Genomic DNA, 104,111 nt, shown 5'->3' with positions numbered 1-104,111 from the left:
GCTTTAGGCTATTTTAAACTAACACCCTTGACGCAGAAGGCGCAACCCCTAGCTATCACAGTGGCCCTGCAGCGTAGTGTAGTGTATCTTTTGTAAACAACTTTAGTCGACGCGATATTTTAGCCAAATCCCGACAAAATTAATCCTTTTAGTAGGTGTTAAAAACATCATATCTTTGTTCTTATTTAAGATAAATTGATAATATTTTTTGCATAAATAATTTAATTATGACCTCATTTATCGTTTTTTATAAAAAAAAATTAATATTTTATTTTTCTTAAGGGCAATTTAAGTCATTAAATATAAGGTATTTTTGAGCATTTCCTATAAGCCTAAAAATAGAGATATCGTTACACGCAGAAAAACGCGGCAAGAATATGCGCTTATTCGTGACTGTGCAAAATTTTATTACATTTGAACCGTGGGAAGTTCACCCCCTCTCACCCCGTTAATTTAGCCGCAATTTTAAGGTGATTTTTCGCGATTTGCGCTATTTCTCAGTGTAGTGTTATATAAACGGGAGATTATTATTGTATTCTTAACATTATATGTCGTACTATAATTGAATTTTTATTGAATGAAAGAATTGTTTATTAAAGCAAAGATTTTCTATAAAGGAGGATGTGCATAATTCCCATTTGGGCAGGGGGGGGAGGGCCGGGGGGGGGGGTTTACTCGAGAACCCTTAGAGCTAGAGGGAGCTAATTTTGGATTTAAGCTTCTATAGAGCCAAAGTTACTTTTAAAATTATCTTCAACCCCCCACCCCCCCCCAAAAAAAAAATTATTGCTGACCACCCACCCACCCCCAAACCCCTAATTTAGGGGGGGGGGGAGGTGGATTATATTATAGGGTGTTTCTCAGAAACGACTTGAGATAAATGGAGCAAACCTTAGGATAAAACTTTTGTAGGCCTATATTTGATTTTAGAATTATTGCTGACCACCCTCCCACCCCCAAACCCCTAATTTAGGGGGGGAGGGCAGGTGGATCATACTATTGTGTGTTTCTCAGAAACGACTTGAGATAAATGGAGAAAACCTTAGGATAAAACTTTTGTAGGCCTATATTTGATTTTAAAATTATCGTTCACCACCTACCCACCCCCAAACCCCTAATTTAGGGGGGGGGGTTGGATTATACTATAGGGTGCTCCTAAGAAATACTTGAGATAAATGAAGCAAAAAACCTTGGGATAACACTTTAGTAGTCCTATATTTGATTTTAGTACTATCGTTGACCAATGACCACTAAGAATAACTGAACTAAGTTACAATCACATATTTGGCGTTATCCTCTTAGAAATTTCTTTTTCAATTTTGTACCCCCCCCCGACTACCGACGAACAACTATTTTAGGTTAGGTTAGGTTTTAGGCTAGGGAGCCGAGCGCTGCGGCTAGGCAGGCAAGGGGGCCGAGTGCTGCGGCTAGGCAGGCAAGGGAGCCGAGCGCTGCGGCTAGGCAGGCTAGGGAGCCGAGCGCTGCGGCCAGAGTTCATAGTTGGCTGTCGGGGGGGGGGGGGGGGGGGGGTTGCTCAAATTTTCAATATTGAAAAAAAAAATTCTAAGAGGATAATACCACATATTTTATTTTGAGTCTTTCCTTCTAGGGGCTTGTGGAGCAAAAGTCCCCAACACTAAAAATAGGAGTTCTCAGCTTATTTTAGCTGGTGCCTTCGGCACCTCGGGGCTAAAAAAACAAGTTTTAATCTCAGAATTGTACATTCTATATCCGCGGAAAGCGTGTTATATTATGATGCGAGAAATAACTATTCTTTGATATCTTTAGTATAAGCTTAGAACTCCTATTTTTAGTTTTATGGGGTCTTTTTGTCCAAAAGGCCAATGATGAAGGAAAGTCCCAAAATAAAATGTGTAATGCTTACTTAGTTCAGTAATTTTGATAAAGTTTCTTTTAAAAAATCAGGTTGATATCTTGAAAAAGAAGCTGAGAACTCATATTTTTAGTGTTTTAAGGGGTCTTTTGCTCCACTAGCCCCTAGAAGGTAAGTGTCGAAATTCAATTTTCTAAGTTTTACCAATACATTCAGTAACATAAGAGACTTTACAAAAAGAATTAGGTTGATAACTAAAAAAACTAGCATACACGAACCACCCAAAATTTGGTAATGAATTTAATTTCCTTTAAGTGTACAAACTTCCCTTCCTTAGGGTCAGTCCATCCGTCCAGAATGGATAGCTTTTTTTTTGTTAATTTAGGCATGTTAGAATTGTCCTATCAATTTCAAACTTTGCATGGTGATGCCCTTAGTAGTGAGGTACAATTTAGAAAGCGTAGAAACTCTATAAGCATTACTGGTATGTCCGTACATCCATTTTGAACATGCTGATTTCTACATTTTACTAACAAATTTTTATGTGATATAATTCATCTGATTGACCTAATTTATGGTATACTGATTCCTAGGAAAACGCAAAGCAACTCTATAATCAAGTACTAAAAATGTAAGTATGTCCAAAAACATTATTCTGTATCAAGCAGTCTTTCAACAAATTTGCTTACAATTTTGATTATCCTCTTATACATTTATATTCTGATTGTTCAGTTCTGACACTATACACGGGTTAATGTCCATTTGTCCTACCATTTCTGTGCTTTGCTTTTATGAATGTTGTCATCCTTGTAGAATACAAATCTAAAATCAAGGAAAAATCCAGATTTTAAAATATTTGGGTTCTATCCCTAGTGTTTTTTTTTTTTAAACACAAAAGTTTGAATAGTATTAACCACCAACCCTTTCCCCTTCAGATTAAGGGGTTTTGAGGTTGGGTGGAGGGTCAATGATATTTCAAAAGCCACTTTAGGCCTACAAAAGTTTATTACTAAAGTTTGATCCATGTATCAGATGTGGTATATGAGTAGTACACACTAGTATAAAATAGTATTAGGCCTACTAATGTTAAATCCAAGGTTTGCTCCATGGTTCTCAAGTGGTTTCTAAGTTATACACACTAGTGTTAAACACCAGCCTCCCACCTTTTTCCTTTGCCATAAGAGGGTTTGGGGGTGAGTAGGGGGTGAGCAATATTTATTTAAGTATTAAACCAGCCTCACAGCTCCCCTCAGTTAAGTGGGATTGGGGGTGGGTAAGTAGTCAACAATAATTCTGAAAATAACTATAAGCCTACAAAAGTGTTATCCTAAGGTTTGCTCCATTTATCTCAAGTGGTTACTGAGAAACACCCTATAGTAAAATCCACCTGCCCACCCCCCTAAATTAGGGGTTTGGGGGTGGGTGGGTGGTCAGCGATAACTCTAAAATCAAATATAGGCCTACAAAAGTTTTATCCTAAGGTTTCCTCGATTTATCTCAAGTTGTTTCTAAGAAAAACCCCATAGTATGATCCACCCGCCTCCCCCTAAATTAGGGGTTTGGGGGTGGGTGGGTGGTCAACAAAAGTTCTAAAATCAAATATAGGCCTACAAAAGTTTTATCCTAAGGTTTGCTCCATTTATCTCAAGTTGTTTCTGAGAAACACCCAATAGTATGATCCACCCCCCCCCCCCCTTAATTAGGGGTTTCGGGGTGGGAGGGTGGTCAGCAATAATTCTAAAATCAAATATAGGCCTACAAAAGTTTTATCCTAAGGTTTTCTCCATTTATCTCAAGTCGTTTCTGAGAAACACCCAATAGTATGATCCACCCGCCCCTCCCCCCCTTAATTAGGGGTTTGGGGGTGGGTGGGTGGTCAGCAATAATTCTAAAATCAAATATAGGCCTACAAAAGTTTTATCCTAAGGTTTACTCCATTTATCTCAAGTCGTTTCTTAGAAACACCCTATAGTATAATCCCCCTGCCCCCTCCCCTAAATTAGGGGTTTGGGGGTGGATGGTCAATGATAATTCTAAAATTAAATATAGGCCTACAAAAGTGTTATCCCAAGGTTTGCTCCATTTATCTCAAGTCGTTTCTGAGAAACACCCTATAGTATAATATTTTGTAAAAGAATTTTTTCATTAAGTCAACAAAATTTTTTTTTTTTATACCTGTCCAGAGAGTCGATCTGGAAGCCTGCAGGATCTGAACCTGGAGGCCTATCCAAAAAATTCCAAAACTTGTAGATAATATATTATATAAAAAACTTTTATTATATTTAAAACTATCATCTAACTCAAAAGATAAAGCCGTTACACCATGTTTAAGCAAATGTGTCAGAACTTCTGTAATGTGATTTGAGTAAAAAAGTACGATTTTTAGTCAAAATTTGGCATATTTTGCTAAATTAACAGTAGAATTTATAAAATATAAATTATTTTTTTCAGACTTTCTAATTAAAATACATGTTATCCCGTTTCTAAAATGGTAGAAATTAAGTCATAACTCCTAAAAATAAAAAAGTTATGATGTTTTCAACTGATGAGGTCACGATTTTTAAGCAAAAGATACGCTAGGGCCACTGTGCTATATTCAAAGATTAAAGAATAATTGGCCTACTTAATCCATGAAAATAAAAAAAGTTTTGATATTACGAAAATAGCATAAAATAACGTCAAGAAATACTAAAATTCTATGATAAAAGAGTTTTTCATAAAGCCATTTATTTGTTTTGTTTAAAACCATAGAAAAACAATAATAAATAGTCACAAAAAGTACAAATTTCACTTTAAGATTTCTCCTTGTGATGATTGTCCTAAAAACACACACACACACATCTTGGATATGCCGCAATTGTTACTGCGCAAGCGCAAATTGTGACAGAGTGTACAACTTTTAATTTTTAAATTTTTTAATCCTTTTGTATTGACTATTTTTTGGTATGCATTCCATTTTTAACATAAGAATATATCATATTGTAATGATACTTAACATTTATTTGGTGATGTGTTCTCTAACATCAAAAATTGTACAAGAAAAAAATATTAAATAGATATATGGTAACCTCTGTTAACATGGCGAGCTAGGCTTATAGTAAACTAGCCACAGCCCTTCTCACATAAGGTTTCATAATATTTACAATAAATTATTTTCCAAGAAAACTTTTTAACAATTTAGAAAAATACGCAAATAATCGAAAAATATCGTTAAATACTTAATGTCTCAAAGTTTAAACAAATCTTTATTCACTTTTAACTTAACTACAATTGAATTTTATAAAATCAATATTAAAAAAATAATTATTTGTTTGATCAATATTATTATTGGATGTAGTTTATTATTGTATATATTTATCAAAGGATAATTTATATTTAGTAATTTAGAGGTAATATTGAGTAATTTTTACTACAAAACCTTCAAAAGCAAGTGTTTTCTATCAAAAATGTATATTATATGTTTTACAATATTGGTTTGGATTTGTATAGACTACAGTTAACTAAAGCGGTCAAATTACCACTTGTTTTATGTTTCAATGTTAAAAAGATTTTTATAAATCTTGTAATAAAATAAAATTTTGGATAGATGTTTGTTGAAATTTTACAGTTGCTCTTCCAAAGTATTATTTTTTTTAGGGGGGGGGGGATACTTTTAATCATCACATAATCAGTAGGTATAATCCCTGAAAAATTAAAAACACAACATATTCAGTTCTGCGGATAACTAACATTTACATTTTCACTTATGTATTATAGATTACCTTAAAATGTCTGAGGCAGACGAAGAAAATGAGACCATTGAGGGAGCCATGGCTGTCTACATGGCAATTGCAACACAGGTACAACCTGTACACTGAAGTGTCCGCTATCGGTATTGCCAGGGAGGGAGTGAACATTGGGCTATTTATTACACTAGTCCCTAAAGCTTATCAATAACGTTTCCTTATTTGTTGGCTTAACAACTTTTGGACTTTATTTGATTTCAATTGGTTTGTTTATTAAGTTGAGTTTTAAACCGTTTCAACCACTAATTGTCATCTACAGCAGGGGAAATTTTGTGTATCATCATTGGGGATAAACATTAATCTATCGGCTATTGTCTTATCGTTTTAGATCCCTGTGTTCTTGTATAAGTATAAGGTTTGAACCCGAGTCAAATATATATGTCATAGCACTTATGGATATAATTAGCATAGGGAGACATGGGCAAGCCTGGAGTGTACCTCACTAGGAGCTCTAAAATCATATTGTTAAATGTTTCCCTCAAGTGCCTAGTCTAGCCTAGAACCTTCTTCCAACTCCTAATTTAAAATGAATTTAAAATATACGGAGGGGGGGGGGGGGTCATTTAGTTTTCTTTTGTTTGTCTATTACTTTTGGCCAGGTTAGGTTAGGATGTATTCGATACTGGGTAACCCAGCAAGAAAGCTCCCGCAGGTGTTATTGCATAATGAATTAAAATTAATTAAAAGCTCCTTATTGTTTAGTTAATTTGCTTCGAATCTTATGTTATATGTTATTATTCAGGAAGAGCTTGCCTGTGTCATTAACTGGGATGTATCAAATTGGGAGCCCCTGAAATTTGTACCTGTCAAGCTACTCAAAGAAAACCTGGAGAAGTTGGGGGCACAATCAGACTTTCATCCTATTGCTGAGGTAGGTTGAAGAGTTGGGACCACATCCATACCTTTAACGTGTATTTATTATATAAACATATATATTTCAAGAAAAAGTTAAATAATGGTCGATCCATATGCCTTATTAGGGAAAGCGCACTATAACTTAACTCTTTTTCCCATTACATTTCAATGATATCTATTTAATGTAAATTTTCTTGTTGCTTTATAACTATTTGATGTTTTTTGTTATCTTGTTAATTATGTGCTACCTATGGCCAGTATTGTTCCATTTAAAAGCAAAGCTTTTCTATAATTAGGGTCGGTCCGTCCGTTCGTCTGGAACGGATAGCTTTTTTCGTTAATTTAGGCATGTTAGAATTGTTCTTTCGATTTCAAATTTTGCATGGTGATTCCTGTAGTAGTTAGGTACGATTTAGAAAGCATAGCAACTCTATAATAATTACTAGAATTTCCGTATGTACTTTTTTTAAAAATGTTGTTTTTAGCTTTTGTCACAAGAAATTTTTATGTCATATAATTATCTGATTGATCATATTTTTTGAATACTGATTACTAGGACAACAAAGTACAATTTTATAAGCGAAGCCTCTCTAGAATCAAATCATATAAATGTAAGTATGTCCTTAAACATTATCCTGTATTTGATCAGTTTTCCAACAACTTTATTTACAATTTTGTTTCGACTTTTAAACATTTATATTCCGATTATTCAGTTCTGACACTATACAAGTGTTAATGTACGTTATTCTTACCGTTTCAGAGCTTCGCTTTTAATAGAATAATGAATGAATTGTTGGTCATAATTCGCAAAATTAATTTCAAATCTTGGACCTTGATTCTATATACAACTTATATTGAATATATTATGTAAATACATTTCCAATCAATTTAATTTATGCAGATATGTTCAGCATTATTTAAACATCTTGGAATAGTCTTATCGATTTAAAACATTAATCAGTAATGAGAAAAATAGGAACGTGGGTGCACTTCTATGTTTACCAAGTCCAGTTATTTCAACTAGTGGAATAGTCCTATTGATTTGAAATTTGAAATATTATTTTTGTATAAATAACTGACAATTATATTTGATCTTTGCAACGGGATTTGATTGTACATCGTTTCATAAAGAGATAAAGAGACTAACTATTACACACGTCTCCAAAGTTTTACAATAACGTTTTCTTATTCGGTGGCGCAACAACATTGGAGACCTAAACTGAATTTTAATTGGTTGGTTTATTAAGTTGAGTGTTCAAACGTTTAAACACTAATTTTAATCTACAGAAGGGGTAATTTTGTGTGTCATCGGCCATTGTCTTATCCCTGTATATCCCTGTATATAGGTTTAATTAAGTTTAAAATAACAGTTAGTATGAACCTAAATTATAGTTTCTCTGGCACTGACAACAAATATGATTAATATCAAACTATGCATTATAACTAGTTTTCAGCAGGGATTTAAAGGGATAAGACGATGACCGATAAATTATTTTACATCCCAAATGATAATACACAAAATTACCCCTTTTTTAGATCGAAATTAGTGGTTGTAACGATTAAACACTCGACTTAATGAGCCAATTAATCAAAATTCACTCAAGTCCCCAAAGTTGCAATGGTAAGCTAACAAATAAGAAAAGGTTCATATAAAATTTTGGGGACTAGTGTAATAAACAGCTCATTGTCCCCTCTTTCTCTTCGTTTTCGGGGATGTGTATACCATTACAGGGCTTGCTTTTCATCCACAGAATTTTTTTTATACCAAAACTTACCAGGAATTGTTCAGATCATGCAAATTAAAACAAGGATGATAACATCCATAAGTAGCGTAGCATAAAAAAATGAATGGCCAAAAGGACAAAGTCTGTTATGGAGCAGATGCTCAGTTGTCTATAAAAAAAGGAAGGAGAGAGAATATTCAATAATCTAGAGAAAATCACGAAACCTTAATAATAAAAAATACTCATTCAATGTTTGTGAAGCCCGCCCGACAGACTGATGGACTAAGTAAACTGGTTACTGGATGCTTACTGGCTCAATGATTTTTTTAAAATCAGAGCCATCTATCTTAAATAGCATGCGAGAAACTTATATTTACCTTAGCGAACTGATGAACTTAGACACTTATATTTTAAATCCTTTATTCTTGACTTAATAATAAATATATGTACATACACAAGTTGATTAAATTTTGCTAATTTCTGTTACATATTTGATTTGTTTGTACACAGGAGAGAATAAAGCTAGGGATCTAAAGGGATAAGACAATGGCCGATAAATTGATGCACATCCCCAATGATGATACACAAATTACCCCTTCTGTTGTTAAAATTAATAGTTGAAACGTTTGAACACTCAACTTAATGAACTAACCAATCATAATTCACTAAGGTCCCTAAAGTCGTTAAGCCAATGAATAAGAAAACGTTATTATAAAACTTTGGGGACTAATTTAATAAACAACCCGTTGTTCCTTCTCTCTCTGGAATAAAGCACTTTTTAAACTATTGAAAAACATATGTATATCACGGACAAGTATGTCCAAAAAAAAGAAGAACAACTGGGATCTGAAGGGATAAGACAATGACCGATAAATTGATATGCACACATTTCCATTTATGATACAGAGAATTACACCTATTTGTAGATTACAGTTAGTGATTGAAACCTTTGGACAGTCAACTTAATGAACAAATTAATCAAAATTCAATAAAAAATCCCCAAAGTTGTTAAGCCAACGAATAAGAAAAAGAATTATAAGAATTATTAGGGAATAGAAAATAAACAGCCCAATGTCCCCACCCTCCCTAACAGAACAAGCACGAGCTAAATTATTATAAATTACAAAAGAACAGTAGGATTTTATACAGTGATAGACACTTATTATGGATGTACAAACGTACTGCAAACTACCAAAACCTATTATAAATGCCAATATCAGTTAATATACAAAAAACTTTTTTTTACAGTAAAGTCTTTATAAATTAAATATATATTTAAACTCTAAATATTTAGTATTGTGTCATTTACAGAAATTATTCTCTCCTCTTTGTTCCCATAAAGTTAACTTTTATGTTTGTCCAAATTTTAAAAATTTTCATTATTATAATAAAGTAACAGGATGTCTGTTTGTTTGTTTGTCTGTACCGAAGGATCTCGCTAACCGCTGAACCGATCCGGTTTTCCTTAACAGGGTAGCTTCTCATAGGTCCCGGGAAGGTTTATAACCATTGGGGAGGGTACCACCATCCTCCCAAGAGAAATCACAAAAATATCGAATTTATTTACGTAGAAAATTGAACGCAACATAGAAATGTTACGTATTATTTTTTTTTAAAAATGAAAGTGCCTTAAAGGCCTCTAGGGGCGTAGCCGCTAGTAATGTATATGTACATTGGTTTTATTTTGGTAATAATAAAAAAAGCTTGGATATAGAACTGATGTGATTTCTTAAAAAAAACTTTTGCCCCACTAAAATTTTAGTTTCCCCCACTGATTTTGGTGGGGCAAAAGTTTTTTAAGAATCCACTTCAGGTCACGGTATCGATTATCTTTAAAAAAAACTTTAAGTTAGGGTTGGGCCGGATACTTTTTTGGCCGGATACCGGATATTCGGCTGATATCTAATGCCGGATATCCTGCATTATAAATCAGTTGGGTATCCGGATAGTTTCAATATCCTGTATCCGGCCGGATATCCGGCCTAACCCTACTTTAAATGCCTATATATTATCTGGAATAGCCAAGACCCAATGATGCACAGGAAAAGCATTAAAAAATAAGTCTTTTTTGCGCATGTGAACTGTGATATAACTGCATTACTAAGTATTGACTATTTAACCCCTACTAAATAGGACTTCATAAAAAATCATGTTAAAACACACTTTATCAATTAACACGTCTAGCTGTAATTTGACTAACAGATTTGTAAATTGTGTAACCCGAATACAATCATTAGTTTTATGCTCAATTATACTAATCTTATCTAGAACTATAATATATTCAAGATAACTAATAGCAGGACACGTACTATTATGTGTGGATATTTTGATAAGGGGAAAATTGTCGTCAATTTAGCATGCTTACATGAAACTCATTTACTGTTCTTTTCGTTCATCAAGTAGGAAAAGTATGGATGGGGAAAAGGAGGTAAAAAGGGGGTAATCGTAATTTTTATCCCGCTACGTTTTTTACTTTATTAGAGAACATGGATAATGGATATCTGGTGTAAGATCCAAGTGTGTATATTTATTACTATAATATTTCAAGATAACTAATAGTAGTACATGTACTATTGTACTTGTAACACACACAGAGCATGTTCTATAAAGTTAATCTCCCTCAATCTGCCTTATTTATATAAACCATTCGGCCATAAAATCTAGAGGCTCGGCATTCAAATGGGTAAGAAAGGAGGCGGAAAAAAAGCCCAATACCATCTAAAAATTAGCCTAAATTCATCCTTCACGGGACCTACGTGAAGCTTGCCTATAAAGGAGAAATCAATCAGTATATTGAAATATTTAGCTTCAGACAAAAAAAAATTTCTACTTTACAATAAGACAAGCGCGCAGCTATATTCTCTGAAGAGTGAAGCACAATCGGTCCAGCGGTTACCGAGATCTTAAGCTTCAGATAAACAAATAATCATTTTCCGTTTTTATATTAGTGATGACACTTTCTGTATTCAGGTTATCCAGAAGCTGAGCGTAGTGGAAGTGTTGATGGTGTATGAAATTAATGAAGCTACGGGAACAAATTTTATCATCTGTACAACCCAGGTATCCGTATTTTATAAAAATGCTGTTTTTGAGATCTTGTGCTTCATTAGTGCTGATTAATAAAAAATTAACGGTGGAAACTTGTAACCAAAAGATGCATCTACATTTTATATTTACAGTAAAATCATCCTAAATGAATATTAAAGCTGCTATTCTGCAAATTTAGATTTGCCTATTTTTTTGGTTCGCAGTTTAATTCACTTTGTCTGTCCGCCAGTCAGTTAGTCTGTAACGCTATTGGGTAAATGTTATTTTCTTGGCTACTATTGAAGATAGACGGCTGAAATTTTTAGTGAAGATTCCTATGACATATGTACATTTTGTTTAAGCATTGTTTTATCCGTCTGTCTGTCGGTTATGGTTCAAAAGACATAAACCTTTATTTTAAAGGTTGCGTGATTTTCTTTGAGGTTTTGCATATTTCATCTTTCTTTTATTTAATATGACAGTTAAACATATAGCTCATGGTCCCTGTATTCTTTTACTTTAATCCGTATCCATTTCAGAAAGATAGTGGTAAACCATTCCAGGACAATGATAAAGCATCCCTGAAAAGAATAGTCCATTCAGACTTGTAACTTTCAACTATGACGATTAATATAAAATAAAATCTTAATAATATAATAAATGTTTGAAAATAGATATATAATCAAGCCAACTCTCTGGCCCAAGTGTTGGAGACTCTTTTCGTTCCAAATTACTCTCTGTTCTTTTGTAAGGACTTGATTGTGTATATCTGATGCTATTAGCTGATTTAAAGACCCAATTCAAAATCGGGACAGGATACCCGCTATGAGTATTTCTTTATGTTGTAGGACTCTGTAAGTGAATACCAACGAAGAGAGGAGACACGGGAATCAGGATTATTGGATCTGCAGACAACCTATGCATACCAACCACCCCAACCCAAAACATGGACGGTAAAATCTTTGACAAAATTTCATGATTTTAAAAGATTTAATTTTTTTAAAGCTCATAATGTACATTTTTCATGTATGTTAAAATATGAAAAATTTATTTTAGAATCTTGGCAGCGATCAAGAGATAGAAAATGATTGGGTACAAGATTCCAGACCCAGGTATACTGCAGTTTCTCCCAATATTAAAGCCACCAAATACAGAAGATTGATTTATGTACCTTACATATTATTAGAAATAATACTCATTTGTTGTTTAACAAATTTTTAACATAATTTTTTCAGACTTCAAAACCATATTCAATTTTAAACTTTGTATCTGTTCATGTTCGTTAGTCTGACCGTCTCAATAGTTTAGCTTAGCTTTCTTTCTCATGTTCTAACTTGAAAAGAGACCATTTTCTGTAAAATAAGTTAACTTGCTTAGCAAAAAGGGGTGAGGGAAAGATTAATTTGTAACACAATTTCAAGCCAATTGCAAATCTGATTTGCCACTCCACTCCACTCCTACTGGATAAACAAACTGATTAATAATGTCCATGTTTGCCACCTAAATTGACGTCAATTTTTCCCCTGTTATAATATCCAAATATATTTTATATCCATTATATTAAGGATTCACCTGACCATAAAGCTGGCTCCAAGAAAATCCTCCGGATATGATTTCAAAGACAGAAATTGTGATGATGTTAAAGATGGGTATGTCAGCTGTCTCGCTTTCCAGGTACCCAATAAAGCTACATACGGACAAAATAACATATTTAAAAACAAGTGGTGCCATCCTTAACCTCTAGGATCTTAGCTTCTGCTTATCTAAAATATACAATATTAAAAGATTTTGCGTCACTGCATTTTATACTCAATATTTAAACTTTTAAAGTCAAAATAGTTTTTGTTCTGAATAAAATATTCCCTCCCCTATCACGGAGGAACGAATTGATTAATATCTGATGACTATATAGCAAACCTAAATTGACGACAAAATTCCCCTGTCTCAATATCCACCTATTGTATATCCATTAGGATATATAAATTGGAAGGAATTTTATTTTTTTATGTTAGAGGGATATTTGAAATCTGCATCAAATTTTAAGGATTTTTTTTATAAAATTAGTTTTTTGTATAATTCTTTATCTAAAAGCGGAAATACAATTTAAGTTCATAAATTTTGACCAATAGGATAGGTGGATTGGAAACTATCAGAGCGCAGATAATTTTCAATCCACCAATCACAGATGTAAAAATTAATTAACTTAAATTGTATTTCCGCTTTTAGATAAAGAATTATACAAAAAAAACAAATTTTATAAAAAAAAACTCCTTAAAATTTGATGCAGATTTCAAATCTCCCTCTAACATTAAAATTCTTTCCAACTTATATATCCAAATATCCATTATTGTAGGACACAACCAAGTGGGGTGAGGTACGGTGTATGGACAGGGGGATGCAGGCAGTACCTGTCCTGCAAGAAAGTGGCACTCAAACTCATCTTACACATCCAAAAAATGTGTATATACAGTATGAATCAAGGTAATTTATCATCATAGATGTATAGAGTACCTTTACTGCAAGAATTAAATACATAGCAGTGTTTTAAGGAACATGAAATTGTTGATAAATTGATGGATTAAGATAAATAAAGTTACCCCTATAAGGAGATTATTATAATTGGTGGACAAGTTTGGACAATGATAGTATGTAACAACCAATCAAAATTTAATAAAAGTGAACTTCATTTGAAAGCCTACAAATAAGATAAAGTGTTTGTAAAACATTAAGTATCAGTATCATAATATGAGTTTTTTCCCCTTCTTCTTTACATTTATAAAGATTTAAGTATATATATAATATATTAGTCGCGTACCTCTTAAAATGTGCCATAAAAGCTGCACCATTAAAAAAGTCACAAAAACTATTTAAACAATTTTTTAGGGCATTTTCTGAGGATGAAATGAAGGAAACAATGGCATCTGAGGATTTCAAAGCTTTCCTGGAACAAGCAGAAAAACTTGTTAATGAAGCTCAAGAAGAGGTAAAAAAAGCCTAAATTAAAGTAACAGGATGTGTGTATATATGTCTGTCTGTGTGTAAGATCTCACTAAACGTTTAACCGAAATGATTCTCCTAAATGTTCTGGACTGGTTCTGGGGAGGGTAACCCCAAACTCCCAATAAAATCTCTCCTAGAAAAAAAGTTACATCTCAAAAAGTTTTTCTTTTCTTTTTAAAATAAGATTTAAAATTTGTAAAGTAGCCACCTACTCCTTTCCCATCTCACAAGTGCCTCTTAAGGCCTCTAGGAATGTAACCGGTAGTAAATATATTTACATATATGTAATAGTGAGAAATAGATATTTTATTACTTGGATATTACACCAGATTTTCATGTTCTTTAATAAAGTGATCCACCCAGCAGGCTAAAATAACGATTCATCCCCTTGACCCCATCCCCTTCAATTCTTCTGGATTAAAGAACTGACTAATTACTGACAAGGGAAATAGTAACCTAGATTTACGACTCCTTTTCTCCTGTCATAATATCCACGGATATTTTACATCCATTTAGGGAGATATTATGGGAAATATTCGAGAAGAAGTTGAGATGTTTTACATGCGAGACTATGTAGAGGAGAGAATAGAGGATAGATTAGTAGAACATCTATCACTTTCTGATCTTATATTCTCAAGAAATAAACGAGTTAAGGTAAATTTGATATTCTGTAAACATTTGACAATAGATATAATACACATGGATGAAACGTTTCCATATGTTTTGTCATTAACACAGTGCGTTCGAAGGTGCTTTGACTTTTGTGTCAGACCCTAAATTGGACATAGTGCATTTCATTACCCTAGGTTAGGTGACTTCATTTCACTTTTCAATAAAATCTAAAATGCAGCCGTTTTTGAGAAAATTATATTTGAAAATTTCAAGTTCAATTTTCATCCCATAGGAGTTACAACATAATCATGACAAGAAAAGCAAAGATTATTTATTTAAAATTTTTAACAAATTTGCTTTAATGAAGTCTTTCGTAAAACCCTTCTATATATGATTTATTTAAATTTCCGTGACCTTAGCAAAGCAACTGATAAAAATGGCCATGAATCAACTCACTTCAGGAGTGGTTTTATGAAGAACTTTATAAAAGCGAAGTTGTTAAAAATTTTAAATAAACAATCTTTACTTTTCTTGTCATGCTTATGCGGTAACTCATAGGGGTGAAAATTAAACTTGAAATTTTCAAATCTAATTTTCTCAAAAACGGCTGCATTTTAGATTTTATTGAAAAGTGAAATGAAGTTACCTAACCTAGGGCAAAAAAATGCACTATGTCCCAATTTAGGTTCTGACACAAAAGTCAAAGCATCGTCGAACGCACTGTGTTAATTCTACAGTTCAGTGATTGCTATACTTGCGCACCCTACAAATCCTGATATATACAATACTAGGTTTTTTGTCTGTAGCTTAAGATTTTGATAACTACTGAACCGATTGAATTCATCATTTTAGGGAACCTTTACATGGTTCATTGGATGGTATAAGGCTATTTTATTTTAAGATTCAAGTCTTAAGAAGGTTTAAGGCTATTTTAAAATTTTTTAATACAGATTACAGAGCCTCTAGGTACTTGAGGCTCAGCCTCTAGTAGGATAAAAAAAAAGAGGATAGTATAAAAGAACTAATAGTTAACTTACATTATTTCTGTAATTGTAAAAAAGTGTCACAATACCCTTGCTTAAATTATTAAATTTTTAGGCAGTTGAGTGGCATAGCAAATATTCTCACATTGTTGCCATGTCATGCATTGAAAATTTGAGGTAAGCGAATTCAAAATGATTTAGAATCAAAACAAGGATGACGGCATCCAAATGTACAAAAATTAATGGAAAAGAATAAGAAAAGGAGATTTAAAGAGTATATGTTTAAATATTAAAACCTAGCTCATGTATTTTTATAATTTATAATTTTTTTATATTTAGTACTATCGGCTTCGCCCCTAGCCTCTAGGGGCTTTGCCCTAAGAGGTTTGATCAAACCAATTTTTCGTATATTAGATTTAAAAGAAAAAGAAAAAAAAAGTTTGGTGAGGGAGAATTTTTTTTTTTTTGTGGGGGGGGGTGTAGTCGACCCCACTATTTTAATTTTAGTTTTAAAATAAAATTTTTTTTATTGGGGGGGGGGGTTTCAGAAAAGAAAATAGTTATAAACCTTCCCGGGACCTATGAGAAGCTACCCTGTAAAGGAGAACCCGATCGGTTCAGCGGTTAGCGAGATCCTTCGCTACAAACAGACAGACAAACAAACAGACAGACAGACATCGTTCTACTTTATATTAAAGATGAAGACTGACAGACTGACAATGGGATATTTAGTTTTGATATTATTATCCACAAAAATTGAGAAAATCGGACCAAAAACACCAAAACGTTACTTGTCCTTTCATCAAGAGATACAAAAATCCCTCACAAGGACGGAAAATTTAATTTTGATAACTATATCCAAAAAAAAAATTAAAATTAGGCCAATAACACCATTTTATAATGATTGTATAGACATATGCCCAGTTCACAAAAACTTTTAAAGGTCAACCGATTTTTTTTGTAGGTCAATCTAAACAAGTACAACCCTCAAATACCTTTATAAAATCGGTCAACCTAAGGCTTCTACAGGTCGACCTAAAATTTCCAGATGTCGACCTTTGTCTTTTGTGAACTGGGCTTTATATATTTTAGTTATGATGACTATATGGATTCTTTGACAAAAAGATTATTAGCTCCCAATTATGTGATGATCTGGAGTACTAAACACTTTATATATCCTCAGCTGTTATTGAGGTAATTATTTGTTTTGTAAATAAGATTGTTTTAATTAGGGTTGGGCCGGATACTTTATTGGTCGGATAACGGATATCCGGCTGATTTCTAATGCCGAATATCCGGTATCCGGCCAATTAATAAAAATAGCATAATATCCGGCAAATCACCGAAGATCTGGCTTTATAAATCATCTGGATATCCAGTATCCGGATAGTTTAAATATCCGGTATCCAGCCGGACATCTAAAATGGCCGGATATCCGGCCCAACCCTAGTTTTAATTGATTTAATTGTTTCCTTTATTTTTTTTATACATTTATAAACAAAAAGCTACTTCAATTAGGTAATATTTAAAAAAGATATAATTTAAAAACTTCATATTGCTCTAAAAAAATCTCAACCAGGTGTCCAGATGATGTAATGTTGATGCGCTGGCATCCCTCAGATCCGGCAACCCTGTTGGGTGGACTTGCCAATGGACAAATTGTCATATGGGACATTCAAGACTGGATAAAGGTTTCTTTTTTATGCTACGCCCCTAGAGGCCTCTAGGGAAACTTGAGGGAATGGTTGAATAGGGGAAGAAGACCCTTTACTTTTACTTTTAGTTTTGAAGAGGAAAAGAAATCTTTTTTGGAGGGAACAATTTTTTGTAGGGGCGATTTTTCCTGGGATGGGGGTGGTACCTTCCCCCCAAATAGTTATTAACCTTCCCAGGAAGCATGAGAAGCCTCGCTGTAAAGTACAATCATATCATTCTTAAGTACAGACGGACAAACACACACGCGGACACACAGTGATTCTTTTACTTTATTTTAAGGATTTTTGTGTATAAAACTAAATGAATAAATTGATACAAACTTCCTTAACAAATTTGCAAAATAAAATGTTGTAAATAATACTTTTTTAACAAAAAAATTATTGTTTAGAAATTATACATTGGAGACTGTACATGGGATGAGAAGAAGATGGAAGCAGGTATCAAGGACGTCTAAGCTTTTTGAGGGGGGGGGGGGTAAAAAGAGGGGTCGAAAGGTTTTAGAAAGTATATCTAATGTATTTTAATGTTTTTTTTTGTGCAATAATTGAGGTAAAATAAGTGGTTCTAAAATTTGAAGAGAGTAACAATTCTTTACACCTCCCCCTCTTGGAAGTCTGTGGCAGATGTTAATATTAAATGAATAATTAAATAATTCTAGATACTTCTTTTGTGCTTAATTTTAGTATTATTCTAAAAAATAATGTAGAAATAAAAAAAGAAATGAAATGAAATTAGTAGGTTGTAGCTGAAATATACTCTTTCTCACCTATCTTCTACGCAGGATAACCTATCAAAGTGATAGGCGTACCTAATTATTTTTGATTCTATTTACATTCAAAGTTTTAACTTAACAGAACAATTCATTTAAGGAGATGAGGGAGAAGAATGGAGTAGAGAGAATGGATTTATTCCAATCATTCACTGGAGTGCACAGACAGCTATAGGTAATTGCATTCATAAGATATGTAAAACTAGCGGCTTCCCCCCTAGCCTCTAGGGGCTTTGCCCCAAGAGGTGATCAAAAAAAATTAAGGCGAAATTCGTAAAAGGACCAAGAAAATCTTCGGCAAAAAAATAAAAAAAAAGACCAAGGAAATCTTCAACAACAAAAAAGGACCAAGGAAATCTTCAAAAAAAAGTTTCATTTTAAAAAAAATAGCCTAAAACCACCACAGGACCAGTAGGTATATTCCCTGATGAGTAGAATCCGATCGGTTCAGTGGTTACCGAGATCTCAAGCTTCAGACGGACGGACGGACAGCCGGACAGACATCATTCTACTTTGTATTATAGATAGATTAGGTGTCTGTCTGTTTGTCTATAGGTAATGCAATTATAAGGTATGTAAAATAGATTAGGTGTCTGTCTGTTTGTCTATAGGTAATGCAATTATAAGGTATGTAAAATAGATTAGATGTCTGTCTGTTTGTCTATAGGTAATGCAATTATAAGGTATGTAAAAAAGATTAGATGTCTGTCTGTTTATCTGTAACCTTCACCACAATGTAGAGTGTAGTAAGGCCCATAAGAGCATTAGGTAATAATTTTAATCAAACACTTCAACAGGGTATCATTGAGAGAATAAAAAAAATGTCTAAGAGAAGTTTAGAAGGTTCATTTACATTAAAACTGAAAAAGCCTTCCTTATCTGTTTTAAAAAACTACTAAAAGTACTGTTCACCAATACAATAGCTCCTCATTGAAAGTTCTTAAAATAGTATCATCCAATTAAGTTGAAAGTGTTGTTATATAAAATTGTTGTCAACACATGACGACTATATAATTCGCCAGGGAAGGAAGGGACAAAAGTTTTAAATAATGTTTTCTAATTCGTTGGGTTTTTTTTTGGTTGGATTATTATAATGATTGCCCAACCACTAATTATAATCTACAGAGGGGATAATTTTATATATCATTATTAATTGGGGATGTACATCACTTTATCGGCCAATGTCTTATCCCTTTTGATCCTGGCTTATTCACACAGTTCTAACTTTTAATCATATTCAAATTTAAAGCAAATTTTAGAATTGTCCACCTAAAGTTTAGAAGAAGTTTTTTTTCTTCATTACGCCGGTCATAAAAAAAACTGTAAACTTATTTCCTTGTATCATAATTTAAAAACTATTTTTTAAAAAGTAAAATTTACTTTGACCAAAATATACCTTTTTGTCGTATTATATAAAGTGGCAAGGTTTTTTTTGTTTTAAGCTTAAAATTTAGTTAGCTGTGAACTGAATTAGTACTCCTTCTTAGGAAAGCTTCATATAGGGCCAATGATGGTTTTTAGCTTATTTTATTCTTAGATTTAAGCTTTGGGGTGGTTTTGAGCTATTTTCATGCCTCCTGCTTTTATTACAAAGTCTTCTACTCTAAAAAAAATTGTATACCTTACTTTTTATCTTTTCAAAAAAGCATTGCTTCTATTGAGGTTTTTTTAAAAGTAGGGTTACCTTCTCTCTTGACATATGGAAGGAAACTGCTAAAATAATATAAATCTATGACACTGATAATTATCAGAGATGGAGGGGACATTGGGCTTTTTATTGCACTAGTCCCCAAAGTTTTATAATATCGTTTTCTTATTCATTGGCTTCATAACTTTAGGGACTTTTATTGAATTTTGATTGCTTGGTTCATCGAGTTAAGTGTTTAAACGTTTCAACCACTAATTGTAACCAAAGAAGAAGTAATTTTGTTTTTAACAATGGGATTGCACACCAGTTTTTCTTTCATTGTCTTATCCCCTGAGATCCCTGGGTAATTAAGAATTCAAAATCTTAACAAATCAACAGATGGCGACAAAACTAAGTTTATATTAAAATGCAGTATTTGAAAAAGATTAGTACGGCTAAAATCTTAAGATTCTACAATTTGATTCAATTTAAATATTGGGTTTTTTTTATAATAAAGGGTGTATGAGTAAATGGTCTTGTTTAACAATTCACTTTGTCTGTCCGTCTGTCAGTCCGTAACGCTATGAGGGAAATGTGATTTTATCAGCTGGTAATAAAGATAGACAGCTGAAAATTCTGGTGAAGAATCCTGTGATATTTGCGCATCTAATCTATACATCCGTCTGTATGTTAGTCATGCTTTTAAAGATATAACGTTATTTTTTGAATTTCTTGAAGCTTTCGTATATTCACTCTCTTTTTTCATTGTTATGAGAAGTGATCCCTTTTATTTGGCAAGGATAACAACCACATTGGTAAATTTACATACACGCACCAATTAAAGAATTTACTTTATATGTTTTTAAAAGCGAAGCTTTTCTATAATTAGGGTAGGTCCGTCCGTCCGAGATAGTTAGCTTTTATTCGTTAATTTAGGCATGTCAAAATTATCCTATTGATTTCAAACTTTGCATGGTGATTCCTGTAGTAGTTAGCTACGATTAAGAAAGCGTAGCAACTCTATAATCGTTACCAGAATGTCCGTACGTCCATTTTAAACATGTTGAATTTTTTTACTTTTTTAATAACAATTTTTTAAGTGATAAAAATATCCGATTGATTAGATTTTTTATTACTGATTCCTATTACGATAAGGTACAATATTATGAGCAAAGCATCTCTATAATCAAGTATTAAAAATGTAAGTATGTCCTTAAACAGAATTCTGTATTTATGAAGTTTTGCAACAAATTTACGTAAAATTTTGTCAAGCCTTATATTTTCATATTTTGTATATTCAGTTCTGACACTCAACAAAAGTTAATGTTCGTCTGTCATATCGTTTCAGAGCTTCGCTTTTATGGATGTTGTCATCCTTGTTTTAGAGTATGGACATGAGGAAGAAGTTATGGATATAAAATGGATTCCAAGGTTATTATTAAATATCTGTTTAAAAAATATTTTAAAACAATAATTAGAAAATAGAACATTTTACAAATAAAGCTATAAGTATAGATGTATAACCAGACAACTACCTGACTTAAGAGGTGGGTACCTTTTTCTTCTGCTAGCAAATTATTTTCTCGTATTCATCCGGTGGATAGGAACCGGTTCTCATCCATACGAAAAAACTATGTCTAGCATCGTATTATATCCAGCTTTCTATGAATATAAAAATGTACCTTCAGCACCTCGGGGCTAAAAAACTAGTTTTAATCTTATAATTGTACATTCTATATCCGCGGAAAGCCGTTTATAATACAATGCGAGAAATAACTATTCTGCTATTTTTTATTAATTTGTCTGTGTTAACATTTCTGACGTTATTGGCTGATATTTAAAGACCCTATTGTAAGTCGGAAAGGGGTCTCCACCCCATGAGAAGAGTTACATATAGCCCCTCTATTCTTTTATTATAATATTTTACTTCTAACCATTTTTTTAATGCTTGAAGCTTATATAAATCTGCCAATTTTGTAATCTATTTTTGTCCGCCGAGTCGGTATTATTATTGTTTGCTCAAAGTATTTATTGAATATTTTAACAACTTTAGTATGATGTGACTCGTATACATTTTATTTAGATAATTAGTGGACTTTTTGAAGAAAAAAAAACCATACAAAACAGATTAATTATTGCTGATATATTTGTTACAGACGGATTCATTTTCTATCATATTTTTTTATTTAGGACAATAAAATTTGACCAAGAAAGTTCTTTTCCAAAGGAGAATACAGGTAAACGGTTAAAAAATAGACCCGTATGGTGGTAAATTAATTTCCAGTATGACATAAAAACTAATTAATATATGATTTAATAGAATCGGTTCTCAGAAATCATGTACAGTTTCGTATTAAAATAAAAGTCATAAAATCTATACCAATTTTGCATTAAAATTTATATTTTTAATTTTAATATTCATAGAAAGATATCTTTAATACCATGTGATAAATAATCAATCTCATCCGTAAAATGTTAGTAAAGTTGCGAGAAAGATTTTGTTAAACGCTATTATAAAGTCAAAGGTACACTAAATTCATATTTTTAAAACAAAATATTTTACAAATATCCCTGAAAAAAAAGACTTTGAATACATATATAAACATATTAGTATCCAGGTTAGGTATTCTTATCATTTTGTATTACCATATTATTTCTTTTTTTTTTAGGAAATGTGCCTCAGCAATTTATGAGTTGTGGTAGGGAGAATTGTATTTACATCTGGCAAATTGATAAGGTAACTTAACACTTTTTAAAAGCGAAGCTTTTCTAAAGGGTGTGCAAAAAAATGCGGACTTTTTTAAAATTGAAATTGCGCGGCTTGTGTTAATAATAGAAAAATGTTATGCATATCGTTAGAACCGGTATGAACTCTATGAACTCTAGTTTTTGGAAATATAAGTAGAAGTTTTAATGCAATAGGGACATTTCACCACGTAGCTCCTAAACTATACGTAGCACAGGATCCGTTCTTATATTTCCAAAAACTAGAGTTCATACCGGTTCTAACGATTTGCATAACATATTTCTACTATTAACACAAGCCGCGCAATTTCAATTTTTAAAAAGTCCGCATTTTTTTTTGCACACCCTTTATATTAATTGTCTGTACATCCGTATGCAACAGTTAGCTCTTTACGTTAATTAGACATGATATAATATTCCTATCGATTTTATATTTCAACAATCAAGTTCTAACGATATTAGCATGTCCTTAAATAAAATCCTGTATTTACGCAATTTTGCACTAAGTTAAAACTTTTTTGTTTGCACTTTTAAATTAACGAGCGGCTACTCCCCTAGCCTCTAGGGGCGTTTTTCCCAACAGGTTCAAGGAAGACTTGGTGTGGTCTAGACTTGAACCTGACATCTCCCTGACAGGACGCCGACACGTTACTAATTATGCTATTAACTTGGGTACCCATTAAAACATAATTATTAAATAGGAAATAATAGAGGCAGCAGCTCAGAGTTCCCTACAAGCACCCAACGAGGATAAGAAAGAGGAGAAGAAACAAAAGGTAAACACAAGGAAAGAAGGGAGGGATGAGAAATTGGAATGTAATTTTTACATGTACCTAAACTTTCATAAAAACGTTCTCTAATTCCTTTTGGTTGAAAACTGTACATGCCCTTCATTGTAGTCCAAAAGATATATTCTTTAGAATGGATAATTTTGTTTATAATCAACAAGGATGTACTTCTACATATATTGCTGTGTATTATCCTATCCAGAGGTGTACAGCAGGGGGGTTGTAAACACCCCCCCCCCCCCCCCCCAGGTATCCACCCCCAAAAACTCCTCTTCACACCCCTTGACAAGGGTCTATATCCCCCTAATATAGCCAAAGGGAGTGATAAGGTAAAAAGGATCTTGGACAAAGTAGCTTCGGACAAAGTAGCTTCGGACAAAGTAGCTTCAGGACAAAGTAGCTTCAGGACAAAGTAGCTTCAGGACAAAGACAGACTTTGTAATTATATTGCGTGTTTAAAAAAATATAAAACTGACATCTATAGGGATAAGACAATGACCGATAAATTGATGTATCTACCCTTCTATAAATTACAATTAGTGGTTAAAAGTTTTTGACGCTCAACTTAATAAACCAACCAATCAAATTCAATGTAAGTTCCAAAAGTTGTTAATGTTAAGCAAACGAATAAAACCGTCATCATAAAACTTTGGGGACCAGAAGCCAACAGAAAATATAACGTTATTAGAAAACTATGGGGACTGGTATGATAAACAACCCAATGTCCCCTTCCTCCCCTGGAAAACACACAAACATAGAAAACACAAACAAAAGCTAGAACAGAAATATTCTGCAGTAAAATATTAACAAATTGAATTATAACCTTCTGCGCATCGAAACCAAACAAACAATTTTTTTATTCTCTCAGAAACTTCTCTACAAAATAATATATCTTGGAGCAAAGCTTCAGGATTTAAATCTATTCTTTAAATATGTCTGTCTGTCAGTTTTAATACAATTTCTATTTTTATATTTTCCTGTACGGTTCTAAATCCGATTCATGTCCGCTGGATTTAAACTAGTTCTTAGCAGTACTGAAAAAAATATGTGTTATAAAATATTGTAACGAAAAAAAGGCAAAATTATAGAATCACTTCATACTTTGTTGGCCTGGACCTTCGGTGTTTTGGGCCAACAAAACAGGAATTGAATATGAAAATTGTCACTTTTCTATCAATGGACAACCGTCTACAATACCCATCATCTAACATATTAACTTTACTCTGTTATAATATATTATTTCCCTGCAACCATATTGGACGTTATCATCCTTGTTATTTCATATTTTAGGAGCTTGAAATACCTTTAGTTGTAAAGCAAGTGACAGGAAGGTAAAATTAACATATTATTTCATTATACCATAAAAGATCAAATTCATATTGTTGTAAAAAGCACACCCTATAAGAAATTCTAAACCATCAAAAATGTAATAGTATAATTTGAAGTAGGTATATTGTTTTAAAAGGATGAAAGAAAATACCTTAATAATTTTCTTAACTTTGATGTTGTTTCTATTAAAAATTCAGTTTTGAAAAGTACACGCTCTTTAAAGTGCAAATTAAAAAAGGGATAAATATAAAAACTTTGGCCAAAGTATCTCGAATGACGTCATATTAGAATATTTCATTATTCTAACATGACGTCATTCGGACGTTTCGGCCAAAAGTTTTAAATTCGTCCCCTTTTTTTATAGGCACTATAAAATGCTTCAAATATAGCTTAGCAACTGTTGTCTCCTCTACTCTATAACTTAATTGAAAAGTAAATCATAATATTACAGGTATGTGCATCTGGAGGGAAAATGGAAGCCAATGTACAAGATGTCCTTTATTATACCAAGCTCTGAGGAAGAAATATTACACCCCATGTGTTTACAGGTAAATATAACTAACTAGTTGCTTCGCGCCTGTAAAGGGCAGTGTAGGCAGGAAGAAGATTTAGTACCATCTTATAAAGCTTCCCTGAAAAGTACAATAATTTGGACCAGCATTTTAAGAGATCTTTAGCTTTAGACAAAAAAGTTCCTACATAAAAATAATATGTTGTTTATTCATAAAATGACAATTATGATCTTCACCCCAACTGTATGAACGAACTGACCAAAATTATTATATTCTAAATCCATTTATCCATGAAGGCTTTTGAGGTACTGGACCGTGCAGATATGATAGAGGCGGTCAACCTCATGACTGGCAGTGTTGCATCCTCTAGAAGAAGTAGTGTCTCATCAAAGTAAGATTTTTAAAATTTCGTCATTTGCTAATAGAGAAATGTTTCTCAAACTAAGTGTATTTAGATTTATTTCATATCCTTTATTAAAAAACAAACAAATGGCAAACAGTTTTTACTTTTTTCAACAATACAAATATTTTTTTTTAATGCTTTCTCGTGATTTTTATGGCCCCATGAACTGCAATGCAATGGTCTCTAAATGTCTGTCTGTTTGTCAGTGTGTACATAACTGTTTTTGTAAGAACATTAGAATAGTTATTTCTCGTATTCATTCGAATCCGGTGGATAGGAACCGGTTCTCATCCATATGAAAAAACTATGTCTAGCATCGTTTTATATCCAGCTTTCTACAAATATAAAAATGTACAATCATAAGATTAAAACCAGTTTTTTAGCCCGTGCCATACGAGAAAAAAATTTCCAATCGTTCTATGTAATAATTGGATGCCTATCTGCCAAATTAGTAGGATGTATGTTAGTTAGTATATATGAAAATTTGAGCAATATATTTTCTCGTATTCATTCGAATCCGGTGGATAGGAACCGGTTCTCATCCATAAGAAATGTATTATTAGCATCGTATTATATCCAGCTTTCTACGAATATAAAAATATACAATCAAAAGATTAAAACCGCGGAAAGCCGTTTATAATACGATGCGAGAAATAACTATTATCGAATTTCCTTCTCTTTATTTTGTAATCTTCAGAAATATAACTAGAATTCAATGGTTTGTTTTTGTTTTACTTTGATGCTATTCTTGAATAATTATAATTTGTTTAATAATATCCAAATTATTTCATTTAGAGATGGTAGAGATTCAAAGGAAAATCTTATACTTTTAATTTAAAAAATAAATTTTTGCATTAATAATTATTGACCTCTTTCTAAATACACAAATTGTTTTGAATTGTTCATCATGGACGCACAGTGAGCCCAGGAATCCAACTTTGTGGAAAAAATTATTTATGCCCAAAATCGAACTTTAGAAAATCAATTATTTTAAAAGTCCATGTTAAAATTCATCATATTAGAGGAGGTTTGCCATTTTAAATAAATGAAAAATTTAAAAAATTTAAGTTTTTATGGCCTTCTGAAGTTGTTACCCTGGAATTCACGAAATTTAGATACAAAAATCTCCCAAAAAAAATATTTTTAAATTTTTTTTTGTTTTACTTGCCATTTAATCAAATATTAACTTAGGACGTAATGTAATACCATTTTAGAACCGTCATGCAATTATCTAACGCTGGATAACAAGAAACTAAATAGTTTTGTATAAAAAAACCTCTTGAATCCATATTAAAGAAAGTTGGTGAAAATGCAAAAAAAAGCACGTTGAATATTTTTTTAAGCTCTGATTCAAATACCTTGATCTTTTTAGCAACGAGGTAAAAATTTTTAGGATGAAGTTCTAGCATTAATTAGGCAATATATAAGAGGATCCCATTGGTCTTATAAACTTTCACTTAGTTGCTTAACCTCTATAGATATTTTTGTAAAGGTCGTTTTAAGCTATTTTTAGTGTATAATCCTTATATAATTTGTTGCCGGATTTCATTATAGAGAAAAATCCTTTTACAGGTTAAAAATCTGGCAAAATGCCTTTCCAAAAAATCATGGCATAAAATTTTCCCACCAGTGGTGGAAAAGTTAGAGCACCTCAAAATAAAATTTTACTATGCCCTTGTGTATTGGACCCTGAGGGCCTCCTGGAGGGGCTACCAGAAATCTAAAGGTATCTTTAGAACCACAATGGCCGGTTCTATCTGCAATCAGAAGAAATCAGAGATAATTGCCGGCCGCCTTCCGTCCTTTAATTGGCGGCAAAGTTAGCACACCAAAAAAATGACAATTTTTTGTCGTGTTTTTTGCACACAGGGCGGCGTGTGTTTGTGGCGCAGCCACGTGTATTACCACTTTTTTGTAGGTCATTCCAAGCCGGATTCGCGGGTGTGCGGCCGGAGGTGGTCTGACCGGCCGTTTGGCCGACAGCCGCAGTTAAAGGTCGCAAAAATTGTCAAAAATTGAAGTTTTTGAGGATTTTTGGCATGCCAGTGCGGCCAGACTGCTTGGCTGACAGGCCTAGGACACATGTCACCTGACACACTGGGCCATTGCCCATCTTTGCTATTTTGCACAATTTTTTTCCCATCACTTCCCTGGCCGTGATGTTCATTCAAAGTGGCCTGGGTCAAAATCGACCAAAAACCAATTTTTGGGGGTGATATTTTGACCCCCCAATCATCTAGAGAGGGAGGAAGGGGTAATCTTGTTAATTTTGTAAAAAATACTATAAAAACCTTTTAATTAAAAAAAAAATTGTTTGATTTGGTTGAAAAATAAGGAAGTTATTAATTTTTTCCACAAAATTGGATTCCTGGGCTCACTGTGGGACGACCAAGGAGTTAAGGGGTAAAGGCATGTATATTCCCCTTAAACGGCACCCCAAAATTGTGAGAATTTTTTATTTGGCCCCCTTCATAATAAAATTATCCACTTTGAGGGGTAGATTTATTTGCTGTATCTTTAAATAATAAAGCATAAGATTTGAACCACCTGTACAGTTGGGGCCAGACAAGACTCCACGTGGTAGTCAGGCCAGTGATATGCGTGCAGACATGCGCAGTGATATGCGCAGCAGCCGCGGTGGCAGTGATCTCAAGTTTGGCAGTGAGATGCGAGGCAGTGAACAGGCCGAATCTCAGGAAGGATTTCATTAAATTATTTATATTTATAGACTTTACTAGTAAAAAAACTAATTAGTTAGAATAACATAAAATAATGTCTATTACTTTATGTGGGAGGGGGCATTGGGTTCTTACTAGTCGTTGTAGTTTTCTTATTCGTTGGCTTAACAGCTTTGTGTACTTTTATTAAACCTTATTTTGGATGTTTTATCGAGTGTTTGGACGTTTAAACCACCAACTGTAATCTACAGAAGTGGTATTTCTATATATCATCAATGGGAGTGTGCATCAATTTATCTACGCTAGTCTTATCCCTTTATATAACTGAATGAATATCACACATTAGGCTGACTCCGACAAGTCTCGTTTGAAAGGACTGGGCCAGGCAGTTGTCAAAGCTATTCCAACTTTTATTGTTGGTGGAACTTTACAGGTATGCACTTTTAAACAAGGATGGAAACATCCATAAAGAAAAGCTCCAAAATTAGAATGAAGAACAAACGAGCAATAACTCTTGTATCAGAACTTAATAAGCAGAACATTAATTTGTAAGTCTAAAGAAAATTGTATATAAATTTGTTGCAAAATTGCGTGAATACTGTAAAAGTACATACTTTCATTTTTAATATTTAACTTTACAGATGCCTCGCTTATAATATCGTACCTTGTTGTCTTGGAAATTATTATTATATAATCAGATGCAAGGAATAATTATATCACAAATAGGGTTGTTGTCAAAAAAAAAGTTAAAAATCAGCGTGTTTTAACGTACGGACTTTCTGATAACGATTATAGAATTGCTAATCTTCTTCGATCATACCTAATTTTTATAGAAATCTTCATTTAAAGTTTGAAATCGATAGGTCAATCGTTATTACAATTGATGATTGGGTGGGAGTGGAAAGAAAATGTAAAAAAAATATGGGGCTGGATTTTTTTTCTTTGGGAAATATCTCTCAGTTTGGTGGTGGTATCCTACTCCAAAAAAAATCTAAACCTTCACTGGAGAGACACATATCCTGGTACTTTTATATTAAAATAATTTGAATTTACTTTTATCTTTCTATGAATAAAACATGATTGTATGAAATATATTTTGTTTAAAATAAATTTTGAAAATATTTGATTGATGGTTTGGTGATAAACTACCCTTACAACTTGTCTTCCTATACTTTACTTACAAAAGTCATTCTCACATAAACGACCCCTTAACCCTTTACAGTCGGGCCCCTTGCCGCACCTTAATCAGTCGGGGGGGGGGGGGGCGTTCAACGCCCCCCCCCCTATTATCTCAGTTCCTATTAGAGCTAGAGGGCTAAAAATTTTTGTGCAAGTCCCCTGTGTTATGATGAATTTCCGACCTTAAGTAAGTCAAGGTCAATTTTCGCTTCCTTCACCCTTTTATTTAACAACCTTTGTTTTTAGGTCCTTTTTTACTTAAAAATTTCAAACGGCTGTAATTTTTTTATTTTTGAAGCTAGAATAAAATTTTTTTTGCAGAAAATGTATGTCTTTATGTAAATTTTATATTTGAAATATAAAAATATAAATTTCAGCGGCCGAAGCTGTACTTGGCAGCTGCCAGCCGCCGCAGTCGGCGGTCGGCGGGAAAAAATTTGAAGTCTCTAAGTCAAAAATTGCGGCCACAGGAGCCTTTTAAAGATTTCTGGAGACCTGGAGGATCAGGACCTGCAGGATCATACCTGGAACCTAAAATTGACTTGAACACCTGTATTTAATATGAGGATGTACTACTAGAGGATATTTTAGTATTTTAGTAAGATAAAATGCTTTGTTTTAGTCAAAAAATATTTTTGCTCTTTACCTGGATGACCCTGCCAGGTTTGCTGGCATCCTGTGCCCGCCAGGATGGAGATATTCAAAAAATTTCAACTCTCTGTTATGTCTCATACCCACACTTAAAAAGTCGAGCAGTTTGGGCTCTTTATGTTTCACACACAGAAAATGAGATAGAAAAAACCGGATGGGGGGGCGTTCAACGCCCCCCCCCCCCCCGACCGTTAAGGATTAAATAGTGGATGTAAATATTCTTTTTTTCTCCCTGTGGTAGTCATTTTTTTCCCCAAGGTAGTCATTTTTTCCCCTGAGGTAGTCATTTTTTCCCCGAGGTAGTCATTTTTATCCCCAATGTAGTCATTTTTTTCTCCCCGAGCATGGCAACCGGTGAACAGAATCTCAGTTCTGCACCACAAGCCTCGCACGGCTGAAGTTCCCATGTCTATACAGTCATATTTATATGAAAATCTGAGAAAATATTTTTAGAAGAGAAGTTGTATCAACTTTTTAACTTTTTATTTAAGATAGCTAGCCGGCTCTTTTAGTAAGTAGTAGATGTAAAATTTTTCATAGAATTCAGATATGCAATCGGTTTTTTTTGTAGACCTCCTATTTTTTAAGTAATTTAAGTTTAAAAAAAAAATAATTAAGTCGGTTTTAAGGTACTAAAACGCAACAAAATAAAAGAAGAAAATGGCCAGTATGAACAAAAATAGTAAGATCTTTAATTTGACACCTTACTTTTAAAATTCTGTTAAGTAATTATTGAAAAAATCTATTTTGTTAACCTCGGATTAATCAAAACTTTGAAATTAAAAATATCCTCTCACAGGCATAAAAAGTATGTGTTCATATATACTTTTAGAATGAGAAAAATAATACAAATCCAGTCTAAGCAAAATTGAAAAACTTTTATAAAACTAAAATAAAAAATATAAGTTTATTTTAAGAATCATAATTTTCGGCTTTAAAGGGTTAGCTTGAATAAAACCTGAACAAAACCTAAACAAAAGACAATGCAATGTAGCAGATATTTTTTAAACACAAGAAACAATAATGTATTTTTAACTGCATTGTTTTGAAGTTTATAAACAGACTGATGCATATTTGTTCATAATTTTTCATTCTTTACATGTTCTGTAATATCACTATATTTATTGTAGTATCTATTGTATATATTGTATGAACGTTCTCCTTTTTTTTTGGTAATTCTATTGGTTAACTTTATAGGTTAAGCTTCACGATTCGTCAATTTTTGCGATTTGTGATTGGCTAGTTTAATAGTTACAATTCTTAAAATAAACTTTTTTTTTATTTTTTTTTTATTACAATTTTTTAAAACTTTTTCAATTTCGCTTAGAATGGATTCGTAATATTTTTCCAATTCTAAAGGTATATATGAACCCATATTTTTTATGTCTGTTTGATAAAATATTTAGGTTTAAAGTTTTTATTAAACCGAGATTAAAAAAATTGATTTTTTCAATAATTACTCAACAGAATTTTAAAAGTAAGGTGTCAAATTAAAGATCTTACTATTTTTGTTCATACTGGCCATTTTCTTCTTTTATTTTGTTGCGTTTTAGTACCTTAAAACCGACTTAATTATTTTTTTTTAAACTTAAATTTCTTAAAAAATAAGAGGTCTACAAAAAAACCGATTGCATATCTGAATTCTATGAAAAATTTTACATCTACTACTTACTAAAAAAGCCGGCTAGCTATCTTAAATAAAAAGTGAAAAAGTTGATACACCTTCTTTTAAATTTTTTTTTGGAAGATTTTAGAATTTTTATTAATTACTAAAAGAAAGCATAGTTACCTCGGGGGAAAAATGACTACCTCGGGGGAAAAACTGAAAATTAAAAACCAAAATTAAACCACAATTTATCTTAAAAAAGAGTTTTTGTTTAAATGAGAATGATATTCCTATCCAGTTTTATTGTCAAAGAACAAATATCTGGCAACTGCTGTACAAATTGGTTCTCTTTACAGTTTAGCTTGTTATAGATCCTAAGAAGGTTATAACTTTTTTGGGGTGGCACCACTAGCCTTCCTAGAGAAATCGCCCCTAGAAGGGTTTCTATAGGCATAACAGATATTTCATAGATAATGCACCACATTTTTTTTTATAAAGATGTATTGTCATACTTTACATCTTTTATAATAAGTAAGACCCTTTCTGCCATGCAGGGTTTATAGGGCATTACAACTGAAATTCAAGATACTGCTACTCTTGTTTACTTTTTGGGATCTGTGCACTTTTTGTAGCAATTATTCATTGAAGCACACTTAAACATAACCAAGAAACGGCCATGATACACAAATATGTAATGAAATGTTAAAAGGAATATGACTAATATTCTATAAAATCTAATGAACAGACTGCTTTAAAAATGTATTGATTTTATAATTTTATAAAATCATGTTACAAACATTGCAAAATTTCGAACCTTTGACGTTGATAAACAAAAGATGTATTTATTAAGTAAAGCATGTGGAATTACAGAAAGGCCGACATACAGGCAGACAGAGGGTGAAGATATAATCTAAAATTGCTGAAATAGTTAGATAGATGAGTTAACAATTGTATAAACTCTGTACTGTTTCTCGGTTTAATATCGACCTAGGAATATCAGGTCATCCCTCGTCTTTTCTCTAAAATAAAATAGTTTAGGAAAAGTGTAACACTTCCTTTAAATTTATTTTCCGCACCTCTAACCGCAAGGACCATTCAATTATTAAAATGGATGTATAATTCAATTCAACTTTTTAAGGGAGCAGTGTTTAGAGCAAACATAGCCTATAACAAGATAGACTCAGAAACTGGGGATCTCAGTGTACGGATGCAATGGTACAAGGTGAGTGTTTGGTAGAAAAGCTACTCTATAATTACATTTTCGAATGTATGTCCTTAATTAAAGCAATTATATATATATTAGATAAAATATTTTCTAGAATGGCTTAAAATCTTTTCACTTTTTTAACTGAATTAACACCGGTATTGAGCCATACTGAAAAATCATGTAAAAAATCATCTTTGTATAGAAAATTTTCTATGAATATTAAAATAGAAATATTTTAATATGTTTTGTAGGCCTGGGCATTTGTGGAATTTATTATACAAATATTTCATTATTTTTAGAACAGCAAATTGACAAAATAAAATACTAGATAATATTTTGCCTAAAGAGCTTTATTTTGTTCTATAGGTCTCTAAAATCGGGCTGCAAATAATTGAATCCTTGTTATTATTTGGCCCTAAAGTGCAGTGTTTACAATTAAAGATCTAAAATTTACCAGGGATAAAGGGATGAGACAATGGATAGTTAATTCAATTCTATAGTTCTACCTCAATGAGTCAATATCTTACAAACCAGATTTATCTAGAAGAATTGGATCTACTACAGTTCACGGTAAAATATTGCTGGTAAGCAATATTTCCAAAAATCTATGAATTTTAAAGGCTGCTAGCTGCTAAACGGCTGAACGTACAGATCATGCCCGCACACTGATTTAAGCAGCACGAGAAGGCCTACAAATAATCTGGAATAGCCATAAATCAATAATGCATAATTATCTCGCAGTTCAGAGAAATGCACGAAAAAGACCTATTTTACGCGTTTATTCTTCAGTGAAGCTTTCCCTGTGCATAATTGGATCTTGGCTATTCCAGATTACTTGTAGGCCTCTTATGCTGCTTAAAATGGTGTGCGGGTATGATCTGTACGTTCAGCCGTTTTGCAGCTAGCAGCCTTTAAAATTCATAGATTTTTGGAAATATTGCTTACCAGCAATATTTTACCGTGAACTGCAGTAGATCCGAAGAATTTGTGTTGGTTTATGTTCAGTAAGATTCGTCTGCTTTTTAATTAATTTTTTTAGCGGCATTATATGCGCTAATATATTAGTACTTGGATCTTACACCAGATTTTCATTTTCTCTGATAAAGCTTTCAGCTTGCTAAAATAACGATTCCCCCACTGCCAATCCCTTTACCCTATCCCCTTCTTTCATACTGGATGAACTTTCTGACCAATAAACGAGTTCCATGTTAGCAAGCTAAATTGACAATAATTTTCCCCCTGTTATAATATCCACATATACTCTACATTAAGATATATAAGTTGGAAAGAATTTTAATGTAAAGGGAGATTTGAAATCTGCATCAAATTTTAAGGATTTTTTTTTATAAAATTTGTTTTTTGTATAATTCTTTATCTAAAAGCGGAAATACAATTTAAGTTAATTAATTTTGACATCCGTGATTGGTGGATTGAAAATTATCTGCGCTATGATTGAAGAAGCTTAAGTGTCGCACATCATTCAACCAATTAGAGCGCAGGTAGTTTCCAATTCACCTATCATATTGGTCAAAATTTATGAACTTAAATTGTATTTCTGCTTTTAGATAAATAACTATACAAAAAACGAATTTTATAAAAAATCCTTAAAATTTGATGCAGTTTACAAATCTCCCTCTAACATTAAAATTCCTTCCAACTTATATATCCTACTCTACATCCATTCAGATAGTACATGATGGACCAGTGAACACAGTAACAAGATCTCCGCACTTCTCAGACCTGATCCTGACTGTTGGTGGTAACCTGCTGATTGTCTGGAGGGAGACAGAGCTCACACAGCCACTCATTGTCAAGTCTAGTGATCAGGTACAAAATAGCGCAGCTACTCTTTAATTGGGGCAAATTAGTAAAGTATAACATTTACAGTTTACACAATCCTTATATCTGTTTTATTTATATTTATGATATGGAATACGTGGATATTGTGACATGTTTTTTTTTTCTTCATCATTTTAGGTTGCTAATATAGTCCTTAGATATTGGCCAATACGTTTCTCCATGTTCAGGGGAGCGATTGGGGTAAAGGCATATTAGTGTTTAAATACTTTGAATAACCAAAATACACTTTAAATTCAAAAGTTTATTCTTTGGTAACAATGCAGAAATATATGCAACATTCGCCAGCTGGGAGAAACATTTTATCTGGGTGGGTATGTGAGACAATATCTATGTATTCTATATGTATATATATTTGCTTACTTTAACTAAACATAAAAATTATTATCTTTATATTCTGTTTTTAGTCGAGTTTAACCAAAGGATGTTGGTCCCTAACACGCCCAAGTCTTGTATTCAGTTCACTGGAGGTAATCAAACTTAGGTATACTTAGGGAGGGTGGGGACATTGGACCGTAAATTAAACTTGTACCCAAAGCTTAACCAAGGGATGTTGGTCCCTAACACGCCCAAGTCTTGTATTTAGTTCACTGGAGGTAATCAAACTTAGGTATACTCAGGGAGGGTGGGGACATTGGACCGTAAATTACACTAGTACCAAAGCTTAACCAAGGAATGTTGGTCCCCAACACGCCCTTGTCTCGTATTCAGTTCACTTGAGGGAGGGGGGAAATATAGTTTTATAAAAGTAACAGGATGTCTTTCTGTAGCAAATGATCACACTAAGTTTCTTATAGGTCCAGGAAAATTAAAATTGTTGGGGGAAGGGGGGGGGGGCAAGAGTATATCCACCCTCCATACAGAAGTCGCTCCTACAAATTATTACCCCCACTAATTTAAAATCCTTCTTCTTCAAGTGCCCCTAGAGACCTCTAGATGCGTAGCGTTTAGTAATGATACAAAAATGTAAAAATATATATGCCATATTGAAAAAACTTAGAGTTTGATAAATGTAAAACTTCTAGAAATTGTCTTGTGAATAATGAATGAGTAATATTGTATAAAATAAGGCAGAATATTAGTCAGAATCGCACTAACTTACACCTATTCAGGATCTATAGCACTGTATTCTAGAGGTAGGCAGTGGACTAAAAAGTAGCCCAATACCATTCAAAATCCTAAATTTGTAAACAAAAGTAAATAAAAGCATTTAGGGAGTCATATAAAGCTTTTCTAAAATGGACAAAAGCCTTAGTACTTTAATTCAGCTTATACCAACAACAAAATTAATTCGAAAAAAATCACGAAACCTGTACGTATTTTCAGCTGTCGTTAGGGTGCAACACGACCTCTCCATCTACCCTAAATATTATTTTATATTTATTTTGCTTGTTGGCTGTACCTTATTTCTGACTTTAAGTGATACTATCGGCTGTGCTAGGAAGTGTGATAAATTTTTTGTATGGATGGTTTCTCTTGAGGTAAACTCTCCTAAAATAGTTAAAAACCTTCCCAGGACCTACAAAGTAAGTATTTCTTATGAATATAAAATAATTAAGTTGGATAAAGTATCCTAGATTGGTTCAAGTATATGTACACTGCCAGGAAGGGAAAGGACACTTGTGGTTAAATTAATCTACCCACACCCACAATCTCTAATGACTTTATTGACACCTAAGAATTGGAGAGAAGATCAATAACTATCAGAAATTGCCCTATCCCTGAATTTCTGGTACAATGTAAATAATGATCCCTCTTGATTAAACATTAATACCCAATCTCTCAAGTAAATACAATAAAGTATAAACTTGGTTTAAGTGCCTTAAACAGTTAGATACACAAATAAATTGCCGTGTAATGGGAGAGGAAATGCCTTAAACAGTTAGATACATAAATGAATAACTGTGTAATGGGAGAGGAAATGCCTTAAACAGTTAGATACACAAATGAATTGATGTGTAAGGTAGAGGAAATGTCTTTTTTGGAGAGCATGGATTCGTAAAAAACAATCCTTCATTATAGAGAAGTAAAATTTATGTCTCTGTCTGAAGACTAAGATCTCGTAAGCAGCTAGACTAATTTTTAGGGACTCGGCTGTGTTTATATTTCCGTTGGATATAGCTGATTTCAAAGACCCAATCAAAATCAGGGCAAGGTAACCCATCCCGTGGGTAAAGTCACATATAGCTCGTGCCCCCTCTAATATTTTACTTTAATGTAAAGCCACTAAAGGCGAGGCCAGTTCACTTGCTGATATAGATTTAGGATTTATTTTAGATTTATTTTTAAAGTTATTAGTGTCTTTTTTCAAACTAGAATGTCAGTAAGGCGTTATTCATAATATAAATATATTCACACAAAAAATAAGAGGGATTTTCCCTCAAAGAAATCAAAATATGAGAGGGGGTATTTTTATAGTAGTTTTTCATTAGCTTTAGGTCATTTAGGTTATGTTATATGTATTTGGCAGTCATTAGCACAGCATGGTTATGGAATTAAAGTTATTGGCCCCGTAGGATTTGGGTTTCAGTGCTCTAATAGCACTTTCTAGAAAATAGAAATCTATTTGTGTATCTAACTTCAATCGTGTCTGTACATCTATATATCTTTTTTCTGTGAGATACATCTTTATTTATATCATTAATTTACTTGGGTACAATATTTCTCACAAGAACATAGTACGTAGTTTTTAGTAATTTGTTTTGCTTATAAATAAACTACAATTTTTCATTGTCTTTTTTTAACAACGTAGGGCCAGATTTTCATAATAGTTCCTAAAGCAAAATCATCCCAATTATTGAAGACATCCATCCTTTGATTTGACGACCTTGTTTAGAAGTCCTTACTGTGCACGGTTTTGAGTTGCACCTGTTTTTGCCTAGGCATTTCCTCTACTCAATGTCACGCATCTTACATAGAAGCATTTTGTTCCTAAGTGTCAGGCTACTTTGGCCGAGATTCGAACCTACCACCGACCAATGACGAGCAGATGCATTACGTTTAACGCTACAGTCAAAAGCAAAGGTTTTTTATTAACTCTAATTTTCAGGATGGAACAATACAATGTTGGAATCTGTTGACTGGCGGAAACTCTCCGGTCCAACAACAAAATATTTCTGGTCACACCATCACGTGCATAACAGGTATAGTATTATAGAAAGCTTACCCGAGGATAGTAAAATGAAAAAAAAACTATAAGTTTACTTCCAGTTTTGATGGCCCCAAGGAAGGGGACGTTGGAATGGGAAAACTAAACTGTTTATGATTGTTATTTTATTATTCATAGAAAATTGTATTAATCGATTCGATAAATAGATTTTTAGTATGGTTTAGAAACCGTTCTAATTCAGCGGATAATTATCGGTTTCGAAGCCATACTGAGCTGGATCTTTAAATCGTTTAGTTGTGCGCTAAAATGGGGCGATCCAGTTCACCCCGGTTTGGCGCGCCAATGACACCGCCACTGGGCGCGCTGGTTCGCCCACTTCATTTTGATTTAAAGATTGAAATCTAATAATATCTAGGTGCGCTGAACTGGATCACCCCGATTTAGAGCACCACTAAACGATTTAAAGATCCAGCTCTGGAATATTAATTAGATTTAATAAGTTCAAGGAAAGATTTTTCGGGAAACTTGAAATATTTTTCCTTCTAGTAATAATTTAAAATCCATAATTTTAACATTTAGATTACAACTTGTTGTGTTTTATTTTGTTTTATTTAAGCCTCTAAAAGAACTCTATATATAAGGGCCTCGCTTAGATTACTTAATCAACATTACCTAACAAGATAAAAAACAATGACAATGATAGGTTCAGTGTTGTCTTCATTCAATGGTTTACTCCATTGCCTGAGCCTTCCAATCCACTGGAACAACATTACTGAAATTTTACCATCCGTGGAAAACTTTCTATATAATTTAGGATATAGAAAGGAGGACGAAGAAGAAAAAGATTTCCTATCAATAGCAGATACCACAGGTAATATAATAAATAACAAACTATCCTAGGTATTATGGAATGATATTGGTCTCTTCAGTCCCAGTAGGATGGGAAGGGATTGGGTAGATATGGAGATGAGTGTTACCGTTATTCTAGCCAGCTGCGAGCATAATTTTATCAGAGTACATAAAAATCTGATGCAACATCCAAGTAATAATGGTTCGATTCATATGAAAGATTAATTTATTATAGGAACAATCAGACTTTTGAAACTTCCAAAACATTTGTATGAAGCTGGTAGCAAGGAGATGGAAGATACACAGGTTATACATCTATCTATCCATCTAGTTATCTATCTATTTGTATGAAGCTGGTAGCAAGGATATGGAAGATACAAAGGTTATATATTTATTTATCTATCCTTAAAGATATCTATCTATCTATTTGTATGAAGCTGGCAGCAAGGATATGGAAGATACTCAGATTATTCATCTATCTATCTATAGAAATTTCCGTCTATCCATTTATCTATCTATCTATCCATCTATCTATTCATCTATCTATCTATTTGTATGAAGCTGGTAGCAAAGAAATGGAAGATACCCAGGTTATATATCTATCTATTTATATATTACAACTAGCGACTACGCCCCTAGCAGCATCTAGGGGCACTTTACTTAAGGTAGGAGGAGGAAAAGTCGACCTCATCCCATTTAAAATTTGAGTTTCAAAAATATTTTTTGGGGGAAGGGGGTGAAGACACCCTCCCCCAAAATAGTTTAAAACCTTCCCAGGACCTATAAGAAGCTTCACTGTGAAGGAGAACAAAATCGGTTCAGCAGTTAGCTAGATCCTTCAGTACAGACAAAAAACGCTTACTACTTTATATAAAAGGATATACCTTTCTGTCTATCCATTGCTTTATATATTTATCAATCGGTATATTTGTATATCTATTTATCAATCCATCTATCACTCGATTTATCCTTCGTTTTAACAACATATATGTCTATCAATATATCTATCTATCCATCGATTTATCTGTCTATCCATTCATACATGAACCTATGTTTTAACATATCTTTCTATCCATAGATTTATCTTCCTATCTATCGCTAGATCTACCTTTTCTAGTTATATGTTTAACTATTAATCCATCTAGTTATCTAAATATTTTTTTTGTATCTATCTATTACCTAATTTATATGTATCTATCTACCTACCTGTATGTTTAGGAGTTTACCCAGCGGGAAACCCAGAGGTTGAAGTTTGTCCGTGAGCGGGCTGGCGGACAAGCAGATCAAGAACAAGAGGCGGCGGCTAAGGTAAAATATTCCTTTACTTTTGAAAGATTTTGAAATCAAGTGGTAATGGAGGGGAGGTGTAGTTTTTTTTAAAAATTGTTCCTTACAACTAAATTACAGGGTCCCTTCTTACGTTGTTCTAACCCTGTGGGGTCTAGTATAACCTAAACTAGCCTGACCTAAAATAACACACCCAAAATTATCCTTCCTCCCATTTTCAATTTTATTAAAAAAAGAAGGAGCATGGATTTTTTTTTGCTCGACTATTCACATTAAGGGAAAACGTTGATAAACCTTTATTTTAATTGATATATAATTACTTGGATGTTGTCCTAGACTTTCATGTACTCTGATAATACTTGTAGCTGGCTTAAATAACGATATCCCCATCCAACCCTCTTACCCCATCCCATCTCATCATACTGGATGAACAAACTGACCAATAAACGAGGGCGACAAAATTGGCGACAAATTTTTCCCTGCCAATATATCCACGACCAAGTACATCCTTTATCCATTTTTATAATTTAGGGTAAAAACGCGAAGCTGACCAAACAGCAACAGAAACAACAGCAGAAAGAGAAGGCAGAAGCCAAGATGAAGGAGTTGCAACAACAGGAGGACGAGGTAAGATTCCGGGAGGGAGGGGACATTGGACTGCAATTTATATTTACCCACAGTTTGCTCATTCTTTCAACTCAAGAAATTTTTATAGGACCTAGTAATAGTGTCTAACTTTTATCTTTGTGACGTAACAAAAATCCATCTCTTTTTTAGGGGTTTCCTTTCCCACCTCCCCTCTCATCCTTCGATTTTTGTTACGTCACAAAGATAAAAAGTTAGACAATATTACTAGGTTCCAGAAATCTTTTTTTTCTCCTCAAAAAATATATTACCAATGAGGTTTTATATTGGGGAGGGGGGGGGGATTGTTTGTATCTTACCCCCATTGGATGTTCTTTAAAAGGTAGAAATTTACCAAATTAATATGGCGTGCACTGACTGTCCTTGGTAATAATTGTAAATCTTTTACACAGATTAAAGTAATAATTTCTCATCTTTATACACACCACAATAACATCAGGGATCTCAAGGGATAAGACAATAGTTGATAAATTTATGTATGTTCCTAATGATGATAAACAAAATTACCATTTTTATAGATTACAATTAGTGGTTGAAATGTTCGGACACTCAACTTATTGAACTAACCAATTGAAATTTAATAGAAGTCCCCAAGGTTGTTAAGCCAATGAATAAGAAAACATTATGATAAGATTTTGGGGACTAGTGTATTAAACAGCCCGATGTCCCTTTCCTTCCTGCCATAACATACATAGTTCATGCTTATATATGTAATTATACACTTCAGGTGGGTTCATAAAAAAAAGAATCATCGGTTACATCAACTTTTTTTTGCTGGTTTTAGTTGCAAAGTGAAGCAATCCAACCATTCACTCAAGTACACCTAGATGCCTCTCTAGGGGATTAGAACTAATAAAAAAATCATTTACAAGAATTTAGAATAATTTCTCTTAATTGCAGGAATGATTATTCTTTACAATTTGCTTTCCATGCCTTTCACTAGCTGTTAGATTATTCTTTGGCCATTTGCATAATGAGAAATTGAAATTCAGTTAGAATATTTGATAATAAAATTTTAGGCAAAATCCATGAATTTTTATTGGAATGAATATCTTTTATTATGAATTTATAGTGTTATTTCCCATATAAGTTTATAAGTTGGAAATATACGGAAAGAATGTATAAAGGATTGGAGGAAGGGGGGTGGAGATGAATGGGTGATACCCCTCCCCCAACAAACCAACAGTGACTGCAAAAATGTTTGGAAGTATTATAGATTTGCCCCTAACATTAAAATTCTGGGTTGCCATTGGGGCAACCAAAAGTTTTGGGGAGAATATTACCTCCGCTCCCCTCCCAAATAAAAAGCTTGGACATCCTGAACTTGGGTATGTCCTTATGTCTATCTAAGTAATGTTCAAAGATTGATACAATAACAAACGCAGAAACTATAGTCTCTACACAGTAGCTCTCTACGCCAAAAAAATTTTAAATATGGGGGTAAGGAGGAATTATTATTAAATGAGAAATGGTGGATTTTGCCAATTTTAGTGTGGTGTAAGAGAGGATGTGTGAGAGAGCAAGGGCGTGTTTAAAATTGTTACAATGGGGTTGAATTTTTTATATCCCCCTCTTCCTTCAAATCATTTACTCCCCTCTAAAAAAGTTTTATAGATCTAACCCTGAAAGCCTTTCTTAAGGGCTAAAGGAGGGGGATGAACTATGGTATATAGATAAATTTACCTTGATCCTTTCTTGAAATGGGGTGGGGGAGGGGCAAAGTTTACACCTCTACACCCCATCTATATGCACGTCTATGTGAGAGAGTTAAGTTATACACTAAGTTATAAGTTAAATATTCAGGGATATGGCAATTGATAATACATATATTCGATTTTTATAGATATTTAACATTTAAATGACAAAAATGGCAACAACCATAAAAACAAAAGCACAAGCAAACAAAGTCAAATACAGATGTTAAGTTGTCCCAATAAAGAAAGATAAAATTTCCCACATCCCAAGGTCAAAGTATTAAAACCATTGTAATATCCCTGCATCCCTGGCTATAATTGTTACACACATAATTACAATTACAATTTCATACCTTACTACAGGCTTTTTAATATAGTTACTATCCTTGTATCCCTGGCTATAATTGTTACACACAGAATTACAATTACATTTTCATACCTTACAGAACTTTTAATACAGTTACTATCCCTGTATCCCTGGCTATAATTGTTACACACAGAATTACAATTACAATTTCATACCTTACAGGGCTTTTAATACAGTTACTGTATATTGCTATATACCATTTCATGGCCCTCTTGAAATGAATCAAGAAAAACAAATTTCTTAGGTTTTAGTAATTACGGTACTCTATAATTAACTATGTCTGTCTTTCCTGTCCATCAGTCCGTAATGCAATGACGGAAATTAGATTTTCTTAGCTGACCTTTATGTAAAAAATCCGCAATAATATTCTCAAATTAGCTAGGCATACTACGTCAGTCCTTATTGATATCACACAACTTTGCCTCGATCCATTTTAGAATAGACGTGAGTTTAACATTATTCCAACTACCACATCAAAATATACATACACGTATGAGTTATATATTCCATAATTGACATTTTACCATAAGGAATTATATATTTATTTTATTGCACTAGTCCCCAAAGTTTTATAGTAATAATTTCCTGTTAGTTTCCTTAAAAACTTTGAGGACTTTTATTCAAACTGACTGGTTAGTTATAGTGCCCGAACGTTTCAATCACTATAAATAAGGGTAATTTTGTTTTGTGTATCTTTATGAGCGATGTACATAAATTTATCGGTGATTGTCTTATCCCTTTAGATCTTGGGTTTTAATGCACTATTCGGATTATGTTTGATTCCGGTGGAAAGTAAAAGGCCCTCGATATAATGAGTTTAATCTAATGTTATAATTTTTACAGGGAGAACTGGCTATTGAAGAACCTTTAGAAGTTGTGCTCTACAGGTAATAAACTATGATAATATATTGTTATAATTTGTTAATAAATCACAAACAAGGGTGACAACATCCATAATTAGCTTTTCTATAATTAGGGTCGGTCCGTCCTTCAGTACGCCTGTAACGGTTAGCTCTTTTCGTTAAACTAAGCATATTAGAATTGTCCTAGCAATTTTAAACTTTGCATAATGATTCCTATGCCAGTTAAGTGCAATTTAGATTTGTTAACCTTTTGACAACATTTTTTATATGATATGATTATCCTATTCATCTGATTTTTATAATAATAATTCTTAAGACAACAAGGTATAGAGTTATAAGCAAGGCAACTCTATAATCAAATCTTAAAAATGAAAGTATGTCCTTTTACTGTACCCTATATTTACGAAATTTTGCAACAAATTTATGTACAACTTAGTTTAGATTTACAAATTAATGTTTTGCTTATTAAGTTTTCTTGTTTTTATTTAGATTATATGTGGAGACAGAGCAGGATATTTTGAGAAAAGTTGGGGCTAAACAGAGGGACAGAAAACAACCAAAACCACTTATCACGGTAACCATATTTTAAATTTCTATTTGTAATATTAGAATCGCAGCTACTCCTTCTTATTTCGGCGGAGGGTACCACCACCCTACCATGAGAAATCGCCTCAAGAAAAAAAAGAATAGACTTTTTGGATAAGCTCAATGGATGTAGAATATATATTATGACAGGGGAAAAATTGTCGTCAATTTAGGTTGCTAAAATGGAACTACTCTATTGATCAGTTCGTTCATCCAGTAAGAGGGGAAAGGATAGCGTAAAGGGAGTGGATGGGGGGGTCACGTTATTTTAGCCCGCTGCAAGTTTCACTTTATTAGAGAACATGAAAATCTGTTGTAAGATCCAATTAATAATCCATATCTGTAATTAATCTGCTTTTATTCTTAGGATCGTAAGCAGTCCATGGGCATGGGACTGGGTATGAGTAAGCTGGTTGACAGTAGAAGACAATCCAAAGCAGTTATCAAGTCATTTGCTAAAGTAACTACACTAGCAGCAACTAAATAGACATTTTGTAACTGAAGAAAGTTTTATTGGATTTTGTTTCTTATGACTCGAATTTGCAAGAATCTGCTGAAAGATTTAATTAAAACGAAGCGTAAATTCTTCTTTTACGTTTTTTTGAATATTTTTTCTATACATTTTAAAATTTTTATACAGCTAAGGGTTGATTTAATAATATTTTGCATATGATGTTTCCAGTTAAATATTTTTCTAATTTTTCTACTTTTATTATGTACATTTTTATTGTATGTTATTTTGTGTAATAAATAATACCTACTAAAGTACAAAATTAGTTTTTATGAAAAAAATCCATAACAAATTGGCCATAGGAAGTTTCTTTTGAAACCAACAAGTTCAAGGTCTTCCATAAAAGCAAAGCTAAGATATTATTCTTCATTATTTTTAGACATTTTGAGATAATATCATAGTTCATTAGATTTACCAATTTATAGTTAATTCTAACACCATTAATTTATTTGATAGATATTAAAATTTGTTTAAGAAAATTTAAAAAGTTACTTTAGCTAACGCTTTCTGTTCACAACCTAATGTTACAGGAATCTTTTAAAGGTCTGATATTAATAGGATTATTCTAACATGCCTCAATTAGCGTTATTAGTGAGATCACGTACCGTTCTCGATTAAGTTTGGCTTCGCTTTCAAAGAGTTTCTTTTCTAATCATTTAAAATGATAAATTTGTGGATATCTTGATGTAAAATAAGAATATTTATCAAAGTTTCAAATTTAATCAAAAGTTCTAAATCCTTACGATTTTATTTCTTTTATTTTCTTTATAAATTTGGCTTGAAAAGGTGGGGGATATTCCATCTTTCTATACTTTTTTCCCTATAACATTTAATTTTCCTAAAATGATTACAGACATAAAGACGAACGAACAGATAGAGTAGAATCTTAATGTGAAATGGTAAATAATAGTTATTTATCGCATCGAATTAATCCGCAAAGACGAAGAAAGTCCCTAAAAAGATCAGCATGTGACGTCATAAAAACGAGGGATTATCCATATCTTTTTAAAGGTTTTTCTTTCCCACTCCTCTCCTCATCCCTCATTTTTATGACGTCATTGATGGAATTTCTTCGTCTTCTAATCCGTGGATTTTTAAATGAAAAATTGAATGATTATAAGCAATTTTATTTGCCTCGATGAATCAAATGCCCGTGCTAACAAAACTAGAATTAAGTCTATGTTTTTTATATTACTTTCCGTGGGAAATTGTCTGTAATACGATGCCAAACTTGATTTTTCAGTATGGTAGAGAACCGGGTCTAAACCAGATGATATTAACGGGAACGTCTTTTTATCGATACAAGCCTACAAGGACGATTATGTCCAACAGAATCGCAGTATTGAAAGGTGCATGTGAGAAAATCTAAAAGAATCAAGAAATGAACTGTAAATAAAAATTCACGAAACCTTGAACGCTAAGTACTTTTTTAATGTTTATAGGAGGTTACATATAGTACAAACTCTAATTATATAGTAACTGGGTTACAAAAAAAATCCATATGTAGCGAAAAACAAACAAGTTGATGAACAAACGGACAAAGTGAATTAATTAGCGGATATTAATTGCCATAAAAATATATAAAATTACGAATCCTTTTCGACCATATCTATAATACAAAGTAGAACGATGTCTGTCTTTTTGTTTGTTTGTCTGTCTGTCTGTTTGTAGCGAAGGATCTCGCTAACCACTGAACCGATCGGGTTCTCCTTAACAGGGTAGATTCTCATATGTCCCTGGAAGGTTTATAACTATTTTGGGGGAGGGTACCACCACCCTCCCTAGAGAAATTAAATTTTTTAAAAGATTTCTCAATGTTAGAAAGAGAGTTCAACGAAAAACAAACATCAAACGTAATTTTTTTTTACTTTTTCTTTTAAAATAAGAAATTGAATTATTAAATTCGACTCTCTCCTCCTCAAGTGCCCCTAGAGGCCTCTAGGGGCGTAGCCGCTCGTTACCATATAAAGTAGTAAGGTTTTTTGTCTGTAGCTTAAAATTTCAATAACTGCCGACCCATTTTATGGAAGCTAAACATTGGTCCAGGTAAGGTTTTAGGATATTTTTCTGCTTTCCATAACCCTTCGAATACATAGCCCTTATATGCTAGGGGGCAGCTACTACATGCTCATTTGTGTAAGGAATCGTCAAAAAAAATTCAGCCTTCTATCTTGAAAAGCGGTCGAGAAATTTACGTTTTCATTTGAACTTTTTGGGAATAATTCTTTTGAATTATAGAAACTACTAAAAAATATCTGACTACGCCCTTACTTTGAATGTGTCTGAATAATTTCTTTAAATTGTACAAAATATCAACAAAATAAATCAGCTAAATCTTTTAGGTAAGTTCATTTTGTTCAGGGAAATTAAGGGATAAGACAATGTATGTCTTGATTGATGCACTCTACCCCTCTTGTAGATTAAAATTAATGGTTATAAAGTTTGAACTCTACTTCTTTAAATCAACTAATCAATATTTACCATGCTGGCGACTGATAGAATGTGTTTATACAACTTTGGTGACCTTTACAGTTTAAAGTTAAATATCCCCTGCCTCCTTGATTTATGGAAAACTTTCTTATATACTTCTTTACCAGGGAGGATGGGGACATTGGAATGTTAATTACACTAGTATCCAATTTTTTTTTATAAATACGTTTTCTAAATCGTTGGCATAATAAATTTGGGTATGTTTAAGAAAATTATATTGGTTAATACATCAACTAGCAGAGTCGAAACGTTTCAACCGAAAATTTTTGTCTATAAAAGGAGCAATTTTGTAATTTTGTTCAAAAATTATTGGGTATGTTCATAAATGTATCGTCCATTGTCTTATCCCCTAAGATCCCTGTTCTTAATTAAACAACCGAACGACATGAATTTTATTTCTGTAAATATTATTTCAAAAGTATAATCTTAACTCCATTTTATTCCTGCCATGTATGATTCGCTTTTCAAAATCAAATGACTAATTTGATATACACCTTAGCTTAAAATTAAAGATACATTTTGAAGAAAATGGTTCAAAAAGTATAATCATCTTAAAAGCAACATAATTAATTTATATAACCTGAGGCCATTAATTCAACATGAAATTGCCCAAAAATATAACAAGGTTGACAAATTTTAGGTGGTCAATACAGACAACAATGGAAGTAGATATATCTTTTGGTTGTCTTTAAATTTGAGAGGGTCATGTGTTTTTTAACTTGACAACCCCCTTGGCTGTTTTTGGGGAGGATAAAGACCCTTATCAAGAGGAGTATCGGAGGGTTAACACAAAAGGAGTTGTAATTAAACCCCTTAATTTTTCCATTGGGGTGGATACAACCATTACACCCATCTTCTACATGTTAACATGCTAACACCTTAAATTAAGAAGAGCTGCACTTGCACTTTGCATGATTTGATTTACAGTATATTACGCTGATAAAAAGATGATTTATCTCTCAAGGTTAGTCATTTACTTAACAATTATGAATTTATATTTAACCATTAATGTAGAAGAATAGAGGGGGCAGGGGTTTTAATGACTGTGTGTTTACGGGTTGGTAACCCTGTGCTAACTCTCAATTAGTTTTTTGAATATCAGCCAAAAGTGTCAAGAATGTCAAAACAGCCAAGTTGCTACAAAAAAATAGAAAGCAATTTGCTAGCAGACAAATACGTTTCCCACCACTGAAACCAAGTAGTTGTCTGTGTTATACATCTTTCCTATACATTTATTATTGAGTGTAAGTAGTTGGTATTTATTTATTTATAATTTATGTACTTTAATAGTCTGAAAAAGAGATTTATGAGACTTATTTATAATTTTTGTAAAGAAGTTGTTTTCAAAAGAATTAGCTTATACTTCAATGAGAAAGTGCACTGTAGTACAGTGTAGTACAAGAGAGCCATTTTGGTCATCGGTTATTGAGATCTTTCAGAACAGTCTCTCTGACTTTTCAAATCAGCTGCTGCTAGTGGATCTTATTTGAATATCATGGCTTTTTATTTATAAACCATCTGATGATTTGTTAAGGTTAACAATAAAACACTCTGTTTTGGACTTATCAAATAAACATAAAACGCTGTAACTGTATTGATCACTTTAAAGTTGCTTTAGATGATATATTTCTTCATGTACTCTATTATATAAAGTAATTAGCTATTTTTATTTTTTGTCTGTAGCTTTAGATTTTAAAAACTGATTGAGTTCTCGATTTTTTGGAAGCTTGACATATTCTCAAAAATAAATATTTAAGGATATATTTTTTAAATTGTTGTTTTTGGGTGGATTCAGGCATTTACTATGCTAGGGGAGCAGCCACTAGTGTATAATATAAATAGGTGGAGTCCAGTATAGGAAATAGAGTTTGGTTACTATGCTAGGGGAGCAGCCACTAGTGTATAATATAAATAGGTGGAGTCCAGTATAGGAAATAAAGTTTGGTTACTGCACTTGACAATTCTACACATAACATTAATATGTAGAATTAAACTCAGGTAGTCTTTTCTCTTATGGATAATGAACAATAGATTTATGTACACCTTATGCAATGTATACCCATTCTGTATATACCATTTATTGGTGGAAAAGTTTTAACTGTTTTTGGTTTAAACTAACTAATCATTATTTTAAGTTTAAAAGCTAACGAATAAGAAATTGTGTTAAAAAAACTTTATGCATATACATAAAGTTTAAATTTTACTTCAGTTCAGGTTTCCTCTTTTTTTGGCATATTTTAAGATGTGAAGCCTTTATATAATAAACTTTGTCTGGCTGTTAGTCAGTATGTCAGTAACTCTATGTTGGAATTGTAATTTTCTTTGATTCTATTTGAAATAGACAGCTAGATATTTCAATTGAAGATTTCTATGATGTAAGCGAAATGGCGTATCTGATCTATACATTGTTTTGTCCGTTCGTCTGTTGGTCATCCTTCAAAAGATATAACTATTATTTTAAAATGTTTCTAATTTTTTTGGTCGTTCTCTCTCTTTCTTTAATTTGTTATAACAACAGAACATCTGTTCTATAACTAACTTTGTCCGTTTTTCCATTCAATTATTTTTGTGCTTCGCTGCTATTGCTAATGGATTTTGTTCCTTGTTTTGTCATATCTTCAATATAATTTAAATAATCCTAACCACAATAATTCTAAGAGAAATTAATCTTTGATAATTTTTGTGTAACTTGTTGTAGACTGAAAAATAAGTTATTTACCAAAAATTTACTTTGGCTTTTGGTTTCGAAACTTGGTAGTAGCTATATATTAAAATTCATGCGGTTGCGTTCCTTACATCTAGAGATCAAGCATTTGTTGAGATTAGGAAAAACAGAAAAAAAACTGAAGCCATCCTAAGACTTTTATAAAAAAAAGTCTAAAACTACCCCAGGACCTTTTTGAAGCTTTCTTAAAATGGAGAACTCAATCAGTTCAGCAATTAAGTATTCGATACAGGCAACAACAAAAAGTTACTATTTCATATAACAGGATAGATATATTAATACCGCAGCAATGAACAATGATAATATATGTATTTCATATGTAGGCATTTTAATTTATGAGTATATTTGATACAAAATATATAATAAATATAATGAAAATTACAAAGATTAATTTATCTTGAATTTTATGCATGGAATTCTGTTTTTTTGGCAGCTTTTAAAGATAAGATTGGTGGGGTTATTATTATATTTTCTTTTCTCTTTGTAAAAATATTAATTTGATGGGAACTGAATTCTGTCTTGCTGTTGTCTTGGAGATTCAGGGTTACAATTTCTCATCTTGGTCATTCTAATCCAACAAGTGAAATTTATATTCCATCACAGTTAGGCAATTGGGTTAGTCTGAATTTAGAACCAGTGAAATTAAAACCTTTTCTTACAGTGAGAAGTAGATTCTAAAGGCATCTAAAGAAATAAGACAATGTTTCATAAATTGATGTACATCTCAATGATAATACATAAAATTATCCCTTCTAAATTTACAACTAATGGTTGAAACGTTTGGACACTCAACTTAATGAATCGACAAACCAAACTTCAATAAAAGTCCCAAAAGTTTTTAAGCCATCAAATAAAAAAAACATTATTGTACAACTTTGGGTACTTTTGTAATAACAGCCCAATGTAACCTCCTTCCAAGGAAATTAAACATTTCCAACAGTAAGAAGTTGGTTCTTTTATGATTTTCTATATTTTGTTAATGTTATATTGTTAAATTTCACTTTCCTTATATTTCCATTATTGCATTTAGCTGAGATACACAGGCTTATGAACTCTTTTTCTTCTCCTTTACCTATAATAATAATGATAATTAGATCAGATATCTTTAGGGATAAAACAATGGACGATAGCTGATTTACACCCCAAATAATTAAACAGAATTTACACTTCTAAAGAATTTGAACTATTGGTCAGAAAGTTTAGACACTGCTAGTAAATGAACTAACCAATCAAGATTTAATAAAAGTATTTTAAGTTTTAAGCCTACTAATGAGAAAAGTTTTTATAAAATTTTGGGTACCAATATAATTTCAATTTTAATGTCCCATCTCTCCCTTTAATAATAGATTCACAATAAAAACAGTTTTAGGGCCAACCTGTAACCACCTTTTTTGATGCACAGTATAAGTTCTATTGACATTATGCACTTACCTAGCCTTACTCCTTCAACAAAACATACATCTTTGTCAGGGCATTTACCATCCTTTGCATCATCCATCTAAAAATAAAAATTATTAATATTAACCTATTTATATCAACCAGTTTAAATTCATTTAAATATATTTACAGATAACTTTGATTCAAATTTTTATAACAAATTGTTTCTAACCTTGAGCCAGGAAGGGGTTGTAGTCTCAGGATCATCATTGTAATAATCATAATCTTTACCATTTCCATTTCTGCCACTTCCATTATTCCCATTATTTTGATTGTTATTTCCATTATTTGGATTTCTGTTCCCATTGTTTGGATTGTTATTTCCATTATTTGGATTGTTATTTCCATTATTTGGATTTCTGTTCCCATTGTTTGGATTGTTATTTCCATTATTTGGATTGTTATTTCCATTATTTGGATTTCTATTTCCATTGTTTGGATTTCTGTTCCCATTGTTTGGATTGTTATTTCCATTATTTGGATTGTTATTTCCATTATTTGGATTTCTATTTCCATTGTTTGGATTTCTGTTCCCATTGTTTGGATTGTTATTTCCATTATTTGGATTATTATTTCCACTGTCTCCATTGTTTGGGTTGTTATTTCTATTGTTAGGGTTGTTATTTTTATTGTTTGGATTTCTGTTCCCATTGTTTGGATTGTTATTTCCACTGTTTGGATTACTATTTCCATTGTTTCCACTGTTTGGGTTGTTGTTTCCATTGTTCGGATTATTATTTCTATTGTTTGGATTATTATTTCCATTATTTGGATTGTTGTTTCCATTGTTTGGGTTGTTATTTCCATTGTTTGAGTCATTATTTCCATTGTTTGGATTTCTATTGTCATTATTTTGATTATTGTTTTCATTGTTGGGATTGTTGTTTTCATTGTTTGAATTTCTGTTCCCATTATTTTGGTTGTCATTTCCATTATTTGGGTTGTTATTTCCATTATTTGGGTTGTTATTTCCATTGTTTTGATTGTTTGGATTATTATTGTTGGGATTGTTGTTTCCATTATTTGGATTTCTGTTCCCATTATTTGGGTTGTTGTTACTATTATTTTGGTTGTTATTTCCATTATTTGGGTTGTTATTTCCATTATTTGGATTGTTATTTCCATTATTTGGGTTATTATTTCCATTATTTGGATTTCTGTTCCCATTATTGAGGTTGTTGTTACCATAATTATTTGGGTTGTTATTTCCATTATTTGGGTTGTTATTTCCATTATTTGGATTGTTAGTTTCATTGTCTGGATTGTTATTTCCATTGTTGGAATTGTTGTTTCTATTGTTTGGATTTCTGTTCCCATTGTCTGGATTGTTGTTTCCATTATTTTGCTTCCTATTTTCATTATTTGGGCTATTGTTTCCATTGTTTTTATTGCCATTGTCTGCATTGTTACTTCCATTAGCTTGTTTATTATTTTTTCCATTATTTCCGTCACCGTTAAAACTATTTGGTCCATTTCTTCCATTATTATTGTTAGGATTATTAGGGTTTCCATTGTTTGAGCGATTATTTTCACTGTCTTCATCATTGTTAGAGTTTTTATCTTTATTGCTTGACGTTCCTCCATTCTTTTCATCTTCATTTTCTAAATGATAATAGTCAAAACAAAACAATCATAATAGCAACAATATTCTTATGGGATTTCAATACCTGTATCATCATCGTCATCTATCTCCTTAGTTGAATCTTTATCATCTGATACTTCTTTGTCAACCTCACTAAAGTAGATATTAACTACTTAGCTTCTTATTTTGGCAGTATTTGGCAGTTCATATGTTGTTTGATATATCATAAATTGTAGGTCAATATTTGACAATAGTACCTGTGAATTCTTGTTTTTCTTTTATTTGGGTCTAGATATTCTACCACAAGAATCATTGGGTATCTGGATCTCCTATAAAGAAAATCAAGAATTGTATTCTTATCTAGACAACTTTTACTTTTATGGCTGATGATTAAGATTAGAAACTTTACTTGGCATTCCAAAAAAATATTCACCAACTTTTATCAAATATTCGTCAAAGTGGAGGTAAATAAGAATGAAGTATATATAAAAAAAGATGATCTAATTTTCGAGAAAAAAAGGAGATTAATACCAAAAAGGATATATATACATAGATAACATACAGAAAAGCAAAAATATCTATTCATTTGCCTACCTGAAATTTCTACAAGAAAGATAAATTCCATAGGAAAGGAATCTTGAATTATCTGAAATCTGGGGCTGCAGAAATGTGGATTCATAACAAGTATCTAAATAATAAAATTATATTAGGAAAATTTATCATAAACATTATGATACACCTTATTTTTCCAACTATTCACCTTGAGTCTAAAAATGCTTAATATTAAATTTAAAATTTAAAAAAACAATAATAGGTTTTTCCCCTTGTTTGAACTTACTGTTTTTGATTAATATAATTAAAATCATAACAAAGACCAAAACACACATTTTCTAAAAAAATTAAGATGCCATATTTCTTAAATACAAACGTCCAACTACTATACAATTCTAATCCAATATTTTATAATATGTAGGAAAAACATGATATTTTTACAAAGATATTATACTTTACATTAGAATTCAGAGTAGGCAATGCATTGATAAGTTATGAAGATTATTTTCAGAGGTTTGATTTCAAAATAAGATAATTATAACTTAGTATTAATGAAAATATGTAATATATACTTGATTTCTTAGTAATACTAAAATATAAAATATGTATTTATTAAGTTTTATATAATTATATGCATTTATTTTAATTGATCTTTTGATTAATTACCATAATTTTCTTGTATTATCCTCTTAGAAATTTTTTTTTCAATATTGAAAATTTGAGTAACCCCCCCCCCCCCTGACAGCGAACTATGAACTCTGGCCGCAGCGCTCGGCTCCCTAGCCTAAAACCTAACCTAACCTAAAATAGTTGTTTGTCAGTAGTCGGGGAAGGGGGGGGGGGGGTACAAAATTGAAAAAAATTGAGCAATTAAAATATTTTTAGAACCTAAATTCTAAAGTTTGGGTCCCTTATCACAACTTAGTTAGTAGCTCAACTGCTTTCTTTAGATACGATAATTGTGAAGTTTTGGCATATAAATGTGTTTTATTATTGGACTTAAGCAATGTATTTGTTGTTTTTATCACTCTGATTAAAGAAATGCATTTGATGTTGTATTTTATTTGACTTCAACAATAAATGTATATTTTGAAGCAAATTGCTATTGGTTTCATAATAAATGAAGGGAGAAAATGGAGAGATATACTGGTACCCAAAGTTTCAAACCTTCTTAATAGCTGGCAATTTTAATAACTCTTTATTGGTTGGTACAAACTATTCCACCAAATTACATGTTAAAGATAAAAATTACCTTCAAAAGTATACAAAAATGTTTTGTGATGTGTTAAAAAAATCCATTTTAAAATCTTGATTTTAAGGATGATGGACTTTAAGATGCTCCTACGGATAGTGATGGTGAGCCAAATGTTATCAAAGTGCATGCCCATGATGACATCTTATGTATTGAACTATGGTCCAATTTTTGTATTCATAGCAGCCTCCAGCCAAGCAGTATTTAAAAAGAAAAAAATAGCAATTTTATTTACTCCAATTCATAAGGTAATTACTGTAGTTTTTAGAAGATGTTTATATTTCTTGTCGGGAGGCTCCATTTGAGATTGCTATGAATACAAAAATTAGACCATAGTTCAATATATAAGTTGTCATCATGGGCATGTACTTTGATAACATTTGGCTCACCATTTCCACCAGTAAAAGCATCTTTAAGGCCATCATTCTCAAATCAAGAATTTAAAATGGATTTTTAAGACTGGAGGTCAGCAGCTGTCCTCTAAAAGAATAGGGGTCGAATTTCTTTTTTTCTAATATTTCTTATTAAGAAATATAATTTTTTCTACCTTATACTATATTTCATAATAATTTACCCATAAATCCCTTAAAAAATTGTTAATTTATCAGAATCAATCTTTAAAAGAGGAGAAAAGTGTAAAAAAATAGCTTTTTTATTGATTTGTTTTTGATTTGCATATCTTTTTGATTCACCAGTATTTTCCTCAAATGCTATTTTTGAGATCTTGTGCTTCATTTTGCTGATTAATTAAAAATTAACTGTGGAAACTTGTAACCAAAATATGCATCTACATTTCATATTTACAGTAAAATTATCCAAAATGAATAACAAAGCTGATATTCTGAAAATTCAGATTTGCCTATTTTTTAGTTCACAGTTTAGCTGTTGTGTTAGACAGGTTGTTCAGGTATAACTCAGCTTCGCTATTCAGAATGTAGAGATGTGGGAGTGCGTTAATTAGATCAAAAGTTGTAAATATTGTTTATCTTCAAGTTGGGCTAAGTGATTTCCCTCTTCATTTTTTAAAATTTTCAAAACTTTTGATAAAAAAATAAAAAGAGGTGGGAAGTTTTACAGGGATTTAAAGGGATAAGACAATGGCTGATAAATGGATGTACATCCCCAATGATAATACACAAAATTATCTCTTCTGTAGATTACAAGTAGTGGTTGAAACATATGGACACTGAACTAAATGAACAAACCATTCAAAATATAATTAAAGTCCCCAAGGTTGTTAAGCCAACAAATAAGAAAACGTTATCATATAAGACTTTGGGGACAAGTGTTATAACAAGCCCAAACATGAAACTGCTAAATGGGGCAGTGGCGTGCGAAGCACTTTGTCTAGGGGGGGGCATTTTGAAGATTTTGTAAAATTTTGCCCCCCCCTAAATCAAAGTGCCCCGGGGGGGCACTTTGCTTTAGGGGGGGCATTTTGATTATATATACTAATCTTAAATAAGGGTGTTTTAGGGGTGGGATTATTTGATTATGGGCCTTCTAGTCCTTATCCCTTCTTCCCCATCCCTTCCCCCATCCCTATTTCCCGTTTATATCCCCTATCTCTTCCCCCACCCATCTCTTCTCCCCCATCCCTTCTCCCCACCCTGCAATGACTGAAGGGAAGGGAGCTAGAAAGCATCTTCGAAAAAAAAGTACAGAATATAATTTACCCTCCCCCCCCCCCCACCACAAAACATTTTTTATGGGTGGAAAAGGATGTTATAAAATCTCAGCAGGAAGGATGAATAACCCCATTAAAAAAAATTTTGAGGGGGGGAGGAGATAAAAACACTCATTTTGGAAATAATTTACCAAAAATTAACCTAATATGTAAAACTGATTTTAAATATTTCTTTATTGTATGACAACAAGAATGACAACATCTTTAAGTAGCAAAGCACAAAAAATCATTAATAAGAATACAGACAAGTAGATTTAAAGAGCATCTGTTGAAATAAATATATATTTTAGGTAGAAAAAGTCACAAATCCTTTTTCCTGCAAATCCTGTAAATTACATACTGTATGCTCGAAACAGCAAGAAATTTTTTTTTTTTTTAATATTATAATCCACAAAAAAATTTATTGTACCATAAAAACCAAAGATATAAAGAACTATGTAAAAAATAAAAAAAATTACTTGTCCTTTTATCTACAGATATAAAAATCTCTTAGAAATATGGAAAACTTTGGGTTATAGTCTCTTTTGTGGCAACGCCTCTTAAGAGCATTTCGTCGTATTTTCATAGTAGCTTTTAATAGGTTATTCTAGGTTAAGTTAGGTCAGGTGATTTCCCCGCAGGGTTAGGCAATTGGCCCCGCAGGAGCTATAAATAGGGGAAAAGCTACTGTGAAAATACGACGAAATGCACCTTAAGAGGCAATGTCACAAAAGGGACTATACCCGAAATTTAAAAGATACAAAAATAGCCAAAAATGTCCTGAAAAGCAGTCCGACATCCATGAATTTTTGATAGTTAATTATACTCCATAATGATGGGTATGTTAACATTAAGTTTTAGCCTTCTATCTTTAATTGCAGTTGAAAAAATCACATTCCCCCCCTTAGCATTACGTACTGACAGACATAGTGAATTATAGAGAAGCTAAAGCGTTATATCAACATATCCTACCCTCTTTAAATGGCACTTTAAAACTCTGTTAATTTTTCATTAAGTGGTGTTTCCAAGGATTTATAAGGGCAGTGCGTGAAGCGCACCTAAAAATATTTACTCCCCCTTTGAACTAAAATCAATTAAAGACAACAAGAGTGGCGTATTTTATCAAGTTAGGAATTTAGAGTGTAGTTAGTTTTAAGGGTTTTTAATGAAAATTGCCATAAAAAACATGTCTTTTTGTAAGGGTATGTAAACAAAAAAATGATAAACTTATCCTGAAAATAATATGACATCATATATAGTTAGTCATTTAGACAGACATACAGTGTTAAGAAAAAGGCTTAGATAAATATCAACGCTGTTTCTTTTTTTATTTAAAATAATTTTTGATTAAATATTTGTTGTTTACAAATGTTTTTATAGAAATAAAAACAAAATATACAATGCATGTGATAAAAAGCAGAAACCATTTGGAAGTGCGCGAAGCACAATTTTTTTTCTTCAAATATGCAGGGAAGGAGGGGTTTTTGGGCTATTTATTACACTAATCCCAAATAATTCATATAAAATTTTCTTATTCGTTGGCTCAATAACTTTGGGTACTTTAATGGAATTTTGATTGGTTGGTTAATTAAGTCGAGTTTCCATACATTTCATCCACAAATTGTAATCTATATATGGGGTAATTTTGTGTATCATCATTGGGGATGTACAAAATTTCTTTGGTAAAAAGTTTATATTATACCAAATAAAATACTTCCTATTACCTACCTGGTTTGTTATGTTCAGTGAAAAAAGATTATAACCTAATTTCTACACTAATTTAAAAATTTGGTAAGGTTAAATGATTAGTAACTGTCTGTTTGGCGCGAAGCGCCAAAATTTTTTTTTTTGAGTATTTCTTGATCTTTTTTTTGGAAACTGGGATAGTTTTGCTTTTTGTAGGGTAGGGGGCAAAAAGGGGCATTTTTGTTGACCAGGGGGGGGCAAAATGGGGCATTTTTCAACATTTAGGGGGGGGCAGGGGGGGCGGTGGCTAGGGGGGGGCAGGGGGGGGGGCGTTTTGGTCGCTAGGGGGGGGCGATTGCCCCAAATGCCCCCTTCGGTTCGCACGCCACTGAAATGGGGTGAAAAAGATTGATAATGGCTGTGGTCCATTACAATAGTAAGAAATATTGCCTGAAAGTTTAGTTTTGCAGATATTGATAATTTGTAAAAAGTAGTCTCTCATAAAGTTGCTCTGGGTCTTTCGTTTATTTTATTAATTTGTATTTTTACAACTTTTTATCCAGCATTATTAAATTTACTTTTGTCCTTTATAAACCAAGCATAGACGTCCAATGGGGAAGGTGAAGAGGGTTTACCCCCCTTAAACTTTTAAACTCTTCATTTTATCTTTATTATCTTCCCTCCTGTGCTCCTATTCAAGCTAGTGGGCTAATATTTTTTGTGCATATCCCCTTTTGATAAAGAATTTCCGACTACAAGTCAGTCAAAGGCATATTTTGCTTCCTAACCCATTTATTTAACAACCTTTGTTTTTAGAATCAGGACCTGCAGGATCATACCTGGAAGCTGAAATTGAATCGAACGCCTATATTTTAGATTAGGATAATACAACTAAAGGATTTAAAATTATTTTGGTAACATAAAATTCTTTGTTTAAGTAAAAAAATATTTTTGATCTTTGCATGGATGACCTTTCCAGGATTTCTTGCACCCTTATTGAAAATTTTAACTCTCAGTTATTTGTCATATGCACATTTAAAAGTCAACTAGTTATATTTCACACAGAGAAAATGAAAAAGAAAAAATCCGAAGGGGGAGGGGGGTGCTGGGGTTGCGTTGAGGGTTAAATGAGGATGAACAGAAAAGCGCAGCAAGAACAACCTTTACCTTGTTATGTTCAACATATAGTGTTGTAATAGTAGTATGTGTAACCTGAAATACAGAGTTCTCTTCCCTGATAAACCAATTTTTCTCTGTTAACAATCCAGTACACGTTCAGAATTTCGCTCTAAATATTATAATATAAAATTTATTCAGCGTATCTTTAGACCGCTTTTCGCGGATAGGAAAATAAAAAAAATATATTTTTGTCAGCAATGAGGAAACAAACGCCTCGGCTATCAAACTAGTGTTAATATTATAATTTTTAGTTTAGAATTCGTAGACAATTTTGTTTAATAAGAAGCTATACATGATTTTTCCGTCTGGCCGAGGACCAGTTCTAATCCTGCGAATATTTATTGGTTACGACATATACTTAAAACAAAACAGTGTAAGACATAAAAGTCTAAAAATATACCAAAAACATAAAATAACTCCTTAAGATTTTGTTGATACTTTTAATGTCAATAGCGGCTACGCCCCTAGAGGCCACTAGGGGCACTTAAGGAGGGGAGAGTCGAATTTGATAACCCAATATATTTTTTTTCAGATTTTAAAAGAAAAAGTTAAAACAAATTTGGGGGGGGGGGAATTTTTTCTAGGGACAATTTCCTTGGGAGGGTAGTGTTACCATCCCCTAAATAGTCACAAACCTTCCCGGGACCTATGAGAAGCTACCCTGTTAAGGAGAGCCCGATTAGTTCAGCGGTGAGAGAGATCCTTTGGTACAAACACACAGACAAACAGACATCCTGTTACTTTAGTATAGGGATTTAAACTAAACTATCAAGGTTAACTGCCTTATTATGTCGCCAATGATAAAAAGATATAGATTTTTTAATATAAAAAATGCTGATATTAAGAGCTGAGCTGGATCTTTAAATCAATTTTACTGGTAAGCCAGATCGAGGTGAGCCAACTTTCCACCAATGAGAGCACAGCATTTTATGAAATGCCGCGCTATGATTGGCTGAAATTCGGCTCACCCCGATCTGGCTCACCACTAAAATGATTCAAAGATCCAGCTCTGGACTACATCAAATAGAACAGGCTTCACCAGTAGAAGAAAAATACTTGGATCATGGAAAGTAAACGAAGTAGCTGATTTCGTCGTATTTTCACAGTAGCTTTTCTTCTATTTCTAGCCGTGCGGGGGCCTCTAACCCAGTGGGGCAGTCATTAACATTTATCTGACCTAAACTAAAATAACCTTTCAAAATCTATTGTAAATATACGACGAAACCAGCTACTTCGTTTGCTTTCCATGATCCAAAAACTTTTTAAAAGCCGCTAACTTCAAATAATAAAAAAATAAAGTTTTATTACTAATGATGAAAGAGAAAAAAATATCCTCTACCATTGAGAAGCTTGCCTTCAATTTGTATGTTGATCATTGTTTGAATTTTTTATTAATCTTAAAGTTTACATATTTTGTTAGATCATGTCAAAAAAAAAATGTCAAAAAATTTACCCGCATTGGGATAGAGAAAGAACCAGCAAAAGTAATCTGAAAGTAATAAATTTTAGTAAAATTAAGAAATCTGCTGTTTAAATATCAGTTATTATATTGTTTTACATATGTTATATATATTATTGTTTATGTCAGATTGTTTTTTTTTTTTTTTTTTGGGGGGGGGGGGGGTTAAATCTTACATAATTTAGAGGATAGGGTTAACCAATTCTTTCCTCTTTCCTTTAAAATCATATTCAGTTGGTCCTAGAGTAATTTAAAAGGCCTTCTTTTATTTTTAGAAAAATAACCTTTCTATTTTTAAGTCTTGATGGTGCAAAGCGAGCCAAAAAGTTTCCTGAAAAATAATCTTTTATTTAGGAGTCAAACACCAAGGATCTTAATTTATATAAAAAATTAATGCATCACCTAGGTGTCCACCACTATAACCTCCCCCCCCCCCCACACCCTTAAAGGGGTTTTACACAATCCAGATACATACAATCCCCAAAAACAGCCAATGATGGTGTGACATTTAATCAGTCTTGGAAATTGACCCTCTTCTTTTAATCTTATTTTTAAAGGGAGAATTTTTTGCTAGGGGCGATATCTCTTTGGAGGGTAAATTTTCTTCCTTTTCTATAGAAAGCTTCATTGTAAAGGAAAATCATATCGAGCAAAAGGTTAGCTACACACACAGACAAACAGAGAAATATCCTGCTTCTTTTATATAAGGATTATGATTAGTGAGAGAGGGCCATTTTATCAAAGACTTGCCGCTTATATCCGCTGTGTCTCCTAGAATTAGCTTGGCAGATGATTCCAGAACTTTACTTGTTGTCTTTGATTGAATTCTAAATAATTATGGATCAATATTTATCTTATTTTTAATTTGAATTATGATTCTTACTACGAAAATGTATTTTAATAAAGATGAACGGTCTTACTTTACTTTTTGTTCATGGGAAAATCAACATTCAATTCAAGGCATAAATACAATAAATATCATAATCTTATGAAAATATTATTGTCAGACCTCGCTTTATTATATGTTGTCATACTAAAACTTTCATTAAATATTACTAGAAATAAGCCACTAGAGACCTCTAGGAGCACCTTAAATGGGGAGTGGGATCGGGTGGGGGGGGGGGGGGGTTAGAGATAATCCCTTCACTTTTAGTTTTGAAAAGAAAAAGTATATGTATATATGTATATATGCAGTTTAAGAAAACCTTTGGTACAGACAGACAGACAAACTTACACACGGACAAACATACATCCTGTTACATTTATAAAAGGTTTACCTGCAAGTCCAAACTCCTTGATGAAGAGTTAAAACCTCTTTTATCAGAATTCCACAAACACCTCTGCAAAACAACCGTATACATCAACTATCAAGTGTCCAAACTTTTTCACCAATGATTTTATTCTACATTTATTGGTAATATATTCCATTGTCTTATCCCTTAAAATCCCTTCTCTGATTTAGTTTTAAATACTGTAAAAATTATATATATTTAAAGATGGGAATAATAGTTGGTCAGGTTTAGGGCTATTTTAAAAACTAATTAAGAAATAAACATTACCTATCTATATCTCCAAAGTGGGAGAAGGAAGGGTACTCAAATATTTCTCCATTCCTACAAAAACAAGGATGATTAATTCTTATAGTAGCAAAGCTGCTTGCAATTGTATAATTTGTTTTTTTTTGGGGGGGGAGGAATGAAAAAATATAAGATTATAACTAACTTTATAGCTCTAAGGTGCCGAAGGCTCGGGCTATAAATTTAACTGGTATCAATTTTAGGACTTTTAATTAATATTCGTGAAAAATTGATTGTATATAATATGATGCTATACATAATGTTTAGTATGGCAGAGAACTGGTTCTAATTCAGTGAATATTAATTGGTTTCGAAGCAATACTGGAAAATTATTTTATTTTCACTTCAAATAACAACAGTTCCACCTTAGCACAGACAGACAGAATTGAAAGCTTATGAAGTAGCTTTACTTTAGGAATTATTAGAAAGAAATCAAATTATTTTCAACAACCAAATTCATACTATGCAACAAATTTGCATATATTAATTCTTAACAAATTTTAAAAAGCATTTTCACTCTTTATAATTTCTTCCTGAATACATATGTTTTTATTGTAACATTTATTACAATAAATTTTTCTTAGTTGAAGTTTTTACATGTTTATTTCTCTAGATTGTCTAATAAATAATACATGAAAACAAAGTAACACATGCATAAAATTATTCTATTTTTAATGATTTTAAGGTATATTTTTAAAAGAGAAAGAATATCTTACTTTTGTATAGATTAGGTAATAAAAGAACTCAAATAAATTTGAAGAACTTTATCTTTGAAAACACGTGTGAAAATCAGTTAAAAACTCTTATTAGCAGCAAAGCTACTCTATAGTGCACTTTGTGAGTCCGTAACGCTATTGGGAAAATGTGATTTTCTCACCTGTTATTGAAGCTTAAATTTTTAGTGCAGATTTTTATGATATACATATTTTAGTATTTTAGTTTGTCTGACTGTCGGTCATGCTTCAAAAGACATAAACCTTATTTTCTTTCAGTTTTGCATATTTCTTCGTCATGACCATTGTTCATCTGATCTGTATGTAACTTTGTCCGTTTGTCCATTGCATGATATTTTTGCGCCTCGCTACTTATGGATGTTGTTATCATTGTATTGAAGTTAAATTGTGAAAATAAGTATAAAATTTCAACAAGTTATTTTGAATCTTTATCAAATATTTTTGTTGAACCACAGCTGGAGACAAGAAAATATTTTCAACTTGAGAGATTCTCTAGGAAATTAATGAAATCAGGATGGAATATTTAATTTCTTGATATAGGGTATATGTGTGTTGTACTCATAATAACAAGAACAACTCTATTCATAAGTGAAATAATAATAATTTTTTTTGTTTAATCTGTCTATACTTGGGTTTGTCCTTCTGTTTGTCATTCTGAATGTCCTTCTATCTGTCCTATTGTCTGTACATATGTCTGTCCTTTTATCACCTCCTATCTGTCCTTTTTTGTCCTTCTGTTTTGCCTTTCTGTCCTACTATCTGTCCTTTTGTTTTTTATTATGTCTGTCCTTCTGTCTGACCTTTTTCCTGTCCTATTGTCTTTCCTTCTCTGCCATAACTTTTGTCTGTCCTTCTAGATCCCTCCTTCTGTCTGTCCTTCTTTAAGTCTGTAGTGCTAGGGTGAAGAAGTGCAAATAATTTACTCTCTTTTAGTTCCCCATCACTGCACTTCCATTCCATTTCGCTCCGATTTCCTCCTCTAATCCCCCTGCCGTTTTCCTTGCCCTCACCTCCTCTCTATTTCCAATTTCCTTACACTTCCCCTCTTTTTCTCTAAAATAACTGTTACCTGCCAACAATGCTAATGGACTGACCGGCCGGGGATATCCAGGTACAAGTTGGTCGTCCCCTCCGCCTTCTGGGCCTGCGCAATAAAGCAGAATGTATTCAGTATCACATCGACATAAGTTGTGGGGGCGGGATTATCTTTAGTTATATCCAACTAATATAATAAGTTATATAAAATGGTTCTACCATGGGACAAAATACTAAGCACGTCTTGCTTCATAAACAGGCCTTATTCAATGTTACGGAAGGTTTGTGGTCCTTTTAAAATCACATTCCCCAAAAATTTTTCAAACAGACGCACATGTCCAGTTGTAGAGTAGCTTCGCTACTTAAAATAAACTTTTAAAAGTATTTAGAGTCTCATTTTTAATAAAAAAAAGAAAATATAATCAATATACCTTATAGTTGTAGGACACACCAAGGAGATCTCATTTCCAACTTTTTATTTATCAACAAATTTGGAGTAGGTAGTATTTTATTTTTTTATACTTAGATATTGATTTTGCAAAAAAAATAATACATTTGCTTTATGTGCATTTTTTGCTAGCTGAAAATAGAGAGGTGCAATAGATATTTATGCATCGAATTATAGACAACTTTAAATAGATATCAATATGAAAAACAATATAAGATTAAAAACAGTTTTGTCAGCCGAAGGCCCAGGCTATCAAAACTGGTAATAATTTCATGATTTTTATTTTTACATCCACGGAAAATTGTCTTTAAAACAATGCTATATATGATTTTTCAGTACAGTCAAGAACGGGTTATAATCCAACGGATATTAATCTGTTTCTAAGCCATACTAAAATACTTCTTCCTTGATGAAATATAATTTATTATTCAAATATCCGCGGAAAGCCATAAATAACTATTAAAATTTGATTGATTTCCTGACGCTGTTAATTCTTGTGATTGTCTGAAAATAAAATAATAATAATCCGTCCGTTGCTTTCATTCAAATACCTTGTTGAGAACTGATAACACTTCCCCTATTTTTTAAACAATCAAAAATGGGAAGATTTTTGTTTGTTATTTATTTATTGGATCATGTTATTTTGGGTAGATGGTAGTCTTTTAGGACACAGCAGGTACAGAGAGGAGGGAGGGACGGTTGATACACAATTTTTAGACCGAGAAAGGGAGAGGCCTATAAGTTACATTCCTCTGTGCCCCTAGCATCTATGGGTTTTGTACTTAATGGGATAGGTTAAAGCAGAAAATAGGCTAAGTCATTCCCGGGACCTATGTTAAACTTCCATAAAATGGAGAACTCAATCGGTTTAGAAGTATTCAAAATCTGGTAAATTCCTCCTACAACTCTTTTTTTCACTTTTGAAAATTTGAGTAGCCCCCCCCCGACAACACAATAATATTTTCCATAAAATATTATAATGTGTGACAGGAAAGAGAGGAGGGGAGGGAGGATAGAGCCATAAGCCTCTTTAGTCGCTGTGGCAACCGGTTAGCTAACACTCAGGTTACTTCCACAAGCCACACGCGACTGATTGTTAACCTGTCTTTACAGTATATTTATATAAAAAAATCTGCAAAGCTTTCAAAATACTCGTGTGTGATTGGTCAAAAATGAAACACTCTGATTGGTTGGAAGAGGAACTCTTTGATTTGGACTTTCTTCAATTCTGTTTGGGGATGGAGTGCGAGAGAAGGAGGAGCCGCAAGCACATATAAATATTAGTACATGCAGCAAAATTAGGTCAGTTTACTACGAAATTAGAATCAGGACAAAACGCCGTGGGGATTCGGTTGGGAGGGGGGGGGGGGGGGGGGAGTGCGAGAGAGTACAAAGCCAGAGAGTAATTTAAATATTAAATTTTCACATTTAAAATCTTAGTGTTTTATAACATTTGCTCCGAAATGTTTACCGAGATTAGCGCCGGGAATCCCAACCATGATGCAAACAGTATTAAATTTAAATGAATATCTCAATTGTTTACCAACACTTCCGCCATCAAGTTTACCAAGAAGAGCGCCGGCAAGCCCAACCATGATGCCATCCTGTTTAGGACAAAAACATTATCAAGTTTGAGATCTTATGTAATCTTTTTAAACTTAGTACCTACGGAAAAGGTTTGCATAATTAAAGGGATTTAAACGTAAAAATCGATCATGAAGTATGAAAGAACGGCGATTCTTATTTGTCCAAGGAATCTACTCAAAAAAAATCAGACTTCATCTCTATTTTAAGTTGGTTTTTTTAGCACGAAAGGTTAACGTCAATTTTGTGAAAGGAAAAAAATACTTGATCCGAAATTTAAACTTAAAACCTACGGACAAAGATTACATAATTATATGGGTTTAAACGTAAAAATCGGACACAAAGCATAAAAGAACGGCAATTTTCATTTGTCTAAGGAATCTACACAAAAAAATTCAGACTCCTATCGTAGTTTTTAGTTGTTTTTTTTTGTTAAAAAAGATAATGCTAATTTTGTTACAGGAAAAAAATAATTGATCCGAAATTTAAACCTAGTAAATGAAAACTAGCATAAATCCTGCCACGTTGGTCTGCCCCCAGCCCCTTACCAATAAATGAGGTCCATATTAGCAACCTAACTATACAACATGTTCTACCTTGTAAATATTTCCATGAATGAGGGATCTTTTATTTTTTTTCAGTATTGTAAGTAATTTATTTTTACGTTAAAAATTGTCAAATTTAATGATACTTTTTAACAAATATTGTTAGTAATTTAATGGGTTTAGAATAACATAAATATTTGGCCGCAGCGCTCGGCTCCCTAGCCTATAACCTAACCTAACCTAAAATAGTTTTTTGAAATTTATAAAATTAGAGTACCCTTGACAACTAACATCTGTGGCCGCAGCGCTCGGCTCCCTAGCCTATAACCTAACCTAACCTAACCTAAAATAGTTTTTTGAAATTTATAAAAATAGAGAACCCTCGACAACGAACATCTGTGGCCGCAGCGCTCGGCTCCCTAGCCTATAACCTAACCTAACCTAAAATAGTTTTATGAAATTTATAAAAATAGAGAACCCTCGACAACGAACATCTGTGGCCGCAGCGCTTGGCTCCCTAGATTATAAGCTAACCTAACCTAAAATATTTTTGGAAATTTTAAAAATTAGATTACCCCTCTCATCAATAGCGCGCGAAAATTTAAACATTTTTCGGCCCCCCCCCCCCTTATTTTAGAATAATAATCTCATTGATAGTTTTTGGGGCTCTAAACAGAGCTATTAGTAATTGTTAAAACAATATCATTCTTTGTATCTTCTTTTCTGTCCTCTAATATCTACCTTGCCCTTAGCTCCTCCTCCAACACCCTTGTCTCCATGTTGACCACCCTGAAGGCCATTACTTCCGCTACATGTCGCCATTTTGCACACTGACAAAATACTAAAGAAAAATATGCTATCAACCTAAATATTTATACTGTTTCAATTTTCTGCCTCCCCCTTTACACGCAAACCCCCCTACCTATGCCTAGATGAATATGCTCTATCTAAATGCGATTTGATTGAGGCAAAGAGGAAAAGTTAAGGGACAAGGCAAGGCAAAAACTTCCACACAGCACGTACACGTTATTGAATTAAATTTAAGCTTGTCTTTTCCCTTGTCCTCCGGCAGCGTTCTATCCGGACTGTCGGGGGGGGGGGGGGGGGGGGGTTACTCAAATTTTCAAATTGATAAAAATTTTTGTAACAGGATAACGCCCAAAATCTTAATTTATGATATTAAACCTTCCTATTCGTATAATTGCAATTAAAGCAGGAAGGTAGAGGATATTGAAATATAAATTACACTGGAACCCAAAGTTTGTTTTAATATAGCTAGTTGATTAAGATTTAAAAAACTGTAAGTATTGTAGAAAAGTTTATCTTTATCCGCATATGTCAAGGAGCGGATCACTTATTGTGAATTTTAAGAAATCTTTGACAAGAACCTTTGTAGTCTTTTTTACTATAAGACTACCTTACAATTTTGACTTTTCATCAATTTTGTAAGACCCCAAAAGAGCACAGTAAGCTGAAACTGGGAAACCTCCAACTCCATAGTCTACTCCTGCCCAAAATGCTTGCTAACAATCAAACCAACCAACCAACCAACAAACTGAAACTCAAACACCAAACCCAATTTAAACATTATTAATTTAATTGTGTATTTAGTTTATTATGTTAGTTATTTATTTAATACTTATATTTGCGATTACTTTTATTTAATGAAATCTTCCAATTTTTAACATTTACAAAACGGACTGCTGTATTGCATCAAGATCCATGACAGATCTCACTGAGGGCTACAATTGAATCAAGACAAAAGTAAGTGCCGAGCCCTGGGACCTATGTAGGGTGAAAATAGACATAAATCCTTGATGATTCCAGGTGGAGACAAAATATTTTAGCGGGGTCTTTTGGTTTTTTTTCAATTTAAAGTTCTGAAAAAAAATTGAAAAAAATATGAAAATCTTGAATGAAAAACAAACAAAAAATGATTTGTAATATTTTTTTTTATTTAAAGATACAAACAACTTATATAAATACTATAAGCTTTAAAAAAATCACAATTTTCAAATTTAGACTTTCAATATAAAGATTTGTAGAAAAAACCTAACAACAAATTCTGACATATTTCTGATCAACATAGCAATAAAACGTCTTTTGCAAAATCTTTATCATCAAAAATAAATAGCACTTACTAAAGACTTTTTTTCATTTAAACTTATACTTTTCACATTAATTAACTTTAAAGATTGATTTTTTTAAAAAGAAAGGTTGCGTGATTTTTTTATTCATAATTAATTGCCTAATTTTGAGATTCAGATAAAAAACCTTAATGCTTTATATCATTGGATACTCTACTAGCAGCGGCTACGCCTCTAGAGGCATATAGGGACCCTTAGGTTGGGGGGGGAAGACGAACCCCCCCTTACAAATACAGTTTTTTTAATGAAAAAGTTAAAAACATTTATCTTGGAGAGTTAATTCTCTTGGGATAGTGATGGTACCCATCCCCAAAATAGTAATAAACCTTACCAGGACATATAAGAAGCTACCATGTAAAGGAGAACCATATTGGTTCAGTGGTTAGTGAGATCCCTTGGTGCACAAAGACTTACATAGAACGTGTTACTTTATTATAAAGATACATATATACACAGAAACTCTACAATCAGAGTATGTCTGTTTGTTCAACTGTCTGTATAAAAACATTACAGAATATATTTATTTGGTACTAGTGGCTACGCTCCTAGAGGCCTTTAGGGGCACTTGAGAGGGGAAGAAGTGGTTGAATTCTACAACTAGATTTTTATTTTAGACTTAAAAGAAAAAGTTTTTTTTGTGTGTTGTGGTCCTTTTTTAAGGGGCGATTTCTCTTCTCTTTCTCAAAAAAAGTTATAAACCTTCGATCCAAGGACCAATGAGAAGCTACATAGTAAAGTAAAAAAAGAAAATATCAGTTTTTCAGCATCAGAAAGATGGACAAACAGACATCAATCTATTTTGAATCATAAATAGTGCTTTAAAGCAGGGAGAGAAATATCATCTGGAAAAAAAAAATTTCCTATCGTTTAAAAGTTATATCCCTGTATAAAAATGATAGGATGTCCGTGTGTTTTTTCTGTCTGTGTCTAAAGTTCTTGCTAACCGCTGGACCAATTTGGTTCTTCTTTATTGACCTATCTTTTATACTGATAATAGGATCAACATATTAAGGAGTAGTTTAGTGTCTATTAATCCTTATATAAAAGTAACAGTTTCTGTGTCTGTCTGTTTGTGTGTGTGTGTGAGGGTGTTTGTCGGTACCGAAGATTCTTTGTAGCCGCTTAACTGATATAGTTCTTCTTGGTTCAAGTTTTTCATGGTCCTGAGAAGTTTTGAGTTTAGAAAAAATTAGTTCCTACCCAACATTTTAAAAAAACTTTTTCTTTTACATACTAAAACTGAAAGTAGGGGAGGGGTCAACTTCCCCCACTTATCAAGGGCCCCTAGATGCCTCTAGGGGTAAAACCGCTAGTGATAAAATATTTTTTATCTTGAATTATGATTAAATTGTTCTTTTTCCATTTAAAAAATATAATTGTAATTATTAACCTCAAAGAATATCCAGAATTAGGTAATTGGATTTAACAAGGGAAAAAGACAACATCCATAATTAGTGAAGTTTAAAAGAATGCAAATAAAGAAAAAAGCAAGTGTAACATACAGATACAAAAATATATTAATCAGAGCGAGATGGGACAATGGGCTATTTATTAGACTAGTCCCCATAGTTTAATATAGGAATTTGTTATTCTTTGGCTTAACTACTTAGGGGACCTGTTGCGATTTTTGTTTGGTTGGATTATTAAATTAAGTGCCCAACATTTCAACCATTAACTGAAACATACAGAAGGGTTATCCATGTATCATATTTGGGAATGTAAATCAATTTAGCGGTCATTGTCTTATCCCTTTAGATCCCTGAATAGTAATTAACAATGATCAATGGTTCTTTTTTTTCTATGTAGCTTCTCATTGGTTCTTGGAAGGTTTATAACTTATTTTGGGAGGGTACCTCCACCATCCTAGGAGAAATCAACCCCTAAAAAAGGACCCTATTTCACACACAAAAAATAACTTTTTCTTTTTAAATCTAAAATAAAAATCTAGTTGTAGAATTCAACCACTTCTTCCCCTCTCAAGTGCCCCTAAAGGCCTCTAGGAGCGTAGCCACTAGTACCAAATAAATATATTCTGTAATGTTTTTATACAGACAGATGAACAAACAGACATACTCTGATTGTAGAGTTTCTGTGTATATATGTATCTTTATAATAAAGTAACACGTTCTATGTAAGTCTTTGTGCACCAAGGGATCTCACTAACCACTGAACCAATATGGTTCTCCTTTACATGGTAGCTTCTTATATGTCCTGGTAAGGTTTATTACTATTTTGGGGATGGGTACCATCACTATCCCAAGAGAATTAACTCTCCAAGATAAATGTTTTTAACTTTTTCATTAAAAAAACTGTAATTGTAAGGGGGGGTTCGTCTTCCCCCCCAACCTAAGGGTCCCTATATGCCTCTAGAGGCGTAGCCGCTGCTAGTAGAGTATCCAATGATATAAAGCAGTAAGGTTTTTTATCTGAATCTCAAAATTAGGCAATTAATTATGAACAAAAAAATCACGCAACCTTTCTTTTTAAAAAAATCAATCTTTAAAGTTAATTAATGTGAAAAGTATAAGTTTAAATGAAAAAATGTCTTTAGTAAGTGCTATTTATTTTTGATGATAAAGATTTTGCAAAAGACGTTTTATTGCTATGTTGATCAGAAATATGTTAGAATTTGTTGTTAGGTTTTTTCTACAAATCTTTATATTGAAAGTCTAAATTTGAAAATTGTGATTTTTTTAAAGCTTATAGTATTTATATAAGTTGTTTGTATCTTTAAATAAAAAAAAAATATTAAAAATTATTTTTTGTTTGTTTTTTATTAAAGATTTTCATATTTTTTTCAATTTTTTTTCAGAACTTTAAATTGAAAAAAAACCAAAAGACCCCGCTAAAATATTTTGTCTCCACCTGGAATCATCAAGGATTTATGTCTATTTTCACCCTACAGAGGTCCCAGGGCTCGGCACTTACTTTTGTCTTGATTCAATTGTAGCCCACAGTGATTTATATAGGAAATAAATGTCTATAAATGAGCTCAAGTTTTCCAAAGGTCAGATGTTAAAAACTCATACTGGTTCAATAATCAATAATAAACTCTCAATGACCAGAATGATAAGACCCATTATTTTACTCTATGAAGAATAAATTAATTTTTTTATTTCATGTTGCTATTCAAATTATATTGAAGTATTCAATTTCTATTCATATAATAGAAAATTTTAGTTTATAATATAGTAAATCAAGGAAAACTAAGTTTTAATGTAATATGATACTAGCGACGCGCCCGAATGTGTTCAGATATTAAACTAAAATTTAACACTTAGCTAAATAGTTTAACCCTTTCAGGACGATAATTTTAAACAAAAATCATTAGGATCCTAAAATATTTTAAAGAAAGAGAGACAAAATTATAAATACGGTTTTAAATGAAAATAATAAAATTAAAATAAAGACGAAAGAAAAGGGAAGTGAGAGAGTGGGACATTAAATCTTTAAAAAATGATGAATAAACGAAACTATAAAAGTCGTAGTAATCTTTATGAGTAACTTGATTTGTAGTGCGGTTCGGAGAGAGAGAGAGATTGAGGGATAGGTCAATGGAAGAAATAAGATTAATAGTCGGGGATAGGTCAATGGAAGAAAAAAAGTTAATAGTCAGGGATAGGTCAATGGAAGAAAAATGATTAATAGTCGGGGATAGGTCAATGGAAGAAAAAAAGTAAAAGTCGGGGATAGGTCAATGGAAGAAAAAAAGTTAATAGTCAGGGATAGGTCAATGGAAGGAAAATGATTAATAGTCGGGGATAGGTCAATGGAAGAAAAAAGGTTAATAGTCGGGGATAGGTCAAAGGAAGAAAAAAAAGTTAATAGTCGGGGATAGGTCAATAGAAGAAAAAAGGTTAATAGTCGGGGATATGTCAATGGAAGAATAGGGTTAATATTCAGAAGTGAGATAACGTAGAAAAAATTTTTTAGGTGGTGCCTGCACCACCGATTTACTAGTATTTTATATGAATAACAGCTAACCCTTAACCTACTAACACATATCTATTTAGTAATTTTTATTTCGTATTTTACTTATTTCATTTTGTATGATTTTTTTTTAAAAGAATAAATCATTTTGACAACTAATAGGATTTATATCCTTCATATATGCACGACACGATCAATCGACGTAATGCGCTCCTTGTCAAAGATTAAAATGGGAAAATATATATTTGTTGTTGACTTTAAATCATTAGGAGTTGACATAAAACTGAACATTCTTAAATTTAAATTTTATTACATACATTGAATACTTTGTACCTATTTGTTTTAAAAATTAAAAAAAAAATAAATACATATTCAAATAAAAATAATTTTGATTTTAAAGTTTTTTAATGACTCCTGGTGAATTTTATTTAAACTATTATTTTGTTGAAAAAATATAAATAGGAGGGACAATAAAATTCATTATGCCCGCCTCTTTATTTTCGGTTAATCCGTCAAAATCTGAGTGGGGGTGGGAAGGGAAAGGGGTGCGGGTAGAAATACAAAGGTATTGTGGTGGGCTTTATTCAAAATAGCTTTATTATTATTAGCATTGTTGATAGAAAGAGGGGTTGGGTCTTGGCCCAATCCTCATATTTAGGGAGGGGGGAGATAAATATTACAAAATGGTGATAAGTCAGAGAGGGAAGAGACATTGAACTGTAAATTATACGCTGATACCTAAAGCTTATTCTTCTGCAAACCTCAACATGTAAAAACTTTTAGTTTTAAAATCAGCCAAGAAAATCACCCTCCCGCCAAAATACGTTTTATTTCCTTCCCCCCTTCAATTAAGATTTTTAGCTCATATAGTAAGAAAACATTAAAATTTAATGCTTTAAAAATAACCTTTTTACACGATTTTTACTACACATAAATCTTAAATTAAGGATAAATATTACCAAAATCTAACTTAAAATGATATTGAAGCATCACAAATAAAATCTGCTAAAATATAATCTGTATGACCCTAACTTTGTATTTTGAAGAATTGTGTATATCGCCGGTGAATCACCTTTACCTCCTCTCCCCGAATAGTTAGAGCCACCAACAGAGGTTAAAAATATACTTGTACTTGTAATAAAAATAGGTTTGAGTGAAAATCCAAAATCTAAATATTTTTTATATACTTTTGCTATTTAACTCCATAGACTTAACCATGCATGGTTCTAAGCAACCTAACCCAAACTAAAATATATAAAAAAAATTGTGGAATTATCCACATAATTATGTAGTCAAAATACTTGCTAATGTAATGATACCTCCCCTGCCCCCGGCCGTTATGACTTTACCCCATCCCCTACCCTAACCATTGAGGAACTATTGACCAATAACCGAGGAATATATTAACAACCAAAATTAACGACAAAAACTACCCTGTCACAATATCCACGTATTCTATATTCATTGGTATACTAAATAGATGTGCCGAAAATGGATTGCCTATTTCTTCAATAATTTCCAAATGTGTACAGCAGATAACCCAAATATTGCAAACGCTATTTTCAGCTACTCCGGTCAAAGGGAAAAGCAATATAATGTATGCTAGGTACACTTTCGGAAACTAAAATTCAGTACATTACTAAATAGGATCAACACCTGTTTTCTAAAAATGTCAATCTGGGGAGGCTAATGGATAGTTCACTTGCAATATTAATACTTTTACCATTAATTTTTTAAATGATGAATTGCTAATTAAACTTTATATTCAAATCAAAGGTTACGCTTAAAAGTTTTTATCCAAATTTAATTGAAATGAAACCCTAAGGGCATACATACATATTTACAATGTTCAAGTTCATGTAACCTATTTATATGTTAAATACAGGGAGGGAGGGGGGGGGGGCATTTGACTTTTTATTACACTAGTCCTCAAAGTTTTATTATAAAGTTTTCATATTGGTTGGCCTAACAACTTTGTGGACTTTTTAATGAATTTTGATTTGTTGGTTCATTAAGTTGAGTGTCCAAACGTTTAAACCACTAAGTGTAATCTACATAAGGGGTAATTTGATATGTCATCATTGGGAAATTCATCAATTTATCGACCATTGTCTTATCCCTCTAGATCCTTGTGATATAACCCATTTATTTCATGAATAAGCGATGAAAGAATAGCTGGACTAATTTAAGAATTACGTATATATACCGCGTGTAAACGTCATCGTAAAATCTGATTTTTGAGTGTTTATAAATATTCGTCTTCATATCAGCAACAACTAATGAAAAAAAGTGTATGATATACATATAAAGTTTCATGTATATAAAAGTCTGTCATATATAAATTCAACCCTACGAAAGGAAATCGACCAAAGAAAAAATTACCCTATCTTTATATTTTATATTTTTTCTTTTGACTTTAATTGGGGAGGCTCGACTCTCCCCTCACCCTAAAGTGCCCAAAATGCCGTAACTGATAGTAACATATAAGTTTGGAAAATTTTAGCCTTAAATATCCATTAACGTATTGTTGGGTAAATTGTAGAGAATTTACAATCTGAACTACAAACATAGTAATACTCTAAAAGTGTGGGTGATTAATTAGGTTCAGACTTTGTACGGTAAATATTTTAGTTTTGTCAAGTTTTTGGAACTTCATTAAAAGGTTCATTGCAAATAGATTCTTGAAACCATATATTAATTAAACTTTAAAAAATATAGTTTGGTGGTGGTTATTGGTTATTTGCCCATGTACTTTCTAAACTTACGTACATTCTTGGTATCTTAAGTGTCCGTCATCCACCAAAATGATCTCAAATACACATGTCACCAAGTTAGAAAAGTTTTTGTATTGTAGTAATAGAAACTTTTTAGCACAAAATAAGAATAAAAGAATATGTAAAATGTAAATAGTCTTAAGATTTTCCCAAAATGGCGTTAACAGTTTCCCTTGTAGAATAGCCATATATCGCATCGTATAACGAACAGTTTTCCGCGGATAAGATTTAAAAATCATAAGATTAATTGTTGACACCGTGGGGCCAAGGGATCGGGCCAGTAAAATTGGTATTATTCTTATGATTTGATTTTATTATTCGTGAAAAATTGTCAAGAAAAGGATACAAAACATGATTTTTCAGTATAGCTAAAAACCGGTTATAATCTAGAAGCTATCGATCGGTTTGAAAGGGAGGTGGAACACTAGTGGGGTGTATTCACCCCCTCCCCCCCTCCCTTGCTTTGAAATATACCAAAATACCAAATTTGTGCATAATTAGTTATTGGATTCAAGGTTTAATTAATATACATATGTTCGCCCCCATTTCAGTTTCCGATCCTCTAATCCCTGAAAATATATAAAATACTAATGTTGATAATTTTGTGGAAAGTTTACCCAACAATTTGTTCACCAAGTGGTAGATCTATAAGCATATACTTTCCTGAAATTAAAGAAAGAAGGTTAAAACATAAAACACCCCTTAATAAATGATTAATAATTTAAACCTAAGAAATGGGCGACTTCCAAGCTTCTTTTTTTGTTTGGGTATAACATCATCTCATTAGTGGGGGGGGGGGGGGGAGGTTAAGTTGGGATTTTATTCATTTGTCAATCCTAAAAAAACATTAAAAATAGTCTAATAAAAGTAGTAGGTAATAATGCTCGTATAAATTTTTACTTACGTTTTGACTTGTTATCCTGTTTAAAAACACAAGCCCAAGCACCAACTGTATCTGTTTCAATACTAAAACATTTTAACAAATAGTTTTAGATGATTAATGGTCAAATAATACAAATAACCAAAACAACGCATATTATTAAAAACGTATGCTTTCTATAATTAGGGTCCGTCCGTAACGTATAGCTCTTAACGTTAATTAAGGTATGACATGGTGATTCCTGTAATAGTTAGGTACTGTTTATAGTAAGCGTACCTATACTTAACAAAATAATCGTTAACAGAATACTAGTACGTCCCTTTAAACATGATGATTGTTTTTCTTTTTTTTTGCAATATTTTTGTAAAGGATATAATTATCCATTCATCTGACAACAAAGTACAATGATATAAGCGAAGCTTCTTTATAATAAAGTCTTAAGAGGTAAGTATTTCCTTTAAACAGTATCCTGTATTTAAACCGTCTTCCAACAAAGTTACTTGCAATTTTATTTACACTTGTATTCTGCTAATTCAGTTCCGAAAGTTGTTAATTTTCATTCCTCCCAAATTTTCAAAGCTTCGTTTTTATTGATATTGTCATCCTTTTTAATTGAACATACCGGATGATAAAAGAAGTTAAATGTGACGTTAATAGTGTTAATGATTGTTTTTTTTTTCTTATTTTATTAGAAATGCAGCAATTATTTTAAAAGAAAAATATTAATTGGATGTTTAAACAATCATTAGAAATTATTGCACAATTTCATAATATTTGCAGACAAAAAAATTAATTTAACAAGGATGACATCATCCATAAAAGAGTAGCTTTAAAATCAGACGGTAGGTGAAATCAACTTGTAAATGTAGAGTGTAAAGACTTAATAGGCAAAATATTAATTTAAGTTTAAACAAAAATGTATATAAATTTGTTTCAAAATTGCTTAAATACAAGATACTGTTCATAAAGATGCTTACATTTTTAGTACTTGATTACAGAAATGCTCAGCTTATAATATTGTTCCTAGTTGTCATAGAAATCATTAATCCAAAAATCAGATACTTAGGATAATTATATCATACAAAAATTGTTGTTCAAATAGTGTAAATTCAGCATGATTATAGATTTGCTATACTTTCTAAATCGTTTCTAACTGTTAACTGAATCAGTAAGCAAAGTTTGAAAACGATATGATAATTTTAACATGCCTATATTAATGGAAATAACTATCAGTTAGGACGTTAGGTAGTACAAACCCTAACTATGGAAAAGCTTCACTTTTTAAAATACAATTAAAAGAAAAACTCTAATTAAACGCCAACGGCCATTAAACACTAATTACAACTTATAAACAAGTTTTTCTGAAATCTTCAATGATTGTGTTAAATTAAAAATTTTACTCGAAAAATGTTTTCATCTTTAATCAAAAATAATTCAAGTTAAAAATCAGCTAATAGCGTCAGAAATAGGAACACAGCCAGGGGAAGAAAATACATGAAAAATTTGTTTATTGACAAAAAGAATCTCCACCACTTGGGCCAGGTAGTTGTTTGGATTATACATCAATACATTTATTACAGGGAGAATAATAATGTAATTTGCTATTTTTGTTACTGCAAAAATTATCCAGATTGATAGAAATACCAAAATTTCTAAGTAAATTTCGCAGCTTGTAAAACCAACTAATTATTGATTACAAAACTGTTGGTAATTAATCTTCAAATAAAATTTATTTTCTGCAGTTGAAAGGTTCTAAACCTAATGGGGGAAAATCCCCTGTTACGCTACTGGATCATATATGACATCTGAATTTATGGAGGGAGGGTGCACTAGACTGTAAATAATACTGGTACCCAAAGTTTTAGAAACAAGTTCTATAATTGGTTTAAAAATATTGGGGACATTTTTGGGGCTTCGTATAGGTTAGATTATGAAAGTTTAGGTAAGCCTTGCAGAAAACAACCCTACACAGCTAAAGCAATCAGTAGGGGGCAAGTAAGGATGGTGTACTAGAGAAATAAGTGTTTCTACCAAAAAATGATGACAAAATCAAAGTATTTTTGCAAGGAATTTAAGAAAAAATCTAAACTTTTAAATATGTCCCCAAATCTGCTTGATAAGGTTACATTTGAAGTTAATAATAAGTGGTGGAAACGCATTGGCTTAATTGGCAAATGGGTGTTTTTTTTTATTGATATATTCTCTCCTTATTGGAGAAGGGATGTAGCAACCTTCAATTTTATAATTTTCTGCTAAAATAACTATTCACGTGTCTTCTTGGTCAAATACCATCCAATAATACCCTGGAATTTTCATTTTTGTGGCAAATTCAAAGACTTATAATCTTAAAACTGCATGCTTTGCCTATTTAAATACTATGGACACAATTTTTAAAGGCGAAGCTTTTCTATAATTAGGGTCGGTCCGTCCGTCCGTCCGTCACAGAGAGTTAGCTCTTTTTTTTAATTAAAACATGTTAGAATTTTCCTATTGATTCCAAACTTTGCATGATGATTCCTGTAGTAGTTAGGTACAATTTAGAAAGCGTAGCAACTTTTAATCAATACCAGAATGTCCGTACGTCCATTTGAAACATGTCGATTTTTAACTTTTTTGACAACACATTTTTGTATGTTAAAATTATCTGATTCTTCTGATTTTTTGAAAACTGATTCCTATTACAACAAGGTATAATGTTATAAGCAAAGCATCTCTATAAACAAGTCCCAAAAATGTAAGTATGTCCTTGAACAGTATCATCTATATATGCAGTTTTGCAACAAATTTACTTACAATATTGTTTGTACTGAAGCATTAACATTCTGCTAATTCAGTTCTGACAATCTACAAGTGTTAATGTTCGTTTGTCATTCCATTTCAGAGCTTCGCTTTTATGGATGTTGTCATCCTTGTTACAAATAAAGATTAACCAATAAATTTTGTATTACTTATTTTTTGCACTAATTGACATTTACTTTCTTCGATTGAAACAAAACATACAAAATAGAAAAATATTTGCCAACATAGATCTCTAAAACGGCTTGAAAAATAAGGCTAGGACTTATACCCATCTTTATAAACATTCATTGAAATTAATTTAAACTAGGATGACAACATTCATAAAAGTAAAGCTTTAAAATCAGAAGGACAAACGATTGATAACTCTTGTAGAGTGTCAGTACTTAAGAAACATGACAGTAATTTCTTTAAGTCTAAATGAAATTTTACACAAATTTGTTGCATAATTGCGTAAATATAGGATACATTAAAAGGGCATACTTTCAGTTTTAGGATTTAATTATAGAGATGTGTAGCTCATAGTATTGTACCTTGTTATCTAAAGAATCATAATTCCAAAAATCGTATAAATCGGATAATTATATCACATAAAAAATATTGCCACTTAAAAATTAGCATGATTTAAATGGAAGTACGGACCTTCTAAATCGTACCTAAATGTTAAACAAATCATCATGCAAAGTTTGAAATCGATAGGACAGTACTAACATTTATATTAACGGAAAGACCTTAAAGCTGTTTAGGATTATTCTAAAATAGTGTTAGAGAAGACTAGCAATTTCATGTTCGTATATTGTACAGTACATACATGTACCAAACAAGGAGATTTTCTAACCAAACTTTAAAAGTAGTAATTCAGTGTTTTTAGTAGATTTTAAATTTACGTACATTTTAGACTGCTGTCGATTATTCGGTTATTGATAAATATACCTTTTTAGGTTGAGAGTACAGTTCTTCGTAATTTGATCTTGTGCCTCGTTCACTTCCAGTCCATTAGAATATATTTCATTAGGTAGATACTCTACACTAAAATAAAATATCAATGATATCTATATTAAAAAGTAGCTTGATGTCTGTCTGTCTGTCCGTTCGTCTGTCTGTCTGTCTGTCCGTCCCTTAAGATCTCGGTAACCACTGCACCGATCGGATTCTACTCTTCAGGGAATATACCTACTGGTCCTGTGGTGGTTTTAGGCTATTTTCTTGGGGGGTGGGACACCCCCAACCCCCTCAAAAACAAACCCCCACCCCCATTTAAAAAAAAAATCTTTTTGAAGATTTTCTTGGTCCTTTTTTTAAATTTTTATTTTAAAAATTTTTTATTTTTTATTTTTTCAATTTTTTGTTGTTGAAGATTTCTTTGGTCCTTTTTTTTCACCTTAATTTTTTTTTGATAATCTCTTGTGGCAAAGCCCCTAGTGTCAATAAATAGCGACTCATACTTAAATAAAAGTAACATGAAGTGCTAAATAGGTGTCTCAACCATGACACTTTGGTTGAGTATGACTTCCGAATTAGCGGGAAGTTCTCGAGATCTGTTGGCGAACATACAAACCCCCAATACCAGGAACCATCAAGTTTCAACAGCAGGTTTGAATATAGATTTATTGATGAAATTATTTCAAAGTCCTGAAATTACAAAATCAATTAGTTCATAATTCCAGTTATTTATAACCACGTAATCTTAATTGCTTTTTAAAATCATTTTTCTCTACGGTTAAGAATCTTTGGAAACTTTGGCTTTAAAGGAAAATTATTTGGTTTAATAAATCATTGTTAAATGCAAAAATAAAGGCACATAAAAATTACTAAAACATATATTAATCATAATTAAGTTTCATGCTTAGCTGGCTAAAGCCTTTTTAAAACTACATATAATCGTCCTATACACCATTCTTCCTAATAAAATTAACAAATTCTACCTGAAGTTCTTATGGTTTCAAATCCCTGGTATACTAGGGTCGTTCACACACTATGAGACCAATGATAGGCCCAATTTTGTTCTCCGAAATCTTCACACACTCATATCTCATTCAAAAGTAACGAACGTGCGCATGAAAATATATAAACAATCATTGCCGCGTCACATTATGAAAGGAAAGCCAAAAAAGACGACATTTGCGCTTAGTTTTAGGATAATGATAAGGAATTAATTTCGAACTTGATAAACACAAAGCTTCCTCGAAAAGAGGTTAAGACACACCCCCCGTTTGAAAGTCAAATTAACTTCCTTAACGAGATTCAAGGTTTTTTTTGCGCTGAGCACTAGCAACATTTCTCACTAAACTCAACTCACCATAATCACATGAGAATGGCCACATCCCGAAAACGTGACAATTTTGCTCCTAACTAAATGAAACCCCGTGAAATGCATACACAATATTATACTCCTCACTAGGACTCATAATACCTCACATTTTAGGATAGAAGGATGGGGATTGGTTTGTACCATACAACATTCCATGCACATGACAATCACAAGATCACATACACAAATCCTAAAATAGATAATCCTATTAATCATGATGTTGTAAATATAACAACTTATACTAAATAATAATCATTTCATAATCAATAGGTAATAAATCATTATTAATAAATCAATAAGTACCTACGAAATCAGGTTGAAATGTAAACAATAATGGTAAAATAAAACGAAATAAATCTTAGACAAGAAAATTAAGATTTATAGGTACTTAAAACTAAATTTGTTAAGCATCAAAAAGAGTAGTAAGAAAAAATATTTCAAAATCCTTGGGCAGAAAGTTTTTCAAACTTAATGAATAAGAACTGTACTATCTTAATCAACAATAAAACTTTTTAATACTTAAAGAATAGCAAAATAATAATATCTTCGTTAGAATTTTCATCGGAATTATGAAAAAAAAATACCAATTTTTCTTTGTGAAAAAAAATATGAGACTTTAAATATGAATTTTCAATCATTCCTTGATCTGAATAAAAAATGTTTTACTTGATTGAAATTCATATATAATGTTAAAAAAAATCTGCTAAAAAATACTTGATTTTTTCCTTAGAATAAATATCGAATCACGCAACCTCGACACATTTATTCCTTTTTGTTAAACTTTTCAGGTAAGTTTTATAATGAATTGTACTTTTGAAAAGAATTTAAACTCAATAAAATTAAATTTGAGCATATGAAATAGAATAAAATTTAATCGCATTTCATTTGATTCTTATTTTAGGCATAAAAATAGGCATATGAAAAATGTGGCTTTTTTTTACTAAAAAAAATCTCAATTTCCATAAAATAAGAATCAATTATTAATCATAATTTTTAACAACTGCCTGACTGATACAGCATGTTCTTCCAGGGGAGATTTATCTGTCAGCCTGAACAAGACTCTTGCAGTCTTTCTCCCATCCTCAATTCTCGTCACTCGGCCCATCCTCAAACATCTCATCAGCGGATTGGTACTCGTAACCAGAACTATATCTCCGTCAGCTAGTGGCTCCGCCATCTCATCCTTCCACTTGGACATCCGTAATATCTTCGGTAGGATCTCCTGGCGGTAGGCAGTCCAAAACTGGGCAGACAAATCTTCTAACAACTTCAACCTGGAGGAAATTTGGTCCTCCGGTTTCATCGCCACATTGCACAACGGCTGGCGGTCAACATTTCCCAGCAGCTGGCCAGGGGTAATCAGCTGCCAATTCTCCACGTCGTTCGCAGCTTCTATCGTCAATGGTCTGCTATTCATCAACTTGCTAACCTCCGCCAACAGCACCAGGAGCTCGTTGAAATTAACAGAACTATTCACCAACTTCTTGGACAGCAATCTCTTGGTTAATCCCACCATTTTCTCAGCTTGCCCAATGAAATGGTGGGCTCGGGCCGGGATCTGAGACCAAGAAAACTCTACCTGGCTGCCCAACTTCTGCTCTAAAACCTTGCGAGCACCGGATAATTGTGTGCCCATGTCGCTTACTATGACCTTCGGCAGACAATGAACAGCCTCCAACTTGCGCAGGGACAACAGGATACTGCTGGTATCATACTTTTCCAAGGCATCTAGCCATAACGCCCCTGAGAACCTGCAGACCACCACGAACACCCACACCTTCTTCGTTGCTGTCTGACTCCTCGTTTTGGCGGCAGCTCTCCTCGTAACCAGCGGACCCATCAGGTCGACTTGCACAGCTTCAAAAGGCCTGCTCGGGACCAACTTGTCAGGTAACACATCCTTCATGGTAGTACGACATTCCTTAGCCCTCTCAACACTGCAGGGCCAACACTTCTTCACTTCCATGATGGACAACCTCCTTGCCTTCACAATCCAGCACCAACGGCGGCTCTCAGCTAAAGTTCCACGGACACCAGAGTGAAGCTCAACATGCGCTTCTCTCATAAAAACAGCAGCTAACCAATTACCAGGCTCCAAAATTATTAAACCTGGCATGTCTTCAAATATCATTTTACGGCCACCAGTAATGGCGTCAATGACGGGCTCTCCACGACCAACCATTTTAAGAATTCTCATCTCCCTGGTCATATAATTTCCTCCGGGACCAACGACAGGCCAGGTCAATGATACTTCATGCACTAATGGATTCAATGACGCATAATTGCCTTTAGCGTCATTTATCCACTCATCCTCTTGGCTTCGTGACACAATGAAAAGTTCCGCCGCCGCCATAAAATTGTACAAAGACGGCTTGTACACAGAATCTGCGGCTGCTACATGACTACCAGCGGCTGTAGTCTTACCTTCTTGTCTGCTCTTTAGCTTCTTCAACCAGGTGTTCGCTACTTGCAGGACAGCTGCCATAATACGTTTGGCCTGTCCAAATGATCTCCTGTGCTTAAACCTAAAGACATCTTCAGCGGCTTCTCCGGCAACTTTCATTGAACATAACTTAACCATTTTGGTATTCAACTCCTCTGGGGGTAAAACCTGCTTGACTTCTTCGGCAGTTTTCACCGGCCACGCGCTTTCATCCTGGCGCAACCATTCTGGGCCCAATCTGTACCTGGAACCTGGTCCCAAATCTGATACCTTGCAGGTGCTTCTGGTGCCCAAATCTGCAACGTTGTGTGTCCCCGGGACCCACCTCCAGTCATCCTTGTTGGTTGCAGATTGAATTTCTCCAATGCGATGAGAATTAAAAGTGTTCAACATAGCACTGTTGGAAACTATTTGTGATAAAACACACGATGAATCAGTAAAGTACATCACTCTGACAATATCAAAGGGCAGGGCATCTCTGATGGACTTTGACAACCTTGTGGACATCTGGCACCCCATCAATTCAAGGCGTGGAATTGATTCACACTTGACCGGCGCAACTCTTGACTTGGTGGCTAGCAGAAACGTTTTAAATCCTTGTCTAGTTGGCCACCTCAAATATGCATTACATGCATAAGCCTCTGATGACCCATCCGAAAACATCATCAAGGATGGAAGGCCAGTTGGTTCCTCCGGGACCACACAACGGTCAAACTCCAATTTAGCGACCTCAGCTCTGTCCTCCAGCGACTTAACAAGTTCATCCCGTAGACTTTTTGGAATGAAATCTTGCCAGCCCAAATTCAGCAAACATGTTTTCCGCAGGACAAGTTTAATTCTCAACAGAATAGGGCTGCAAAGCCCGATCGGGTCGAAGGTTTGGGCGGCGAACCTGTGGACCATCTTCTTTGTCAGATTCTCGTCCAAGGCGTCCTGGAGGTTGTACAAATCAGCATCCTCTTTCACCTTCTTTCCCTTGACTTTACCATCTTGGTTGACTCTTGTGGCGATGGACAACACATCGGTGGCTGGCTTCCATATCAGCCCGAGAACCTTGGTAGGCTGGCAATCATCTCCAGAATAAATGACTTGTTTGAAGGAAAAACTACCTTTGCCGATAATTCTGTCGGCCTCTTTCATCATCTCCTTGGCTTCTGGCTTCGATCCTGCTCCCGAAATAACGTCATCTATGAAGCTGTGCTTCTCAAGCTTGACTGCAACTGGAATCTGAGGTAACTTGAATTCCTCATCAGGGTAGGTAGGTATTTGTGGCTCCTTCCATAATTCAGGTTTAGCAACAATTTCACTACCGTTTATGTGCCCCTCTCCATACATCTCCTTGACCTCTGCTTCACTCTTTCCGCCGAACAGGCGGGACGTCAACTTCAGGGCTGTAACTGCCAAGTTCCCCGCAGCCAACTCGCCAAAATTCACAACTTTAGTCAGGTAAATTTCAAGTGGACCGTCTGGCGTCGGGGAAAATAAAACTCTCTTCATCTGGCTGTCGAACTCTGTGGCCAGGATGGAGTTATAAAACTTGGAAATATCCGCGGTTATACCAACCTTGTAACCGCGGAAAAGCATCAAATGATAAAAAATCTTCTGCATTGGCGGCGGGCCTCCCAGCATTATGTTATTAAAACTGGTACCTTTGAACGTCAGAGAACTATTTGCACACAATCTCATGGGTGTGGAACTTGAATCCTCCTTGAAAGCAACCACTATTGATGAACAAGACTTAGGCCCTTCATACTGCAATTCTTCAGGCGTGGCTTTTTGAAATACGCCTCTTTTGATGGCGTCGTTGAATACCTCCACATACATTCCATAGGTACCTTCTTTGACCATCTTGGCACGATCCTTTTCAGCAATTTTGCGGGCTAAACTCTCATTGTAGGGTAAAGTGTGAGGATCTTCAATATAAGCATATTGACCTGTCCACTTGTTGGACTGCAAGTCTAGTGTTAAACCTGCCTCAATTATCCTCTGCCTCTCACGCTGGTCCCAGGTAGTGCCGTCGGCCATAGCCTTGCACTCTTGACAGGCAGTACATCCTGGACAAAGTGCCTGCGGCTGTACGCCAAACGATTCAGACGTCAGAAAGTCTGGCAAGGTGCCTCCACTGACACTGACAGCCTTATATGCCGACTTTTGATCTCCAGCTCCACCGTCAGCACTGGTACAGATAAAACCACTACCAAAAATGGTTCGCCACAACATAGACTGGCCCACTTTCTGGTAGGTTGATGGAAACACGTCAGGATGTGTATTTCCAATGATGATATCTAAGCCTCCACTAATATATGTAAACCTTTCTGGCGGCATTTTAAATATCTCGGCGGCAGTTTCGGGGTGGACCGAGCGCATCTCGTTGGCCCCGCCGAGGGTAGGCATGACAGCTGCCTCAAACTCCCTCAAATTGCCGTCCCTATCCTTCAGATAAAACACAACATTGCGGCAGGAAGACTCACTGCCGTCAGCTACAGAAATAGTTGTATATCTGCCGGTAGATTTCAGCTTCAACTTGTTGGATAATTTCTCAGACACAAGTGGCAAATTTGCCCCAGAGTCAAACATCACAGTGGCGTGGCAGGTGCCGCCGCCAGGTGCTACAACAGGAACTAACTGAAGTAAGAAGGTACAGGGGCTGGGTGCAGAACTTGACTTGTAGACTGTATTCACACCAGCACTGGCCTCATGGAGTAACCTAGAATGGTATCTGTCGCAATTATTGGTACCACAAACACCAAGCTTATCCGATTTATTACACTTGTCAGCAGTATGGCCGTCACATAGGCAGAGTTCACATAACTTCTTCTGCTGGACAACTTTCTTTCGGTCAACCACATCCATCTTCTTAAACGTGAGGCAACGGAAAATCGGGTGTTTCTCCTTGCAGCTCTCCACAGGACATGCACTGTTCCACTTGGAAGCCTTGTCCTTCCCAGCCTTTCCATTCTTATTGTCGCTGCGGCCAGATACTTGCGCGGCGGCAGCTCTGTCACGATTTCTCTTGCCGGCGTTAGTGTCATAGGACATATCACCGGCCAACATGGCACCCCTGGTCCTCTCCAGCAGTTCTACAATCTTCTGGATGTTTGGTTGGTTCATGCTACCTAGCTCCATCATAATTTTGTCCCTCAAATTTTCAGGGCACTTGTCTTTAAAAATATGAATAAGAGTTAGGTGATTGTAATCCTTAGCTGCAGAACCAACGATGGTTTCTACTTCCTGCATCATACTCTTGAAGGTAGCAATTGCGCTAACCACGTCCACAGGTTTATCCACAGGTTTCATCTTGTTCAGCTTAGTTAAAATCCTCATGAACCGGCGAGTGTTTGATAAAAACATCTGATCAAGAAACGACCATTGTTCATTATGATCTCTAATCGCTGACACTTGCTTGCGTAGTTCCGGGTTGGTTATCACCTTCTCCATACACAACATCAGACTTAACCTCTGGTCAGCAAATCCATAACCAGAGCATAGATCCTTAAAGACCTGTTTAAAGTTTGGGTAATCCGTGTCAGTACCGTCGAACGACGGCAACAAACTGTTGTCCCAGCGCCCATACTGCGGGTTGGAACTCCGAATATCCACGGCAGACATACTTCTGGAGAGCATGGCAGGTGTCCCACTCTCATCCAGATTAGATGAACGACGTTCCATCTCTCTAAGCCTTCGGTACATATCACGTACTTCTTGGCGCAACTCCACGGAAATTTTAAGCACTCCCATGTCCATCTTCACCTTCTCAATGACGTCGAGGTTCCTGGCGACAGTGCTTGACCTCGCGTCGTCTGAATCATTGTCAAGCCAGTACAGAATTTTTGTACACTGCTCCAACGACGCATAAACTTTATCTGCAACAGTTTTCTGCTCACTAGCTTCATCCAAATCACGCTTGAACTCGCGCAGCTCACTAGTCTCCACGGCAGGTTTTAGACTTTTTATTAGGTCAGATTGGTCCTTGACCTCACTAAAAATGTCACAAATTGATTTTACATTCACATTTTCACATGAACTAAAACTTTGGCAGGCTTTTAGATTGTCATAAAACACTTTTAACTGTTCGTCAAACACTTCTAGCCTTTCACTGCCAATAGCGATAGCTCGCTCAATTTTCTGCTTTTTGGTTAGTGGCATAATGATTCACTAGGTACTTATTTCACAGAAAAATTGTCACAGTTTATTGCATCAATAATTCACTAGATGCTATTGATCTCTTGATGAATGCTAACGCCTATCCATCAGATACTTTGAAATTGTCTCAACCATGACACTTTGGTTGAGTATGACTTCCGAATTAGCGGGAAGTTCTCGAGATCTGTTGGCGAACATACAAACCCCCAATACCAGGAACCATCAAGTTTCAACAGCAGGTTTGAATATAGATTTATTGATGAAATTATTTCAAAGTCCTGAAATTACAAAATCAATTAGTTCATAATTCCAGTTATTTATAACCACGTAATCTTAATTGCTTTTTAAAATCATTTTTCTCTACGGTTAAGAATCTTTGGAAACTTTGGCTTTAAAGGAAAATTATTTGGTTTAATAAATCATTGTTAAATGCAAAAATAAAGGCACATAAAAATTACTAAAACATATATTAATCATAATTAAGTTTCATGCTTAGCTGGCTAAAGCCTTTTTAAAACTACATATAATCGTCCTATACACCATTCTTCCTAATAAAATTAACAAATTCTACCTGAAGTTCTTATGGTTTCAAATCCCTGGTATACTAGGGTCGTTCACACACTATGAGACCAATGATAGGCCCAATTTTGTTCTCCGAAATCTTCACACACTCATATCTCATTCAAAAGTAACGAACGTGCGCATCAAAATATATAAACAATCATTGCTGCGTCACATTATGAAAGGAAAGCCAAAAAAGACGACATTTGCGCTTAGTTTTAGGATAATGATAAGGAATTAATTTCGAACTTGATAAACACAAAGCTTCCTCGAAAAGAGGTTAAGACAATAGGTATAGTTTACAGTGTAACTTCTCAGAGTGATTGCGGCTTATTAATTATGGCTTATTTTATCTTCCGTTTCGTTGAGACTTCATCTTCAGCTTCTAAAAACCTGTTTGTTGGTTTTGAAGTGGGTTGATTTGGCTGAGGGTGACTAAAGGCTGCTGTGGCTGAGACTGGCTAAGGTCAAATGAGGCTCAGGGTGGGCGGCTTATTAGGTTGCTTAGATGAGCCGAGCAGCTAAGGCTACCCAGTCCTGCTTTTAGGTGAGTATAATGTACAGTCAATGTAAATATTTTTAGACCTACAGGTCAAAGATTGTTAATTTTAGAGTAGCTTCCCTATAATCACATTCACATGATATATAATCTCTAGGTTTTTAATCTATGATTTACAAGGACATAGTACTGGTACCCAAGGTTTTATAAACAAGATCTTTCATTTGTAGATTATAAAACTTTGGGCACTTTTAGTTTAGAATATCCGAGTCCTGAATCCCTTATCTTATCCCTTAAGTTTTATGATGATTTACTTGTTCGCGTACTTTCTATTTCTAAAAGTGATGATTTTGAATTACTTAAGGTAAAAATGCTTATCTATTATTTTCTCTTATAGATATTAATTTTATAAAAACTTTGAAGTTTTATTGAACTTCTGGAATGCTTATGATTATTAATAAACATTAAAACTACTTCAACTTCTACTTTTTGACAAAACACAGATAAACAAGAAAGACCTTGAAATGCAGAAAATTAATTTGTTTGTCTAAACAATATTGTACAGAAATTTGTTGCAAAATTGCTTAAATACAGGATTCAGTAAAGGGCATATTTTCATTTCTACGATTTGATAATAGAGATGCCATGCTTATAATATTGTACTTTGTTGTCCTAGGAATCATTTCCCCAAAATCAGATAAATATGATAAATATAACGCAATTTTTTTTTGTGGGTTAGAAGCTAATTGCCTCTCTGATTTAAACAAACCAATTCAAATTCCAAACCATGATCACATGAATGATAAATTTAATTTAGAACTGATTACGTTGTTGAAACTTTTAAATTGGCCTCTTCAAATTCTCACTGGAATTTTCAATTTTTAATATAATAAATCAAAAATATCTTTTAATAAAGTGTACATTATAGAAAGAACACAATTAGATATTTTATTACTTTGATGTTGGTATGTTAAGTGATGCTCGAAGCTGGCTAAAATAACGATACCCCCGATCCAACCCTTTTACCCCATTATCTCCCCTTCTATCATGGTCATGGATGATAAAACTGACCAATGAGGTCCATGTTTGCAACATACATTGACAACATTTTTTCCCTGTCAAAATATCCACATACATTCTATATCCATATGCTTTAGTAACTGAATGAAAATAAAAGGTTCTAAAAATATCTCTCATATATATATATATTTAAAATGAAAAATCTATCAACTAATTCTGATACTGTACATTTTCACAAATCTTGAATATTTTTTTTAAATTTGACGTCTTGAATGGTCACACAGCGCTCTATACATCGCCATTCATCGCTATATAATTACATCGTTTAACTATAAGTACTTGTGGTTTCCTTGTTCATAAAAAAATGCGCGGCAAGCCAATTTTTTGGAAGCATTCACAGCGATGTAAAACTGATTTAGCCAGAATTTTTTTACCATGCTAAATAATGCTATATTTTTGTGTAAAACGTCCAAATTTCTACAAACTAAGGGCTTTGAACTATAAGGCGGGAAGTTTGGGTTGGGGGTTAAGGTTTGAGTTTTGTGTTTTTTTTTCCAAAACAAACAAATATATCCAAGACAGTTCTTTTGATTAAGCATTCTTTGTTTAAAGCTCTCTGTCGCACTAACATAATTTAGTCATTTATCAACAATATTTTATCATTTACATTGCATCGAAATAATGGGTTTAGAAAACATTTAAATTATTTTTTTTCCAATTTTATTTGATATAAAACACGTGTAATTTATATTTTTAGTAAGTGTGAATATTTCAAAATAGAATTAAATTTCACCAAAACAACTTATTTTCAACCTAATTTAATATATTTTTGACTAAAGTATATTTGTTATATAGCTATCCAATCCATCCATTTATCTATCTATACATCTATCCATCTATTAATCTATCTATTTATCAAATTATTTATTCAACTAGATATCTATCTGTCTTTATATCTCTATATTATCTATCTTTCTATCTATCCATTAATCTAACCATTTATCTATCCATCTGTCTATCCATCTATCTATCCAGCAATCTATCCAGCAATCTATCCATCTATCTATCCATCTATCTATCCATCTATCTATCCATCTATCTATCTATCTATCTGTGAATGAATCTACCTGATTGGTTACTGTACATGTCAACTCACTTGAATCTATCTATCTATCCATGTATCTATATCTAGAATTATATATATACCTGTCAGGACCCAAGAATGAACAGGTGGTGTTATCACCCGCCTGATTTGTTACTGTACATGTCAACTCACCAGGATCTCCTGATACTGCCTGAATTGAATAATTGATTATAGAGTTGCTTTGATTATATTATTTATTCCTAAGGATCATAGGAATCCATTATCCAAAAATCAAGTGAATAAAATGATCATTTCATATAAAGTTTTGATTGTGATTAAATATTAAAACAGATATACAGACTTTTAAGTTATAATTATAGAGTTGCCACTAAATCATACCTAACTGTTCCAGGAATCATAAGTTTCAAATTAATAATAAAATTCTAACATGCCCTGTCTGACAAAAAGGTACTGTTACGGATGGATAGACGTATAAACCAAACCTAAGTATAGAAAAGCTTCGTTTTTAATTATACAACCTTTATATCTGGAGACCAATATACAATCTGCAGCCTGGGTATCTCCTGTAGTCCATTCAAGAGGAGTGTTGGGGTGCTAATCTTTAGCAGAGCTCTGGATAAACCTCCCAGGTTTTGGCTGTTCCTTCTGGACAATCCCCCAAGGAATTGGTTCCTCTCTCTTAGGAATTGGCCATTTACAAAGGATTGTTGATGTGATACAAGAAATATTCCTGTGTTATGAATCAAGTTAGTTTAAAAATAAATATTTCCATATTTAGAACACAAAATATGTAATAAATCCTTATACTAAAGCATGTTTGTGTGTTTGTGTGTCTGTGTGTTTGTACCGAAGGATCTCGCTAACCGCTGAACCGATCGGGTTCTTCTTAACAGGGTATATTCTTATATGTCATGAAAGGTTTATAAGTAATTTAAATGGGTTTGATACCTCTAACCCCCACTTCAGAGGTCCCTTGAGGCCTCTAGTGTAGTGTCTTACCACTAGTATGTAATATAATTATACATTTGAATAATTGCAATATTTGTAGTTTTGGTTTTCCTTCTTCAACTTCATATTAACTCTTAAATTTGTTATACAGTAAAATTGTATTTGACTACGAAATGGAAAATAAAAAATGGAATATCTTTAATTAACTCCCTCAAGAAATATCTAGTGAAAACTTAAAGCTAAAGACATGTATGCATATGCATACATAGTGCAGAGAAACTGAGCGAGAGAAAGAAATGCGCGTATAATACAATAATAATGCATTCATATATAGTAACCACATTTGATTATCATAATTATTTATACAACATTCAAATATATTTGTTTACAAATGTTAATGATAAATTTATAAATTGTTATTTAAATTAAAAAATTATGTTTGAAATACCATGATTATTTAAGGAATATATTTTGTGCGTAAAAAAATATTTGAAAATGTGTATTGCAATATATCAATAATAAAAAACATAACTTAAACCAATTGTATAAAAAGGATTTGGCTCTGAAAATATATATCCGGCATCTATAAACAGGGCTTTTACTTCCTTAATTCTAGAAAAATCAAGTTATAGATATGCTCCACAGATGTACCAAAGGAGTTCATGCATAAAATTTACATTAGACCTGTTCATTATTTACATTTTAGATTTTTTTGTTTATTTTTTGTCAAAATAGTTAATTTATACATCAAAATGCATCTCAAAAATTAGAAGAAAAGAATATTTGAATGAATATTTGAATTGCTTTTGTAAATAATTAATAAAAGGTTTCGATTAATAGTTTCTTCTTTTTTTTTGTAAATTCTAAACCCATTATGGATGTCCAATGCTTTTTTCTATCTAAACTGTATCTATGGAGCTGTCATAATTGAACATGGAGAATAATAAAACTACCTTATCAAAGTAAATAACTTATTAAATAAATCAAAATAACATTTACAAAACTAGCTCAAAATAATTTACTATTTGTACCTTAACATAACTAATATAATCTTTAGATTGTTGGAATAATTTTTTCTGGCCAAAAGAGTTTTCTAGTAAGTATTTGTATTACAAACATTAACTCTATCAATGCTTTCATATGACATTTATTTGACCCTATTCTAAAATCTGCTGGTCCAACACTTCAAAATATCTAACTATGTGAAAATTAAAGACTTTAAATTGCTTAATATACTTAGTAAATCACAACACACATCCTTCTACTTTAAGAATGCATCTTCAAGTATCAAAAACTTTGTATCACTTATTAAAAATCAACTTGATTAATTCCTATTAATAAAATGTGAATCATTACAGCGGTGTGTGTTGACATCCTTACATAACAAACACCAAAGCCAAACTAATTTTTTTCACAGGCACATTTTCATTACTTGTGACCAAAAAATTTACTTCCCTGATTTATCATTTTATTTCAATCTAAAATCAATAGCATAACATTTAAAAAATAATAATTGACTATTAATTTTCAAAATATTTAAGTTTTGTGTTAACCCCTTAATAAAATAATTATAGCACAATAGATGATAAAATCAGAAAGCTCAATTATAATCTTAAAAGGAATCTTCAATAATTTTTTTTGTTTTGTTTTTTCAAAGAAACTACTTGTTTTTCACCTTTCTTCTCGATTTTAGTTTCGCTAATAAAAATCATTTCGTGCAAATGATACAAATGTAAAAAGGATAGGTATTTAACAATGTCATATTTTTTCTAAAATTTATCTTTTTGTTGAAGAAATGTCAATAGTTGAAAAAATGATGTACAAAAACCCTAATATAATATATATAATTTTTTACGCCTTAGAGTAAGAGTATCCTTTCATAGGTAAAGGTGTGATAAATGGTGAACGCAGGGACATAGACTAGTATAATGAAATAAAGAAAAGATTTGCTCAAACATTTTTATATACATTTTTGCTTTTGTTTTTATTATGTCTATTAATGTTTGTTTATCTTTGTTTTATAATTTGCTTTTATTTAATTTGAGGACTTTTATTAAAATCAGATTGGTTGGTTCATTAAGTGGAACTAATTGTAATCTGCAGAAAGGGTAATTTGCTTGACATGCTTTGGGATTTACATGAATTTTTCGACCATTGTCTTATCCCCTTAGACTTCTGTTAATTAGCAAAAAAATATTGATTCACGTTCTTGCATACATTTTCATTTTCCTCATTCTTTAATGCTTCTTTTTTTCATTAATTCATAAGGGTTCACTGTGATAAGACGTATTTTTTACGAAACTTTCATATAATTTTGTACTAGTTGCAATTGCGATTTATGTATGTAATTCTCTTTTTCTGGGTAAAAGTATAGAAAATTAAAAGATTTATGTCTTTATTATCAAAGACCGTGACAACAAAAAATTGAACGCCTAAAATCATCTTTGACAATTGTATAAAAAAATATTTTGGTCAACCATACAGAATGTACGTTGTCGTCCTTTTTTTTTATTGAAATAAATAATATGTTTTAAGTCCACATATCATACTATAATCAATGCAGTGACGTGCACAGGGTTTCAACCCCATTAAATCCTAATTTTGGGGTGTACACCCCCCTAGATGTCCAACATCCTACATAATAAACATACACAAAAGTCCTATGACTCGTAAATTGCCGCGCGAAGCGTGCAAATCTTTTTTATACTTCTCTTAACTTTCGAGGAAATGTAACTTTTTTTTAGCTTGACAACACCCTTTACTGTTTTTGGGGGTTGTAGTCTGTAGACCATCCCACGTTGATTTTGCCATGAAGGTAGATAATACCCCATTCTGGAATCCTCTGCTTAAGTAACATCCATTAGATAACCTGTTGTTTAACTGCATGACTTTCATTATGAGACTAAACTTCTTACAAAAAAGGTCAAAATAAAACTTCAACCTTTTGTAATAAAACATAAAGTGTACATTGCTGTACAAAAACTGAAACAAACTCTGGTTGCAAAGATAGAAATTGGATTTTACTCCGCAGTTATTACTCATAATTAGGGCTCGGAAGCCGCACGTCAGCCGCATCAAAGCCTCAAATTGAAACCTGTTTGGATGCTTAATTGTTTTTGTTGCTATATTTGGGTCAAGTTTACCCTTCCAGCTTGGATTTAAAAAGGTTGATTTCCCTGGGGCTTACAGGCGGCTGGCGCTCATAATCAGTATACCATTTAATAAATAACTTGTGGTAAATCTCATTTCAAGTGAACACATTTTACATCCTTTTCCACCAAAAATGCGTCATAAACATGGCTTATAACATACATCAATTGGTTCACTTGAAAAAATACATATATATAGACAAAAAAGGATGACAACATCCATGAAAACGAAACTCTGAAACGACAGGACAAGGGAACATCACCACTTGTGGCGTGTCAGAACTGAATATGAATATAAAACAAACAAAATTCTAATCAAAATTTTAAGTAAATTTGTTGCAAAACTGCTTAAAAAATGTTATTATTGACATACTTACATTTAAGAGACTTCATAACAGAAATGCTTCGCTTAAGATATTGTACCTTATTGTTATAAGTATCACTGTTACGAAAATCGGTTGGATAGGATAATCATATCATACAACAATGTTTGGCTAATAAAATTAAAAGTTAGCATGTTTTAAATAAAAGTAAAGACTTTCTGGTAACGAATATAGAGTTAGTACGATTTCTAAATCTGTTTTTGTTAAAAACTTGTTTTTACAATTAGAACATAGTTTTGTTAATGATAAAAAGTTTAGCACCATTAATTTAATTATAAGAATGAAGCAAAACAAATCTCATTAGTTTTAATCATCGTGTCGTTATAGTTCTTAATATCAACAGAAGAAAACAAAATTGAGTGCAAAATATATCTCCCATACCATAATACGGATCTTTAAAACACTGTCTGCAATTGGGAAATAAAAAATTGGTGGCTTTGCTGTGGCTGTAGATTATTGATTGAAAATAAAAAGACAACAATTTTAACAGCAAAAATATTTTTGGTGGAAATTCGGACAAAGTGATTTAAAGACCAAATGTACAGTGCACACATGTTATGAATAAATTCGAAGAAATTAAATCAGGAAACCTTTTTCAATGGTATTTTATATGTCTCAGCATGACTTTCAGACCGGCGGATCAAGTAAATTATATACTAGGGTGGGTCGATTTTGGATTTTTTTTCTGAGACCAAAGAGGGGATCTGCAAATGATTTTTATGAATACAATACACCTCTGGATGATTTAAAATTTATCCTAAATTTATCCTGACGACCAGACATTTAATTGTATAGCTATTTGTAAAGCTATTGAATCAGAACTATGGCTTCATGGTGCTCCCAGGAAAGGTACTGAGGAGTAGAATCAGGAACTTTTGACCGTTTCAAAAAATCTCATTCCTATCCTGAGAAAATCTCAAAAAACCTCTACAAATTGGACAATTCTCAAGACCTTTCCTGGGAGCACCATGAAGCCATATTTCAGATTCAAAAACATGTTTAGTCTCATTTACAAATAGCTATACAGTTGTATGTCTGGTTGTTAGGTAAGGAAGCCAAATATGACTTTGACTGATTTATGGTCGCAAATTCATTATCAAACTGGGTAAATGCATACAAATATTTAGCCTACCAGCACTAATAGGAACTGAGATAATAAGTGGAGAATGCTTGAATGTCGACTTTGCACATTTTTTATTAATGAAATACATTTTTAAGTGGTCGCATTCTAAAAATCAATCTTTTACAATTCTTTTTTTGATCAGAAATTTTATTTAAGTTAGTTTTATCGGTTGCACATTCCATCTTTGTCTAATTCCGATATGAACCCGCCCTATTATATACTGCAACAACATGGCTTCATTGGTATAGAAGCAAAAGTGTATTAACTTTCTACCCTCATATACAATAATGGATATAGAATACCTGGATATTGTGACACGAGAATTATTTTCATCAATCTTGGTTGCTAACATAGTCCTAAGATATTGGTCAATAAGTTCCTCCATGGTCAGGAGAGGGAGTGGGGGTAATTCTATATTAGCCAGCTGGGAGAAACATCAGGGTATCCGAGAATTTCTCACAATTTCCACTTATTCTATATCCATTTATAAACAATGCAGGTCACGAAAATTGGTTACATTTTTGAAATACCCGTGCGCATCTACAAATCTAGCTTTCTAAACCATCCTAGGCTTTAAATTTGTCAATACAATAGAAAAGGACAAACACATCCATAAAACATAAAAAGCGAAAATTTTAAACTCTTGTATAAAGAAAAATAATTTAGTATAGCTGTTGTACCATAAGAAAAGTTTTGGTATGACAATAACATGGATACATGATTATGGTTGGTAATCGTTATATCTATCTAGCAATCTATCTGTAATTCAACTAATTTTTTAACAACATAAAAATATTAATATTAGTTGGAATTAGCTTGATGTCAAGTGATACTTTTATTGTGTATTTCTGAATCTGATTTTATAACCCCAACTGATATTGCTTAGTACAACGCAGAAAAAAAATAATAAAAGTTAAAATATGAAATATTACAGGGTTCAACACCCGGATATATTGACCGGCTGCGGTTTCTTATTGTTGAAAGTATAGCAACGCAGCTGTGACTGAATATATATAAAAAAAAATTAAGTCATCTGATTATTGAAATCGGCAGTTCAAAGTTTAGTCATCTCCCATATCCAAGTTAGTCTGTAAATTTGTCGACGGTTTCCCGCAAAGTGTCTAATCGAGCACAGAACCTGACTTCTTATTTTCAAATAAATCAAAAATAGGAAAGAGGGTAGTTTTTTAAAAGCGAAGCTTTTCTATAATTAGGGTCGGTCCGTCCGCCCGTCCGTCCGTCCGTACGTCCATAATGGATAGCTTTTTTCGTTAAATTAGGCATGTTAGAATTGTCCTATCGATTTCAAATTTTGCAAAGTGATTCCTTTAGTAATTAGGTACGATTTAGAAAGCGTAGCAACTCTATAATCATCACCAAAATGTCCGTACGTCTATTTTCAACATGTTGATTTTTTTACTTTTTTAACAACAAATTTTTATTTGATCTGATTTTTGGTATATCGATTCCTGGGACAACAAAGTATAATGTTATTAGCGAAGCAACTCTATAATCAAGTCCTAAAAATGTAAGTATGTCCATAAACGTAATCCTGTATAACGCAGTTTTTCAACAAATTTACTTACAACTTTGCTTCGACTCTTATACATTTATATTCTGATTATTCAGTTCTGACACTATATACATGTTAATGTCCGTTTTTCCTACTGTTTCAGTGCTTCGCTTTTATGGATGTTGTCATCCTTGTTTCTAGTGTTAATTGTTACCATAGACTAGGTTAATTGTTACCATAGACTAGGTTAAGTTTAGTTAAATTGGGTACAGGTTAGTCCTGCATAGTCAGGGCACAGAGTATATAGTCTCTGTAGGGGTAGGGTCCTCACTCTCGTGGGGGTTGGCATAAACTAAAAACCGCCCCCTTGTATGTTTTCCCCTCATAGTAGGACTATTTGTCATTATGAATGGGTTCCTGTTACAGATTACTTTATGATATGAGGGTATATTAGCATTTTAATTTTAGGACAATTAGCTTAAGATTTTATAAGCATCAAAATTTGGCTGCAGCTGACTAGCTTTGTAATATTGTATAGTACGTAGCACATAACGGAATGGAATCTGTTTATCTGTGACAAAGCTTCAAAATTTGATTGAATACAATATTTATTTACATTTCAATTGTGTACCATTGGGCCACTGCCATTTTAAACATTATTTCCTTACTTTGTAAAAAGGCATAAAAATACCCCCTTTTGAAATGCCCTAGCTTAGTTTTGTGTTAAAAAAAACTTGGCAAAGTTTAACTACTTTCCTTTAAAATATGCTTAAATTAAATTAGAGCTCCTCTAAAAAGCAAAGTTCAGTTGGCCAAACCAGTCTATTTTGACATGGACAAACAAGAATATGTAAGGTATTTTTTTGTTTGTTTGATTAGTCAATCCTCATGGTGCAATATTTTTGGCTAAATGAGACTTCTGAGGTATCAGGAGATAGAATATACAAATCTTATTACAGGGAGCCGTCAATTTGGGTTGCTAACAATACATAACATATTGGTCAGTTTGTTCTTCCAGTATGAAGGGAGAAGATGGGGTAAAGGGGGTGGATGGCGGTTATCATTATTTTAGCAAGCTACAAAATCTTCATTAAAGCACATGAAAATATGGTGTAAGATCCAAGTAATGATAAATCCTGACTGACTTTCAGGTGGCGTGGTCCTCTTTTCCATTACTGGGGAAATTGCACATATTATTTGCTTTCAATGAACCATCAACTCCTTTACAAAAATTTTAAGGAAAAAGGTAAAAGCTGCAGGGAAAAGGGAGAGGAGTGACCAGAACACATGAAAGGTTAGGATAAAGGGATAGGACAGTAAAATAGAAAAAAATGATAAATCAATCTTGCCCTCAATTTTAATATATAACAATTCTTCCATTAGTAGTGTGTTGTTATTAGATGGCTGAAATGGATAAAGAATATACGTGAAATTTTTGATTATTTAGCTTTCCAAAATGAAACTCATTTATTGGTCAGTTCATTCATCTAGTAGTAATATATCCATTATGGTTGATTAGTTTGTAGATTTTTAAAAAAGGCAACTGTCATTTTATCCCTGGTATTAGGGTATTTTTATTATATCTACCTTACACCTATTGTCAATACTATGACAATCGTAACAATTTTGATATCTACCATTTCTAAAATAACTAACAGTTGGGTATTTTGTTAGAGTTGCTCTATCGATTTCAAACTTAAGAAATAGGTACGATTTAGGAATCGTAGCAACTCAATAATTATACCAAAAATTCTGTAAGTCCATTTTAATCATTATGAATTTTAACTTTTTGACAAATTTTTTTTTACAATTTTGTTTAGACTTACAAATCTATGTTCTGCTTAATACATTCTTACACTCTTCAAAAGTTTTTGTTCTTTTGTCCAGCCGATTGATTTTAGAGATTCGCTTTTAGGGATTTTGTCATTCTTGTTCAACTTAACCCTTAACGGTCAGGGGGGGGGGCGTTGAACGCCCCCCCATCCGGTTTTTTCTATCTCATTTTCTGTGTGTGAAAGATGAAGAGCCCAAACTGCTTGACTTTTTAAGTATGGGTATGACACATAACTGTGAGTTGGAATTTTTTGAATATCTCCATCCTGGCGGGCACAGGATGCCAGCAAACCTGGCAGGGTCATCCAGGTAAAGAGCAAAAATATTTTTTTGACTAAAACAAAGCATTTTATCATACCAAAATACTTAAAAATCCTCTAGTAGTACATCCTTATATGAAATACAGGTGGTCAAGTCACTTTCAGGTTCCAGGTATGATCCTGCAGGTCCTGATCCTCCAGGTCTCCAGAAATCTTTAAAAGGCTCCTGTGGCCGCAATTTTTGACTTAGAGACTTCAAATTTTAAACTTAAGCTTTTCTTATATGTCTACATAACGTATTAAAATTTCATGAAGATCCGCCGCCGTTTTCCCGCCGACCGCCGACTGCGGCGGCTGGCAGCTGCCAAGTACAGCTGCGGCCGCTGAAATTTATATTTTGATATTTCTAATGTAAAATTTACATAAAGATAAACATTTTCTGGAAAAAAAATTTTCTTCTAGCTTCAAAAATAAGAAAATTACAGCCGTTTGAAATTTTTCAGTAAAAAAGGACCTAAAAACAAAGGTTGTTAAATAAAAGGGTGAAGGAAGCGAAAATTGACTTAGACTTATAAAAGGTCGGAAATTCATTATCAAACAGGGGACTTGCACAAAAAAATATAGCCCTCTAGCTCTAATAGGAACTGAGATAATAAGGGGGGGCGTTGAACGCCCCCCCCCCCCCCGACTGATTAAGGTGCGGCAAGGGGCCCGACTGTAAAGGGTTAAAGTTTAGGAAAAGATTGAAAAGGATAAAAATACATTTTAAACTAAAATATTGAGATAAGACTTATCTATTTCTCTGATAGTGATTTTTAAAAGAGATACTTCTCTACTTTTAGGCTCAGTCCGTATGGGTCCGTAACGGATAGCTCTTATCCTTAAGTTAGGCAAGTTTGAATTGTCCTATCGATTTCAAACTTGCAATGACAATTTCTGCATTAGTTAGGTAAGTATAAAGCGAAAAATTTCTATAATCGTTACCAGAAAGACCGTACGTCCATTTCAAACAAGCTAATGTTGTGTTTGACAACAATTTATATGATATTTTATCTTTGAATTTGAATAATGATTCCTAGGACAACAGGGTAAAATTTTATAAGAAAATCTCTCTCTAATCTTGTTTTAAAGAGTAGGTATTTTTTAAAGCAGTATGTATTCTGTAATTCAACAATTTTGCTGTCACTTTCTGCTTATTACACATGTTAATGTTCGTTTGTACTACCGTTTGATTTAACTTTATTTTTATGAATCAAGTTATAGGTTTGATTGTACTACCGGTTTACTTAAGAGCTTCTCTTTTATGTATGTTGTCATCCTTGTTTTAGAAGGTCCTTTATAAACATATATTTTCTTTTTAGAAATAAAATTTAAACAGATTTTATTTTAGCCCATGTTACAAAAAAAGGTCAACAACCCTACCAAATAATATTATCCATATAAAACATTATATTAAGATATCTTTGTTGACATTGAAACTAAACTTAAAACTATGTACGTATATGGTCTATTGAAGATTTAAAATTACAAATCTAAAAATTTGTTACCATATTTAATCATATTAAACAATTTTTAGCAATTTTATAACTACTGGCTGCCAAAAAATGGATCGTTTAACATGCTTTTTAAACATAGCTTTTTTGTTATAAGTTTTTAAAATATATAAACTATTCATTGTAGTTGCTTTCTAGCCACTTATAATAATAGATATAGAATAGGTGGATATTGTTAGAGCTCCTTGCCCACTCTGATAGAATATTTTTCAAATCTGGATAATATAACAATTCTCCATCCTCTCCCTTGGTCAAGGACGAACGTCTTGACCAATATATGAGGTCTATATTAGCAACCTAATTGATGGCAAAAAGTCCCCTGACACAATATCCACGTATTATAAATTCATTCTTATTATGTATTTTCAAGAGGTGGCAATGCAATTTATCTTACTAAGTGCGCTGGGTCTATTCAGAACATTTTTTGGGCAGACAGTCAAATTTAGAAATTTCTCACTTCGGTTTGGCATTTACTTATAAAAGGATACTCATCGGGAAATGTTTATTTGAATTTAAGGAGGGAGAGGACATTCTCCTGTAAATCATATTGATTTGTGTTATCAATTAAGTTTAAAAAAAAAAGTTATCTATTTCGTTGGTTTTGAAACTTTTGGGATATTTATATAACATTGATTGGTTGGTAAAAAAAACTTTTTCCACAAATAACTTTTGATAATGCTTTACAGTCCCAGAAATTACCTTTTTCTCCTTTTATTAAGAGTAAAATTATGCGTGTAATTGTGAAGTTTAAGATTCGCTTATCGCTGTACCAATATGGGTCTCATTTAAAATGAAATTAAGGTTAAAGGAAGGATTAGAACTATTTTGACCTTCATGCAAGTTACCCTAGAAACCCCTTGCTAATAAACTAAAAAGGAAGAGTCTACCTTTAAGACCACTCTGTAAGGCTCAGTTCAAGTAACAATAAAAAGAATTTAGACAAATAAATCACAAGGCAGTTTAATGGGTGTTTTTAGATGCGTACCAACTCTATAAATATGCAATACAATTCCTTTCATGGGGCTTACAATAAAATTGACACTTATACGTTTTTAATGCGTTTGCCTTCTTGGGTTATCAAATCGGCTCGCTGTATGTCGGGAAGGTGTCGGGCTCGAGTCAGGATCTAATTTCATCATAAACAGTGGTTTCTACTGTTTGATATGCCAGGTGCGTGACATTAATATCAAGATTAGAAGGAATAACTTGGCCCCTTAACAGGTGCAACTTAATACCATGCACAGTTAGTGCGTCCAGACTAAGTAATGGTTGTCTGTTGGGTATCACTGTTCCTAATATCCCAGGTGTTAGGCCAAAAATGGGGGATATCATTATCCATGGTTGTTGGACCTGATGTTACAGTGTCATGGATAGCAACCTCGCCCATGCAAGGTAATTCTATGGCAAAATCGTACCACTTAATATGAGAAAATATACATAACTTAGTATATTATTTAGTTGAGGTATTATATGTTGTTTATTAAATTAACTAGAGTTGGCTCGATATAATTATCTCCCTATTGGCTAGTTTTCTATATGCAATATCTATTTCTCAATAAATATATTTTCCTCACCCGGCATTACTATCTAAAAGAAAGTAAATATTTAATAATCTAAATGATTTAAAAAAGATTTTTTAAATTATATTTTTTTCTTTACATTACCATCACCAAAGGGTTAATGATGATGATTACAATTTTAGTTTAATATTTGAACACACAAAGTGTCGCCACAATCGAATTCTTTTAAACAGAGTTTTCTTAAATTTATTATATTATAAATCTAAATTTTCTTTTTTATGATTAGAAAATAAATACATTGATATAAGGTAAATAGCAACATGAAATTAAAAAAAGGAATTTATTTTTATTAAAGTAAAATAATGGGTCTTATCGTTCTGGGCAATGAGAGTTTATTATGGATTATTGGAGCACTATGAGTTTTAAACAAATATTCCTTGGAAAACTTGAGCTCGTTTATAGACATTTATTT

General features: G+C 32.9%; 3 protein-coding genes across 3 annotated transcripts; 2 read left to right on the top strand and 1 right to left on the bottom strand.

Annotated features, from left to right (window-relative positions):
- Nucleotides 1-5,594: 5,594 nt before the first annotated feature.
- Nucleotides 5,595-26,547, top strand: LOC145322992 (dynein axonemal intermediate chain 3-like). Its single transcript, XM_080165379.1, has 22 exons — nt 5,595-5,673; nt 6,362-6,490; nt 11,169-11,258; nt 12,074-12,178; nt 12,282-12,337; nt 12,791-12,899; nt 13,579-13,706; nt 14,109-14,208; nt 14,742-14,879; nt 15,936-15,997; nt 16,913-17,014; nt 17,400-17,511; nt 17,925-17,973; nt 18,406-18,480; nt 21,318-21,363; nt 22,123-22,169; nt 22,602-22,669; nt 23,379-23,453; nt 24,756-24,796; nt 25,246-25,342; nt 25,603-25,697; nt 26,505-26,547. The coding sequence occupies exons 1-22, from the start codon at nt 5,602-5,604 to the stop codon at nt 26,545-26,547; spliced, it is 1,839 nt and encodes a 612-aa protein (XP_080021505.1). The 5' UTR covers nt 5,595-5,601.
- A 2,044-nt stretch (nt 26,548-28,591) lies between these two features.
- Nucleotides 28,592-45,059, top strand: LOC145321989 (dynein axonemal intermediate chain 3-like). Its single transcript, XM_080163711.1, has 12 exons — nt 28,592-28,820; nt 32,962-33,045; nt 34,717-34,857; nt 35,295-35,357; nt 37,937-38,030; nt 38,811-38,867; nt 39,081-39,151; nt 40,064-40,153; nt 40,664-40,759; nt 43,682-43,725; nt 44,191-44,275; nt 44,654-45,059. The coding sequence occupies exons 2-12, from the start codon at nt 33,031-33,033 to the stop codon at nt 44,771-44,773; spliced, it is 876 nt and encodes a 291-aa protein (XP_080019837.1). The 5' UTR covers nt 28,592-28,820; nt 32,962-33,030; the 3' UTR covers nt 44,774-45,059.
- Nucleotides 45,060-50,480: 5,421 nt separating this feature from the next.
- On the bottom strand, nt 50,481-92,083 carry LOC145321977 (uncharacterized). The gene is made up of 21 exons (XM_080163698.1): nt 91,876-92,083; nt 91,459-91,547; nt 80,209-80,304; nt 76,504-76,565; nt 76,217-76,262; nt 65,100-65,123; nt 64,603-64,644; nt 64,206-64,280; nt 62,385-62,438; nt 62,103-62,165; nt 61,576-61,652; nt 61,110-61,156; nt 60,820-60,855; nt 59,400-59,475; nt 53,626-53,719; nt 53,289-53,360; nt 53,117-53,184; nt 51,622-53,051; nt 51,444-51,510; nt 51,020-51,084; nt 50,481-50,635 (listed from the first exon to the last, which is right to left on the bottom strand). The coding sequence occupies exons 5-21, from the start codon at nt 76,252-76,254 to the stop codon at nt 50,600-50,602; spliced, it is 2,364 nt and encodes a 787-aa protein (XP_080019824.1). The 5' UTR covers nt 76,255-76,262; nt 76,504-76,565; nt 80,209-80,304; nt 91,459-91,547; nt 91,876-92,083; the 3' UTR covers nt 50,481-50,599.
- Between the last annotated feature and the right edge of the window lie 12,028 nt (nt 92,084-104,111).

This window comes from Acartia tonsa, chromosome 6 (assembly GCF_053477335.1).
Source record: "Acartia tonsa isolate MP-2025a chromosome 6, ASM5347733v1, whole genome shotgun sequence".
Classification (NCBI taxonomy): Eukaryota; Metazoa; Arthropoda; class Copepoda; order Calanoida; family Acartiidae; genus Acartia; species Acartia tonsa.
This window is presented reverse-complemented; position numbering and strand designations above follow the sequence as displayed.

Excerpts from the sequence above, each read along its gene's own strand:
- LOC145322992 (XM_080165379.1), top strand. The coding sequence starts at position 5,602 with ATGTCTGAGGCAGACGAAGAAAATGAGACCATTGAGGGAGCCATGGCT. Across the intron at positions 14,880-15,935 it reads CAAGAAATAAACGAGTTAAG|GCAGTTGAGTGGCATAGCAA; the intron begins GTAAATTTGATA and ends TTAAATTTTTAG. Across the intron at positions 18,481-21,317 it reads GAGTGCACAGACAGCTATAG|AGTATGGACATGAGGAAGAA; the intron begins GTAATTGCATTC and ends TCCTTGTTTTAG.
- LOC145321989 (XM_080163711.1), top strand. Across the intron at positions 38,868-39,080 it reads ATCAATAGCAGATACCACAG|GAACAATCAGACTTTTGAAA; the intron begins GTAATATAATAA and ends AATTTATTATAG. Across the intron at positions 43,726-44,190 it reads TTAGAAGTTGTGCTCTACAG|ATTATATGTGGAGACAGAGC; the intron begins GTAATAAACTAT and ends GTTTTTATTTAG.
- LOC145321977 (XM_080163698.1), bottom strand. The coding sequence starts at position 76,254 with ATGCTTATAGATCTACCACTTGGTGAACAAATTGTTGG. Across the intron at positions 62,439-64,205 it reads TCCATTAGCATTGTTGGCAG|GAATGGAGAAATATTTGAGT; the intron begins GTAACAGTTATT and ends TTGTTTTTGTAG. Across the intron at positions 62,166-62,384 it reads CACTTTGGAGATATAGATAG|AGGTGTTTGTGGAATTCTGA; the intron begins GTAATGTTTATT and ends GTTGTTTTGCAG.